Raw genomic sequence first — 112,257 nt, 5'->3', positions numbered from 1 at the left:
GCTGCCATTTACAAGATAATTGTTGGACGAATGCAGAAGTAAAAAACGACTCTATACGACGATTAAGAAAAAGAACAATTATTATTGCTCATGAAACAATATACAGATAAGTAGGACAGACACTGTCATACGAAACTCTATTCACTGCTATAATAGCAGTGATAGATTGTAACCGCATAATGTCATCAAAACCATCCAATAACCATTTGGTAAATTTTGTTGTTGCTATAAGCTCACAATTTAACTGATCTTCTTCTCGTTGTCCACTTCCATCTAACCGCTCTCTCGGCTTCGTAAAAGATACGTCTTTCGATGTTTGTAATGCATCTCAAGCATGTCTAAATCTCATTTGCCGCATTGTTTGACCGCTGATTTGAGCAGTCAGCTTCCTAAATCAGTCTGGATGCCCGATTTCACGATGAGAAAAGGCTTCGATGGTAGATACAATATCTATATTATAGTCTTCAATATGAAATATGGTCAAACGAGAGGAAGCGGTAAGAAAATCAAGGTGCCTTGTCAATATAGAAGTCTCCGATATCACTTCTTGAAAACAGATTTCCATATAACGTGATACAAAGCAAAACATATCACTATAACAAAATAAGCACGAGTTTTATTATTTCTGTGAAATATAATTTCCCTGACACGCATTAGTTATCCATTTTGTTTTGAAGTTTTCAAAAAAGCTCAAGAGATATTCACTCTCAGTCCTTTTAACAAAGTGATAACATTAATGACTGTGTATTTTTTTCCGTTTCATATGGTTAAGCAAAACGCTAATAGTAAAATCGTATCTGTCAGGTTTGGATCCTTTGATTGATGGTGTGTATGTAGAGGTGTCGTGGACGAGTGGATATGTCACTGGACTGTGGATCACAAGGTTCGCGGTTCAAGTCCCACCGCGGCACTAATGTCCTTTGGCAAGACATTGATCTACATTTGCCGCTCTCCACCCAGGTGTAAATGGGTACCCGGTAGGATGCGAAAGCTAATGTGGTTAGATTAGCACGTGTGCGCTTGTAAAAAAAGACGCCTGGCTAGAATGCTCCCCAGGGAGTGGAGAATGTGCATACATTGTGTGCGGGTAAGCCTGAATCCTATGACCGGGGTTATAATATATATATATATATATATATATCTGTAAAAGCGCTTTGAGAGGGCCTTCGGTCCTGAAAAGCGCTATATAAGAACTAGCTATTATTATTATTATTATTATTATTATCTATAAAAATTCTAAATATATTCGGAGGTGTTTCGTTTTTGTATTTGTTAGAAATATTCTGCGTGTTTAGTTTTTTTTCAATTGCATGGACAATCGAAAGTACTGAACATACATCAACCATATGCGAATTACTTTCATTCCGTATTCTTATTAGAACATCATTTATCAAAGCTTCTTCTAAACCACCTTTTATCGGGGCGGGGTGTTTAAATGAAGGAAAAGTGTGCTTTATATGCATTATGAGTGGTAATATACTCTATCTTGCAAATGCATACAAGTCTGACAAATGAGACATTGGCATATAAAATGGAAGTGAATGTACTCTGTTGCCCATTAGTTTGGAGAGAAAAAAATATTACCTGTTTTCATTTCATGACTGTAACTACATGATTTATTCTTGGTAGATTAAGTTCTGAGGAGATATAAACTTCATTTATCATTAATAGCCCACATTATCAAGATTATTTTGTGAAAAGTATTAAGAAAACAGTCATTTCAACTTTATTTGCATTAGTGTACTAAGCACTGCTGATCAAGTTCTCAATCAGTCAAATCCCGAGATCGTATTAGCTATACGTCATGTAAATATTGTGTAAGTGTTTCTTTTCGTATTGCCATAATTTTTCGAAGGACCTTTTACTGCTACAAGGATGGTGGGGTGGGTAGATAAGGGATGCACATGAATAATTTGGTGAGATATAACATTTATAATGACGTTTAACGTACCTGTTGCCATGGGAACGAAATAAATCAGAAATTCACTGTGGAATATAACCAACATCCCCTGGTGCGACTCTTAGAATAAAATGGAAAGGGAAAAACATTCGAATAAGAACAGAAAATGATTTTTTTTTTATTGAAGTCCCATGGCCGTGTCAATCGTATAATCTTTTCACGCTCGACAATGGAACGACGAAAACAAGGACTCACTTGGCATGGTGAGCATGTCTCTAAATGGCAGCTTTTTACAACAACATAAAAGAATTAAATCTGATGACACTAATTGCATTTCCCCACTGGCATTTCGTCTACATTTCGAATAAAGGGATCAAATGAAAAAAATCCCTCCGTTAGCGCACGCCGTGCATCGACTTTTAACCTGCTTACAGCAACAACAAAAACCACGCACAATGAAAGTTTGATTTATGTTTCTAAAGCTCTTGATAACTAATTCAAGATTCTACATTCAGGATACGTACGATCTGTAATTTACATTTGCATAATTACATGATGATTGTTTCTACCTTTATAATTTAGTCTCGTGAAAATAATAACAATATTAAGGAAATTTCATTAAAAATTTAGAACCCGGATGAGAGAATTCGGTTTATTCAGTGGGGTAATGAGATATCTTTAAAGGTCATCATATATCATTTCTGTTACAATCAAAATTATTATTATTCATCTTTAGAGTGTTTTCACTATTCATGACATATAATAAAAGAAGCTCAACAAAAGAGCCCCCACATGTACTGTCGGATAATCTTCCTTCTCTTCGTTGCCCCCACCCCCTCTCTCCCCCCTTTCTCTCTATTTTTATATATCGTTCTCTCTTGCTCTCTTTCTCTCTTTTGCTCTCCCTCTCTATCTTTTTCTTTCTCTCTCTTGCTCTCTCTCTTTCTCTCCATTGTCTATACTTTTTAAAAACTGATTTCCCTTAAAACCAGTAAATGTTTCGCACCTTTTTGCATTGCGTCGCCTGGCTGGCAGGGCGTTAGCTCGAACTTCAGGTAAAAAATGAAGCGTTAAGCAGAAGGGCGTTAGCAGTTAGCACTAAATCACCCCATGCTTTTATAAACTGACTTAATTCCACACAAACAAATTGTGGCCGTGTTCTACTATAACATTTCTATTAGTCTTTTAAGTTTGAAATCAATTTTCGGGACAGAAAGAAGTTTAAATATGAAACGAATCTTGAAATGTGAATAATTCGAAAAGTAGTTTAATAAGAGTCGCTCGCGCTAACGCCCTTCTGCCAGCCGGCCGACAAATTATACAAAGTCCATAAACCAATCAAATCTTTACTTCTTCAGTTGCAAAGAGAGGAATGTATAGGCCTAGTTTACGATTATGATAAAAAAGAATCGCTCATATGTATTTTTTAACAAACTCATCTGTATTTAAAGACATATTCTTTTTTGCCTCTAAGCTAAATCACTTTCTTAATGACACAAACAAGTTGATTTCCTTCACCTTAAATCCGACATCTATTATTCTCAGCTGTATGTTTTCTTACAAGAGTTTCTTGAATGTGGGTGATAGGTCTCGGTAACCTAACAGAGTTGCTTTGATGGGCAAGCACACAGCAAAACAACAACAACAACAACAACGAATCGAAAACATACAATCATGCAACAAAAAAAACCCGTGGGTGCCGTGCCTCGCTGAAAATGAGTCGGTATATCAGGTGTTTTTTTGTATTTATACATATGGATAGTTAATAAAAAAGAAAGACAGAAAACGAAAAAAAGAAAAGAAAATGGGAATGGGCGAGGAAGCGAGCCGATGATGGTTAAGAGAGAGAGAGAGAGAGAGAGAGTGTCGGGAAGAACATTGGATTGAAGGATCGAGCCCATCTCTTACTTAAAAAGATCTATAAGTACTTGTCAGAACTATAACCACGAAAGAAATATTCAACTTAGATTGGTTTATATAATATATCAGACATGCACTCGTAAATATACCGGACATTAAAGCACCCGACATCATGGTATTAATGCATCTTACCTACTCTGCGCAATTTTTATGCCAACAGCATGGATATTATCCTGAAATAGGGAATATACATAAAGCCGCATTGTGGTATGCCCCAACCAAGAGGGCGCTTGTATATAAACTGCGCTTCAAAAATTACTTTTGATACTAAAGTTCAATGTATGTATTTGTCCAATGTCATTCAACATGGATATTTATGGTTTGCTCACATGTAAAATAAAGGCTCAGACAAAGTTTACAAAGAAAATAAATAATAATACAATACATGGATACATTTTGGTGATAACAAAATAATATTCAAACATATTAATGATTCTCTTCTGGTTATGGCTTCTTAAGTTTCCTTAAGTTACTTAATTAAAATTTCTTCATGCATATTTATAAGTACAAATTATTGACCACTATACGCATAGAAAATTAATCTTTTGAACTGAATCGAAGTATTTCGGACAAAATCTTATTAATTGAAAACATAACTACTGATTTATATGGGCCAGTGATTATCGTGTACCACACCGTAATAATTAATTTCAAAAAATATTAATTTTACTCCTTTCCTAACGAAGCATAATAATACAGAAAAGAGCAGAAACGCTGGTAACAAAACGCGTTATATTTGGTTACATGCCCTGATTGAAGATGGAACGAACTTGTTTGTAAATCGATGTGTCCTACAACTCATAGACCTCAATCTTCTCCACGATCGGAAAAACTCATAGAAGGAAAAAAAAATGAATGAATTGCCATCATTTTTCATGATTTCTTTGATTTTGTGGACGATTTTCTTTTTAATAATTTCCTCCCAAGTCCTGCTTTATGCTAGTAATTCTTTCTGCATGTTTGCTACAACCTGCATACCATACAATATAATTAAATAAAATAACACTCTGTACTATCGAAACTTAAAACAACTCAAAATCGCCCTATCCACATGGAAGGACTTCATTTTTCGTAGGAAATACATTCTTTGCTATATTGTTCTGTTCACGGTAATTTGTCATCATCTATGACTGTACCTAGGTAGGTGCATGTTTCCACAATGTCAATATCTACACCATTCATCTGAATTGGTTCATTACAAGATGGGCTTGCCTTTCTAAAATCAAATATCATCTCTTTATGTTTTGGGGGCATTTAACTGTAGCAAGTTATTATTACACCATGTTGAAAAAAGTGCCAACTCATCCCATAATTCTCTTCTCCTTTGTTTATTAGACCAATCAATACTGTGTCGTCTGCATATTTCAAGATGGTTACCTCATTATTTTCTGATAAAGGTTGTTTAGTTACATTGCTGAAGAAAAAACAGTAAATAATGCCAACAACAAACAGTCCGCTCCAGGGCTTTTCGTCGGAAAAACTGCCTTCGGGTAAATAACGTCAACAATAGATACCACCTCCCTGAAATATTCCGATCAATATTCCTTCGCATCCCTACCTCTTATTGACAAGATGGAAATAAGAAATGCGACTTGACGCCGTTTTGGAAGAGCCGACATCAGTCTTTCACAGCTTCAGCATGAACAGTTTAAATTTAAATATGTCTTTGGCTATAAAGAAGTTCTCCCGCCATAGCATTTGTTACAAATTTGGTTTCTTTTCGATAAATTTGCAATGCATGTTCATTTCCTATTATCATATTCGATTTGATGAATGCGCCGTGGCGCTGTGCAAAAGTAGACGTATTTGGGGTTTACTTCTCATAATGGCTCGAAGGTCATTTTGATTTCAAAGTTTTCAAAGCTAAATAATTTTGCTTAATGTTAAAGTTCCACACAAACAAAAACATTGGTGTAGGATTTGTCTGCCATCTACAAATCAAACCTATAAGTTTCCTGCCACTAAAATGTTGCTTAGCAAATAATTATGTTATGAATATACTTGCGAATGTAGGCGTATTTGGGGTTTACTACTCATCATGGCTTGAAGGTCACTTTGATTGCGGTTGTCCAGGGGGTAGGTGTATTAGAACCCATTCGTTGCTGTGATTTACCCGTTGTAACCTTATATTGTTCTGTTCACGATAGTTTACCTAGGTAGGTATATTTTTTCACAATGCCAATATCTACACCATTCATCTGAATTGGTTCATTCTAAGATCGCCTTGCCTTTCAAATCAAATATCATCTCTTTCTGTTTTCGGGGCATTTAACTGTAGGAAGTAATTATTACACCTTGTTGAAAAAGTGCCAACTCATTCCCATAATTCCCTTCTCCTTTGTTTATTAGACCAATCAATATCAAGATGGTTATATCATCATTTACTGATACAGGCTGTTCAGTTGGATTGCTGAAGAAAAATCTGTAGAATAATGCCAACAACAAACAGTCTGCCCCAGGGCTTCTCGTCGGAAAAAACACTGCCTTCGGGTAAATAACGTCAACAACAGATACCACCTCCCTGAAATATTCCGATCAATATTCCTTCGCATCCCTACCTCTTATTGACAAGATGGAAATAAGAAACGCGACTTGACGACGTTTTGGAAGAGCCGACATCGGTCTTCCAAAGCTTTATCATGTTAAGTTTAAATTTAAATATGTCTTTGGCTATAAAGAAGTTCTCCCGCCATAGCATTTGTTACAAATTTGGTCTCTTTTCGCTTTCTTTCCAATGCATGTCCATAACCTATTATCATATTCGAATTGGTGTATGCGCGGGGAGGCGTTGTGCATGTAGGCGTATTTGGGGTTTACTTCTCATGATGACTCGAAGGTTACTTTGTTTTCAAAGTTTTCAAAGCAAAAGAATTGATTTGGGTTTATTGCACCCAAAAGGTGGTTTCCTTACTTGTTTCCTAGGGGTAGTTGTCCTAGACAGGCGCGGATCCAGGATTTCTTAGGGGGGCCAAATTTGGAATTATGCGAGCCAAATACTGGTACGTAATGGTGACCAGCATTGGCGTAATGAGCAAAAACGTTGGGGGGGGGGGCAGACACAAAATCCGCATCACCCCATTCTTACATGCAGGTCCCGCTGAACGTTTTTCAAAGTGGCTTGGGGAAGCTAATTAAAAGTATTTATGATCAGGTAGAGCGTAGCATGAATTGGCGAGGGGTCTAGGGGAAAAGGACCGACGGGGGGTCAAGGGGCGGAGCCCCGGAAGCTCAGGGGGTATGGGCATTTAATTACGATCAGATAAACATATTTTGATACCCTATTCATGACACTGGCAGGTCACTAATTGGCGTGGGGTCCAGGGGGCTGAGCCCCCTGAAACTAAGGGATTTGAGGCAGTTTATAAAGCTCAGATAAGCATTCAAGGGACGCCTTAGGCGGTTAGGCCCCCTGGTGTGGTTGAGGGGGCGGAGCCCTCTGAAGCTCAGGGGTTTTCAGGGGCGGATCTAGCTTTTTGCTAAGGGGGACTGACCCAATGTCGATGCGGAGCATCGTCCACGAGCCGCAAAGCGGCGATTTTGTTTCTGTTGTGTGGACCCAATGACGATGCAGATCATCGTCCTATTGCCGCGTAGCGGCGAGGCAATTTTTTTGGTGCTATTTTTGACCCCCGTAATATTTTCCTGGCATCTATTAACACAATGGAGACCATGAAAAGCAGTGCATGATAACGTCTTTTTAAATCAAGTTTAATACACAGTTATATCCAGTTATCATGTGTTGCGTTTTTCTATACACATCACATTTTCACTTGGCAGTGAGGGGGGGGGGGGGGTTAAACCTCCTACCCCCCTCCTGTAGATCCGCCCCTGGTTTTGGTCAGATGAGCATATTTTGATACCATATTTGTGACACTGGCATGATATTATTTGGCGTGGGATCTAGGGGGCGGTGCCCCCAGAAGCTCAGGGGTCTTACGAATTAAATTACCGTCAGATGAGTATCAGGAGCCCGCCTTCGGGCCCTAGATGGGGTCCTGGGGGGCAGAGCCCCCGGAAGCTCAGAGGTTTTAGGCATTTAATTACGGTCAGATGAGCATGTGTTGATACCTTATTTGTGACACTGGCAGATCACTACTTGGCGTGGGGTCCAGAGGGCGGAGCCCCCGGAAGCTCAGGGGTTTTTAAGGCATTATGGCCCTAGGGCCTTTGGTTAGATTCAGGAGGCATAGCCCCTGGAAGTTTAGGGGTTTTATGCGTTTGATTACGGTCAGATGAGCATTTTTTGTAATACCTTATTTGTGACACTGGCAGGACACTTATTGGCGCGGGGTCCAGAGGGCGGAGCCCCCGGAAGCTCAGTGGATCTAGGCATTAAATTACCTTCACACGAGCATCCAGGGGCCCGCCTTAGGGCCCTAGTTGGAATCCAGGGGGGCAGAGCCCTCGGAATCTCAGGGGTTTTCGGCATTAAATCACGGTCAGATGAGCATATTTTGATATCTCGTTATTTTTGTGACACTGGCAGGTCACTATTCTTTCTTTCTTTCTATTTCATATGCTTTTTCAAAAAAAGTGGAGGGGAAGCTCGAGGTCCCCGAGCTCCGCCGTTCCACGGACCCTGACATGTAAGCCTTTAAATAAGCATATTTCTCGCCTGACGGTAATTTTAGAAATTTGTCATTTTCCAAGAAACGTATAAAAAAGTATAATTTACTAAAAAGTGAGGAAAAATCTCGGAAAATTATGTCATTTCAGCAACATTTGTAAATCACCGGTATCGAAATAGAAATAAACCACGGTTGAATGGGCACCCCACCCCCATCCGTACGCCAGTGCACCCCCCCCCCTCGATTTACACCTTGTTGGGAGGGGGAATCGCATCTGATCTCCCCTACCTTACTTCTTTATCTTTTCTTTCTTTACCTTTCTCTTCCCTTCCTTCTCTCTCTTTTGGGTTTGTTGGCGGGATTAATCGCAACTGATCTTCCCTCTTGTTCACCCTTTTCTTTTCGTCTTCCTCTTTTTGTTCATTTTTTTAGCTCTCCTTGTTCCATTTCCCTTCCTTCTCTCTTTTTTTTTTGGCGGGGTCGGGAGAGACAAGGGCATTTTGCTCCCCCCCCCCCCCGATCCACAACTTGTTGGCGAGAAAATTGCAACTAATATCCCCCTGCTTTTCTTTTCTTCTTCCTCTTTTTTTCTTCTTTCCCTATCCATCCTTCTCTCTTATTTTTTGATTGGGGGGAGGTAACAGCCTGGGAGGCAAGGCCCTCCCCCCCCCCCGATCTCCTTCTTTTCCCCCTTTTATTTTCTTCCTCCTCTTCTTTCTTTCCTCTTCTCTCCTCTTTCCCTTTACCTTCTTTTCCATTCCCTTCTTTTCCTTCTCTCTCTCGCTCCCTTTGCCGGGGGATGGGGACAAGGCCCGCTCGCCCCCTGGATCCGCGCCTGGTCCTAGAGGCAACTACCCCCCCCCCCCCGAACAACTACCCCCAGACAAGTACCCCTATGACAACCATCCTCTAGGACCACTACCCCCTCCCCGGACAACTACCCCCAGATAACTACCCCCTATTATAGTTGTCCGGTTGGTAGTTGTCCTGGGGGGGGGGGTGGATGTCCTTTAGGCGTTGTAACCTTATATTATTCTGTCCACAATAATTTGTCATCAATGACTGTACCTAGGTAGGTATATTTTTCCACAATGCCAATATCTACACCATCCATCTGTATTGGTTCATTACAAGATGGCCTTGCCTTTCTAAAATCAAATATCATCTCTTTCTGTTTTGGGAGCATTTAACTGTAGGAAGACATCGTTACACCATGTTGTAAAAATGTGTCAACTCATTCCGATAATTCTCTTCTCCTCTGTTTATTAGACCAATCAATACTGTGTCGTCTGCATATTTCAAGATGGTTATATCATTATTTACTGATAAAGGCTGTATAGTTGCATTGCTGAAGAAAAAAAACAGTAAATAATCCGCTTCAGGGATTTTCTTCGGAGAAAACTGCCTTCGGGCAAATAACGTCAACAAAAGATACCTCCTCCCTAAAATATTTCCGATCAATATTCCTTCTCATCCCTACCTCTTATTGACGAGATGGAAATAAGAAACGCGACTTGACGCCGTTTTGGAAGAGCCGACATCAGTCTTTCAGAGGTTCATCATGAAAAGTTTAAATTTAAATATGTCTTTGGCTATAAAGAAGTTCTCCCGCCATAGCATTTATTACAAATTTGGTTTCTTTTCGATAACTTTGCAATACATGTTCATTTCCTATTATCATATTCGATTTGATGTATGCGCGGTGGCATTGTGCAAATTAATTTAGGCCTGTTTGGGGTTTACTTCTCATGATGGCTCGAAGGTCACTTTGTTTTCAAAGTTTTCAAAGCAAAAGAATTGATGTGGGTTTATTGTGAAAGTTCTACACCCACAAACACATATTTTGGGCAAGATGTGCCTGCCATTTACAAATCAAACCTATAATTTTCTGGCCTTAAAATGTTGTTTAGCAAATAATTATGTAATTAATAAACTTGCACTGCAAAAAGGCCGCACTACAAAAACGTAACAAACATTCCGTTTCCAAAGTTTACAACTGGGAAAGTGTGCCCGTACGCCTAACAGTAGCACGTCTTCGTTACAAACTCAATTGTAAGCCATGGTCTTATTTGTCTTTGAGCTGATTACTTTACTCGATGAAGCAAACAAGTTTTTGTCCACAACTTTCTATTCGACATCTATCATTCCTTGTTTGCTTTCTACTGTATAATCCCTTCTTGTACGTGAGTGATAGGAGGGCCACATAGAGTGGAAGTGTATCATAGAAAAGGTGTCACCAGATAAGCGTGGCTCTTCAGCAGGAACGTAGCCACGGGGGGGGGGGGGGGGGGACGTGCCCCCTAAATTTCCTAGATCGGTTGAACTTTTTGGGACCCCTTTTTTAACCTCGATCGATTACATGTATGTGCCCCCCCCCCCAAACATCAAACTCTGGCTACGTGCCTGCTCTTCAGATGTCCTCATATTCAAAATATGAGGAGTAACATAACAGCTAAAGGTTGGGGACCACACTTTCATGCCACATGTTTGTTTAGTCCCATAATTATGTACATTTATGTGTACTGCGGATGTTACCTTTTTAGCAAGACTGGGCCAATTTCTTATCATTTTGATCAGGAGTGAAATTAGGAATTATCTTAGTTCCAAAACATCACAATATACACCAATAGTTATCTGCTAAATCCTACATGATCAACCATTTCAAATCACTTTCCAAAATTTCTTTTACAATCCAAACGCAAGACCAGTGACCCGTTTCACAAAGCCATCAATTACAAATGACAAAATCAGTGACAAATCATGACCAATCAGAAGCAAGGATTTCAGTAGCTTATAACAAAAACTGTCATTTGTCACTGATAACAAGTTTTGTGAAACACCCCCCCCCCCCCCCAGAACTCGTCCTGTTCAAGCCGCGCGGTTGTCAAGTAGCACCCAATGCCTACAATTCTTACGTAATCAAGTTTGAGCGAGAGTTCCATGATTTTAAGCCATTGTCTGAGATGGTGATTCAGTGGCCTTGTCTTTCTACACGACATGTTCGCCTAGGGCGGATCGATCGAAAGCTTCAATTATAAGTCACAAATTAAGCGGCATCAAGAAAACATTTAACCCCGTGTCTCAACAAGAAAGCGTGATAACTCTTCTAATAGTGGGCTTTGTCGCGTGGACAATGAAAATCTATAAGTAACGATTTTTAGCCGCTGTAGGATGTATATATAGGACCATGACAGCATTAAAATTAAGAGACAAACGTATTTGTTACGCGTTTCTTCAGGATACTCGCGTTCATCTCATTCACTCTCAAAACTGACGAAAGTGAGGATGAGAATTGATTTTGTCTTCTCACCGTTTGATTTCGATTGTGCAAACTTCAGAGGATAGGCAGGAGTGCTACAATTATATTTGTGGAAAAGGTAAAAAAAGAGGATACCGACAAGCCACATCTCGGACAGACTTCCTCAAGATCGGGGAATATCTTCACGAAGTGATTGAATTTTAGAAAAGGCGAATTAGTTGGACTCTTTCGGGAATTTTGTTTGCGTCATTGGTCATCTTTAGCTCATTAATTTCATTAATGCAGTTTTAAAGATCTTTGTACCAAAGAATATAAGTAGTCTCTGGCTCCATTATAAGGCGTGTTTGGAATAGTTGGTGGCAGTTTTAAACAACACTTCGATGATATGCAGAATGTTGGTTGTCTTAGCTTGACTTGTGAAATATAATTGTCCTTAACTTGATAATTACGATAAAGTGGTTAAGAAGGTTGAAAGTGTGATTCAAAATCAAGATTTCCAGATGTCATCGTCGAAAATTATTCTAGAGGACAGCGAACTAGCAGCACTTTATGCTGACCTCATGGCTTCACCAAAAGGCAAATTAAGCACCATCACGACAGTAACTTGTGAAGTGAGTAAAGATGATTCGACCGAGGCATCGACTTCGCCCGCGGTCATCGACGACGACGACGTTGGTTATCATGACGCATTCGATAAGGTAGACGACATCGAAAACGCCTCGCCTCGAAAGGAAGATGCGACCCGCCCGAGCCCATGGAGAAAGTTCGGGGGCAACGGCGAGAGTAACAAGGCGAGGGTGATGTTCAAGGCGGCTGCGTTCGTCTCGGGCGCCGCCGCTCAGCGTCGTTTTCGTAAAGCGAACAAGCCTTCGAGGTCGAAGAGAAACCAAGTTGCCAGCGAAACGTCATTGCATTATGACTGTGAAGAAATGAAGGAGGTCTTCCAAAAAGAGGATCACCTGTCGGGTGTCGGCAAGAGCTACACAAGACTTGGTTCTGTCATGAAGCTTTCTGAGGTGAGTGTTGGCTAGGTTTTTGGGTCGGTAAAGCAATGCGAGTATAGACAATAATTTCCCGCATGAAAGATTAATGTTACAACGAAGGTAGTGTTATAGTTTTAAAGGATGAAATTGAATGTAAAAAAAAGAAGAAAAACATTAAATGTGGAATTTTGGGTGTTCACGCTTGTATTTCTTCAAGAAAAGACTGCAGAAGTAAAATCCAACCCTACTTTCAGACCTTACTGCCTATTTATACATGTTTCCAATAGTATCTGGGAATTGACGACTGTTACAGCCAAAGTCAAACTTGAAAGCCTTAGAAAAATACGATAGTGAAAATATTTACTTAGTAAGTTACATTATTGATTTAACCTTTTGAATGATGTTTGATTGCATGAATTACAAAGACCGGTGTGTTTACCCCCTTCCCAGCAGTTACGGTGACAAGAGGGACGTGTCCCCAAATGAGTCTCTATAGCAATATAGATTTGCACGACGTTAACGTGGACCGCTACGTGAGTTAAGGGAATGTGACCTCCTTTTAAGGCACTGCCAGGCACTGCCCTTGCCTTAAAAGGACGTCACATTGTCTTAAAAGGCTGTCTCACGTAGCGGTCCACGTTCACGTCGTGTAAATCTAAAAGTCCCTGTTGTTTAAAGGGACTGTCACTCGGCCATTTTCAAAGGAACGGTCAAAAACAAAAGTGTTAATAATTATACCAGACTTGGTGGCTTACAATGATGCACAGGTTTAGGATTCCGAATGAAAGTTCATGTTGCTTGGTCGCTACGTTCCCCCGCAAATGTGTATTTCATTCAATTCAATTCATTCTTTCCACACTGCGATACAAATGACAATAAGAACATACAAAATAACCTATAGGCAAATAGCAATGCAGTAAAGGTAAAAAGAAATTCAAGAACAATACAAGGTATAGTGCGAAATAACAATAAATAGAAAGACCAAAAAACATATCAAAATGCAAAGGGACAAACAAAGGCCAAATGCCTATCACAGGCTTGTCCCCTTAAATATAAGGTACGTAATGATAATAAAGTCTGTTAAATGTAACGTAAATAATATGCAAATATTTCGTGTTCGATCACAACGTACAATGAGGAAACTGCCCATAATTTCTATCCTGCGAAGTGTAAGAATCATATTATGAGATGAGAACTCCCCCGCCTCACCCCAACTGATAGCTCCCCCGCTCTAAAAGCATAATGTTCTTTAAAAAAGCAATTCGATTTTTTTTTTTAAAGCTCTAAGATAATGTACTCAAATAATGTTTGTAAATCTTGCCCAAATTTTCTATCAAGACTATATTAGGATTACGATAGGTGATTGAATGTGCTTTAAATTATTTTTCATTACTACATGTACTACGATTTTGTTTTTCTTCCTCGAAAAGACAAACAAAAATTGTATCACAATATGCAATTGTGGAGGGGGACCGGGGACGGTGCTTTCTTCACAGACCCATCTTCTGTTTTGTTCGCTTTGATGTTTTCCCCACCCCGGTCGTGAAAAAGACGTCGGCGACCCTCGATGGTATAGGTTCTTGACATGTGTCACACGCATGCTCTGTCTAAAATGAAGACGTAGTAGTCATATAACTCATATTAAAAATGTAGAGCCATCCAATTTCTAGAACCAATTTTAATTCCTGCATGTTCATATTTGTCTTATTGCCAGTGCCAACACCATTTAGATCTATACTCAGTCTTGTGTAAATAGAGCTTGAACCATTAGGCCACATCCGTCCCTTGTCTTCCCCTCAAAATATTAATGAATTTCTGCTCCGTCTAATCAAGATCAAATGGGAAACTTACCAATAACGGAAACCTAGCTCTTTCAAATTCACCTCATGATCAGTAGGTGTCATTAGTGACATCAGCCCTGATTAAATCCCCATTGTCTTGTATTTGTTTAGCTGTCTTCTATTCCTTTTAGCGCGTGACTTTGCAATCCTTTTTGTTTTTTTCAAGATCGGAGAAATGAAAAGTGGTGGCGAAAGTAATCGATCAAGTACCAAATAATGGAAACGTTACCACGCGCTTGCGTGAGGCCATTAAATGCATTGTTCACGTAATCATTTGCGGTGTGAAAGAAATTACGTCAACGTTGTCATTATGACATCGGGGTAATATTGTATGATGTATAGCACTTTATAATTTATGCATGACATAGCACATAATTATCTTTGCTTACAATAAGAAGAAAGAGAATCAGAACATGGTTTTAAAACCCAAACTTTCAAGCGAAAGAAAGTTCTAAAGAAAATAACAATGAAGTAAGTCAGGTGAATAACTACAAACAATACATTTATATGTCGATAGCTAATGCTACGGTCACAGAGGTTCGTACGAATATCCCTGTTTTTCCATTGCCTTTCCGAATTGACCTCCATTGTCTGAAAATCGTTCGTACGGCATTCGTAGCAGTTCGTAATGGCATTTGTGACCGAGGGTTAAATAGAAAATGTTTGAAAGTCTTTACTTTGTTTCTTTTTAACATTGTGTACTCAAGAAGCGAGGGTCCATTATCTCAAAATTCAAATGGGCAATGGCGGATCCAGGTGGCACAGGGGCACCTCCCCCCCCCCCTCTTATGACGCACGTCGAGTGATATCTTTTTGGTCTCTCATGATGTACTTATAAATCATTCACAGTTCAATGGGATGGAGGAGTTGATTTAAAGATACTATGTCCCTCTTGCAGCCATCATCAAATTCTGTAGAACTTTGCAGGAATTATGAATATGCCATGTAGGTCCTATTTGTAAATTTCAAACGACATCAGTGTCCCAATATTCGAATTATGCGAGGAAACCCGTTTACTTTTCAGACTTCCCTATCAGACACTATTGAGTGACTGACTGACATCTTTCTTTCTAAATAATAACATACATAAAATGAGCTGTAATGTAACAGGTATATGAGCATTTTTGTCTGCATTAATAACCCACTACTAGTAATGGTCAAAATTAAACCGATTGAATCTTTATCCAGCACAAAACATACGACCATTTGATCTGAAATCAGACTATTACTTAGGTGATTGCAATCACTTAATATGTCGATTTGACAACTAATTAGGTCGTTATTTTCCCACAAAAGGCTATTTTCAAACCCTTCTTGATTTGAGAGAATTTCTAAATAAATATTGTCTTTCAAATGACGTTGGAATTTAATATTTTTGACCTGCAAAAAGTGGAACATAGTACCTTTAATATCATGTATTGAGGTTTAAATAGAATTGTTAAAATGTCTTTTTTGCTTTACCCTAGGCCGTTCGGCGGGGGAATGTCGAAGAAGTAAAATTGAGGTTGGCAGATAGCAAAGACGCTCTACTCAATAAGCTGGACAGGAACGGACTGAGTGCTCTCCATCACGCATCGGCTTCTAATCAAATCGCTGTGATGAAAAGACTGCTCGAGCAGAAAGCAGGTAAGCCCTCAGTCACACCGCCAAACAGACGTCAAACCGATTCCAAACAGACCGATTTTTACCATGGCGGATAATACCGCAGACAAATCGCCAAACTGACTCTAGACGGACCGATGTTTCGCCATCATATCTCAGTCGTGTCAGTCACACCGCCAAACCCACGCCAAACCGATTTCAGACGGACCAATTTGGCCAGGGCGAATAATACCGCAGTCATTACGCCAAACCGACTCTGGACGGACAAATAAATTGGCTCTAAACCGATTCCAGACGTACCGATTTTGGTCGTTGGAGACGATCTAAATTTTGTTTGGTCTATAGTCGATCTGGTGTCGGTTTCACTGGTGTGACTGAGATTTTTTACAATCTCAGTCACACCGACAAACCGGCTCCAACCGACTCCAGACAGAACGACTTTTGATCTTTGCGGGGAATGTTATTTTGTTGTTGTTCGGTCTTTTGTTCGGATGTTCGGTGTTCGAGTTCTTTCAAAATTTCTAAGCATCACTCGTTGTAAAGGCAACGCTGATGAACCGTATTTAATGGGCATGCCAATGCCCTCAAAAACTACATACCTGCTCTGCGTCCAAGTTTAGTAACTTAATCACAGGTCATCGTACCACTATTATTACCAAGTGAGAACAGTACAAATAAATGTGAAATTTGAGAATAAGGGTGAAAAAGAGGGGAGAGAAGAGAATGTGAAAGATAACGCAACGAGAAGACATCACAACCCTCTTCCACATTCTCTCCTAATAGGTGCACTTGTAAATTTGCATATCATCCAACGAGAACGAATATTTTTCTCACCCCATGGTGCCATTATGTCATCAATGGCTCGGCCAATAGTACGCCACTGCCTCGATGTGTTCCATAAACTAGCTTAATTACCCCCCACCCCCTCCAAAAAAAAAGTATAAAATTAATGGTTGTGCTTTGACCAGAAGACTAATGCCAAAGTCGTTAACTCTCAAATTTACCCTTTATCTATTCAAAGAAATCAACATCAGAACGACAGACGGGAATTCGTCAACTCCCCTTCACCTTGCAGCCAAGAAGGACAGCGTTGAGGCCGTCAAACTCCTCTGCGTTCACCGAGCCAACATCGAGGCACATCAGACCAACGGGTGGACGCCCCTACATGTCGCCGCTAGATACGGGTCGAGAGAGATGATAGAGGTAAGTAGTTGATCCGGTCGACAGATTTACGTAATCCTCTACAGTTTCGATGTTATATTCTATTTTTATATACCTTTATTTATTTCTCTATATCGTCTCACTTTGTTTTGTATGAAGAGCATTTCTACTTTGATATTGATTTCTATTGGTTTTTATTTCAGAAGATGGGATTGGTTTAGTTTTAAAGCCACTGTTGATAATTTGTTACGACGTATTTATGACAATTTAAAATACAGTATAATTTTATGCACTCAGCCGTTGATACAATAATCTTATAATATGGATTGCCGGAGAAGTTGCATGGAATTTCTATCAGAGAAAGTAAAGTTTCTAGAATGTCTCCTCGCAGACGTGTGGAAGACGGTTAGGCTACAGTCAAGACAAAACTGAACAAGTTGAAATGTCATAACAAAATATTTGGGCAATAGTGAGGGAATGATATCATCAGCTTGCTAATTTTCATACAGCCTATGTGATACCGTGGACCTACCACGTGATATATATCACTTTTTCATGAAATTATGTGAAACTTAAAAATTCCATAAATTTCTTATCTTTCGTCCGATTTTGATGACAAATTAACCGTTTGTTTAATGTTCCCTATTTATTCAATTCAAATTTCAAATGGGTCGGACATCCCCTTTGAATTCTGGATTTTTAACTTCATGAATAGCATAATACAATACTGACATATAAACACATCTTCATCATTTTGTGTAGGTTATGCTTGATTTCGGAAAGGCTGACGTCAATTCTCTCGACCATGACCTCATGTCACCTCTTCACGTTGCAGCAACCAAAAGAGACACCGATATTTGTTTAGCATTGGTAAGCATTTGTAGCGGTTTTAAGTTTTAAAAGAAAATGGAAATTGGCTCTTTTTCTCCACACCAAAAATTATTTGTTAAGAACATGTGACGAAGAAGAGAGTCTGTCGGGGGGGGGGGGGGGGGGGGGGGGAACAAATTCGATTTGCCAAAACTGGTGAATACTATTTTGGATAAAAAACCCAAGAGCACACCGCTTGCTTTTACCGTTGGTATTTGTATTGTCTGGTCGTATAGCGAGCAGATGAACCCATTTGCAATGTGTCTCGTATGGTCCACCTACATTTACTTTGGCAGCAACTTGGTTTTTCAAATTTCCTCAGATTAAAGTCGAACCGTCAAAATATGATGTTAATTTATGGACACGAACGCAGTACATCTTTTTCTTTTCCTTTTTCTTTCTTTCATTTTTCATTTCTTCTTCTTTCAGATAAATCGTGGAGCACTGCTGCAGGCTATGGACAAACACTCGGCCACGCCCTTAATGGCTGCCGCCTCCGTAGGCAACGCAGCCACCGCCCAAATACTTATTGAAATGGGTACGTAATGAGCTATGTTTCAAAAATTGTTGCAATGACAATCAATAACTCCTTTCAAAGCAATGTATTTTTTTAAATTGAATATAACATTAACGATCAACAGGTTTGGTAACCTCAATGTCATGTGATAGATTGTACCTATCTTGTTATTATATTATTAAATGGAGACAAAATGATAAAGTAGATAATAAAATAGTAGGCCTATACTGAATATATTGATTGATTGATGGTTGGATAGATGGATGGATGGAGAGAATGATGGATTAATTGATATATTGATTAATTGACTAATTTTTTCCCTCTTTTTTACGAACTCTTCATTTGTAGCTCCGAAATGTGGAATAAAGGTGGCCGATTATTTGAGGGACTACGACAACGAGGAAAACTCCGTACTTCACATCGCCGTCAGGAGTAGGAAGCTTGAGGTACGCTAACCTATATCACAGCATGACAACTGTCTTATGCCTTATGTGTTATGTGTTATGTCTTATGCCGTATGTCGTATGCCTTATGTCTTATGTATATGTATTATGCCTTAATATGTCTTATGCCTTATGTCTAATGAATCATGCTTATGTCTTAATATGCCTTTATATCTTAAATGTTGGTGTGTTGTGTATTATGTATTATGTCTTATGATAGTGACACTTCAATGTAAGACTGCGAAGGACTGCACAATGTCAAATTGATATCGTTAACGAAATATGAATGCAAAATAAACAGCGCAGACATTGTGTTGAATCACTGTTCATGGGTTGAATTACCTTCACAAAACTGATTATCGAATTAATAGGGCTATCAAAATTACGCCCGTGTGCAATGGGCGTACATTGAAGTAGCACGTAGATTTAAAGTTTATCTGTACTAGTTTATAGGAATGATTAGACCACTCTGCAAGGTCACTGGACAGGTGGTTATCTCATCAACTCAGTTCTCAATTAACATAAGAAAAAGCGGATCATGGGGGACCAATGGTCACCGGTTAGGCATTGTTTTCTATATAGAGGGAGCAAGTAGCTACAAGAAGGACAGTGTGGCTTTAAAATCAAGAGCATTCTTACATAACCTACAAACGTACAACTGCTGATCAAAATGTGAAATATGTATTTCTTTTACAGTTGGTTGAACTGCTCCTCCAACATGGCGCCAATGCAAATGAACAGAAATCGAATGGGGCCTGCCCGCTTCATGAGGCCGCGGTCACCGGGGCAGAGGACATTGCGCATGCGCTCTTGCGCTATGGAGCATCCATCCTGATGGAAGATGACGAAGGAATGACGTCACTGCACAGGTGAAAATCGTTTATAGCATTATTGATTCCAAATTTAATTTCACTTTGGCGAACATTTAACCTCAGGGGTTTGTTTCATCCGAATGCTAGTGCACTTCAATTAAAAATGGAAGTAAAATTAATATTCACAATCTGAGGTTTTCGGTAACACCATGTGGTAGACTTACTGAAAAAGGTTGTTGAATTATTTGTTCGTTAACAGAACCCGCTTATGGTGCGTTTAGAGGAATAAGTATAAGAGGAATACCAATAATTCTTTTTAGAACTACATTCTTAATTTTTAACTCTTCAAATTTAATCTGTTCACAACCTTCTCAATCTCGACCATTCGAGCATTTCTTCATTCAAATCATCCAGTCATTCCAGTCATAAAGCGAGTATCTATGAATTTTTGAAAAGTCTAATTCCCTTTCAGGAAAAGAAAATAGTTTCTTTTTAGGACTTACAAAGATCTTTTTTGTTCGTTGTTTTTTTCTTCAAACAGGGCTGCTATGCATGATCGATGCAGAATGATCAATTTACTCATCAAAGAGGTAAACAAAAAAAATCTAAGAATATTCTGATTTCATTTAACTACATAGTACAGAGAGAACATGAATTCGCTATTAAAACTCTAATCATAATAGAACAGTTGAGTAAAAGTTCAGTTTCTTAACTAAAACAGCTGCTTGACTAGTTTATAGCTCCTCAAATAATGTCAAAATGGATCTATTTCCGAAATGGGTATGAATTCTTGCAAAACATGAACGGCAATATTCTATCTTCATGACCAGGGGAGGGGATGAGGGCCAATCAAGTGGAAAATGATACGTTCTAAATATACACATTCAATTGAAAATATATTAGAAGCCACCGATTCCCCCCCCCCCCCGGAATCTGGAATCGATGCCCTGTAAATACCGTACGATTAGGCCAGCATATAAACATAAATACTTTTGACATTACATGATTAGACCTCGTACATGTTGTATACGTGAGTCAGCGATATCAAGACAAATAGTTAACAATGCCCAAATATCCGAAAAAGAGTCGTCATAAATTAATAATTTCTTTCTGATAGGGAGCGGAGATCGAAAACCGTGACGACTATGGTTTCACACCCCTGATCTGTGCTGCGTGGAAAGGCCACAAGGGGGCCGCGTCAGCTCTCTTTTCGTACGGGGCCGACATCGAAGGTTGGTTTCATCTTATTCCCACTAAAATAATCAACATAATTCAAATTCGAAATCGATGATTACTTATTTCGATGAACCCTGTTTTCATACGCTGCCGACATACCCACTGTATATAGGCCTTAACAATGCGTTAGGTTGATTCTTCAAAACTCTTTGCGATCATGTTGACTGTAAACATCGTGATAACCCCGCGAAACGTAATGTCATGCCTGAATGAATATTAAGTTTGAAACTAATGAGAGAGAGTGTAATCATTGTGAAAGCCTTTTTGTATGAGCGGAATCGTAAACATTACGAAACTACCCTGACTCGTGATTATATGCCCAATTGAAAACGTTGATAGCAATTTAAATGAAGAAGACTAACCAATGTGAACACCCCGTGAAACGTAATTGCATGCCCAAATGAAGATTTTTTTTGAGAGAAAAAGAGCGAGAGAAATTTTGAACGGCCCTTAAAACACAGTTTTATTCTCAAATGAACATTTTATTAGCGATGGATGAGAAATCGAGGACTTGCCTTCACTGGGCGGCAGAAAACGACCGACCGGACATCATCGAACTCCTAATGGATCACGGAGGTGAGAAACTAGTCAACCATCTCGATAAGAACGACCACACGCCACTGTACTACGCAGCCGAAGTTGGTGACCTGGAGGTAAGTTTAATAGAAGGAGGTCATTATGAAGTTGCAATCAATAATTGCAAAATTACAATCTTCGATTACTCGTGCCGCTTTAAAGCGTTTGTGTGACCTTTAAATGGGACGATGGGAGCGATATATTCAATAGGGGTGCTAAGGGCAGAGATGCCCCGTCAATTGTGAATCTAATATTCTGCAGCTTCTTTGACAAGCAAAAAGAAAGAGAGAAGTCGTTAAAACATTATTTGGGATACCTGTCCAATGCAAAATACCTGGGATTTTTATTCATCAGTGCCCTCTAAAAATAAGGAACACCGCCGACTCTTTTATTCAGGGGAGCGAAAAGGAAAACAAAGCCAGGGCCCTGCAGCAACACAAGCAAGATGATTAATCATCGGGCACATCTATTACAAAAGTACAGAAGATTCATTTCAACACCTACACTGTACGTCTTATTATGTTCTCCTTTTTTTGTATGTCTTTGTCATATTAAATGTATCTGTTCCTTTCTTGCTGAAGTATCAATAATGACATGTAACAACAACAATAATGATTTGTCACCAGAATTAACATATATAATCTAATTTTGCACCAAGCAATTTTATTCAGGGGAGCGAAAAGGAAAACTTGGCCAGTGTCCTGCAGCAACCCAACCAAGATGATCAATCATCGGTCACATCTATTAGAAAAGTGGAGAAGATTCATTTCAACACCTACGTCTGTTCTTTTGTTTTGTTTATGTTTTTGTCATAATGTCTCTGTTCCTTTCTTGCTGAGGTATCACTAATGAGATGCAACAACAACAACAAGAGAAATTTGTCACAAGAATTAACATGATAATCTAATTTTACATCAACTGCAGATTCTAAAATTGTTGATCAAAAATGGTGCCCAGCTTGATGTCCGTGATACGACGGGAAAGACGGCTCTGCATGTAGCCGCCAAGTAAGTCTCATTTCCCCCATGATATAGCTGCAAAGTAATTATTCTGAATTTAAGTTTAAACCTTTACATCTCATAGAATAATATAATTTTAGTAAAATGCAGAACGTATTTTAAATCCGCAACACAAGCTACACAAACAGTCAGAAGACCACGACGTGGAAATTTGAAAAAAGAAAGAAAGAAAGAAAGAAAAAGACGATAATTTTAACTATGATGATGATGACGATGATGGTGGTAGTAGTGTTAATAATGGTGATGTTGATAACGGTGGCAGTGATAATGATTATGAGGATGAGTAAAATGAGAAGTGGAATGGTGATGATGATACTGATGATGGTGATAATGATGACGAGGAAGAAAACGAAGATTGTAATGATATAACCCCCCCCCCCCCTCTCCTATCAGGTTGGGGCGGCAGGCATTTTCTGAGGAGCTACTTCGCCTCTGTCCTCGGCTGTTAACCGAGGAGGACCTCCAAAGCCAAACACCGCTTCATCTGGCTAGTAGCAACAGACATCATTACCTCGTGCAATCACTCCTACGATCTGGCTCTGATGTCTCTAATAGGTAATGCTCGTTGTACACGAAGTGTCATTTTTCACTGACGCTATCTTTTGGCGCATCATGAGAAAGAGACATCGTGTATTAAAACATGAATGCAAAATAAATGCGGCAAATATCGCTTTGAATTATTGCCTACATAGGTTTTTTAAATTAAAAGCGTAGATAATAAAGCAGTTGAAATGACGCCTCGTGTGCGCGGAGCATAATAATTATCCGATCCCTTTAACGTATGATCATCTTAATATTCTAAAGTCAATCTTGAATTCTGGTAATGGAATAACATTTTGAAACAAACTAGCTTAATCATGTTGAATTCTTTATTATGCGGTATATGGGTGGTTCGGACCAGTAAGATATAATTAAACAAATGAAAACTTTAATACTGGCGACCATGTTGGCTGAAAAGCACTATACATTTTGAGACTGTGTCTTAAAAAAAATATATAGGTACTTCGTGACACAATGCCCTTTGAAAAACTTCCTTAACTTTCACTTCGACAACACTAAAGCTGCAAAATGCATCAAAGTGATTTACAATCGAGTCTTCGAATCCATTCAATCTCTGAAAATAACTATGACGTTTGTCAAATAAAATCAGGGACGGAGATTACAAGACATCATTGATGTTGGCAGCATCTAACAACGACGTCGAGACCATGGTCGTTCTCATCGAAAACCACGCCGACATCAACGCTGTCGACAGCGACAAGGTGAGTTACTTTAACACTGTGTAAAGATTACAGTTATTACGATCTGTTCTATACAACGAGGATGAGTTTTTGATGTTACTGCAGCCTACATGTTCGATAGGCTAGTACAGATAACATTTATATTAATGTTCATAATAACCTGATAGATTGTCATAAATTACTAAAGGCATTGGAATAATCCATATATGTTTCTTACCTCGTGTTATACCGTTGCATTCTCTATAATCACAACAACTATGAATTCATACAGAACCTCTAATAATGATTGATCAACAATTTTCTTCACGAATGATATAACGAACGCGGCCTAAATTGTAACACGAAATTTAACATCCATCCCCTTTCGAAGAACACCGCCCTCCACATGTGTTGCCTTAGCAACGCGACTGATGCTGCCAACCTGTTACTCGTGAATGATGCCGACCTCACCCTCATCAACGACGATTCTCTCACCCCACTGCAACTGGCTATTGAGATGGATGCCAAAGATATTGCCACGGCTATCATTCGAAGTGACAAGTAAGTACAGTCAAACCTGTCTTTAGCGACCGCCCAAGGGAAAACACACAAAGTGGTCTTTGTAGACAGGTTCCTTTAGTACATGTTTCAATGAGAAATAATTTTCAAGGGGAACAAAAAATGTGGTCTTTGTAGACAGGTGGTCGCTGCAGCTGTTTTGACTGTACATGTTTTAGGCTATAGTTATGTTATAAAAATCTTGAAGGGTTCATTTTAGAACGATGTCTTACCTTAGTCTGAGGATAAAAATGGACTGATGGGGGAACTAGTTAAAAGTCTAGTTTCAGTATTTTCAAAGGATAAACATTTTTATTAACTTGACATCAATCAATGAAGTGAAGATATTCATGACAATTTTTTTTATTTAGGGTGAGCGTCTATATTGAGTAACTGTGATAGGGTACCTCATTTTTATTTTATCATACCCAATCGTTGCCAGGAATGGAAGAATCAAAACATTTACACCAATTTTTTGGGGGCGGGGGTCAGATCGTTGTCGCGGCCTATCTTAGGTATTTTTTTCAAAAACCCACATTTATCGACATGTCTACGTGTAAGTAATTTTTTCTTTCCTTCAAAACTAGTCTACCTTTTAAGAATGATATTATTTTCTTGTTGAAGGTGGGACTCGGCCATGTCAGCCCGTAATCAGGAGAAGTTGACACCCATGAAGGCACTCATTGAAAAGCTCCCGGATGTCGCCATGCTAGTCTTCGATAAATGCGTCGAGAAGTCGGATCTGCCACCCAACGATCCCCGTTACACGGTATGATACCATTGAGCCAAAATAAATGTACAGATAAAATAATCACGATAGGCTTACATTTAATTTCAGAATATCCGCCGACATAATAATGTCTAAAATCCATTTTTTAGGGGCGATATAAGTGCACTTAAAAATTGAATGACCTATGTTCATTATGTTGTAAAGGTCATGCATACCAGCTGGAGAGAGTATTTTAATTGTTTAATTGTTTACATGAACATATTTATTCGAAAGTCATAAGTCCAAACTATTTGATAGTCATAAGGATATCAGACGGGACATTTCTTTGCCAAAATACAGTAATCACGCATAATTTCTGTATACCAGATCGATTCGAGCTGTTGAAGTCGAGTGGTTTACGCACTTGACTTCAAATGCAAAGGGCCGACATCGCAATAATGTCCTTTGGCAAGGCATTAATCTACATTTTCCAATCCATACCCAAAAGAGAAATGGGGACATAGTACGATGACGAAAGACTTTGTGTTAGCGATTGCCATATGCTCTCACGATGACCATTTCTGGTAGGAATACTCCCCAGGGAGTGGAAATGGTGATGAATCCGATAAACAGGATGATGACATACATTATATTTAAAGCGCTTAGAGACGGTATTTCGTATTAAGTGCTATATAAATCCCTATTATTATTATTGATTGATAAAATATTATTTATTTATATTTCCTCAGGTAACCTACAGCTTCAAATACATCGACCCTGGCCTTTCCGATGAATCTTTCAGGCATAACGGAGAAAGATATGCAGCTTTGGAGGTAAAGTACACCGTTGCCCACAGAGACTGAAAATTAAAAATTGATCACATTCTCCTCTCATAGCAGAAATTTATAAGAAAGAAAATGCAACAATGAACCCCTCAACTAACCCCAAACTCTTTCGGATGATGACGTTAAAGGTCGGTCCCCAGACGTAAATAATCATATCTGATTGATACACGTCTGTAAAATCCAAATAACACAAATACTGCAATTATTTTGTTACTTTTCTAATTTATTTGTTCATGTGGCCCTATATATACTCCTTTGAATTCAAATGACAAGTGATTCTGATCTTCAACAGACGATGTCAAAGTGTGGACGACAAGAGCTTCTGGCCCATGAACTCTCTCGAGGTCTGATCGACCGGAAATGGTGAGTATAATGTAGCAGATACCACTTAAAGGGGGTGTAGCATGACGAGACTACTCGTCTTTCCCGTGGCCTGACTCGGGGCCAATCGGGTATCGGACGACGCGACCGCAGTATTCACGCTCGTGCAACATACGCGAAACTGAAGCGTGAAGAGAACTTCGGTCTGTTTCGCGAACGCTTGCGCGCGCTGACCGTTATAATCAAGTCCATTCGTTTACGTACAGTTGTCCAAAAGAAGTCGTAGATGGCGTTAACCAGTATTCGCCATGCTACACCTCCTTTAAAACTCCTTTTAAAACTGACTCTCATCAAGCTCATTGGACTTTCGCATGGGCAAGGTGGATGTGTCTCGAGTGTTTCATCCTGCATTTTAATTCAAAGACACACTTTTATAATATAAAGGTCATTAACAATTTTGGAAGTAAAGAACATAATCATCCAAATGTAAATATCCTATGAACGGGTTCATGATGGGTTGAAAGTCCACCCCCCCCCCCCCCTTCGAGAGTATAGAGAGCAAAAATGTGATGAAGTCCGGATGATAAAATCCGGATTCTTCCTTTTCAGATCTCCGGAATGCATGATTACCAGCAATTTTTTTACCAGGTTTAAAGGCCCACTGCACTACTTGTAGCTACTTGCGCCCTCTATATAACAAACAATGCCTAATCGGTGACCATTGGTCCCCCATGATCCTCTTTTTCTTATGTTAATTGAGAGCTGAGTTGATGAGATAACCACCTGTCCAGTGACCTTGCAGGGCAGTCTAATCCCTCCTGTAAACTACGGCAGATAAGCTTTAAACAGTATGATGAAAGCCCTAATCTTCACTCTTTACCGCGTATGCCTGTGCAGTTAACAACTTAATTATTCATACCCTTACCACGTTTTGTATTTGTTTATGTATTCTTGTGTTACGAAAAGTACAAAGAACGAAAAACATACGAGGGGTAAGAATACTTTAGTTGTAAATTGTGTTTGGTTCCATATTTTATATACTTTTTCATTCGAGAGATCAATATTCATTTTAATCGTATAATTCCAATCATCTTCCTCATCAATCTTTGCAGCTCCTTTGATCAAACTTCGAGATACCATCAAAGATCAATCCTCTTTTTTTAAAAATTTGCTTTCAGGAATATCTGTTCCAGATACGTCTTCTACACGCACTTCATCTTATACTTCCTATTCGCGGTTGCCATGGTTTTCCTGAGTGCCGTAGCTGGGCGGGAGTTGAGATACACAATGGACGGCATGTGCGCTCAGATCAATCTGACAAGCAGTTCTTACCTAGCATCAATCATCTATCAAGATCCGGTAATTCTAGCCTAATAAATTCATTTTAATTTTCAAAGGTAAGCCCCAGGCAGACATGAATTCAGATAGTGTTTTTGAGGGTTTAGCTAACAATAATTATACATTACAGGTGAATGGAATATTTGTATTGAGGCACTTCACAAAGACGTAAGCTTTAGATTTGGTTACATTACGCAAATATAATAATAATAATAATAATACTTCACAATTATAACGCACCTGGTACTTTATTTTTTAGGCGCAGTATATATTATTACCCAGTTCATCGGATTCAGGCTTACCCGCACACAATGTATGCACATTCTCCACTCCCTGGGGAGCATTCCGGTCAGTCGTACCCATTTAACACCTGCGTGGAGAGTCTTGCCAAAAGACATTAGGGACTTTTAGATTGAGTGGATGAGAACACGACGAACGCCGACTGATCATGCGTGTCAACGTACTCAACTGCCCATGTTGACTACAATTAGAAATCTTTTAGATTGCACTAGACGATATACATGCATGCAGGAAGTAACACTATGAACATGACGGACAATAGACCATTTTCGTAATGTAACCAAATTTAATGCACACACGTCTTTGTGTAGTGCCTCAATACAAATTATTTCATTCACCTGATAAGAATAATAGTAATTCAATAGTCAGAATGCAAACTGCATATATCAAGTGTTGCTAGGTAGGTCAAGCCATAATGTTTGTCCAACCTGGCAACTACTAATGTATGCAGTTTGGATTATGTCTATTGAAATACTATTATTCTTACCCGGTGAATGAAATAATTTGTATTGAGGCACTTCACAAAGACTTTATGCATTAAATTTGGTTACATTACGAAGATGGCCTATTGCTACATGGTAGAATATCCCTTCACTGCTATTATGTAGAAATGTGTAGAACAGGTGAATATGCATGTGACACTTCTTCTACACATTTTTACCTAATAGCAGGGAAGGGATGTTCCTTTGTCTACCTAAGGAACTGTATATTTTATGCGCACGCGGCATATACTAGTACCGTACTAGATTTAGGAAAATCAAGGTTGACGCATTCTCGATCGCCAACTGAGACGACGTGACGCATGCGCAGTGCCTTAAAATGACGTCACACGTTGCAGTCAAAGCTGTCGACGTGCAAATCTAAAAGTCCCTATTACTTAGTGCCGAGGCGGGACTCGAAACCCGTACAAACGGTGATCTGCAGTCGATTGGCTTATCCACTAGACCACAACAATTCTACAGTAACAAAAACAATATTACATTGTATTCTATTGTTTCCATTTATTTTGCAGGACGGGATGTATTCCTATTCTGCAGTTAGTATTACCGTCGCACGTATCTACATCTTCTCATACTCCGTCGTATCTCTAGTATTCGAAATTCCCGAGCTTATGTTGAAGGTGAGCCCAGTTTGATGTTTTCGATTAGTTACAGCCAGCCTTATTTTATTCTACATATATTCTTTTGTCATGTGTAAAATTTGCAATGTTTTGTTTGTTATATTTGTGTAAAACTGCAAAAGAAAAAGAAAATCAAACAGAAATAAATAAATAAAATAAAATAAAATCAAGTATCCATTTCACAGAAACTGTTCCTTAAACATATTTATAAAAGTCATTCGATTTCCTTAAGTATGACAATTTGTATGTGCTATCAAGCATTGAAGCAATAATCGTTAGTATCCATTTTTTGGACGGGATTGGTATTTGGTGAAGAGGAGATAAGACATAGAAAAGGACAGATACAATTATGCAAATCAGGAGTGGAGAATATTATGTGAGAGTTACAACAAACACAAGAATATCATTGAATATTAGTAGAAAATTCAACAGACGAAACTAAAGAAATTGAAAAGTTATTATTCGTAATAACTTTTGGAAATACAGAAATGTTAAAAGCAATATATCGAAATAAGACCTAAAGAATGAAATTGTTGCTTCGAAGTTATGAATCTGATGGAATTGTGGAAAATGGGACGAGAGACTACCCTTGATAAAAGGTTAATTCGCGTTTAATTGTAATCTTATTGTTTCAACCCTCATTGCGATTTGTCTGAGTGAATATGATATATTTTCCAGATACCTTCACAAAGGCGTCAAACTATATTTGAGATTGAAAAAAAAACAGTGACATGTAACCTGGGGGTGTTTCACAAAGATCCTGATTTGAAATTATCTCTAAGGTGGACTTAACAATTATGGAAAGCCGTTAGCATCTTTGAAATATTTTGTAAAAGTTATTTCAAAAGGCATAAACTGTTGATCCAAATCATTTATATTTTCTATTACCAAGGAGATTTCACGTGCTTGATGTGGACTTAATGAAAAGTCAAAAATACTTGAATTTTTTTCTTTTGAATAGATTTTATTTCAAGGCTACAAATGGCCTCCCATGATGTTTAAGCCCAACTAAGAGTTAAGTTCGACTTCGGATCTTTGTGAAACACCCCCCCCCCCTGATGTACTTTGTTTTTCACCCTGCACACGTACACAGCGCTTGCACTTTCTCCTGGAGACTGGGAAGTACCTCAACATGGTGCTCTATGCCACAGCTATCCTCTACACCTACCCACCAGATCGGGTGCCCTGTATTCCAGAATACATGTTTGGGGTGATGGCCACGTTCCTAAGCTGGGTCAAACTCTTCTCGAACCTTAACGTGTCAGTGAGATCTTCTTTTTTTTTTTAATCTACTTGGAATTTGAAATATTATTCAAGTTATTTACTAACTGTGTTTAAAGATTAAAGATCTTAAGCTGGGTGAAGCTCTACTCGAACCTTAACGTGTCAGTGAGATCATTTTTGTTAATCAACTTAGAATTTGAAATGTTATTGCAGTTATTTACTAACTGTGTTTAAAGAAGATAAAAGATCTTAAGTTGGAAGAAGTTCTTCTCGAACCTTAACGTGTCAGTGAGATCATTTTTTAAAAATCTAACTTAGAATTTGAAATGTTATTGCAGTTATTTACTAACTGTGTTTAAAGAAGATTAAAGATCTTGAGATTAAAGATCTGGAAGAAGCTCTTCTCGAACCTTAACGTGTGAGATGATTTTCTTTAATCTACTTAGAATTGAAATGTTATTGCAGTTATTTACTAACTGTGTTTAAAGAAGATAAAAGATTTTAAGTTAGATTTTAAGTTGGAAGAAGCTCTTCTCGAACCTTAACGTGTGAGATCTTTTTAAATTTTAATATACTTAGAATTTGAAGTATTATTGAAGTTATTCACTAACTGTGTTTAAATATTTGTGTAATATGTGATGAAAATCAGTCGTTTCCAAGCATAAATTGTTTAAATGTAATTTCCAGGGACACAACATCAAGCGATAATATAATTTTGTAATGAAAGCATACAAACAAATGATGACAATAATAGCAATAAAAGAAGAACAACAAGAAGAAAGAAATGTCTGGGGATTGCTAAAAAGAAAAACGAATATCGAATGAAGTTTGCAATATCAAATGAAGTTTGCAATATCAGATAGAAGATGAGACTTGTTTGTAACTATGTCGATAAGTAATCAAAGCATTTTATGGTACAAAATAAAGAAGCACATCATAAATTAAGTCGAATTTTAAAGGAAAAGAGAAATCCACTAAAATCAATATCAAGTGACGTCATTCAGAACGACAATGGATTCTTCTTTTGTTGATCTTCTGGATATTGTAGAGTTAAAGGTCTCTTGTGGGTGCTGTTTTAGTCGACAAAATAAATATAGCGATATACCGACTCGGAGTTTGTATGAGAATAAAAACAATATCTGAAATGATTAAAATCGAAGAGCGGAAGCGGAGGTCTTCGTTTGTGATTGGAGATCGGAATCTTGAATAGTTTACCTGAAGAGCGAAGATGGCAGGAAGATATGAAAGAATTGTGCTTGTATATGTTATCGACAAACAAACATAGGCCGTACATCCATGGCCATGAAGAAGCATAACTTTAAGTCGTCTTTGAAAAGATCCTTGGCGGATCCAGGGGCCACATGGGGTATGTGCCCCCCCCCCCACCCGCCAATTCAAATTAAAAGATGATAGAAAGGGGTGAATAAAAAGGGGGTAGAAAAGAGGATGTTAGAAAAGGAGAAGAATGACAGAAATAAATTGCTACTCATGTTTATGTGACTCTTTTTTTGGAGGGAGGGGTGGTTGCTTGTAAAAGAATTTTCGAATACTTGCCCGCTTTTCCCTGTCAGAGGATTCTGGATCCGCTACCGATAAATGTATACCGTCTTGGAATTGCAATTAAATACGATTAAACCGGTCAACAAATGGATGCTCATATTTTACCTTGGATATTCTTTTCTTCCTTTCATTTAATTGAATCTTACAGGATCGAATCGCTTGGTATTTACGTCCTGATGTTCTTTCAAACTCTACTTACACTCTTAAAGGTAAAGGTTGTGTGGTTCATGTCTAGTCGGTTCGTATTTTTAAGAATGTTTACAAATTATTGTCTTCATTGTTCAATATGAATAATACCTGCTTTGCAAAGTGAAATGTAAACGAATGGCTTTTTGAAAGATTTGAGTGGGAGGAGGGTATGTCTCGACCTTTTTCATCTGGTAATTAAATCGCTCCGTTATTCCATGACTACATACGGGCTACATACATTTATTGCTCTGTCTTTCTGTCTTTCTCCTGAGTTTTATGGTCTAAGAGTGTTTCTTTAAAGGAAGTGCATCCGGTTAGCCGGGTAATAATAATATATATTAATATCTGTAAAGCTCTTAGAGACGATTTCTTATTAAGCGCTTCTTAACTCCACATTTGTTATTACATGTCTATATATATGTCTATATATGTATAGTATTTGTAAGAAGTTAATCTTTTCAACTTATGGTACAGTGTAACATAAAAGAAATACATGTAATCGAAATTGAATGACATATAGGCAACTTTCTCTTTCTCTAATCTCAGGCGATGGCAGTATACCTTGGTTTGATCATGGCCTTCGCCGTATCTTTCACGATGTGTTTACAAGGGAAAGTGGTAAGTCTCCCAATAAAAATGATAACCATTCAACAAATCATCCGGTTCAGACGCATGATTCTTGATTTCATATAAAGCATGGCATCGTGATCTCGAGCGTAAACATTGCGAATGATCCGATCAGACTCGAGTTATTCAGTATTCTTACAAAGTAACTCTGCGGTTGTCTGATGGTTTATTCAAAAGGTCGAAGCTTGCACGCAATGAATGGCGTATTCATAGAGGCAAATTGTGCAATTTTAATTTATAATATGCATGTAAAGAAAACCTTTTTTAGATATACATGTAATGCAGAACTTTAAACGAATGTGAATGGAAAAGCACTTTGAAATTCTTGTTTTTTTAACTATATAAGGTATGTTTTTATATTTCGCGTTTGATGCATAAGATGTTCATTTGCATATTTTGATATACACTAACTTCCAAACTTTATACCATGATGCATGCTTATCTAAATGGCCACTATTCCGAGCTACATCTGACACTATTATCAGTAATCAATTACAATAATTCTTGTTTTATTTGTATTCCTTGTTCCAAAGTTCGGCTTCACCGATGAAAGGCTTTCGGTGATCGCGACCTTCACGATGCTCTTGGGCGAAATCAACAGAGGGGACATCTTCAATGCACGTATCGATCTGGAGCCGTTTGCCATGCTCACCGAATTGATTTTCTGCATCTTCATTTTCTTAATGCCGATGGTTTTAGCTAATCTGACGGTATGGATGTATTCGTTGCCATAGCGATTAAGTGGCAGGAATGCCGGTATAGCAAATGTGGTGATGGTGATCAGGATGTGTGTTCTATAACAAATTGACAGTTAATATTTCCAGAAATCGAGCAATTTTCATGACCTTGAGATAATTATAGCCTGGCGCATCACCCATTAAATGAGAGAAATGTACGATGTCCGAGTAGACCAATGTCAAACTACAATTGGCTCTACAACAATGAAATAGTCTTTGATACCCTTTCTTGAAGAAAAAAAATATATAATTGGCCGTGTAATAGTAATATAATGGAAGCGAAGCGGAATCATGATGGACATGTGCATTATACTCTAGCTGATTTAATAGTGGGATGAAAAAATAAAATGGTCATGTCAAATTAAAACTGTTCAAATATTAATTGCGTTGTATTTATTTCACTGCGCTTAGATGAGATGTTACAGTAAGAGCATTTAAACATTTACAAAATATAACATTTAATTGTCTATTTACATGCTCCAAGTCAACCATCAAAAAGAACTTTTAATATCACTCTATATTTTTTTGTTAAAGCAAGCGTGAAGACTATTTTTTTTAGCCTTTTTGTCCGAATTAATATTTATTTAGGGATTCACCTTTTTTGCTCTTATTCCAGATTGGTATTTCTGTAGGAGATATTGATGGGATCAGGAAGGATGCAACACTAAAGATGATGGAGATTGAGGTAGGATTTATCATAAAAGGACCCTGGTGGTAAACATGTAATAGAAAATACAGGATTACCAATCCATTTGTAATGACCTTCCACTGAGCTAAATAAACGAATACGTCTTTCCCATTTTGATTGTGGAGAGTCGTATACGGTTCTAAAGGACTGAACCAAATTACTGTTTAAACATACCGCATATAAACGTACGTTTTTAATGTTAGATGTTTTATTTTTTAAAACTCGCATAAACATGAAAATGGAAAGCCAAATGATATTGATATCACACGCATATTTGTTATGTTAGATTATGAAAAGCTCACATAAACATGAAGAAGATAACATGAATGGATTGTTGTTTGTTTTCACTTCAGGTTGACAACATCTGTACTTTGGATAGGAAGCTACCGGTAAGAGTGCAACGGTACTATCATGAAGAAAAATACACGGCACGGCCAAATACAAAACTATGGGGCCTGTGGAAAAGCGTAAGTGTGGTGGTTTGATAGTTTTTGTGTATACCTGACTGCTATTAAGTAAACAACCAGGCATTAACCAGGATTACTACCTTACATAAAGGGCACTATAGCGCATCGACTTGGTTTTGAACCCGGGACCTCCCGGTGATGAGACCACTGCCCTACCACTGAACCATCGCACCTCTTTATTTTTTTCTTTCTAAGTTGTTCTTTCTCATCTCAGTAGTATTGACTTTCATTTCCACACATAACATTGTGTATACTCTACAGTCTACACGTTCCCTACGATTAGCTGAAGTTTATTACATAATTCCTGGGATGGTTTGAGATGTGAAAATGCTCAGTACGATAACTTATGATGGCACTTAATTAGGATCCAGTAGAAAAGCTGAACAGAACTGCTCCATTTTCGCGGAGGTGGGATGCATGGGTGCAAATTCGTTTGGTTAAAAAAAGGGGTATTCGACCTACCCCCCCCCCCCCCCCCCCCTCCGCCACTACATCGAGCTTCTCTCTCGAGTGGGCCCTGTAAACTTCATTACTACTATCACCGTCGCTATATCTGTATTACTACAAATTGTCTTGAAATTCATTCCTCAATATTACAAAGTTTCAATCCTTAATAAAATAAAATATTCCTGTTTTATGTGAACTCCAGCATCAATCTATTCCTACCAACAGCATAACGACTGTCATCGTTATTTTGCTACAATTCCATCATGACATAAATAAAATGAAAACTTCTGTCACCATTTTTTAAAAATAATTTAAGACCGTTTTGTATAGTGTGCTCAAGCACCAATTCATACAAAATCAAAACAGAGCAATTAAAATAATCATGGAGAATGACATGAATAATAACTTAATATTTCTCACCTTTTGATCCAGTTCAAGCGGGTGTTTTTCCTCATCAACGATGATGACGACCAAGCAGAGACGAGCTCGTCTTCGCAAGACGACACGATGTCGGAGTTGTCTGAGCACAGGGCTATGTAAGTAGAACAGCGTCTGGTTTAAGAACGAGTCACTGAGAATGTCATAGTGATAATACGTGTGAATAAAATGCAATGCTTTGTTGGAGCATAGAAATAATTAAGTCTGACAGTAGATCATTCTAAAATCATCCTCGATGTACTAAGTTACGAGTAAATTTATAATGCTAGGTATGTTCTCATGTTCACGTAACACAAAGTGAGTAGAATATAACTATCTTTGGTTGATAACGGATTTATAATTATGAGGATGCCAATATCTAACAAAGGAATAGCTCGGAATAATTAATTTAATTAAGTTTATTAATTTCCATAAAAATCACATTACAAGAACACATACATTTGCCAAAGGTACTGTAAATAACATGCAAAATATTTCACTAGAATATACACAAGTACATTACATAAGTACAAAGGAATAGCTCGGAATAGCTCGACTTGAGATTTTAAAATTTAAAATAGTATAGAAACAGCATTCAAATATACAATGTTCAGTCATGAATTGAGTTAACTGTTTGGTATTTGACACATCAATGAATCAGATAGCATATAGCATAATATTTAATAAATAATCAGAAAAGTAACTTGAACTTTAGAAAGAAAATCTAATCACAGATTGTATATCTTCTCTCTTTAACTTCTATTCCTATGTTCAGACTCAAGCTGTTATCAGTCCAGATGAAGAACCATGGTGACATTCTCAAACGTCTGGCAGAAAAGGAAGGCATCGATGTCGCCATCTTGACTAAAACATCAACAGTTAAAATGAGATAGTCGTCATAAAGTGTCGTGATTTTAGGTGTAGTGTGATTTTAGGTGTGCCGAATTATTGTACCAAGTGACAATCACTGCCTGCTCGTACACGAAAAGTCTCACTTTTCTGCGCCGTTTCTCTCGTCAAATTGAATGGAGATAAATTCATTTGATTTTTTCCCTTCTTTTTTCTCCTTTTTTTTTGTTGGGGGGGGGGGGGGGGTGGGCCTCTGGCGTTTTGGGAGTGACTATAAATCTTATTCAATATCTGTGGAATAGTTACGTTGTAAACCAGTCACAAAAAGGATTACTTTTGTCAAAACCACACAAATTCTATCACCAAGTATTCAAGTCTTTGTTGGTGTTTACATTATTTTTCTCTTCAGTATTTTGTATTACATTATGGTATATATTACTAGATGTTTAGTTTGAAATATCCTATATTTATTTGATGGAGAATTTATATTGATGTGCACTGAGATATTATATTTTTCATTCATTCAATGTTGGAGTTATTATGGTATGTGTCACTGATATCCTAGTTAGTTGTATATAGATAATCGAGAGATCCTATTATTACAATTATATTTCCTCAGCCGTTTCAATGTAACCGAAAAGGAAGTCTCAATGTACCTTGTTCCAACATTGTTTTGATTGTGGTTTGCTTTCAGTTATATTGATATGCCCCTTGTCTTTCATCTTTGGAGTGTGACGTAACTGCACATATTTTAGGCAACCTGGGAGGAGAGGGGAGAGGACGGGAGGGGAGGGGGTAAGCTTTCAAGCCTTATTTACCGCCATTGGACTATTCGATTTTGAATTTGTCAGACCCATAGAAATTATACGAAATTCATATTTTCTTGTAAAGAGTATTGTTTATGAAAAATAAAAACTTTCTAAATACAATGTCATGTTCATCGTTATCATCTGTTATTGTAATATTGGGATATGGCAGACAATTTACAACATATAATGCAAATTTATACTCGTTCACGAGCAATTAAATTATGACTTGACCCTAACGACACATAATGTATGCAATTTGCACTTTGACTATTGAACTACAATTATTCATATCAGGTGTGTGAAAATATTTGTAACGAGGCACTGAAAAAACACGTGTGAATTAAATTTGATTACGTTACGAAAATGGCGTATTGTATGCTTTAACTGAGCCCATAGATAGTGTTTTAAAACGATATGTTAACTGCTGTAAGCCTACGTGTCTTAAGCCATATCCCATTGCCACGCCGCCGAGAATTTATGCATTTTCAATTAAGACTAAGATTGATTTGTTACAAGGCAATAGCTTCTCATCACTAAAAATACTCACTTTGCCTTTTTCAGTTCCTTTTGCGATTACAGTGAGCAAATTTGTACTTCCAAGAGACCTGTTCTTGTTGCATGCTTCTCTCCAGAACCCATAATAGTCACTATTCAATAAGCCATTTTCGAAATGTAACCAAATTTAATGCAAACGTCTTTGTGAAGTGCTTAGTTGCGAATTATTTCATTCACCTGCTACTAACAGTGGCATCTCTATGGATATAATCCACTTTGCATACATTATTTGTTGCCATGTCGGGTAAATTTCAGGCCAGTTTTTCAGTTCTCAAGAGAATCTTTTGTGCATATCTTATGCATAAATTAGTAGTAAACTGTTCTATTTGGATGAGCATGAAAGAAGCGGCGGAAAAGCATTTTGACATTTATTTGCCCAACAAGAATGATGCAGACCCTCTTTAGCTCTTTACAATGGTGTGCTTAATATATTGGGAAAAAGTGATATGCAAAATTGTTTTCCCCCAATGTGGGTTAAAGCCCCACTGTCCTACTTGTAGCTACTTGCTCCCTCTATATAGAACACTTCCCCAATCGGTGCCTGTTGGTCCCCCATGACCCTCTTTTTCTTATGTTAGTTGAGAGCTGAGTTAATGAGATAGCCACGTGTCAGTGACCTCGCTGTGTGGTCTAATCCCTTCTGGCCCAGTAGTATTGACGGTCTTTAATATTCAACGCATTTTAAAGTACATTCGTTTTGCTGTAACGCTCCTTGTCCATCATGTCACTCTTTTAAAACTCTAAAGTCAACACAATATGATAATAATGAAGAAAAAACAAGGAAGTATGCTGTTTTCCTTTTATTAACATCAATAAGAAATAGAAAAATCATGCAGTTGTGTTTATATGAAATTGTTAAAGTCTTAGGGAAAGAATCGAATAACTTATTGTGAATTTTGTTGATTTTCTAGAGATTTTCCTACAAAATAGTACATTTGTATATATTATCAAAGGGCGCAATGTCTGTAAAAATGTATCTATGAAATACTGAGCTCTATATATTAATTCACAATATCAAGAAATTAGAGATTCATATTTTGACAAAGGTAAGAATTCTTGAAACAATTTTGTACAATTAAGACGATTTAGAATCCTATTTCACAACACTGATCACATCACGCAATTTATAAATACTATCCTTTGACAGTACAAGGTATTTTATAAAAACACATAAACAAATTAAAATTTATAGTTGAATATTAGACACAAATACACAATGATAGACTGAAACATTTACATGTACATTGATTGCTGGGGACATGAAAAGTAATTTAAGTTTATGAAAAATGCATAATCGTACTATAATCTTCTTCCAAATTTAGAATTTACATCATGCAAGTATATAATTATGAATATTGTACTCATAAAGATTTACATAATCAAGTCACTTTCTCTAGTGTCCAGTGCATGACGTGCTTGGAAATCAGTTGCAAAACTGAACGAACCGACCCTATATTTGGAATAAAGACGGGTATACCTAATAATTAATTTACATATACGCACTACCTGAAATTCTCGTTCAAATTAAGCGTGTGCCGTGTTCGTAATAAACTTACTGAAAAAGGGACATTTAATCTATTCACTGACGCTGAAATAATCATTACACGAACTCGAATTGAAAACAGTGTTTTTGTAATAATACTAATATTGTTAAGATTTTGATTGCTTGATAGTCAGCCGCTTATAAGTCTAAAAGAAAACTCGATTTAATTGAAAATACTATATTTTCGTAAATAGGTAACATAGAAATTTAAAGGTGTTATTTATCTTTTGAAAATACAGGTTCAAACATCGGTACAAACTGCATTGGGGAGCAAAATTGTATGATTGGTGACGATGGTCTATGGATATCCTTTGAAATTACTCCTCTGATTACAATGTTGACATGAGGGTTATATATATATATATATATATACTCCCGGATTAAAATAATTCTTCCAATTATTATTGAAATCAAAGTTAGAATTACCCTTCATGAGCTTTAATCACCTCTTAAAACTTTCAGAAGTATTTAAGATTGTAAATAGTACTTGTGAACGATCAGGATGAAACTACATGTTGAATATGAGCTAGGTTTTCAATAAGCTTATGTGAAGATTGTCTCAAATTTTTTTCAAATAATTATTTGGCACTGCCTCATTTAATATATCAAAGTTTTGATATTTTTAAGAGTTTTGGTTTTACAGTCAGTGATATCAGAAGTGACACAGAGATGTGCAAAGACACTGCTTAATGTTAAGTTCAATCAAATTTTAAATAACGAATATTCATAGACTTTCTGTTGCAGGAAGACTTTGGCTCTTTCTTTGGTTTCAGCATTTGATATAATGTATGTTTTCTTTCTAGGCATAAACTAGACAACACCTTCATTCAATGGCACTTCTTTTTTCCTTTTTAAGTATTTTTTGTATTGTCTTCATTCAATACATGTACATTATACAAATACAGGTTATTTCAAATAAATGATGGCTATTTAACAGCTATCGTACAACAGTTATTGATCTTGATCTTAACTGCTATTCAAATTGTATTGCATTCTGATACATTTAAAAACGCATCACTTTTGCCGCTTGCTTCATGAATATATAACCGCGCAAATCTGTATCGATTTCTAATAACTAAAATTGTCTGTTTTCTGATTGTATGTCTGTCTGTTTGCATGAATAACTTCATCCAATGTCTGTGTTTGATTTATTATTCATTATTTATGCATAGCCTGACGAAGGTGATCCCTTTTTTGTCCATGTATTCGGAATTTTCAGCAACTTTTGTGGCTCTGTCTCAATCTTTCTCTCTGACTAGCTGTCTTTTCCTCTCTCTCTCTCTCTCTCTCTCTCTCTTCTCTCTCCTCTCTCTCTCTCTCTCTCTCTCTCTCTCTCTCTTCTCTCCTCTCTCTCTCTCTCTCTCTCTCCCTGCTCCCTGCCCCCTCCCCTTCTCTCCCTCCTTTCTCTCTTCATCACTACGCTACGGACGATGACGGGTCATTTCTATCGCGCTCGTCCGCCGGAGGATCGTCGTAGAGCTCGTCCAGGGCTTCGAAGTCCTGAAGCCGTGATTGGACGCCCTCTTTGTCCGCCATTCGTCTCAGAATATCCCCCTGCTGTTTCATCATCAGTCTCAAAGACGACAGGCTACAGAAAAATGAGAAGGAAAAATTGTCGAAAATTTCACCTATGTTATCACTCCATACGAAAACCGATTTTTGTTGTTGTTGTTGTTGTTGTTGTAAATAGAAAATCTATGTGAAGAATGACCGGGTCAAGTCCTGTTCGAAAATGAATGTTAGAATCTATTCTACATCGAGGTAAACAGCGCTCACAACCTATCCTTGAGAAAACGTTGTATTGAAAGGCAATTATTTCATATGTCTGAGTCATTCGTTCAATTGATAGTAATAAAAGCACAGTGATAAGTTCTGTTTAAAAAAGATATTGAAAACGCATCCATATTTATTTAGGAACTATTCTATATCGAAGTAAACAGCGCTCTCTACGTTTCTTTTTTAAAACGTCGGAATGAAGGATTTTTTTAGCATCAATTCAATGTTATTATAGCATTATTAAAATGATTAATATACTGCACGATCGACAGTGGATATGAACTTATGAAATATATATATATATATATATATACAAATATGAGAGACCCTGATTGAACCTATTCAAATCAATCCAAAACTGTAGCCCGCAGCGGGGGCTAGGGTAGGGGGCAGTTTCCATCAATAAAAAACACACAAAGAAAATGCAATAAATTTTCAATAATTTATTGCATTTTACCCCGGTTCCCAACATAAAAAGATCCTTTGTGTGCCCATGCCTTGAGCCATAATGCATGTCCGTCCAGAGGATTTTTTTTATGTAGGGGACCGGGGTAAAATGCAATAAATTATTGAAAATTTATTGCATTTTCTTTTCTTTTTTTTTAATTCATGGAAACTGCCCCCTACCCTAGCCCATGCTGCGTACAGTCATGGTTCAGTGACAAAGCAATGGCCTCGTAACTGTGAGGCCCCAGGATCAAAACCGTGTCGATGTGCTATGTTAGTGCCCTTTTGTGGGGCATTATTCCTCATTACTGTCATTTATGACTTAAGGACGTAGTTCCCTAGTTGATGAGCATAATAGCATACACATGCTTTAGCAGTCACGCAAAACACACATTGTCAAATTATTATTCAATAAAATCTGAGAATGTATACTATTATCTAGATCTATTATTTCTAAATTATTTTTAAAATAATTCCATAAATTGGGGTAAAACAAAAAGATTCCAACTTTATGAGCGACAGTGTACATGTGGAGGTGTTGTGGTATGGTGGTTTTCCCATTTGACCCTCATTCCAAAGGTTGAGGTTTCGAACCCCAGCCCGGCACTAACGTCGTGTGGTAAGACTTTAATCCACATTCACCACTCTCAACCCAGGTGTAAATGAGTGCTTGATAATCGCTAGGGTAAAATTAATTGCGGGGCCCTCAGGAAGAACAGCATTGAAGCTGATGATGTTTCTCTAGTTAAAAAAGATTCTCATTATTATTTATTAAAAATCTAAATCTTACGCGGCTTTGTGTCTTTGAAGCTCTTCCAGTACGTGTTCTGAGTTTCTTGGTTCCGATTTGTCGTCTGTCTCCACAAAAGCTGCATCTTCCTTCGGGAAGAACTAGAAAGGGGAGAGGAAAGAAGTTGAAATCTCGGAAACTTCACCATTCTCAACAAAACAAAATCGTATAAAAATCAACAAAAACATGGCATTACATTCCCGTTTTCTACGATAATTTTTGTAATAATATTTGCCCGAATAACATTTGGATATAATCATCACTATTACAGAATCATTTGATCGCCTTCAATCACTCTATGATGAACTTATATAACATATTTGGTAAAAAATCTGTCTTGGAGACCTTACAATTTGGGTAAGGACATCGTTTTGTGCACGAAATATTTATAGCTTCAGTCAAATACATGGAAAATTTATTAACAAATCAAGAAATGCGTTTGTAGAACCCGAGAACTACTGGAAATTTTTTTTCAACATTACATTACATTACATTACATCTTCAATAAGTTCCCGCCCACTTTGTCAGCACATTTGCTCTGGGCTGCCCCCGAAGAGGTTTTTATTTTCTTTAAGGCGGAACTGCACTACTTTTAGCTACTTGCGCCCTCTATATAGCAAACAATGCCGAAGCGGTACCCGTTGATTCCCGTTGCAACGCGTTGGTCCCTTTATATGTTCCCCTTCTCCTCATGTTAATTGAGAGCTGATTGGATGAGATAACCACCTGTCAGTGACCACTCAAGGACGTCTAATTCCTCCTTGCCAAGCTGGTGCTGATAGGCTTTAAAGCTTATCTGTACTAGTTTATACGAGGGATAAGACCACTCTGTAAGGTCACTGACAGATGGTTATCTCATCAAATCAGCTCTCAATTAAAATAAGAAAACGGAGATCTCTGGGGACCTATGGTCACCGATTAGGCATTGTTTTCTATATAGAGGGCGCAAGTAGCTATTAGTATTACAGTGGGGCTTTAATAATATGACTTACCCATGACAGGTACTGTGGTCTGTCCTTGGTAACCTTGACAATATGATCAGGCTGGAAGAGTAAGCGTTGAAGCCAGAGAGGGAACTTCCCTTCCAAATGATACACGTAATCCGCCTTAAAATAGACAAAACAGTGTAATCGATTAAAGGCTTTATATAATATTATGTCGTATTGAACTGTTTGTATTGCTTTACTTACATCATGGGTCTAACTATCATATACAACGTGTATGGCGGGGGGGGGGGTGTTTGTAGTAACCTACAACGTAGCTTCTGCCATATGGTACGAAAGTCGGGGGAGTTTTAAATAATTCCCCATATATAAATGTCCATGTTATTGTCGTTGTTGTTTAGATTTATAAGCGTTTATAATTCAGGAGTGAATATTTACGCTTCTACTATTACATTCACTTTTTTTAATATGTGGATTTGGATAAATTGGATTCCTAAAATTTAAACTTCTTATTTAATGTTAAAGAGGTCAGTGGCTGGCGAGCAAAGGGCTTATTTTTGTCTTAATTAAGTTTCAAGGTAAAATATTAAATAAAAAATAAAGGGGTGAAAATAGGGGAGGGTCTACACTGGCTTCTCCATAGGCTGGATACGCCAATGTAACCAATCGCCCTCAATAATAGGAATTGATTTATTTTTTTACGAGATACAAGCCTAGAAGTGAATGAATGCGTTTATCAATGTGGATTCTGTTTTATGTATAACGTAACGTAATGTAGCGTAACGCAACGCAATGTTTCTCTCAAAAACGAATGAAATTAATTACCTGAATGGAATTCCTCTTGATGAAAGCCTTCTTTTGAATGCCGTCGATGTCTCCGACTGCAATACCAATCTATCCAGGATGATATAAGAAAATTATGAAAACAGTTGTCTTTACAAAGGCAAGTGCTCAAAGGAGAAATTAAGAATATTTGTTTTCCTCTTCGTCAAACACAGATACTGATATACAAGAACAGAAAATAGGTATATGAAATGATTTGCCCAAACCCCAAAAATACAAAAAGATACAAAGAAATCATAAAACAGGGTGGAGTTAGGAGGTGATAATATAAAATCATTATTTGAAGTGAAATGTATAATTGGTGAAATAAAAGATTGGCCGAAATCATAAACAAAGCACATAATTTTCCAAGGTTCATTTTCAAGAACACTTTCAGTGGCTATGGGTTATGTCATCCGTACTACCTGACCTTTAAGCATAGAATGATAATTTTTTTGTGTGTGAACAATTCAAATCATGGAAATAGCTTCAAAGTCATAATAACCTCCTAAATCCGTAAATTAACTTTTGTAATTGAAAACCAAAAAAACATCAACTATGTAGCAGTAAAAGACGAATAACAGTATTGCAAATGTGAAGAAGAAAATGTAATAAATCTAGCTCCTGCCCTGAAAGAGTAAAATGCTACTCACCGTCAGGTTGTTGAGCACCATTGGCATGAGAAAGAGGAACACAATGAAGAGTATATACACTATGACAGCGAACGGTGCTAAGGACTGTTCCGCGTTGAAGATATCGTCCTTGTTCAACTCGCCCAACATCATCGTGATCACCGACAGGAAAGACTGTTCGCTGCTCGCAAATCGGTACTGTGGTGACAGAGAACAGCCATTATATCACGACGTTATTGAATTGGAAAGACAACAATATGATGATGATGATGATGATGATGATGATTATGGTGGTTATTTTACCTGACTGCTAAGAAAGCATAAATGCTTGTAAGTAAGCAACCAGACGGCCGGCGGCTTTAGGTCCTCTCCGAGAGACCTGGTAATGAGGATTAATGCCTTACCAAAAGGCACTAGCGCATCGACTTGGTTTAATCATGATTATATGGAGGCGCGATGTCTCAGTGGTTGAGCAGTGGTCCCATAACCAGGAGGTCCTGGGTTCGAAACCAAGTCGATACGCTAGTGCCTGTTGGTAAGACATTAATCCTCATTACCAAGTCTCTCGGAGATGACTTAAAAGTCATTGGTCCCTCGATTACTTACTTATTTACTTACAAGCTTACATTATGCTCTCTTAGCAGTCAGGTAAAAGAAAAAAACAAACGAACAAACAGACAAGCAAAGCAACCATGAATAGAAGCCTGAGCTGCATCATTCATGTTAATGATACATAAACGAACATGTTGAAAAAGAAACAAACATTACACTTAAAAGCCAGATAAAAATGGCATTCATATGTCATTTGGTAAGAAGAATTAGTTATTAAATATGAACCCAATACTTGTCCATATTACTCTAACAAACCCCACACATTGCATAAAATTAAAGAAAAATAGAAAAAGAAAAAGAACAATTATATTGTATATTGAATAGTACTGTCAGAACTGTATTAGTATTTATGTCATACCTTATCACATGCCACGACAGGGTTCATGCAGGACCCTTGTATACATTTAAACAAGATCTATGATAAATAAAATGAATAATTAAAAAAACAATAATTATAATCTAAATACTTAAAGGGGATGTAGCATGACGAGACTACGTGTCTTTTCCGTGACCTGATTCGGGGCCGACCGCAATAGCCTACGTATTAACGTGCGGTCTGTTTCGCGAACGCTAGCGCGCTGACCCAATTAACCAAGTCTATTCGTTTACATGCAATTGTCTGAAAGAAGACATAGATGGCGTCAACCAGTATTTCCCATGCTACAGCCCCTTTAAAATATGGAAATCCTAAATGAAACGTTTCTCTTACCGTTTGACTTAGACACATCGAAAAGGTGACTGAGAATGCGATAACGAACATAACATACACCGACATAGCCTGTTGATGCAAAGAAACCAATAAAAAGCATTTTGAGATCTGGGGAGAGGTAAAAAATAATTTGTAAACGTTATCATTGTTATTATGCAAGTGTGGAAGACCATCAGAGAAAAAAACGCTCCCTGAAAAGCATGGCTCTTCCACGGGGGGATACTCAGATTTGGGCGGGGGTGTGCCGCTCAAGCCTCGAAACCCCTACCCATTATTAGGGTCTTTTGGGTCATTTTTCTCGAAAAAGGCTCATTTTCACAATTTCGGGTGTACTGAAATTTTGCAAATTTTGAAAAACGGACCCATTTTTAATGGTATTTATGTAAAAAGTGGGACCCATGTTTAGGGATTTTTCGTGAAAAGGTGACCCATTAGAGCGGCCCACCCCATATGTCCTAATAATGTGAGTACCCCTCCCCCAGGGGCTCTTCAAATGCCTTCACATTCTAAATAATTATGACAAGTAACAGCTTAAAAACGCGGCCCGATTTTTATGCCACATATTTGTGTAGTCCCATATACATCTTTCTGTGTACAATGCTTGTTACTTTTACCAAGACTGGGCCAAATTTCTTATCGTTTTGATGGCTCCAGAACCTTGCAGTACTCACTAACACTTATATGCTAGATTATCAACTATTTCTGATCGATTCCACACCGTTTCTTTCACACTGCAATCGTATGACCCAAACTCAACTTTATCTTTAAATCCAAGAAAAATAAAACATTGATGTTTATCCTAGCCCAAGTAGAAATGTTCCTATAATATTTTTGATCACATTACCTTGAGTAGAGATCGAAGGGTCTCCATAAACATCAGTACATAAAGCCCTGTTGTCTTGAAACTAATATGGGGGAAACAAAAATAAAACAATGTGAGAAATCACATATTAGATAAAAAGGTAGATCTATGTATTACTTGAACAACATGCATTTATGATTTTTAAAGTTACTGTAAATCGAACATCTCATTCGTAATTATATTCATGATTATGTTCTGGAAAGGTTTTATTTCCAAATAAAATTGAAATAGTGTTTCAATCTTAATATCTTAAAGGTGGTGATACGAGGAGTTCTGTGCCACGGCCATTTAACCGATTCGCGGGCGTTTCAGTGGTTGTATGATGTCAATCGCTTCTAAAAATGTCAGCAACATTTACAATTTTATTCAAAAGCGACAGATTAAGAAAAATACAAAGACAGGGCAAATCAATTTATTTGAAACAGTCAATTGCATCATCTCTCCCTCTCTCACTCTATCTACCCACTCTCTCTCCCTCTCTTCTTTCTTTCTCTTTCTCTTTTCTACCTCTCACTCTCTTCTGTGTTCTTCTCCCTCTCCATCACTCTCTGCCCCCTCGCTCCATTCCTCCTTTCTCTCTCTCTCTCTCTCTCTCTCTCTCTGTTCTCCTCCTTCCCCTTTCGCCCCCCTCTCTCTCTCTCTGTCTCTCTCTCTCTTTCTTTCTCTTTTCTTCTTTACCTGTCACTCTCTTCTGTGTTCTTCTCCCTCTCCATCACTCTCTGCCCCCTCGCTCCATTCCTCCTTTCTCTCTCTCTCTCTCTCTCTCTTTCTTTCTCTCTCTCTCTCTCTGTTCTCCTCCTTCCCCTTTCGCCCCCCTCTCTCTCTCTCTCTCTCTCTCTCTTTCTTTCTCTTTTTCTTCTTTACCTGTCACTCTCTTCTGTGTTCTTCTCCCTCTCCCTCTCCATCACTATCTGTGCCTCCCAATCTCTCTCTCTCTCTCTCTCTCTCTCCCTCTCTCCCTTCCTCCTTTCTCTATCTCTTTCTCTTTCTTTCTCTGTTCTCCTCCTTCCCCTCTCCAGCTCCCTCTCCCTTCTTCTTCCTATCCATCAGAGATATTGCAAGAAGCGTTCATACATACCCCTTGAAGTACATGATGAACTTCATCCATGAGAAGAAGATGGACATGATACCGGCTGTCCAGTTCCGATAGCAGAGCAATCTCCCCGGTGGGAACACGAAGATCATGGCTGTCACCAGGCATACCCAGTCTACCAGGTTCGATGTATCCGTGAAGTATTTCAGCCGCTTTAAATTCAAACAAAATGGAAACATTCGATTTGAATAACATATATCTGAGCCCTGTCTTATAAAGAGAGTTACAAATGATCCGAATTGATCGTAAATCCTATAATCAATCGAAAGCGTTTATCGACAGTCCCTCAAGGTAAGGCACCGAAATTCTTTTTCTTCTTCTGGACATTCTTCTTCTACGTGTTTTTCCTGTTCTTCTTCTGGTTCTTCTTATTCGTGTTGATGTTGTTGTTGTTTTTCTTCTTCTTCTTCTCCTGTCTCTTCTTCATCTTCTCCTCCTTTCCCCCTTATTTTTCTTCTTCTTATTATTATTTTCATTCTCCTTCTCCTCCTTCATATCCTTCTTCTTCTTCTTCTTCTTCTTCTTCTTCTTCTTCTTCTTTGTTTCCCTTCTTTATAATCTTCTTCTTCTTCTCCGTCTTTTTGGGGGGATGCTTCTTCTTATTATTATTCTTCTTCTTCTCTCTTTGCTCCTTCTCCTTCTCCTACTTCTTCTTCTTTTCGTTTTTTTTTCTTCCTTTTTCGGTTGAAAATACATACGAAAATAATCCTGATTATGATCAATGTCAAACGTGATAAGTCTGTCAGAATTGGTTGAAACGGGAATGAACCTTTTGCGTGTTTTGTATATTTAGTTAATATTTTTATCATCATTGAATGGTTTACATCAAAAATACTGAAAATAGCTGCCCGAGAACTGAGTTATATTCAGTTTACAATGAAAGCACATGAAATACAATGTTAAGACAATTATTACATAAAGCTTAAGAGAATACATTCAAAGATAACATATTATTCAAAAACTAAGTATAATTAAGACTATTCTAAAAGTTAACTCCTACAGCTGTGATATCGTATCTTTTTTAATACTGAAATCATATGAGAGAAATCTTGAGGGCAAAAAAACTAGTAATATTCTGTGACATTTATGACTTTCTTTGCGTATTAAATTCATCAAAGTACATGTCGAGATGAAAACACACGTAGGAACCAACATGTCACTCTTAATTCTTCAACATTTATTAAGCACGAGTATAACAAAAAAATGTTTCCGGAAATTAGAAAAACAATTTTAGTAATGCAAATGTGACAGACGTGCTACTTACCACGACGTACATTTCGCCCAATTCTCCAACGATAACAGATAAACAGTAAGCTAGTATCATGTATGACAAGATTGCTGGTGTGCCATCGGCGAAGTAGTAATAATCCGACTGAAATTGAAAGAAAATAGTAAATAGGTTAAAGGCATTGTTTAACAGTGTTTCCAACAAATCTGAGATGTATGGCCCTACGTGTTATCAGTGTATGTGATATGGTGTAATATTGAAGCCCTAACAAAATTGCGCTTCAAAATGATCATGAAGTGCTTCAAAAAAGTTATAATCTTTGACTTTGAGTGACCGGATTTACCATAATCATTTCCCGCAATAGACTGTAGTGTTATAATCAACTGTCCAAAACAGTTTGGCAAACAGTTTTTGATATTTCTAATTTCAACCATAAATATCATGATAATCGGACAGGCGATCGGTTTGTAAAAGTCATGGGATTCCGGGCTGACATAAAGGTTTATAATTATGATTGTAGCATGAGCTATATCCAGGATTTGTTTTAGAATCTGAGACAAAGATACCCGATCCTTATACTGCTGTCATGACCATACGTCCACACTCAACACAATTCGTTATTCTTTATCGAGTTCTACTTTGAAACAATGCCCAGACCCGTATTTCGTTATACGACGTTTCTTTATACGACGTATCGTTAGTAAGGGTACGCACACACAATTTCATCGTATGGCTATCCCGTTTCGGGATAGTTATACGATGAATTTGTTGTGTGTGGACACGGGGTTACGTACTTGGTCCACTGGCCGTCTGGTGTAGGTCTTGTTTTAGTGGTTGCTTAGAAGTCAAACCCGACCCCCCCCCCAAAAAAAAAAAAAAAAAAAAAATAATAATAATAATAATAATAATAATAAAAAAAAAAATTAAAAAAAATTTAAAAAAAAAATTAAAAAAAATAAATAAATAAATAAATAAAAAATTAACAAATAAATAAATAAAATAAAAAATAATAAATAAATAAATAAATAAATTTAAAAAAAAAATTAAAAAAATCCATGCCACCACATGTCGCAGTGGCATAGTGGTTTACTAATTCGACTAGCAATCTATTTTTATCTATTTCATTTATTTAGATTAGCCAGTGATTGTGTTACAGAAAGGACGTCCTTTTGTAGGGCGCTTTGCCTCTCCCGAAACAGGCGGGAAAAAAGGGGAATATATGTCGTAGCATAAATACATATCATGGGGAAGGAATGTATGATGCGTTCCTTGCATACTAGGAACACGAGGTGTTTTGTTAAAATGGTTTGAAAGCTATTTAACAAACTGAAAACAATATGTTCTTTTTAATAAAATTAAATCTGATTTTAAAACCATAGGGTGTGGTGTACCTCAAGGCTCGATATCGGGACCCTTATTATTTCTTATATACATGAACGATATTACTCATAAGACTTCATTGTGCTTTCTTGCCGGTTCCTCATTCGTATATGTATTTGTATTTTATGTTTATCTTTCGTTATGTTATTCGTATGTTCTTTACTTATCTGTAAATATAAATGTTATGATTATGTATGTTTTAATATGACGAAAGGAATAAAATGAATTGAATTGAAGTAGGTGACATACAAATACTGGAGCTTCAGGAGTGTTATACCATGTCAGACTGACATGAGCCCCAATATAAGAATCGAATGATTATTATGGTTATAGGACACCTAACCCCTGGACAACCACCCTCCGGATAGCCACCTATAGGACAACTACCCCCTATAGGACAACTATCTCCGGACAACTACCCCCATACATCTACCTCCTAGGACAACCACCCTCTAGGACAACTACCCCCGGACAACTACCCCAGACAACTACCCCCTATAAAAACCACACTCTAGGACAACTACCGATTGATAATTACCCTAAGTGGTTATTGTCCGGGGTAGTTGGGTTATAGTTAACATAGGTGGTAGATGTCAAGGAGTTATATGTCCTAGGCAGGCGCGTACGCAGGATATTTTCAAGGGGGGGGGGGGTTAACATTTATAAATCGGTCCGAAAATTTCGCAACGACTCAGCCAGCGGGGTTTTTTTTGGTCTCGAAATTTGACATTTTGCTCAGTTGGGGGGGGGGGGGGTAAGGTCACCTTTTAAAAAAAAATCAAAAGGGGGGTTTTAGGTTTTTTTAGGGGGGTTTACATACATAAAATTACCAAAGGGGGGGTTAACCCCCCCCCCCCAACCCCCCCCCCCCCCCCCCCCCCCTGCGTACGCGCCTGGTCCTAGGGTGGTTATCCGGGTGGTTATCCAGGGGGTAGGTTCCCGGATACGGATTATTATATTTCTCATCATTATTTTGCTTAATATTATCATAAGAATTAGACAATTTCTTGTTGTTGTTTTGTTGTCACTCTTGATGTTGCTAATATGATTATCACAAATATTAGTGCTGGTATCAAGATTATTAATATTATTGTCACAATCGTCATCATAATCGTCATTTAAATCATCGATTTCATCATTGTTAATGACACTATTATAATCATGACAAAAATAACTTCGTATACTTTTCATCCAAATTATTTTGGGCGATCATCAATTTTCAATCCCTCAACCCGAAAGAGGCCGGGCTATTTGAGGTCTTCATGCGGTCGGGGGGGGGGGGGGAGGGGCATTATGCCCCCCCCCCCCCCTCCCCTATGATCTCGGCCTAGGAAGGTCCAATTAAAGTGAAAATTTGCATGGTGATAGATTGAAGTATATTGAATATGATGGTAATGTTTATTTTCTTTTATGTTTATTTGTTTGTTTTGTATTAATATTTTTATGGCAATATGCATTTTTGGGAGGAAATATACTTACACACGCACATTTGTGAGAATTACATATTTTTATAGACATATGAAGATATTTTGTCACCTAACACCCGGACCTTAGGTCCGCCCATAACAAATTTGGTATCAAAATGTGCGGGAGACATGAGGGGGAAAAGTCATATAATTTCAGCGCCAAAGGTACAGGGGTTTTGATGCAGTGGCTACAATTCGACGGGAGGGGGGCATGATGGCCCCGGGTCTTATTGGGGTTAAAATAAAGTCAATCATAAATTTTATAGAGATAAATAGACCAATCTTTACCGAGGCGTCGTATATGTAGTAATCCGAGATGGACGGGGCTATCGAGGCGTTGAAATAGGGGCAGGTTGCGTCAACTGGCGAATATGACAGAAGACTCCAGAATGGAGGAAGGAGCGGAGCGAGGATCGTATATGTCGTCATCAAAGCCAGAAACATGATGTAGAAGAGAAGGTCTAGGTAGTAGAATATTCGGCCAAATCGATCCCTGGATTGAGAGAGAGAGCGACAGAGAGACAGATAGACAGATAGAAAGAAGGAATGGGAGAAAGAGAGAGAAATAGAGAGGAAGAGAGAGATATGGGGAGAAGGAGAGAGAAAGAGAGAGAGAGAGAGGGGTCGAGACAGACAGACATATATATATAGAAAGAGAGAGAGAGAGAGAGAGAGAGAGAGATGGCAGAATTGAGAGACACATTTGGTTGTTCCCCAGGTTCCTTCAAACAAAAAAACCTATCCAAGACAGTCTTAAAAATAACTTTCAATTAGCATGATCTTGTGTTCTATATTTGATAAAACTCGTCACGTTGAACCCCCTCAAACATCTCGCCCAAAGGACGTAGGCATAACAATACATCGTCCCATAATATTATGCCCGTTGCACACGAGACGTCATTTGGCTGACGTTAGACTGCGTCAACGATGGGCGTGGTCTCTGACGCGCCCTGTGAGAGTTACATCGTACACAAAGTGAATGCAACATGAATTTTGAAATACTAGCGTATGAGATCACCATCTCTGCGAGCCTGATTAGCGCAAGTGATAGCGCAATCAAATTGACGCTTCATGCATGTGCAACTGGCATTATAGAACGATGTGTTTTGATGTCAGTGTTCTCTGGGCGAGATGTCTATATCTAGTTAGAACTCAACATGGAATCATAAAATACTGGCCGTATAAGCAGTTATTTTTGGACAGTCTTGCAAAGTTTTAAGCGAAGGAACCTAGGGAATCGGGATTGTACCAGTTCCGTGATACTGCAAACATAATTGTTTATCACGAGTTTATCAGGTAAATATTAGTATCATGTCAAAAGTAGAACATTCTCTATATTCCCAAGTACGATACATGAAATGTCTCACAAAAGTGTCTTTCTATAGGTTAACGCTTCTTTTCTGAAAATGAAATAAATTTGATGGCTCATTTCAGACTGTTTTTTTAAAAGTTAACATTCAACAAAATATTAGTCTTTCCGTGTCTAATTCTGGAACATGAAGAGGCACAGTATCTTCATCAATATCTTGTTCCGTGCTAAAAATAAAATCTCTGGGAACATAAGACTAGTGTTTTTTATGTTTGTCTAATGTATTACAACTTATAGGCATCCACCAGAAAGAAACACAACGTTTGTATGAAGGAAATATTACGTAAGAGTCGATATACGGAAAGTAAGCAGGGAAATGGTCTCTCTCTCTCTCCAATCTGCTTGATGTCAGTAATCGTGAATTACGATCGAACCATTTGCCGTTCAGGGTCCCGTTTCATAAAATTCGTTATCAATAACAAGTGCTAAATTTCTATGACGAATTTGCTCTCAGCCAATCAAATGCCAGGATTTCAGTAGCTTATAACAGTTATTGCAACTTGTTATTGATAAGAATTTCAGGAAACTAGGGCCCAAGATGAACATATATTTACCATTTTCTCTTGAGGATGCTCTGTGATAACTCGTGGGCCAAAAGCTTCTCTCTTCCGTACATGCACATTGTCTGTGGGGAAAATAAAGTAGAAACAACTAAACAAATATATCTATCAGTATTTTGGTCTTTAAAAGAAGAGGGTATGGGGGTATATTTTGATTTTAAAGGGAAAGTTGAGTTATGTTATAGAGGGTGCTACACAAACTAATTTTTTCGTGAGATAATGAAAAACTGAGTGTCAAATTGGAAAGAGCATACAATTTAAATGACAAAATCATCTTTGTTTGCTCCAAATCGGTTAAGAGACGGCTGAAATATCCATAAATGTAACCATAATATTTGTGGGGCCCCACTTAAAGGCGTATATACCACCAAACGGTAGTGTTTTTGTTTCGTATTTACTTTATAGAGATTGTACTTTAAAGATATCAGTCCGTTTCCTTGAACATAAGCTTGTTTCAACCCTCCTGTTAATCAACTGATCATTACGATTATTTTGTTCTATGGAACCCATAAACGCATTTCTCTAAAGATCTTAAAAACATGATCTTCAGTTGTATTAGTCGATGTATGCTGGCACCCCGAACCACGCCCACACAAAAACACACGTATACGCACACATACACGCCCACACAGACTCCCCCTCTTTCCATACCCACCCACCCATCTTCCTCACACACCTTTACATGCATACATTACACACAAACAAATGCCGTGTCTATTTATTTATCATTTTTTAAATTGTGCCACAATCGTTCTCTTTGATAGACACTTGCCAGACATAGCAACAACTACATCAAGTAGGTTCCAACCATAGATATGCTACTGTGCAAAGCAGGTGAAATAACTAGTCAGTAAATAAAGATTATGGAGAGAAACATGCTTAAATCTAACTTGTTTGATAAAATCTTCAGACTTACCCTGATCGCGAAGTATCGATACCCGTTTGATTTGGTCGACTCGTCGTCTGGTCCGGGATCAATATACTGATACTCGTATTTCACCTTCGTAGAAAACCGTACAAGAGAATTGAATAAATGTCGGCTTGATCTCAAACGTGTGTATTTTAAAAGTGAAAGGAGGAAGAAAGGTCGTGGTTCAAACAATTTTTTACTTTATTCTATGACTATTTTTGTCAGGAAATATTTTGTTCTCCTTTAGAATAGAACTGTTGCAACTTTTTAGTCGTAGGTGGATCAGCGATAAATTTGCGCAAGACCGCTTGCACTAACATCACCTGCCTCGGGTGTTGCATCTTTTACACCTATCTCAATTCTCCTTTGTTAAATCAGTAACTTCTTCTCAGGACAATTCGACTAATTTACTCAAATTTATATTTGTCTATACTTTTCATCCGGGACTAAACTCACGTGATACGATGGGCAATTGGGGGTCTTGTATGTCTTGTGAACGCATCGGTCCATGACGAGGAGGGCGACGTCGGGTAGCTTTTCGATGAGGGACTTTATGGGCGAGATCATCAGCTCATCCTTGCTCTGCATGGCAATTCTCCAGCTGATCAGGAAAAAGATAACAATAGTTGCTATCAATACCACAGTGAGGCTTTGATACTTCATTTCAAAACTGGGAGATATCGTCACATAGCGTGTATAGAGTCAGAATTTTACAACATTCAACAGTCGATATGAAGGTTTGTTATAACCATGGTGATGACAAACAATGAAGAAGTTATAAACTAACCAAACCCATAGCTCTTCATCATGTACATGGCATCGTAGAAATTAGACCAAAAAATCAGTATATTTCGTTCAAAGGATAAATTATGTTTAGCTGAGACTACGTGTAGCTTTACCAAATACCTTTCCAATATAATCTTGGGGATCTTTTAAACTAGTTCAAGCGGACGGGTTTGAATGTCTACGTAAGGATGTTTCGTACTAATGATTACTTGAACGAATGTCAGCTTAATCATCTCATTGCCCGGCTAACTCTGTAATTTGAGAATATCATAATGTATTTTAAAGAAACACTACCACGTTGTCAACTTACTCTTTGCTCTTGATGATAGCGGCAGCAATCTCGCCCTGTTCTTTCTCGATAGCCAGTTCTAGTGGGGTGAAGCCGTCGTTGTTTGATGCCGACTGGTCAGCGCCAGCCCGGATCAACAGGTTGGCTGCGGCTATGTGGCCCGCGTCACAACACACGTGAAGAGCGTTGTTCTGTGGATTGGATACGGTTAACCATTACAAATTTTTCTTTTAAGAATAAAAGAAAAGCCACCTAAATAATGGGTCTATCATGGAAGAAGACGTGTTTTTTTCTTGAGAAAGGAAGCGCTATATATTGGTGAATTCTTTGATCTTGCAGAAACTAACACCGGCAGGGGCGGCGCTCCACGTTTATAATTTGAGGGGCGGTACCAGTGCATACAGGGGCGTAAATCCCGGGGGATGGGGGGGGGGGCTGCATCCCCCCTGGCTTAAAGTAGGGGGATGGCCTGTACAATCATCCCCCCTGATATTGCAAAAAAAAGAGAGAAAAAAAAAAGAAGAAGAAGAAGAAGGAGAAGAAGAAGAAGAAAAAAATGTGATTATTTCAATTTTAGCATAATACATGAGAAATTAGTTATTTTTTTAATGTAAGTATAACTGTATAGCCTACACGGATATAGTATGTCACGATCATTAAGAGTAATTGCGCGACGTGCGCGAACAAGCACTTCATAAACTTTAGAATAATTTTTCGTTATTTTGCAAGGTATTATTATAGCCCAGACGTAAAGTGCGCCAGCACGCGAGCGCTTAAAAAGTGCAATCATGTACAGTAGATGCCCGGCTCCCCCACTTAGTATTATTTAGGTCACGCGTACGCTCGTTCCCGCCCTTTAAAAGCACCCCCACCCTATCTCAGGACTGCCAACATTTCTGAATCCCCCTTTCGCCGGCTTTTCGCTGGCTTTTCCTACCTTGGAGACCCCCCCAAAAAAAATCCGGAACACTGCTAAATGTACAACCCCCCCCCCCCCCCCCCAATTTCAGGTGAGCTCTAGTCGATCGAGGGGGACTGGGGCCAATGCTTTTACTTTTCAAAATGAAATCATCCTGAATGAGCTTTCAAAGCTAGCAGGAATTTTAGGAATTTGATCCCGGGATTTGATCAATTTTTCTATGATATTCAAGATATTTTATAACCTCCTTTTTACATTTCACAGGAGTCCAAAGAGAGAGAGAAAAAAACCACCCCCTTTTTAAAGATATTAAGAGTAGAGAACGGTACAACGAATCGTCTTCTTTCTCCAATGATTTTATGAAACGTAAAAGCTTCCGCGCTTCGCGCAGGAGGGGGGGGGGAAAGGAAAAACTGAATTCAGATGAGTATTAAAAGTCGAGAACGGTACAACGAATCGTTTTCTTTCTCTAATGATTTAATGAAACGTATAAGCTTCCGCGCTTCGCGCAGGAGGGGGGAAGGGAAAAAGTGAATTCAGATGAGGATTAAAAGTCGAGGACGGTACAACGAATCGTCTTCTTTCTCCAATGATTTTATGAAACGTAAAAGCTTCCGCGCTTCACGCAGGAGGGGGGAAGGGAAAAACTGAATTCAGATGAGGATTAAAAGTCGAGAACGGTACAACGAATCGTCTTCTTTCCCTAATGATTTAATGAAACGTAAAAGCTTCCGCGCTTCGCGCGGGAGGGAAGGGGGAACTGAATTCAGACGAGGATAATTTCCGAGAACGGTACAACGAATCGTCTTCTTTCTCTAATATTGCTTGTTGTTTGTTCGTTTGTGTGTGTGCGTGTGTGTGTGTGCGTGTTTGTTATGTGTGTGTGCGTGTGTGTGTGTGTGTGTGTTGTGTGTTTGTGCGTGCGCGATCGCGCGCGCTTGCGTAAATTAGTGTAGGCGTGTTCTCGTGCAAGTATGTGATGGCTATCGCCGATCATCCCCCCCCCCCCACTCCTCAGTACGGATTTACGCCCCTGAGTGCATACATTTACGTTTAATTACTAAGTGGGGCATCAGCCTCACAACCCCCCTCCCTCCTTCGAGGCTCCAACACCCCTAATAGACACTCTTATAATTATATTGACCTTTCCAACTCCCTGATTTACCTTATCTTTGTCAATAGCATGGATGTCGCAGTTGTGTTCGATGAGGATGCTCATTGTTTCCACGTGGTTGTTGACTGCGGCTAACATCAATGCTGTCCGATGCTCGTCATTGCTGAAAATAAAGAGAAATAAATCATACTTTTCTCAAAATCTTGATATAATTTCATCTTCTGACAAGCCGTCTTCTAACATTTATCATGTTACCCATCCCTACTTGTATCAATTCTTGAGTGTCGCCTCATTCGCTTTAACACATCTAACTTTAATTTGGATTTCAGAATGTAGGCCTAATCTACCTTTATAATTCGTATTTAATAACACTACATGTACTTTCATGTAATTTCCTTTTCCCGATCATTTGAAGTGATGAGCCAATTCCGCCCCTCCCCTCCCCTTCCCCGTTTAGACTGGAATTCCCTCCTGCTTATCAATTTCTGATCACAGCACTGATGTTCCACAAATGCTAAAACATTTACAAACAAACGTAAATTTAAGAAGTATCTACAGTAAATTCTGAGTGAAAAGAAATAAAACTACTTACACATTGGTGATGTCGGCGCCCATCTTCAAGAGCTGCCTGACCAAGTCATGACGACCGAAGAAACAACTGGTAAGAAGAGGGGTCATACCATCGCCATCATCATCATTGAGAAGCATTGGGGTGTGGTCCAGGAGCTGCCCCACGCAGGCCACATACCCCGCCCTAAAAGGGGAAACAGAATGAAGGAGGAGGGAGGAGGGTAGGAAGTGTAAAATTAAATTAACTAAAACTTAAATTAAAATTTGATTTAGAAGCATTGGGGGTGGGGTCTAGTAGCTGATTCATACAGGATACGTACCCTGCACTTAGGGGGATGAAGGATATACGAGGAGAGATAGGATAGGAATAGAATTAAAATGGGGGTAAACTGCCATTTTCCCAATGTCAATTTGTGTCCCAATTTGTCCCGTCGCGTTTCGTCTGAAGCTCAATCGTCCATTTTCCACGATGTCTCGTCATCTATCACTTGTCCCTCTGTCAGTTGCATTTAGCCAAACTAGTAGTCTTATGCGCGTTCGATTCCTCGCAATCTGGTCCCACAGAACAATGATGGCCATAGATCACATGGGGACTTGGTCACACCGGACCTTAACAGTAGGACTAATAACGCAGTCGATGAATGGAATTATACATCAACGGGTCTGCTTAAGCCACCGAGATCCCTCAGTCAACAAGTGGTCTCGTGGGCCGTCTGCCAATTCTTTTTCAGAGGTCACTCGACCGACAGATCACCAGACCAACTTATTGTCGGTCTCGTGGAAAATTTGTCTCTACGATGACCCCCAGATGGCTATCAGACATAGGACCATTATGCCATCGTGACTTATCTGTCCATTGGTTTCAGTTGTGGAAATATGAAGAGCAAGGACTTACTGAGCTGCGATGTGGACCGGTGACTTGCCAAGGACATCACGAATTTCTCCTTCAGCTTCGTACTTGATCAACAGCTTGATCATCTAAAAAGGAAAAACAAATTGTAGGTATTTTTTTTCTTCGTTTGAATCTGTTGAGAAACTACATCACACAGGAAAATCAATATCGTGCAAACATGAGAATGTGACACAATGGAAGATCTTTGAGATATTGTCTCTTAAAAGGAGTCAGACTTTTGTCAATACTTGTTGTACGTGCGAAGAAGAAAGTTGAACGTTTAAAGTATCTAATGCAAACAATCATATCAACTGTAACTGAGAGAATTGCATAATTTTGTCGTTATTGCTAGAATATCCAGAAATGAAATTATACATAGCCGAGCATACATCCTACAGTAAAGACTGCATATATCATCCAAATATTATTACTTGTTGTGGGGCTCGTTTCTGTTAAGACCAATGATTATGAGACTCGGTAGCAGATGCGGGGGTACATTCGTCCTGCCCCCCCCCCCCCCTTCAAAGGCATCCTGGTTCTTACCCTGATGAGACTAAATGGTAAACTCACTCAATGACTGTCAACTGCATGAACTTGAACCTTTGTCATTACAACAGGAGGGCAACCCTAACATATAATGATTTTTAAGCATATAATACCCTGGACACGCTTAACATGAGCAAAACACTTGAAAGCGATGGCTTTAGGACTTACATCTACATTGCCAGATTCTGCTGCATAATGGAGAGGTGTTTGGTCGTATAGATCAGTTGTGTTGATGAGGCCATACCCGCCGTGTCTCAGAAGAAATTCCAGAAAGCTAGGGTGGTCCATCTCTGCTGCCCAGTGCAAGGGAGATTTGTGATGAACGTCGAATACTACATGAAGAGAAGAAACGATTATGAATAACGATTGTCTTCATGACTATTGTAATGATCAAAAATTGAAAAGTTTTTGAACTGTCATATTACTAGGAAAGTGTACGTTGCATACACAAACTAAATTTGTCATGCATCTTTTTGGGGGATGGCAGGTGCTCGTTATACTATTTTTTCATCATTGAGAATTAAACGTTATATTACAAAGATTCATGCACAAATCGTCATAAACCAGCATAATTGTGTACTTTATAATGCTACTGTTGTCATCATAACTATCGCCATCATCATCATCGTTGTCGTCACCATCATCACCATTACTCTATCCATTATATTCAGCATCATCCGCATTATCATCACCATCATATTCTTCATCGTCAACATCATCATCATTATCGATCATCATCATCATCGCGATTGCCGGTACCATGATCATTATGCTCCTCCCCTCCACTTTCCCCTTCTCCTGCTCACCCTCCCCTACCTTCTCCTCCTCCTCCTCCTCATCCTCATCATCACCATACTCATCATTACTATCATTATTTTCAACGCCATTATCATAACCAACAACAGGTGATGATCACCAACATATCAAAGTCATCAACTGTTTAGCAGTTTAAATACGGATCGAAGTCAATCAGGTTCGAGAATATAGACTACATACGATTTGTAAAGTGAAAAACGGCTATCTTTGAATTATTTTAAGAAGATGCTTAAACGTTGTTATGAAGTTGGGCGGGTTCTTTCTATCAAACACAATAAATTCGTTGTATAACTTGGTAAATGAATACATGTGCAAGTGCAACTGATGTAACATTCTCTGTTTAACCGATATGTCACAACATGTATTTTGTTCAAATCTATCGTTTTGTTCTTGCCCAAGAATGATTGAAATAAATAAATTCTTTGGAAAAAAATAAAAATTTACCGAATACTTGAGCTCCTCGGGTTAGTAGGAGTTCACCAGCCGGTGTGTGACCTTTCCAAGCTGCGCAGAGCAGCGGAGTAAAGCTGTTATTATCGACATCGTCGACCACGGCTCCTTCGTGGATCAGTACAGCCATGGTCTCCACACGGTTGTAAAGCGTAGCCCTTTAAATTTAAGATTTCGAATTTATAGACCTTTAAGAGTAAGTGGTGCCATTTGCTTAAAGAGAAGATACATGTGTTGAGCATGAAATATCTGGTGTGAATATCTTACCTTGGTAATGAACGTGGAAGCTAACCCTAACCCTCATCCTAACCCGAAACTTATTATCGTAACCCAAATCTCTATCCTAATACATACCTTACTTATTATAAGGACCGCAGAGACAAATGGGTCATATAACTAATTATACATGGACTTACCTCTGTATAATGCTTCGATAACAGTCAGCACCATAAAATGGGTAATGTTACACAAGTATGAAAAATATCAATTCATGCAAATGCATAGGGAGATATCAGCGGTTTAAACATATCACGTGAAGCGAAGTTTTATCTCATATGCACCATGATGCTTATATCTGACAAACATCCTGGATGTACCCGGTTTCACCAAGTGCATCATCAAAGATATTAATTGATGTCTATTTATAAATCTAACCTGTGAAGCGGTGTCATGCCTTCGTTGTCTTTCATCTCGATATCGGCTCCGTTCTCGATCAGCTGCATGACGGTGGTCGTAGCGCCGTTCATAGCCGCGATGTGGATCGGAGTCATGCCGTTCTTCTTCCTCACGTTCACGTCGACGCCGTTGTCAAGCAACCGTTGTATGACCTGGGATAATATAAGACAAAAACATGAATCAAGATTGTCTTTATTCATGCTCCAGTAAACTCATTCCCATTCAGTCTTTTGTAGTATTTATGGGGGTATTTGTTACCAGATTTCACCTTCTTTTACTTCTCATATTTATTTTTGTCTAATAAAAATTATCTAACAAGCTCTCTCTCTCTCTCTCTCTCTCTCTTTCTATCTCTCGATTCTTCTTATTTCTGTTTTGTGTCAGTTCTTAATTTCGTCGATTCTATTTACTTATATCCTTTACACATTCGAAACACATCACTCCGTGATTTTGAAAATAATAATTGATATTTCAAGCCTTTCGGCTCTTTGACAATGTTATTACATGCATATCTTTACTGCGTTAAGTTTAGTTTGAGGGTACAGTAGGAATAATAATTATAAAGCAACAACTTTAAAAGCGCAATTAATACGCAAAAACGAAATGTTATAAGTTTCAAGATGTTTGAAAACAATAATGGCTACCTCTGTTCTTCGTTTGGAGACTGCTAGATGTAAAGATGTGTTGCTCTCATTGTCTTCATCCATCAGGTAGTTACCGATTGGAATGCACGTCCTTTGAGCTGGGTCAGGATATGATATATAGTGAGGAAAGCACATGAATATTTGTTGACGCATGGCATATATTTACAGTGAGAGGACCATCTCCTACATTGACAATTAGTACGAATTGTATCTTATGCCTACATTCGTTAACATCCCCTAATCATATCTTTCATCTTCGTACCCATTTAAACTCCGAAATATATCCATAAAGCTGAAATTCTATAAACTTTGTTTCTTCTATCTTCAAAACTAACTTAAAAGTTCTGACATATAAAATCAGAGGCGTATCCAAATTCTTCTTCTTCTTCTTCTTCTTCTTGTTCTTCTTCTTCTTCTTGTTCTTCTTCTTCTTCTTGTTCTTCTTGTTCTTCTTCTTCTTCTTCTTCTTCTTGTTCTTCTTCTGCTTCTTGTTCTTCTTCTTCTTGTTCTTGTTCTTCTTCTTGTTCTTCTTGTTCTTGTTCTTGTTCTTCTTCTTCTTCTACTACTTCTTCTTCCACTTCTTCTTCTTCTTCTTCTTCTTCTTCTTCTTCTTCTTCTTCTTCTTTTTTTCTTCTTCTTATCCTTCTTCCTCTTCTTCTTCTTATCCTTCTTCCTCTTCTTCTTCTTATCCTTCTTCATCATCTTCTTTTTCTCCCTCTTCCCCTGTCCTCTTATTCTTCATTCTTCTTCCTCTTCTTACTTCTTCATTCAGTCTATGCTTGGTATGACACCAAAAGTTACTATTTTACCAAATAAAAAAAAGTATGCAGTAGGCCTACCTGTTTCCAAGAACATGTCGATTAGGTCGACATGACCATTCATTACCGCCTTCATCAGCGGCGTCAAGTAGTTAGCGTCTTTCGCTCTAATGTAGGCCCCCTGGTCGACCTAGGGAACGATAACCGACAACGTTATTGATTATGGTGATGGAGACGATGTTGATGATGATGGTGGTGTTGATGGTGGTGGTGTTTTGTTGTTGTTTTATTTCAGGGCAGTGAAAATTCTTTTTCTGAACAACATGATCTAATGCTAAATATATTACTCATTGCGGATGTAGTATCGAAAATAATATCGCTAGTGATATTCGTTTGTCTCGCAATGTATGGTCAACAAGGGATCTAAAGATCACGACGTTTCGTGCGCCGCTGCAACACTTCGTCAGGTAATAAAAGCTAATGTAAGCAAGCGTGTTTTATACTCTACGGGCGGATCCAACGGTCAATTTATTAATCACACGATCTAATGCTGTAAAGTTTTACATATTATTAATACGTAACTGTTAGTGTGTTTTTATTAATAATAGCAAAATTACCCATAAAATCGAACAGGCGGCTATAGACCTACAAACTTATGGAAAAAGAGGAAATTGAAGTTTTAACTAAATTTCATTACAAGTTGAAATGATTGCCATATATTCGAATATTCGTTATTTAATTAATTATTAACTATTATAATTGTGTTCATAAGTTTATATCATTTATATTATATCTGATTTTGTCGTCATTGTATACGATATGTATTTCAGTAATTCATGCATAATTAAATCTTTAGATTAATCGTGTAATTTATTATTATTGATTGCTGTAAAGCGCATAGAAAATTTATTATTATGCGCTATATAAAAATGATTTTATTATTATTATTATTATTATTATTATTTACAAAGGAAGACGTGCGCTCAAGTGTTGTATTTTTTGACAGACAATACTTGATAAATTAGAATGAGATTATCACACACAAAAACACAGATAATGAAACCAGGCGCGGATCCACGGGGGGGGGGGCGACGGGCCCGGCCCCCCCCCCTGGCTTTTTTTTTTTTTTTTCATACAAAAAAAAAAAAAAAGTTTTCAGGGTCAAATACCAAAAAAAATTATGCATACTACACCCCCCCCCCCCCCCCCCCCACTGAGCGAGATATCGGTAGGTTCGATTTCCACATTTTCGGGGTCATATACCAAAAAAAGTGATGCTCCACTACCCCCCCCCCCCCCTCCCTCACTGAGCGAGATATTGCTCGGCACGATTTTCACATTTTCGAGGTCAAATACGAGAAAAAAAATTGTGATCACTACCCCCCCCCCCCCCACACACTCAGCGAGATAATGATCGGCGCGATCTTCACATTTTAGGCCCCCCCCCCCCTATCGGCAAATCCTGGATCCGCCCCTGAATGAAACTATATGTATATACATAGACGAATATTTCGATGAACTTACAAGTAACTTGCAAACCCCCACACTTCCGTTCACCGCAGCTAGGTGCAGAGGTGTACAATCGTCTTTATCTATGGCGCTCACGTCTGCCTTTCCTGATTTTACTAGAATCTGAACGAAAAGGGTTAATAAAATAAAATTATGAATGGATCGTTCCTAGAAAAATAAAACAAAGTTTATGAATACTGATTCAAGTTACAGAAACAATGATTATAATCTCAGCCTTGACGTGATTTAATTTGATTCAATAATTTCTATTTCGTTCATAAAATTTGCGATTTAATTAAATTTATTTCGTTAAATCACAAGATTTAATATGTGCTGACCTCGAGAGTCGGGAACAAAATGTTTTTAATCCGTTTCTCATGCATAGGAATTCATGGCTTCATGTTTCTTTTTTAATGCTCGATGTCTTGCAAAAATGAACAAACATGCACGTTGACGCTTATAGAAATTAAAGCTTTTGTTCAAACACACTTAATGATAGTACTGTCACCACTTTTAAGATTTTCAGATAACGTCATCCTTATACTGTAAATACGTCACTACTGTACTGCTACAATGACTTTTTCATATTTTCATAGCAACTGCCGTTGATGTAATAGAGTTGCACTTAGTCATTGATCATAATCACCATCTTTGACATGCATGGTAGAATTATCATCGTGCATCCATTTCGTATCATAACCATGGTCATCAATATCATCATCATTACAAGCATCATAATCATCATCATCATTATGGTCATCATCATCATTATGGTCATTATCATCATTATCATAATCATGATCATTATCATCATCCTCATCATCATCGTCCTCATCATTATCATCATTATAATTACAAGCATCATAGTCATTATTACCGTCATCATCATCATCATGACCATTTTTTATTATCATCATCATGACCATCATTATCATCCAACAATTTCATTACCGTTGAAACCTCAACATGTCCCCTCCGCGCGCTGATGTGAAGCGGTGTCATCTCACTGGTCGTTCTTTTATTGACATCGGCGCATCGTGCTAGGAGGACATGGGCGACGTCGGCGCTGTTCATACGAGCAGCGGCATGAAGAGGGGTCGCCTTGATGTCGAGCTCGGTCACGTCCACATCTGTCGAGGTGGTCGTTAGAAATGAGATTACAAATTTAGAGATTTGAGATTACAAGTCATGAAGACACATGGATACATGTAGGTCTGTTCTGTTCTATTTATTCGTACGATTCAAACGGGTTTAAGGGTGACAAACAGATTGCACCCCCCCCCCCTCCCCCCACTCAATGGCGTAGCTTGTGTCCATCCATTGAGGGGTACTGGAATGATTGGGGAGGGCCATGATTTTACTCGGAAAAAAATCAGTGCGACTTTACGAGACTACTGATTAGCGGGAGGGTGTGGGGTCCATGCATCTTCTTTTCTCGCCCTTTTCCCTTCACCTTTTCCCTTTCTCTCTTTTTTCTATTTTTTAAAATCTTTTGTTTCACTGCTCGATGAGGGAATACGTGCAAGAACGCCTCAAGTAGCTACTGCCCCACTCAAAATAGACAGTGACATTATCAAAACTCTGATAATATTGAGGATATTTCGGAATCTTTAAATCATGCAAATCTAGGAAGCATTTATGACGAAAACATCAACTAGAATATCATTCTCGACTACGATTTTTTTTCTTTTACGCAATAATAAAGACGAGGTTGACCAAAAACACTTTTTAAGATTTAACATAAACTTCTGACAAATGGCAACTGTTCTTCATCCGTTACTCATTGCAACACTACAAAGTGATGAATTATTTACCCTTTCTCACAATTCTTACTAAGCGTATTTATAGACGATTGAGAGTAGCCATTGTGTGAAAAATCAAACTGATTCTATGGTTTCACTCCATTTAATACAATAGTATTTTGTACTACTGCAATTAGTTGGGGTATTGTTAAACTGGTGGCCAGTTTATATTGAACGATTAGTTCATACGGATCGTTGGTCAACAGAAGTTACGACTGGAATTTTTTGTAGCAATCATTCATTTGCGGAACAATCGATTGTGTTTCGGGTAAGTAACAACAAATTAGTATTGTACTTCAACTTATGCCTCCCCCCTCCCACACACATTCACACAGATGTAAATGCTTGCTACGGGTATGGGGTATAGTTTCTAACTTCCTACCAACCTGTAAATAATATTATTACGGGAGAAAAATGACATGGGACGGTAACATTTCAAACGTTGATATCTATGTTATGTCTTTATATCCTCTCAAAATGTTAGAAATTGTCGAGATTTTATCAAGATTTAGTGTCAAATACCTGTGGCGGATCAAATATTCTCTGACAGGGGAAGGCGCAAATGCCCTGTTGTTTCGCCGCTTTGGGTTTTAAGGCCCCCCCCCCCCCTCCCCCCCCACCGCTTCGTTATACACAGTGTGAGTAAAACTATGACAAATTGAGGACTCTTCTCTTTTTTGTAAAACATTTGATAATAAAAACATTCATTCAAAGGCTCAGAATTGAGTTACAACTCACTTTTCCCAGAACTACCCCCCCCCCCCCCCAAAAAAAAACTGCCCCGACACTTCATACTTTTACAATTTACCTGCTCCTCTGCTAAGTAGCTCTCTAGCGATAGAATCCCGGTTGTTAATTGCCGCATGATGGAGTAATGCCAAGTTGTTCTTGTCGAGTTTATTCACGTTAAAAGAAATATTCTCGTCTAGAAGATTCTTCATGTCTTTAATGTCGCCGTTCCGAACAGCCTAAGAAAAGAATTAGAAAGAAGACGTTATAAAGGCCCAATTCGGGCTATATCATGACTCGAAAAATTGTTTCTTTGACATTGTCATTAATTGCCTAAATAGCTCTTGGTGAAAGTTGGTTGTACAGTGTTTATTGTAATGATTTGTAAACGTGTACTGTTTAAGTTTAAGATAATTGTTGTAAGGCGCCATGACCGACTGTACCTGGGGGCATAGGCGCCCGAAGTGGGGGGGGGGGGGGGCAAAACGGATTTTTGCCCCCCCCCCCAAAAAAAAAAGAAAACCCCAGAGCTTACGAGGGCTCCGCCCCCAGACCCTACCAACGGACCTAAGACGGGCCCCTGGATGCTCATCTGACCGTAATTAAATACCTAAAACCCCCGAGCTTCCAGGGGCTCTGCCCCCTGGACCCCAACAAGGGCTCTAAGGCGGGCCCCTGGATGTCCATCTGTCCGTTATTAAATACCTCAAACCCCTGAGCTTCCGGGGCTTTGCCCTCTGGACCCCACCAAGGGCCCTAAGGCGGCCCCCTGGATGCTCATCTGACCTTTAATAAATACCTAAACCCCTGAGCTTCCGGGGGCTCTGCCCACTGGACCCCACCAATGGCCCTAAGGCGGGCCCCTGGATGCTCATCTGACTGTTATTAAATACCTAAAACCCCTGAGCTTCCCTGGACCACACCAAGGGCCCTAAGACAGCCCCTGGATGCTCATCTGACCGTAGTTAAATATTAAAACTTCTGAGCTTCTGCCCCCCCCCCCCCCTGGAACACGTCAATTGCCTTACAGAGGGCCCCTGGATGCTCATCTAACCGTAATTAAATGCCTAAAACCCCTGAGCTTCCGGGGCTCAGCCCCTTGACCCCTTCCCGAGGCTCATGCCCTGGAACCCACGCCAATTTACGCTATACCTGATCGATAATACTCCACTTTGAAAAACGTTCCGCGGGACCTGCATGTAACGTGTAAGACTGGTGGTGATGCAAATTTTTCGTCTGCCCCCCCCCCCCTTCCGAACTTTTTTTCTCATAACGTCACTGCCCCTGGAATGTGAGCCCCCTGGAATGTTATTTGCCCCCCCCCCCCCCGAATCCCAAACTGCTTCCGGCGCGCCTGCCTGGGGGATACCGGCGCAAAAGTGGGCCAGGGAGGAACCAAAGTGCGCCAAAACTCATTTGGGGGGATTTATCTTTTATTAATCCAGAGGAAATGTTTGGATTTCCAGGGATTTCCGCTTAAATTTTATTACCAACATTTTCTCTGATGTCTAAGCTTGATACCAGATTTGGCTGCCCGATTCTGCCCGTTATTATGTTAGAGCCGTTTTCCTTGCAACATTGCACCGAAAAATGTGTTTATTTTGGTCCGCGGTGTCAGAACGTGTGTCACGCGCCCCCACGCGCCGTGATTTATGACCGCGAATCCTTCATGATTCAGCCGCGGACCTAAAAAAACACATTTTTCGGGGCAATGTGGAAAGGGAAATCGGCTCTAACATAACAACGGGCAAGATCGGGCAGCCAAATTTGGTATCAACTTAAAGCTTAGACATCAAATAAAATGGTGGTATTAAAATTGAAGCGGAACTCTGAGGAGATCTAAACATTTTCTTTGCATTTTTAAAAAACATGGATAATTAGTCCATTTTTCAGTGAATTACCCTAGAGTACAGGCGCGTACACAGGGGGGGGGGGGGGGGTTGGGGGGGTTGAACCCCCCCCCCTTTGGTAATTTTTTGTGTGTAACCCCCCCCCCCCTAAATTACCCCAACCCCCCCCCCTTTTGTTTTTTTTGTTTTGTTTTTTGTTTTTTTAAATTTAAAAAAAAAAGATAAAAATGGCCGACCTCAACAAGATGACCTTCCCCCCCCCCCCCCCCCCCCAACGGAGCAAAATGTCAAATTTTCAAATTTCGATACCAAAAAAAAAAAAAAATAAGTGTCCGCTTACCCCCCCACTGAGCGACTTTTCGGCCGGCGCGATTTTCAAATTTTCGGGAGCAAAATATTTTGGGCCAGATTTTAACCCCCCCCCCCCCCCCTTGAAAAAATCCTGCGTACGCCGCTGCTAGAGTATATCATGAAGATTTTAACCCATTCATGCAACGAAATGAACTATCAGGAATATGTGAGAGCAATTTCATATCAATATTACCTAAAAACTACATGTTAAATTGAAAGATTTATAAAATAAGTCACTTTTGCACTAAAACTGTGAATATGTAGGATTTTGCTGTTTCAAGGAGTAAATTTATACCCTTATTGTGCATACCGGAATTAAATATTTTACTGAGGGATTCCTCAATGTGTTACCTTTCCTGGGCAAGAAAAAAGTTGAGGAAAAAAATCACCAAAAATGAATTTTGGCGCACTTTGGTTCCTCCTTGGCACACTGTGCGGCGCTGTACGGTATAAACAGCCACTACTATTATCATTATCATTACCATTATCATTATCATCACTTATATTATCATCAACATTATTATCATTGTTTGTATCTTTATTTTTTAATTAATTAAACAAAAATTATATGCTAGGGCTTTTCTTTCAATCTCTTTGCGAATGTATAGATGACAAATGATTATTGTAACTTAAAGCTTATCTGCCATAGTTTACAGGACGGATTAGACCGCCCTACAAGGTCACTGGACAGGTGGTTTTCTCATCAACTTAGCTCTCAGTTAACATAAGAAAAAGAGGATCATGGGGGACCAATGGTCACCGATTAGGCATTGTTTGTTGTATAGAGGGCGCAAGTAGCTACAAGTAGTGCAGTGGGCCTTTAAGTTCTTTTCATACCGCGTCAAATGAAAGATGATAACATGCAGTCGATACGAACCATTAGACTTAAGATTAAATTCAGATTTGTCTCACCTCTGTCAAATTTACAATGAGCACCGGTGAGTAGACTTTATTCAACCTGTTCCTCTTGGTGGTTCTCTGAATCTTTGACTTGACATCCTGGAAGAATCCTTCTTTGGTCCTCTTAACGCTTCGTATCTCCTCCTCGATGACCGGATCGACAAAGCCTTGGTTTGCCTTCCCATTTCCCTCGACTTTTGCTGCAGGGTACGTTCCATTTACAATATGGGCAAACGATGACTTGTTCTTCTGTCTAAAATCGAACTTGGAGTTGGAGATGACCTTTCGCGATCGCTCGGGACGGCTCTCGGTGTTGGTCGTGAACTTGGTCGTGGCGGCAACGGACATTGCCGAGGGTTGCCGAAAGCCGACTTCGCTGCTGAGGTCGTTCATCGGGATCTCATTCTCACCATTCATGCTCACGGTCGTGTCGTGGTTCGTTGACCTCAAACGCGGTCCGTTCGAGTTCGTGCCGACGTTCGAGATTTCGTCATCCGTCAACGCTTCGGATGTCGAGGTAAGAAGTCGCGACGGCATCAATGTCGAGACCCCGATGATGGTACTGTCGTTGTGCCTGTCGCGATTGTGAATGAGATGTCGGAAGTCATTACTGACGTTGATGTTGGTGTCATCGCTGCTGCTCGATAGACTGGTGTTTCCCACTTCCTGTTCCGGTTCATCCAACATGTGCCTTCTATCCATATCTGATGGAAGATTAAAAACCGTTTACCAGTGCATGAAATTGGCGATTGCATGTAAACCTCTTCCTCTATATTTTCCAGTTCCAGATCATCTAGTTAAATCCATGACAGTGTTGCCAGTAAGCTGTATATGCATGTGCATGTTATCCTTTCCTTGTTCCAGATAAATATATCCACCTTAGTCTCCGAATTTGTTCCTAGTAACTTATTATTGTTTGTGGTACGCTTGCAGGAAACTTCAAAAGGAAGTGATATACTGTAAGCCCGTTCAGCATGACCGTACAGAGAATGACGGAGAAGCGGACAAGAGATCGAAGCCCATCAGAGCGGGGGAACCATACAACCATGGACCTATGACAATGCATTTATTCTTAGCAGTGAGGTGGACTCTCTCTTGCGTCTTTTGTTCTGAATAGAAAAGAGAGAGTTTGCTTAAGGTATCTGTTCATGTGTTCACTTGCGATGACGTAATCATATGACCTTCGTATCACAAGAGGTAAATATGCAATCACTGTTATAGCCTGAACATGCCACAGATATGACATGGATCACGATATATGATAACACTTTGAAAATTCATCCCTTTCTGATTATACATTTATATTATTTCATTCATTGGAAAGGTGATGTTACGTAATACAAGTAAAGTGACATTAAACTTGCCTGAGAACCGATGCTCAGTCAGTGCCCATTATTCACTGACTATATTTTTTTTTTTTTAAAAGAGAATATAGTTGGGGGGAATTAAGCAACATCGTTGAGGGACACAAACACGTCACGCCACACCCCAAAACGTTCCGAGGACAACTTTATATAGACAAGTCAGCCTTGATAGAATGTTAAGGATAAACAAAAGGAGTAAACAGACAAGGATGAGAGAGAGAGAGAGAGAGAGAGAGAGAGAGAGAGAGAGAGAGAGAGAGAGAGAGAGAGAGGGGTGGAGAATAGACGAATATCAGCCCAAAACTATGAGCATTTAATATTATTGTTTAAAAAGAACTCTTGATGTTTGAAGATCGGATTTCATATTACACATGGGGACTACTTCTGAGCTTGCCTATAGCAAATGGTTAACTCAGATTTCGATGCGTTTAGTTCTTGCTCATCTTAGTTCCAAATACATACATCAAATCGAATAAACCGAATACTCGCTCAAAAAGTACACTGCATCAGGCATCAGTCAAATGGATACCTGGCAGGAATTAATTCTTCGAGATGCTATAGAGCGCCGTAATGGCAGCACAGCTAAAGCCGGGGTAATAATCTCCAAGTTTGGAAGCGCTTAGTGATTGTATTAAGCGCTATATAAAAATTCAGTATTACTATTAGTATTATTATTAAAACAGTAGTCCGGAATCTGACCGATTCAATTTTGATCTCCACCACAACCACGCGATGCTACCCCCCCCCCCCCCCTATATACTTACTTGCTGCCAGCCGAAGATGGCGTGATCCCTGCGAAAGACAAAGCCACAAAATAGTGTTTTGCAAAAATAGTCAATATTGTGACTAATTGCCAAACAAAATCAAATCAAGAAAAAAAGAAGAAAGAAAGAGCGTATTGGTTCCTTGATAGCGCCATCTTCGGCTGCTTGAATCAACACGTGCAAGGAATAATAAAGAACTGGGCTAGTACATATTTCGGGCGGTGCAAAACTTTCCGAGGAACTAATACGTGTAGTTACAACATGCAACGTTAGATTATGTAATCACAGTCCATTGACCTCGATGTTTTGAATACAGAACATTACATAGTGAATTTGTTTGTGTTGACCTATTTGTCTTCCGATTGAACAGACAATATGTTTGTCCTATCAGAACATAAAGTCTCGACTAGATTTCCTTAAGGATGTTAGAGCGCAATTTAACAATATAAACAATTTAACGGCTTGACGACTTTCAAAATGCAGTATGTGTGTCTACCCCCCCCCCCCCCTCATAGGTAAACAAAAAAGTTATTAAAAAAAATATTTAAAAATCCCTTTTGGAGCTAATTAGAATGCTACTGGACGGAGTTGTAATGTAAAGTAACGCTCAATCATTGAAATAACATAAAGGCCAAAGAAAACAGTATCCATTGCGTAATGATGGTGACATAATCATATGCGTTCGAAAGGTAAACATCTTCGGTGTTATCATGCAGGCACGTACGCAAGATTTTTTCAAGGGGGGGGGGGGGGGGGGGGGGGGGGGGGGGGGGGGGGGGGGGGGTGGGGGGGGGGGGGGGGGGGGGGGGGGGGGGGTGGTAAGAGACATTTTTTTTTTTTTGTCTCGAAAATTGAAAATTTGACATTCGGTTCCGTTGGGGGGGGGGGGAGGTCAAAAAAAATCCAAAGGGGGGGGGGGGGGGGGGGGGGGTTATGGGGAGGGGGGGTTTACACACATAAAAATACCAAAGGTGAATGCTATATTAATTATTGGCAAATAACATATAGGCTTCGGCATCCCTATGACATGACTACGTACGCTTGGATTTTGAAAGAAATTTAATCACAATATAATGATTTCAATTTAAATGTATCACACCGAGCTCCCAAAATGGTCAGTTGAAAAATAAACCAGTTTACGATTGGTACATGTCCCAAATGACCCCGAATATCCACATATCTCAAAACATGAAGAGGTCCCACTTTGTACATTTTTAAATAATCACTCCTACAGCGATGAGGTGCTACATACATACCTTTGTTTCCCCTTCTCATAGAATCCTTCCACTTGTGTATCATGTATTGCACTACGTGTGCATAAATGAATAATGATTACATAACTTTCATGAGCACGTTTCCACTTTTGTCTCCGTGTATTTCACAATTTGGTCTGCAATGACCTTTATCTGCTCATGCTCAGACTGCAACTATGAACTGGCTTATTGTTATCGAATTTTCATGGTATTGTACGCCTTTCAGAGAAAACGCAAAACCAGCGTATCAATGACCATTAGTAAGATTGTTTTTTCTCCAATTTAAAGATAAACAGCAACCTGTAATTTTGATAATACTATTCATTCGACAACAACAACAGCAACAAATAACATGATTGCAAGTGTTTGTATGTATAATTTTTTATTAGATTCCACATTTCCCCCAAAACAATATTACAATAAATTTTCATGAACAATAATATGGTAAATTTATGAAATTGACATTAAAAAAACGCGTCAATGGAAACAAAGATGCAATTTCAAAAGAAAAAAAAAATCATCGTTTGCATGATTGATTATGTCTGGTGCTAAAAACAACAGTATGTGCTTATTTATTTCTGGTTTGAAATCATGTGATCATTCTCAAATAAATATAAAATGCTTCATACGTGAAGATGACAGAAGACTGAAGATCCTTCGAAGAGATTCTGCACTAGAACATTCAAATTACGTAAATTACAAAATAATACTCATTTCAATTTGATTAATAATTTTGCTTACGAATCTGCCATTTTTTGTTAAATTGCTACGAACAATCTTGATGTTAGACATAACATATTATCATTAGTACGGATAATTTTGAAAATGAAGACCAACTCAGGCCTTCTCAACTGGCGGCGCGCGCGCCACTTGTGGCGCTTGCGGTCAGTCGGAGTGGCGCACGACTGTTGCAACAACAAAACAACAAAACAGAAAGCAAGCAAATAGACCAATACTCAGCGAAATCAAGAAGTTGCAGTCGAATTTGAGCCCCAAATGCCTGCTTAACAAACAGGAAGAAAGGGGAATTTATCGTTTTGTACCATTTTATACGAATGTAAACCTAAGGTCTGAACAACAATTAGCTTACGATCAATTCGATGGGATACCAATTTTAACATTACGTATCTCTGGAAACATCTTGTTTTTGTTTGTTTGATTTTCACTTTATTTTGACATTTCCCGTGTTTATTGCACACAAAAAACTACATATAGAGTCAAAATATACCTCCAGTGTAATTGTACCCAGGAATTGTACTAATTTTTTCACATCAAAACGAAATTATGATTGATTATATTGTGAAATGAAATGGTGCTAAAAATGCCCCATTTGGGCCTATAGAAAGCCCTAAATCCAACAGCTTCAGGGGCTTCGCCCCTGGACCCCAACGATTTTCGGCTCGGTCGCTACGCTCCTTCGCAGCACAGTCAACCATACAGGGTGGCACTTCAACTACAAATTATTTTCGTTTTGGCACTTCTAATAAACTAGTTTAGAAGGCCTGATCTAACTCATATTAAAAAAAAAATACATTACATAATTAGTTATATGATATTTGGGCAAAAAGAAAAATGGCTCGGCTATTAAATCATGGTGCTAAACTCTTTTAATTGCTACATTGTACAAATTGAATCATTACTGGTGCGTTTTTTTTCAACCGCAATTAATAAGCAGTATATGTAAATTAGAATAATGATTGCATAACATAAACGCAATAAGCAGTATATGCAAATTAGAATAATAATTGCGTAGCATTAATCCTTACAAAGAGAATCATTGATTGATATTTATGCAAAAGATCATTTTCGTAATTTATTCAGATTTAATGCATAAAATCTTTGCCAAGTGTCTCTTTACAAATTATTTCATTGGCCTGTTACGAATAATTCGATTTCAATAGTCAGAATGCGAATTGCACCATTACGTGTTATTATGTAGGACTAGGACATGCAATAATGTTTGTGTCACCTAGCAACAATTAATGTATGCAACTCGCATTCTGACTTGAAAAATAAAAATGTTCATAAGCTGAATTAAATATTTTTTAGCAAGGCACTAAACAAATAATAATAATAATAAATATTTAATTTTTATATAGCGCTTAATAAAAATTTCTCTCATAAATTTGTGCATTGAATTTGATTACATTACGAAATTGGTCTATTGAAAACTATACTTATATACTGGTATGGTAAAGTAGATCTTTTATAAAATAGGGTGAATGCTAGTAAATTTGACGGATATACATGTATCGTGTTCTCTATTATTTTACCTATATTCCCTTGACTGTATAAGGCAAACGGATGAACAAAAATGCAGTAAAAAGACTACATACAAATAAACACAACTTCCTCTTGTTTTAAAGGCCGTCTGTATTAGTTTGGCCAGGGGGGATTAGACCACACAGCAAGCCGAGCAAGGTCACTGACCGGTTGCTATCTCATCAACTCAGCTCTCAATTAACAAGAAAAAGAGGATCATGGGGGACCAACAGGTACCGATTAGGCATTGTTTTCTATATAGAGGGAGCAAGTACCTACAAGTAGTACAGTGGGGATTTAAAGCTTATCTGCCGAAGTTTATAGGAGGGATTAGACTGCCCTGCAAGGTCACTGGACAGGTGGTTATCTCATCAACTCAGCTCTCAGTTAACATAAGAAAAAGAGGATCATGGGGGACCAATGGTCACCGATTAGGCATTGTTTGTTATATAGAGGGCGCAAGTAGCTACATGTAGTGCAGTGGGCCTTTAATATTGACTCTTTCTTTCTTTCTTCTTGGCTTCTCCAGACGACCACGGTTTATTACTACAATTTCTTTTGTAGTTTATTTTTCGTTTTTTTCTAATCTTTCTACTCTTTTTCTTTTTGGTCAGGATTTCTCCTTTACCACAACGCAGAAGATATCGCATTGTCTTCTTACTTTCTATTTTGTGTCTTTCTTCATTAAGTCTTTCTTCATTAAGTCTCTCTTCATTAATTAAGTCTTTCTTACACTAATTTCTTTCTATCTTTAGTAACTTCTGCGGATGAAATCATGACGTCTCCCGTCAATCTTTATTTATTTATTTATCCTTTCAATCTCTCCTTTTCTTTCTTTCGCAAACTACACAACAGACGACGACGGATTATCGCCCTCATCCTGATCGTCGGGAGGATCGTCGTAGAGTTCGTCCAGGGTATCGAAATCCTGCGACTTGGCTAGCACGCCCTCTTTGTCCGCTATTCGTCGAAGTATGTCGCCGTGCTGCTTGATCATAAGTTTCAAACTTGACATCCTGGAAAAAAAAATGGACAGTTCAACACATATTTTAAAAACATTTTAAAAACATTGGGTGATATTATAAAAGAAGGCATTGTATTATCATTTGCATTGGCCTATTGTATAAATCTCTAATAACTCTACACAATACAGTGCATAAGATTTATGAATAGAAAATTTGGAAGGGAAAGGCTTGGCTGAATATAACTCTGAAAAAAAGACAGATCTTTACATCCATCTAGGAAAAAAGGTGAAAAAAATGTTGTTTTTGTTTAAATAAAAATTGGTGAATGATGTGCTGAGGTCCAGTCAACGTAATATAAATAAACTTGATACATTAAAAAAGAAAATGTGAGTTAACATAACTTTTAAAGCGCAACGTCACGTAAAAAAATAAACCAATTAAATAAGATTCTCACGTGGATTTATGCTTTTGGAGCTCATCCAAGACATGTTCTGCGGTCCTGGGCACCGACTTGCTGTCCTCCTCTATGAACGCAGTATCTTCCTTGGGAAAGAACTGTATGGTTGTAGAAGAAAAAAAAAGCCATGTCTTATTCACGATTAAAACTGCTTTGTACATGGATCGATCAGTAATTGTCGTAAACACGATTTTAAGAGGTGCTAGGCATGTGAGCAAAGAGCCGAGAGGCATGGGCGTCTATCCATGTGGTAAAACGCCCCATGAGCCCACTTTTTTGAAACACCGCTTTTATCGATGTATTTAGATTGACGGACCGACTGACATGTGGCGTATCGAGATACTGACTATTAGGCGACAATATGTGTATAACCAGGCAGGAAGGGACTCCTTAAAAGAGCAAGCGGCATATTCATTTTGTAGAGCTGATCTATTTCGATAATTTTTATCTTGTAAACGTACAGTATAAACTGTGCTGACGTGATACCAACGGAATACAGATTTCCACATTACTTACTTGTATATTTTGAAGGATATTATGCGAGGAAGTGTAGCGACCGAGCGAGAAGATTTTTGTATTTTTATTAGCCTAAACGTTGCACTCTTGGGCCCTCCGGGGCCTAAAAGTGTGTTGCAGTCTTTAGTCAGTATTTGCTATACATTTATTGTGTGCACTTTTGCAAATTTTTCCGGGGGGACGTGTGCCCCCCCCCCGTCCCCCGGGAACGCAGCCCCTGGTTATAACACAATTTGGCCGGCGTGATGAGTCTATGTTTTATGTAGAAACAGAGAGTCACTCTAAAGATGTAAAATTACTGTTCTCTGGTGTGAAATAATGAAAAAATGACTATCGCTTACAAAGAGAACATAAATAAATAAGACACTAATCCAAAACAACGAAGTCAAGAGAAGTTTAAGCGCAAGCGCCATGAGCGACCGGCAAAAGCGGATACCAACGCAAAAGAAGAAGCCATCATCATCATCTTTACATTAGCACATCCACCACCACCACTACCATCATCATCATCACCATATTTACATCACCAACACCACCACCACCCCATCACCATCATCATCATCATCATCTTAACATCACCACAACCACCACCACCACCACCACCACCATCATCATCATCATCATCATCGTCATCTTTACACCACCACCACCACCACCACCACCACCATCATCATCATCATCATCATCATCATCATCTTTACATCACCACAACCACCACCACCACCACCGCCACCATCATCATCATCATCATCATCGTCATCTTTACATCACCACAACCACCACCACCACCACCGCCACCATCATCATCATCATCATCATCGTCATCTTTACACCACCACCACCACCACCACCACCACCATCATCATCATCATCATCATCACCATCTTTACATCACCATCACCACCACCACCACCACCACCACCATCACAACCATCATCATCACCATTATCATCATCATCACCATCTTTACATCACCAACACCACCACCCCATCATCATCATCATCGATCATCATCATCATCTTTACATCACCGCAACCATCACCACCCCATCACCATCATCATTAAAATCATCATTTCTTACCCATAGAAGGAAGTTTGGCCTGTTCTTGCATACTTTCAACATGAACTCTGGTTGATAAAGATATCTCTGAAGCCAGAGGGGAAACTTCCCTTCCAGATGATACACGTAGTCGGCCTAGGACAAGATAAACCACCGTTAACACGTTGACTACTGAACCCATTCATTACCGTAGGGTTAATACAGGGGCCACCTGGTTCCAGTAGGCAATCGGTTAATATCTTCAAATTACGAGAATTTTTTTTTTTGTATATAAAGTATTGTGAAATTGTATTCGCTGCGTGCTATACGAGCTCCATAAACGCCGTGTTTGGTTTTAGACTTGGTGTAGGCCTATACGCCTATAAGTGAAAATACTGCTCTCTTTGCAGTCAGGTAAAATAAATCATCTAACCAATGAAATAAATGTTTTTCATGACCCAAACACACCTCCCCCCCCCCCCCCCCCCCCCCCCTTAAAAAAAAAAAAATAATAATAATAATAATAATAATAATAATGATAATATTATTATTATATTTATGCATAAAAATGAATAAATGATGCAAACATTCATTAAATGAGAAATACAAAATAAAGAGATGACTTTGAATGTTAGAACATGTCCATTCACTTTCGACAATTTTAATGCTATTTAATCTGTTATAAATCTAGTTATACAGACACGACAGATATGAAACTAGAGTAAACATTTAACGAATTACATAGTCTTATTCTTTCTGCATAAAAAGGGAAAAGTTAAACAAATTAGCGATGAACAAAGATGCAGATGATGGTTGCTGATGCGTCAATCGTAGCCAATGTGTCTCATAAAATGGTGCAAAAATGGATTGAATGCATGCCCACCACACGGGAAATTGTATTTTACCTGAATAGAATACCTCTTGATGAATGCCTTCTTCTGAATCTCGTCAATATCACCAACTGCGATACCGATCTATCCAGGGTGATTTAAGAAAACCAAATTTACATCATTAGGAAATATCACTAAGTAAAAATACAGAACAACCTATACAGAAATCAGAAGAAAGCTCGTTCTGATGAGCAACATTTAAAAATGTTTATCAATTTTCGTATGACTTTTGGATGCCTTACGGGTCGAAAATTCTTCACGGGATAATTTTTTAAATGTATTCAAGGTATGTCATATGGATTTTAAGAGGGGGTATGGGCCGGCTGTGCCCCGATCCCCCTCCCCCACCCAAAATGATAGATCTGAACTTAATTGTTGCCTTGTGTTAAAGACCGTCAATACTACTGGGCCAGAAGGAATTAGACCACACAGCGAGGTCACTGACAGGTGGCTATCTCATTAACTCAGCTCTCAACTAACATAAGAAAAAGAGGACCATGGGGGACCAACAGGCACCGATTGGGGAAGTTTTCTATAAAGAGGGAGCAAGTAGTTACAAGTAGGACAGTGGGGCTTTAAAATTCGATGCTACTCACCGTCAGGTTATTGAGAACCATTGGCATGAGAAAGAGGAAAGCAACGAAGAGAAGATAGACCTCGACACCGTAGGGCCCAAGTGACAAGTCTTCGTTGAAGATATCGTCCTTGTTAAACTCGCCCAACATCATCGTGATCACAGTCAGGAAGGAAGATGTCACATTGGAAAACCGGTACTAGGGACAAAATAAACATTATCGACGAATGAGAAATCAGCTCAGAGGTAATTTTAAGATACAATGAAGCCCATAGGCGCCGGAAGTGGGGGGGGGGGGGCAAACCCCCCCCCCCCCAAAAAAAAAAAAACCCTCCCCTCCAAAAAAAAAAAAAACAGTAAAGGAGTAAACATGATTTGTATTTTTAATCCAAAAGAACGTAACAATAATAAAAACCTGAATTAAATCACATATACAATTCCATTCAAAGACAAATGAAAGTTCACAGGAATTAAATTTCATAAACATTGCGCATGCCACCTATACGGTATTTATCAATGGAGGTCTCTATAATAGCGATACGCGCATATCGTGGACATATTGTGCGAGAATGGGAAAGCGTGTCCGTTTTTTTGTTATAGCTTATAGGGGTGAGAAGACATGAGCCCCTGAACGCTGGCGCACTGATGGGGGGGGGGGGGGGTTTATGTATTTACTATTCGAAACAAGTGATATACAAATGTTGATGTTGTGACATGATTTTCCGGCATTTTTTCTCCATTTTTTTTGTAAGTCATACCTTTTTATGCGTTTGTTGGAAAATAAGAAATTCCCAAATTACAGTCAGGCGAAATACGCTAATTTAAAAGCCTTTATGTCATGGTCTGCAAAGTGGCTGGGCTCGAGCCCCCCCCCCCCCCCCCTCCTTTTTGAAAAAGTATGTTAAAAAGAAAAAGAAAGAAAGACGGAGAAAAAAAATAAGTGACCTGCCAATGTCACAAATAAGTATAAAAAATGCTCATCTGACCGTATTTAAATGCTTAAAACCCAGAGCTTACGAGGGCTCCGCCCCCGGACCCCACCAACGGACCTAAGACGGGCCCCTGGATGCTCATCTGACCGTAATTAAATACCTAAAAACCCCGAGCTTCCAGGGGCTCTGCCCCCTGGACCCCAACAAGGGCTCTAAGGCGGGCCCCTGGATGTTCCTCTGTCCGTTATTAAATACCTCAAACCCCTGAGCTTCTGGGGCTTTGCCCTCTGGACCCCACCAAGGGCTCTAAGGCGGCCCCTGGATGCTCATCTGACCGTTATTAAATACCTAAAACCCCTGAGCTTCCGGGGGCTCTGCCCCCTGGACCACACCAAGGGCCCTAAGACAGCCCCTGGATGCTCATCTGGCCGTAGTTGAATATTAAAACTTCTGAGCTTCTGCCCCCCCCCCTGGAACACGTCAATTGCCTTACAGAGGGCCCCTGGATGCTCATCTAACCGTAATTAAATACCTAAAACCCCTGGGCTTCCGGGGGCTCAGCCCCTTGACCCCTTCCCGATCAATAATACTCCAATTTGTAAAACGTTCCGCGGGACCTGCATGTAACGTGTAAGACTGGTGGTGATGCAGATTTTCGTCTGCCCCCCCCCTTCCGAATTTTTTCTCATTACGTCACTGCCCCTGGAATGTGAGCCCCCTGGAATGTTTGCACCCCCCCCCCCCCCAATCCCAAACTGCTTCCGGCGCGCCTGGTGAAGCCTGTCTATAAAGACCACCCGAGGGAGACAGAAAAGTGGCCATTATAGGCAGGTGGTTTTTAAGTACAGGTGCCTATAGTACATGTTTCAATAAGAAACTATTTTCAAGGGAAACAAAAAAGCGGTCTTTGTCGACAGGTGGTCCCTAGTGTACTAGTATATGTCATTGTAACATTTTCAAAGGGTGACGTACGAGGCCATTAAAATGAATACGATCGCAACCACTTTCGAAAAATCACCTCAAGGGCGTTTTCAAGATACTATTGTAATTATATCCCATATAAATAATGTTCGAATTCCGTAATATGTCGTTGCAACGTTCGCACGTTTCCAAAATGTGACGTATACAAGGCCTTTGGATGTCCCTATGTTGATTTTTGGAAAGTATTTGCGATGGTGTTAAAGGTGGTGCAAGTAGATTTCAATCGAGATCTGAATTGTTTTGCTTTGACCCCACGAGACAAACTTCGATTTTGTTTGATTGTTTAGAATATATACTACACCATATTACAAGGGATGGATATTAGAAATTCTATTCCAACATTGCCGAAACTTTGTTTAGCATCTTGTTGATGATGAGAAATCTAGCATTTAATGACAATTTTCTGCAGTCATCACGTAATCTATTTCAAATATCAACATCAATATCATCACTTATCTCTAAGTTGGACTGAACAATTATGGAAAGCCGTTAGCATCTATGAAAATATTTTGTAAAAATTATTTCAAAAGGCATAAAATGTTGATTCAAATCATTCATATTTTCTATTATCAAGGATATTTCATATTTTTGACGTGGAATTTACAAAAAGTCTAAAATACTTTCGTTTTTCAATATATTATATTTTAGGGCTACAAATGGCTCTCTATAATGTTTAAGTCCAACTTAGAGTTGAGTTCGACTTAGGATCTTTGTGAAACACCCCCTGAAATGATAAACTCACCACTCTCCTGAGGCAGATTTCAAATGTCACCGAGAAGGAGACGACGAACATGATGTACACTGACATGGCCTGTTTCATAAAAAAAAAAAAAACATTCATACAAATTGGTATTTGGCTGGAAAAGAGATGAAACTGGCAAAGACTGAACACGATATTTTTTTCGAGGCTTTTGCCTGCGTCTATATACACATGCATCAAGTAGATTATAATGGAAGGCGCCGCTGGACGACGTCAGTGCATGTAAATACTATAGGCGCCATCCCACATACAACCGGCACCATTCCACATAACTCGGCACTATCCCACATAAAATCGGCACCATCCCACATACAATCGGGGCATCCTCACATAACTCGGCACCATCCCACATACAATCGGCACCATCGCACATACAATCGGCACCATCCCACATAGAATCGGCACCACCCCACATACAATCGGCACCATCCCACATAACTCGGCACCATCCCACATACAATCGGCACCATCCCACATAAATCGGCACCATCCCACATACAATCCGCAACATCCCACATACAATCGGCACCATCGCACATACAATCGGCACCATCCCACATACAATCGGCACCACCCCACATACAATCGGCACCATCCCACAAGACTCGGCACCATCCCACATACAATCGGCACCATCCCACATAAATCGGCACCATCCTACATACAATCGGCAACATCCCACATAAAACCGGCACCATCCCACATACAATCGGCACCATCCCACATAACATCGGCAACATCCCACATAACTCGGCACCATCCCACATACAATCGGTGCCATACCATATATAATCGGCACCATCCCACATAACTCGGCACCATCCCACATACAATCGGCACCATCCCACATAACATCGATCCCGGGGGGGGGGGGGTGGGGGGATATATCCCCCCCCCCCCCAATATTTCAGGTGGGGGTATGGCCTGTACAATCATCCCCCCCCCCCCAATAATTCACCATCACAAAAAAAAAAATAATAATAATGATGAGAGCCCGATGAGAGTACATGTAATGAGGAAGGGGAACTTGATTCAAACAAGGATTAATAGTCGAGAACGGTACAACGAATCGTCTTCTTTCTTTAATAATTTAATGAAACGTCAAAGCTTCCGCGTGAGGGGGGGGGGACTGAAATCAGACAAGGATTAAGAGTCGAGAATGGTACAACGAATCGTCTTCTTTCTACAATAATTTAATGAAACGTCAGAGCTTCCGCGCTACGCGCGGAGGAAGGGGAACTTGTTTCAAACAAGGATTAAGAGTCGAGAATGATACAACAAATTGTTTTCTTTCTTTAATAATTTAATGAAAAGTCAGAGCTTCCGCGCTACGCGCGGAGGAAGGGGAACTTCATACGAACAAGGATTACTAGTCGAGAACGGTACAACGATTCGTCTTCTTTCTCTAATAATTTAATGAAACGTCAGAGCTTCCGCGCTACGCGCAGAGGAAGGGGAACTTGATTCAAACAAGGATTAATAATCGAGAACGGTACAACGAATCGTCTTCTTTTTCTAATAATTTAATGAAACGTCAAAGCTTTCGCGTTGGGGGGGGGGGGGAACTGAATTTAGACCAGGATTAAGAGTCGAGAATGGTACAACGAATCGTCTTCTTTCTTTAATAACTTAATGAAACGTCAGAGCTTCAGCGCTACGCGCGGAGGAAGGGGAACTTGATTCAAACAAGGATTAAGAGTCGAGAATGGTACAACGAATCGTCTTCTTTCTTTAATAATTAAATGAAACGTCGAAGCTTCCGCGTGAGGGGGGGGGGAACTGAATTCAGACAAGGATTAATAGTCGAGAACGGTACAACGAATCGTCTTCTTTCTCTAATAATTTAATGAAACGTCAAAGCTTCCGCGTGGGGGGGGGAGGGACTGAATTCAGACAAGGATTAAGAGTCGAGAATGGTACAACGAATCGTCTTCTTTCTTTAATAACTTAATGAAACGTCAGAGCTTCCGCGCTACGTGCGGAGGAAGGGGAACTTGATTCAAATAGGATTAAGAGTCGAGAATGGTACAACGAATCGTCTTCTTTATCTAACAATTCATGAAACGTCAAAGCTTCCGCGTGGGGGGGAACTGAATTGAGACAAGGATTAAGAGTCGAGCACGGTACAACGAATCGTCTTCTTTAATGAAACGTCAGAGCTTCCGCGCTACGCGCGGAGAAAGGGGAACTTGATTCAAACAAGGATTAATAGTCGAGAACGGTACAACGAATCATCTTCTTTCTTTAATAATTTAATGAATTGTCAGAGCCCACTACCGCCCCCTAAAATAAAATCCTGGTTACGCGCTTGAGAGGATAATAACCCAGGTAGCAAGCTCATGTGGGCCCCACATGGGTCCCATATTCTCTGAAATGTTATCTTTATTGAGGGTGACTTGAAAAAGTTAATAACTTGGAAGGGAGGGGTGCAACCTGCCACACGCTTCTATCTCTTGGTTGCTTTGATCCATTGCCGAAAATATTTTGGCCCCTTTCATCCCCCCCCCCCCCCAACCACGGATACAAATCGACACCCCTGGCACCGTCCCACATAAAATCGGCACCATCCCACATAAAATCAACGCCTTTATACATAAAATTGGTGCCATCTTATTCAAAATTGGTGCCATCTCATTTAAAATTAGCGCCATCTCCCAAAAATATACGCCTTCATACATATAATCGGCGCCATCTCATATGTGTTGCTGCAGGAAAAACCAGCTAAATGCTGGCACAATTTAATTAGGACATTAATATCATGCAGTACATATATGATGAAACTTATCATTAAATTCTTATTTCCTCTCTTTGACTATTGAAATACAATGTAGGTACTCTCTAGCAATGCCCTTAAAAACAATATGGCAAATTTTATAGGTTCGAACCCATGATAGGATGTGTCTATGTGAAATGTATCTTTTCCACAATGTAAGTATGTACAATGGAAAGAAATCTTAATCAACATTACTATTAAGTCTCGTTCTCTTGATGTGTGTAGGCGATATTTTTAAACTGCTCAATACAGCTTTAGCATAATAGTGGTGTGTTGTAATAAAAAACACATGTATCGAATAAGTAAAAGTAATTTGATTGCAAAAGAGATAGATTACATACCTTTAGCAAGGAAGACAGAGTTTCCATGAACATAAGTACATACAGCCCAGTGGTCTTGAAACTGAACAATGAGGAGAAAATGTTACAGATTTTAATCAACTGTACTGTGATTTAAAAAGCAGAGGCAGGGGCGGATCTAGGTGGAGGGGGGGGGGGGGTTCAGCAGTTTAAACAAGTGTTTAAAAAAAATACTCGTTACACCCCCACCCCACTCTCTACTGAGCGAAGTATTTGTCGGCGCGATTTTAAAGTTTCGAGGAGCAAAATGATTTGTTTGGTATTGATTTTTCGAAAATCCTGGATCCGCCACTAGGTCAAACCCCCCCCCCCCCCCACCCTTGGCAAAAAGCTCGATCCGCCCCTAAGAAGGGTATAGGGTTAGGTGTTCTCGGACCAGACACCACCCGTAACACAAAGAGTTGCAATCAATCGCAAATTGCCTTGGGCATTCAAGAGCCTAGTTCAAATATGCAGCGGTAAACCGCGGCGGATTTTTGTTATGATGACGTCAGGCGTAAAGTGTAACACGCTTCACATTTCCTATCTCAACACAGAGCTTATTGAATACGCATATGACCTTTGTTGCACGCAGTTGCTATTCATTTACGAGTAAAACAAAACATCGCCGCTGTTTTGCGGCGGTTTACCGCGATATATCTGAACGAGCCTTAGACTACGTGTCTTTCTCGTGGACTGGCTCGGGGCGACGCGACCGCAGCATTATAGGTGCGTGCAACATACGCGAAACCGAAGCGTGAGGAGAACTTCGGTCTCTTCCGCGAACGCTGACCATGTAGAGATTAAGTCGCTGACTACCATTAATCAAGTCCATTCATTTACATGCAGTTGTCCTAAAGAAGGCGTAGATGGCGTTAACCAGTATTTGTCACACGGCTACACGGCCTTTAACATAGGTGCCCCCAATTATTCAAGCACTCCCTTAAAGGACAACCTCAAGCTACATCACTATGAAACAGTCGCAAAACACCTACCCTTTGAAGTACAATATGAACTTGATCCATGAGAAGAACATGGCGATAACTCCAGCTATCCAGTTATAGGGGCATGGGACCTTACCCGGCGGATACACGAACACAGCGGCGCTCACCAGATTCAACCAGTCTATCGTGTTTGTGACGTCCATGAAATATTTCAACCGCTTTAAAAAAAAACACGAAATGAGACATAGAAAATATAAAAGACGAGAGGAGAAAGAACAAAAACGGTCAGAGGTAGAAGAAGGGAATGGGAGGAACGCTTTCATGTACGGTGAAAAACTCTGCAAACAATAAAGGAGCACCAGAAGGTTTTTCACAAAGACTAAGATCGACTTTAAGTTGGACTTAACTATGGCAAGCCGTTCATGCCACTGTTTGTTCTCACCAATATGATCTTTAGATAATATTTTTCCTTCAATAATGAATATTCAAAAATCTAAATTCTGTTGATTTATGACCATGATGTGCACGTCCCTTGAGAGACCACTGTCAGTAAACGGTAAGAGCAAACAGTGGCATGACTGGCCTGCCATAGTTAAGTCCAACTTAAAGTCGATCTTAGTCTTTGTGAAACACTCCCCAGGAGTAGCAAATTGACAAGACATGAGCGCTCTTCGAGATCTCACTTTTATTATAAACACGAAGGGAGATGGCTGGAAACTGCAGGAGAAAAGCAATTGTTGGGAAACTTGCATCATTTTACATATTAAGGTTGCTATACTTCTTTAAAGGAACTTAATTACAAAATAAAACACACATTTTCCATTAGTTGTGTAATAGCTCTCGGATGAGATAATAAAATCCAAACAACAAATAATAAAAATGCAGTCGAAGAAACAATCCTTGCAAAACTTTGCATGAATTTACATAAGTTGTTAGGAACTCAATTCCTAAATATAATTTGTAATTAGTGGTACTAGCTCACCGGATTAGCTTAACGAATCCATATAAAATGTCCTGTACAATCTATTCATTTAAATAGAAATAGTCAGAATTTGTACAACAAAAATACATATTTACTTTGTTGCCCATAAAGTCGGAATAATCAATAATGTTTAGTTCTTTTAATTAAATAATTGCAACAATAATTCTTCAAAGATGATTTTCTTTTCCCAGAACCTCCATACACTATAGATTGATCAATAAAGTTTTGAAAAGATATTAACTTTATCCCTCAAGAATAAGTCACGATCACTTCAATAGGTTAAAAACATTCCAACTTTATGGGCAACGGTGTCTATATGCATATAATCCCAGGCCTGGGGTTGTTTCATAAAGACTAAGATGGACTTTTAGTTGGACTTAAATATGGCAGGCTGTTCACGTCACTGTTTGCTCTCACCATAATGATCTTTAGATAATATTTTTTCCTTCTATAATGAATAATACAAACATGTAAATTCTGTAGATTTGTGACCATGATTTGTACGTCTCTTGAAAGACCAATGCCTCTAAAATTTGAAAGCAAACAGTGGCATGAACAGCCTGCCATAAGTTAAGCTCAACTTAAAGTCGATCTTAGTCTTTGTGAAACACCCCCCTGATATGTTTAAGATTGAGACATACCACTACGTAGATCTCGCCAAGTTCTCCTATTACAACGGTAAAACAGTAAGTCAACACGATGTAAGATATGATCACAGGAGTGGTGTCTACGAAGTAGAACGAATCGGTCTGCAGACAAAAAAAAGAAGTATTCTTTATAACATATTGTAGTCAGCAAGGAAATAAGTCACCCGTTCTCATAACCTGTCCCAGAACAATTACACTACATACCACACAAAAACACCATTATAACGATATTCCGTTCTTGTCTTAGCGGATATCACATAATTTGTTATATTTATAAGGTATGACGTCTCTCGATAGGTGCGCTCCCTGAATATTATAACCCCGGTTGTAGTTCCGACAACCGCAGCGCTCAGTGCAGCCAGGGAAGAAATCCTACAAGTTACCCACTATTTACCCCTGGGTCGAATGTGGCAAATGTAAATAAATGCATTGCCAAGGGACGTTAGTGCCCCCAACAGCAATTAGAACCTCCATTTACCTCCTTCGTTCATAGTCAGGAGACATATCCACTAGACTACAGCACCAACCTCTATCTCTCCTATCGGATTTGTGAGGAGTTTAAGACATTACAATTTAGGCTTAGAGTTAGGGCCTGACCATCAACTTAGGAAAATCCGTTTTTTAAGCGCACTTATAAGCTTATTTAGTACGTACTGCACATCATATTGCTCGTTATATTACGTGTTTGAGGTCTTGTGTGTGGTATGTTATTAAGTATGAATTACCAAAGAAAAAAGATGTCAGTCAGTCACTCGATAGTGTCTGACAGTGAAGTCTAGAAGGTAAACGGGTTTCCTTTGATAATTTGAATAATGGGACACTGCTAATGCTTTAATTTCACAGATAGGATATACAGGATATATTCATAATTCCTGCAAAGTTCTACAGAATTTGATGTTGGCTGCAAAAGGGACATGGCATATTCAAAAGAGTAAAAAGATCACGTTTTGAAAGCAAACTATAGCCAGCATGATCGAGAGATATCTTACGGGAGCATAGTAGTAGAAGTGTTCCTCGAGGAACGGGTTATCTGTTAGATTGAAGTAGGGGCAAGTATCATGAGGATCTGTAGTTGATGTTGACCCCGGTGACCCTGGTGTAACCTTCGTGGTCGACGATACTCCTGTTGGCGCTATGGTAGAGGCTGATTGAGGTGTAGATATGTAATCGTCTGTCCAATGTGGATACGTGGTCGTGTACACGGTCATCGAGACCAAAAACAAGACGTAGAAGAAAAGGTCCAGGTAGTAGAACAGTCGTCCAAACCGATTCCTGTGGAGAAGGAGATACCATATCAAGACATTGAAAAATAAAAATAAATGCAGTGCTTAGATACTTCATTACTCTAAAAGACTAAAAGTGAATACACAATACAATACTACTGGTACGATTTAAAGTGTCTCAAATAGCCGATCATAATTATAGTATCAGGTAAGATGTGGAACACCACATTTTATGTGTGAAGGAGGGGGGCATTTTGAAAATGTGTCCCCCTATACATTTCGAGCCAGAAAAAAAAAAGAAAACCAAAAACAAACGGATATTGTGAACAAGCTATGAGCTGGATAAAAAAGATGTCATGCTTTTCATATAGCGGAAGTAAAATGCTTTAAAGTGATACATTGATTACGTTAGTCCATGCATGCTTGACTGAGCAACAATGTTTTAAAATGGCATGCCAAAATCCACAATCACCGTTTCTTTTCTGATTTTTTTTCTTCTTCTGGTACGCACTTCTGGGACGCATAGGCCGTCCGTATTTATACCGCACCCCAGGATATCTCTGGCGTATCCCCGGACACCTACCCCCTGGATACCCCCCCCCCCCGATAACCACCGCCAGTCAACTACACCCTAGGACAACTACCCCCTAGGACAACTACCCCATAGGGCAACCACTCTCTAGGACGACTACCCCCAGGACAACTACCCCCGGACAACTACCCCAGACAACTACCCCTAGGACAACTACCCCCCGTACAACTACCCCCAGACAACTACCCCCCTAGGACAACTACCCCCGGACAACTACCCCTAGGATAGTTGTCCGGGGGGTAGTTGTCCTAGAACCTATCTCTGGCGCGGTTGATAATTTGATTTGAGGACGGAAGAAGTACAGTATGTGTTTTACCATTTTCTCTTGAGGATACTCTGTGAAAGCTCGTGAGCCAAAAGTTTCTCTCGTCCGTATAGGCACATTGTCTAGAAAGCAAAAACATTATAATACTTGTATCACTCAAAATTACTCAAAATAAACAACGTCGATAAAGATGCAGACAAATGTTTAAAGATAAACTTTAGTACTGGTAATGCGATTGCATTGTGAAAGAAAAGGTGTGGAAAGGATCAGAAACAGTTGATCATGAAGCATGAAAGTATTGGTGTGCACTGCAAGGTTCTGGAGTCATCAAAATCATAATAAATTTGACCGAGTCTTGGTAAAGTAACAAGCACTCACATAGAAAGCTATATATGGGACAACACACGTGGTGTCGGGGCTAGTACTTCCTTGATTTCCTTGTCTTTCTATGCTCATTACTCAGCCAGTATACATTTTCTTCCAAAATTGTTTGGCACATGTCATTTATTTGTAATCTTGAACATTCAGTGTAAGTTTCGTTTGATTCTGTGAGAATTTTTTTTAATATTTTTTTACCAGTACTGGAGTTTATCTTTAATGTTAAATGTAAACCTCAAACTTAAACGGTGGTAACCATCGGGCGGGCGGAGAAGTAGTGAGGCGGCTGAGGCCCATGGTAATGTATGGTAGACAATTTCTTGTCCATCATTGATAAGGGTCATTTGTTAAGTTATGAAAGAAATCATGGGAGAATCAGAAGAAAGAAATTAACTCTCCTTTTGATCAACCAGTGAATAATTAAACCCTTCGTTCAAAGCCGTTTCACATTGCGCGGGAACGGTCTATAACACATTCTCAAATATATGAAGTTTTTAATTAGCTAATAATTATACATTCAAAATCAAACGTTGAATCTTCCGTTCGGAAACAAAATTGTACATTCCTTGTGATAATACCAGTAAATGATTGATCCCTTTACTTAAAGCCGTTAAATGCAAAGGCATAATGTCCTTTTCACATTTTAATGATCTTACACAACCTCAAATACAATGATTTAAATTAGCTGATCACTACTTTCCAAATCAAACTCGTTGAATATTCCTTTCGGAGTTTACAATGTCATATTATTTTGTCATGAGACGTATGGTTGACAAATGAAGAGCTTAATTTGAAAAGGAGCTAAATCCAATTTTAATAAAGATTAAGTCTTTGGTATCAGAACATTGTTCACGTAAGTACCCGTCTTTCAACCAAATTATTTACCTAAATTTGGGGAGCAATTATGAAAAAATGCACCTTCTAATATCACTTTTCTTTAGACGCCTGTACAAAATCTGGTAATCAATTTCTTTTTCTCCGAAGTTACAAAATTTGGAATTAAACTCTTCAAATAGAGACATGACTCACCCTCACAGCAAAGTATCGATAATCGTTTACTTTCGTTGATTGGTCGTCTGGACCCGGGTCCATGTACTGATACTCGTATTTCACCTATGCGCAGAGAAAGAAAACAGATTTTTTTGTTGTTGAAATCTTAGTAACCATTTTATACCCCTTTTGATGCACTATTGGAAATTTGCATTTCACTTAATCAGGCCTGTACATCCATGCCCGCGAATCGATCATACATTACTGTCTCTTATATTTTAAATTGTGAAAAACGGAAACTATGCATTCAAGAGCATCCTATTACCGCCAAAATCTTAGTATGCACAAAATGGGGTATGTACTGTTTAAAAAAGGGCAGCTCCCGCAGTCCCCTCCCCGGCTGGGCGACCCATGTGTTATAACTTTAGCCTAAAACGCGTTTCACACTAGACGTCATTTGCTGCTACTGGTGTGACCTTACGCGCCATGACTTGTGAGGTAACATGGTACACACATTTAAACATAATTAAGTACCTAAATAGAATATATATTGTCAGTTGTAAATGTTATTCATTTATATAAAAAAAAAATTAAACAAATCTGGAGGTAATTTTACTGGAACAATGCCTGCTCCTCCCTGCCCCCTCCCTGCCCCCTCCATGCCCCCTCCCTGCCCCCTCCCTCACACAAACACCCCACCCACCAACCCACACACATACTCAACCACCCACCACATAATCACCCACACACACACACCACGCACACCCACACACCCACACACACACACGCACACACACACACAATGATTGAAAATGAAGAGTGCAGACTCTGTATATAAAATAAATTATTGACGAACATTCACATGCTTGTTTGGCGCATCTAATGACGCAATTCAAATTAAGCGAATCAATTGCAACATGGACCTAATTGCAAGTTCTCGCGTCGGTATAATCTTTGGTATTTTGAATGAATTGCACATGCTCACATAGTTTGATGAACTTTGCGTATTCTTGTTTGACTTGTGAACGCATCGGTCCATGACGAGCATTGCGACGTCGGGTAGCTTTTCGATGAGGGCTTTCATGGGCGAGATCATCAGCTCATCCCTGCTCTGCATGGCGATCCTCCAGCTAGGGAAAGAAGCGTTCACTATGATCAGGCACGTAGCCAGAGTTCGATGTTTGGGGGGGGGGGCACATACATGTAATCGATCGAGGTAAAAAAAAAGGGGTCTAAACAAAATCAACCGATCTTGGGAATTTTAGGGGGGCACGTGCCCCCCCCCCCCCCCCCCCGTGGCTACGCGCCTGATTATGATATCAAATATATTTGAAATTTAAAGAGAAGGTTCTGGGAAAAGGTGAAAGTTAATTTGTAAGCGTTATCATTGTATTATGCAAGTGCGGAAGAACATCAGATAAGACATGTTTCCTACAAAAGCATGGCTCTCCAAATGCCTTAATATTCTAAATATGACATGTAACATCATACAAATCGGGACGGATTGTTATGCCACATGTTCGTGTAGTCCCGTATACATCTTTCTGTGTACAGTGCTTATAACTTTACCAAGACAGGGCCAAATTTCTTATCATTTTGATGATTCCCGAACCTTGCAGTACACACCAATACTAATATGCTATATGATAACCCTTTCTGAGCGATTCCACAGCGTTTCTTTCACAATGCAATCGCATGACCAGAACTCCACTTCATCTTTAAACATCGAGCGCCTGCAATACAATTCAATCATTACTTACGCTAATCAAATCTTTAAAAACAACGAGTGTATATGCATCGGCAATTCAACAGAATGTTGCGTTATTTATTTTTGTATTCACATCTTCAAGATATGACACTCCGACATGGCGCCGGCTGACGCAACCCTCCGTCAGGAAATGACGCCTCGTGTTAAAAATATGTTACGTCGCTTGACAATGATGACGTATAACTATAAACTAAATCATGCAGTAGATGAATTAATTTTGTGTGTATGTGTGTCACAAACCTAAATAATTTCAAATAAAGTCTTAATTACATTTTTCTCAAAGCATAAATTATAAGCAAATGTACAAAATGATGGATACATACATCAGATGTTCATCTCACCTTCATAAATTGAAATAACCATTCGATCATATTCATGATTATGACAGGGGTTGTGTGTCCAGACGCTCAACAAAAACGTAAAACAAATTTGTGGAAAAACTGGGCTGCTATTAAACTTACTCTTTGCTCTTGATTATGGCGGCGGCAATCTCGCCCTGTTCTTTTTCGATAGCCAGTTCTAGAGGAGTGAAACCAGCGGTGTTCGATGCCGACTGGTCAGCGCCAGCCCGGATCAGCAGGTTGGCCGCTGCGATGTGGCCCGCGTCACAACACACATGTAGAGCGTTGTTCTGTGGAAAGTGTTGACAGGTGTTAATGTTTCGATTTTATCTGTGTGGTTATGGTCAGAAATAATATCATCCATTACAAGTAAGGAAACACATGTTTGAAGGTTATTATGGAACAGGTTAAAAGGATGCAAACATGCCAATATAGGCCTTTGGCAACTATCAGCCCTTTCTCAGGCTACTGGTGTTGTAGAGATGATCTTTGCATATAATCGGAGCTACAGGGGCACCCCCCCCCCATTTAATGTTTTAAAATATATATTTAAAAGAGTGAGACAGAAGAACAAAAAGGAGAAAGGGAAAGAGAGAAGAGGACAAGGGTGAAAAAAGACCACGCATGGACCAGCTTATGCACCTACTAATAATCTGTAGCCTAGCATCATTTTCACGTTCTAAGTATTGACATGAGCCCCCCCCCCCCCCCAATCGTTCCAGTTCCCCTTTAATATTTGGACTTCAATCCGCACGTTACGCCACTGTAGAGTACAATGCCAACATAATTTTTATAACGGCTGTTCTTCATATAAATGATGAAGGTGTTTTAAGAATGCAGTGAATGGTACACCGCTCAAAAGCGGGTCCAGAATGTAAAAATCCACACAAATATCTGGGTAGCGCATATACCCAAGGAACCCGAATGGGTCTCTAGACGGAAAATAAAAATGTCCTGTTAAAAAGGTTTGGACGTTAACGGTACATTGTTGTGTGAACATCATGAGAACGCTGTAGATTTGGGTGGCATATTCAATCGGGGGAGGGGGGTTCAATAATATTGGATAGGAGCAAAATGCGCTAGCCAGCCGCTTTTTCTATATCTCCCGCTTAAGTGCAAATTTCGTCTGGTCTCGAGTTCGTATTCATGACGTATGATCGTCCTTTACCCTTTCTTTGTCGATGGCGTGGATGTCACAACTGTTTTCGATGAGGATACTCATTGTTTCAACGTGGTCGTTCATTGCCGCCAGCATCAAGGCCGTCCGATTTTCGTAATTCCTGTGAAGAGAAGGGAAGCAACAAACAACATTGCTCTTTTCAAAACCTTTCATATCAAAGATCATGAAATTGATACTGCTTACCCGAAATATTTTACTCATCGAAGATCATTAAAGTTCAGTCTGTGCTGTTTAGCTTCTGAATATGCTAGCATCAGATGAAATGTATCTCCATCATTTTATCACACATTAAGTCGTTCAAGGCATCAATTATGAATCGCCAGTCACCAAGACCTGTTTTCGTGAGCTCGAGTTTGCCAAATAGCCCGCTATTTCTGATTCAGGTATTTAGCCCGAAGTTACAAATCGCGTCCTCATCAGCTCGAGAAATGTGCTCGTGTTCGCCTATAGTGAAAACGCACCGGACAAATAGCGGGCAAACTAGCCCAAGATATCTTGGAAAGATTTCCCGAGCAAAACAGCCCGCGATTTGCGTCTTCACCTGCCAGAAGCCTGCTATTTTGCGATCGGGCTAATTTCCCGAATCAGAAATAGCGGGCTATTTGGCAAACTCGAGCTGATGAAAACAGGCCTTTTGTGAAGCTACTGTTGTGGGAGATATTTATAATCTAAGCCAAAGCAGCGGCAATTAGACATGGTCGGTTTCAAACAATGTATAATTTTTAAGGAGGGTAACACTTGCAGTCTCTAAAATGATAACATTAAATCTATACTTCTATCCAAAGCTTCCATCTCCATAACCCGGATAAACCACGTTCACTGAACACACAGAAGCTCGACGGTATCGTTAAAGTATAACAAACTACTGTTCCTCATTATACCGAACTTTTAGAACTTGTTCGTTGCATAAGTTAGATAAAGGCGTGGCAATAATGCTACAAAATAGCACAAACGTTCCACATCGTTAGCATTGGTACCCGATCAGCAGAATGTTTGTTAGTTGTTAAATGAACTGGAAAAGATTTAAGGCATTTTTACACATTGGTGATGTCAGCACCCATCTTGAGTAGTTTTCGGACCATTTCATGTCGACCGTAGAAGCAACTGGTTAGTAGCGGTGTCATTCCATTGCAGTCATCTTCATTTAGGAGCATCGGGGTGTGGCCCAAAAGCTGCTCCACGCAGTCCACGAACCCCGCCCTGGAGGGGAGAACAATATCGTGTAAGATGGATGAGGGGTGTGATACTTTATTCAAAGACAGGCTGCTCATCTTGTTAAAAACAGTGGTAGTCTATGACCATTCTCTTTATTTTGGTACGGTAAGGAAGAAGCGATTGGTCAATTCTTTTGAATTATTATTGAATTGGTTATTACATCGATTGATTGATTGATTTATTGATTACTTGATTGAGTGACGGTCTTTATCTTGCCAAAGGAGAGTAGACCTAAATGTGTAAGATTTATTAAGTGGACGGGACTTTTGGGCAAGTGTCTCAAATGACAGATCCTTCTGGTAACGAGGGAACCGCTTGTCCACGATCGTAACATGTCTTAATGCAATACGGTCGGGTGAATGAAGAAAAACAAATCTTAGGTCGTATAATCAACAAACAATTTTGAAGGGTAAAGAATAAAAAGAAAAAGAAGAGACAACAGCAGGCAGGGCCAGTTTTACACTTGAGTGAACTTGAGATCGTGGAAAGATCCGTTTTGTTTGTACTAGATGCGTGATGTCCACAGCGCATTTTTCCGTGCCTCTATGGCAAGCCTTCAACGCCATAAAGATCTATTCAACAGGATCTATCTCTACGGCATTGAATGCTTGCCATACGCATATGTCGTCCAACCGCCCTTTGGTATATAGGCCCTACTAAACCCCCAAGTGACGTCGAGAAAAGGAACTTACTGAGCTGCGATGTGTACCGGTGTTTTGCAGAGGACATCACGAACATCGCCTTCAGCTTCATACTTGATCAACAGCTTAATCATCTATAACCATGGTAACAGAAGAAACCAACGTTTAAATTGGAAATACAAAGAAAGGCATGATACAAAAAGAAGCAACGGACTTCATGGATAAGCGTTCTAAATCGAAATATAGGTGCCAAACAAAACGAATATAGATTTACTACTGACGGGTTACTGACATTTTGTGTGTGAACGGTTAAACGTGTTTAAACTGGATGTAGCGTGTGCTTTGTTTGATATGACATGACCTTCAATGCGCAATGTCACTACTGCGCATTTTAAGAGCAGTAATTTATCACGAAACTTTTAACGATCGCACCGAAATTTCTGTGTGTGAATGATGTCGTATGTACAGCTGATAAGTTTAAAGCCCTTTAAACTAATCATGTTTATAGAATTTTAGCTGTGTGTGAAGGCTGGTAGTCACGGTACAATATTACCTTTCAACAAAGTTTAAAACGCATCAAAATTCCTATGGATATCAATGTCTTTTGAATCCCCACTGCACTACGTATAGCTACTTGCGCCCTCCATATAGCAGTCAATGCCTAATCGGTGAACATTGGTCCTCCATGATCCCCTCTTTATTATGTTAATTGAGAGCTGATTTGATGAGATAACCATCTGTCAGTGAACATGCAGGAAGGTCTAATCCCTCCTGGCCAACTAGTGCAGAGGGGCTTTAAAGCTATTCTGGAACTTACATCTACGTTGCCCGATTCAGCGGCATAGTGAAGGGTCGTCTGGTCGTTTTCATCGGCTTCGTTTCGCAGGCTGTATCCTCCGTGTCTGAGAAGAAATTGCAGGAAGCTAAGGTGGTCCATCTCTGCTGCCCAGTGCAAGGGAGACTTGTGGCGAACGTCAAATACTGCACGGAAAGAGAAAATGAAAAATCAAAGCAAAATGGGAAATATTTCCTTTAAGATATTGATCTACTGTATGCGATAGTGGGGATGTTTAAAACCTGTCGAGATCCGATTTTCATGAGTAGATACTTTTTGGCGTCATCAGCGCCTGCAGGGTAATGTCAGATAATCTTTGGTCTCTAATCTCAGTATACTGATTGAGACATGTCACACGTGTACCTCAGGTATACCTCAACATTGGTTTACGAACAACCATTGGCTTCTCCATCATTGCTTTCATCATCATCATCATCATCATCATCCTCATCATCATCATCCTCATCATCATCATCATCATCATCACTACCATACTCGTTATTAAAATAATCCCGTCACTGTCATTAAGATCGTTTTCACCCCCGTTAAATTGGCGTCATTTTTTTTTCCTCACCATCATCATCATCATCATCATCACCTCCACCACCATTATTATCATCTTGGTTACCATCATCGCCACACATTAATCATCTTCATAATCAATATTACAATCGTCATCATCATCGTCATTATCATCGCCTTCACCACCGTTGCCGTCGTCATATCGGTGCCATCACCATTGTTATCAGCATCATCATTATCATTATCGTCCTTGCAATCCTCATCGTCATCGTCATCATAGTCTACCTCATTGATCACAACGTATGAATTGGGTACACCAGATGAAAGCGGTGAAACTTCCGCATCTCAGGTTCCTCATCACCATCATCATCATCATCATCATTATCGTCCTTGTAATCATCATCGTCATCGTCATCATAGTCTACCTCATTGATCACAACGTATGAATTGGGTACACCAGATGAAAGCGGTGAAACTTCCGCATCTCAGGTTCCTCATCACCATCACCATCATCATCATCATCGTCATCATCATCATAATTATCGTCATCACCATCGACTTCGTCACAACCTGACTTGAATGTATCAGAATGATTACCCACCATGGACATCAGCTCCTCGGGTTAGAAGGAGCTCACCGGCAGATGTATGACCCTTCCAGGCGGCACAGAACAGCGGCGTGAAACCGTTATCATCCACGCCGTCGATCACGGCTCCTTCGTGGATGAGAAAAGCCATGGACTCGACACGGTTGTACACAGCAGCCCTGATCGTATAGAGTACGACAATGCAAATATTTCCATCAGTTATTGTAGAAAGACGAACTGAGCTACCAATTCCTTTCTCCCTAATATTATCTTTTATAGCGGTTTCTTATGGAACTTTGAACCTGTGTTTTTTTTCAAGAATTTGATGAAAAACAGTACGCAAATAATTATATCAATACAAGTAACCATGTATGAAAAGTAATTTGGTCAACTGCAAAGTATTATAATAGTTTTAAAACTGATCTTAAGTATAACTAACTAATATAATAGCATTTTGAGAATTTCCGTTTGATTCCGCGTGAATTTTCCGTCATAAGACATAACCAGAACTCAAGGTCAAGATTTTTTTTTTTATTGTACATGCATATCTTTTACACAGTCATAGAGCAACTTTCTCTTCGAAATGATGTTATCACACGAGCATATATGGAAGTTATGGATATATTAGTAGAGGTGTCCTGGTTGAGTTGATATATCACCGGACTGTGGATCACAATGTCCGCGGCTCAAGTCCCGCCGTGGCACTAATGTCCTTTGGCAAGACATTGATCTACATTTGCCACTCTCCACCCAGGTGTTAAATGGGTACCCGGTAGGATGCAAAAGTTAATGTGGTTAGATGAGCAAGTGTGCGCTCGTATAAATGACGCCTGGCTGGAATGCTCCCCAGGGAGTGGAGAATGTACATACATTGTGTGCAGGTAAACATGAATCCGATGACCGGGGTGATAATAATATTTGTCAAGCGCTTTGAGAGTGTCTATTGTTTTGCACGCGTTAATCCGATTATCTCGTTATAAATTTGGCACTGGGGGATTTGTGGCTTGGCATAATGGGGATTAGCCCTGTGGCAGGATAAGATTTAATAATTTTGCAATACGTTTCTTCCATTCAATGCTCACCTGTGTAACGGTGTCATGCCTTCGTTGTCTTGCATCTCGATGTCGGCACCGTTCTCGATCAGCTGCGTGACGGTGGTCGTAGCGCCGTTCATAGCCGCGATGTGGATCGGAGTCATGCCGTTCTTTTTCCTCACGTTCACGTCGACTCCCTCATCGAGCAGCCGTTGGATGACCTACAAAAATCGGTGGAAAAAACAACGGAAATTGTTAACTCAACTCTATATCTTTCATCTCGTTCCATTTGTAAGAGAATTGTTTTTTTTTTAAGAACAGATTCTATAATAAGTTTAAGTATGTTAATAACTTTATTTTTCTGTATTATTACTTTGAAATGCACGTGATTCTTATAATTTGGGGATGGAGGGTGCTCTACTTGAGGTGTGGTCAGAGCCATCTATATACAGAGTTTGGCCAACTTGGGTTCACTGGGTCACAACATGGCTTATAGTTATATTCTTTTGTTTTGTGCTTGCCCAACAAAGCAGTAGTCGCCATATTGTGTCCAACTCGAACCGGGTTGGCCAAACTCTGTGTATAGATGGCTCTGGGTGTGGTTAATGAATGGATAATTTCATGTAAATGACGGCACTGACCAAGAGGGCCAGATGGGGTCATGAGGTTAAAATGTGAAGTACATGTACCACTGATAATAATAATAATAATAATAATATTCATTTGTAAAGCGCAATAACTATGTGGATATATTGTATTGCGCTGCAAGAGCTTGTAAATGCTGTGCTATACACACTATATGAACAAGTGAGTTTTCAGTTTTGATTTAAAATTATCTAGTGATGGGGCTTTCCTTATTTCTAGCGGTAATTTATTCCATAATCTAGGGGCAGCACAGAGAAATGACCGGTCCCCGAGGGTTACTTTGGTTTTATATGGGGGTATTTGCAACATAAATGTGTCTTGTGTACTACGAAGGTTACGACCATGAGTTTGAGACTTGATATGCAACAATTCAGTAACGTAACTAGCAGTTTGACCATTTAGAGCTTTGTAGACTATCAATAATATTTTAAATGTAATTCTCTGGCGATATGTAGTAATTTTTCAAGTAGTTGTTACCTCAGTGTTCCGTTTCAATACGGCAAGATGCAAGAGTGTGTTACTCTCGTTGTCTTCATCCATCAGGTAGCTTGACACGGGAATGTCTGTGTTTCGAGCTGTGTAATACAATAGCATTCATAAGATCATGCCAATCAGTGATTGGGGGTGGGTTGACGGACCAATTTTGCCGACATTAGAATATTCTCAACAGCGAACATACAACTAACATTTTCGAATATGTCGTCAAGGTATGAAAGACGTTAGTCAGATACTTTAATTCGATTTTGATCAGATCTTCCATATCGTTTTTTGAAAGAGAATAACACGAAAACAAAAATGTCATATAGGATTTCTTGGCAGCCTTCAATAGTTCCAAGAATTATTTGAATGGGGAAGCCATACTTCAACGAGTTCTTAAAATGCCCCTGCATGCCGGGGACCAGAAGGACATCCTATATCTATATATTTCAATAACAACCTCTTGGATCGTTTAAATGGGACGTGAAGCATTCAATTGAAGCCCACGAATGCTATTTTGAAAGCCATTATTCTAGTCATAAAAGGCGCAATTGCTCAGTGGTAGCGCATTGTCGATCTCGCCGATGCGCTAGTGCCCTTTGGTAAGGCATTAATCCTGATTAACAAGTCACCCGGAGAGGAATTAAAGCCGTCGGTCCCCTGGTTGCTTTCTGACAAGCATACACATCCTTTTCAATACATAGGCATAATCATTATTACAAATATGGAAGAAAAAATCATTTAAAAGATACATGAAAGCAGTATGTATATAATACATGCATGTATTTATACGATACTTCAAATAAGATGAAATGTTTAGGAAATAGCGACCGGTAATGCATATAACATCTTTTATGCTGATTGGGAGCACGCTACAATAGTCCTATCTTGCACCCCGGGGCAACGTGTCTGACACGGTCCCCCGACACTTACCTGCTTGTGTATTGCATTGAAAATTACAAATTATCAATAATGGGAGTAAATCTGATCGCATTCATTGTAACAGAAAATATAATGTAACTTATTTTTTGGGGTACACTTCGAATGAACAGAAACTCATACTCTGATTGTTGCTATAATACACCCTTTCACGGTTAAGACCGCCATTTTAATTTACGAGTAAACATTGCGTCACCAATGTTTTCAGATGCGCATGTTTTGTTGCGTCACTGCCATTTTAAATTACGAGTACACAACTTTGTTTACTCGTAATTTAAAATGGCGCCCATGTCAGCGCACGAGCATTCTTGTAAGCGTGAATGGGTGTATTCTGTTTACATTGTGTCTTTGTAGTATTGCTCAAGGTTTTTTATCCGAGGTATACTTACCCTTCTCTAGGAATAAGTCGATCAGATCCACATGGCCATTCATCACCGCCTTCATCAGCGGGGTCAGGCAACCGTCGTCTTTGGCTCTGATGTCGGCTCCATGTTCGACCTAGAGAAGGTATGGTAATTGATTGATTGATAAGGCCCGTTATAGACGATGCGCCACTTGCTGACGTACGATTGAGTCATTTGCTGACGCAGGGTTGCGTCAAGTAAATGCACGTCCGTTGACGCGGCAGGTGAGAATGACAGCGTACGCATAGTGGATAATGAATGAACAGTGTTGACATTGCGTTGCATTGTTGACTCATGCGTTAATTTCTTCATGGGCTCGATTAGCGGATGGAATAACGCAGTCGAAATGACGCTTCGTGTGCAACAGGAATTAACCGTCATTGTACATTTGTAAGCGTTTTTATCATAGCGGTCCTTATACTACTATGTCGAGCAGATTATAGAGCGCCTCGTAACTGCAAAGAAAATGTGCGATACCAAATATTCTGTGGATTGGATTGGATACAATTTTATGTGTAAAGCTTTGGCCTGTGATATTCAGGACGTTACAACCTGAAAGAACACGAGCTCGTAACATATCGTGACAACAAATATGAAAGCTATAACCATGCAAATAAATCCATTTCTTTTCTTCTTCCTCGGATATAATCATTTTGGTGTGGTCTTCAAAGGCCCACCGGAGCACCGCGGCGGCTTGGGAAACTTTGTTTTTGAGATATAATCTAAATAGTGCCTTTAAAATTAGAAAGGAATTTAGTGATGGTATGTATATGTATGGGTGGATTCATTCTGTCAGACACTCCAAATCATACGATGTATTTACATGTGTAGCCAAACGAAAATGACAGAGGCGGGAAGAAAGAATGAAATGAAAACATTTCAGGAATGGATAATAAAGCATTGCGAATAAAGTGATAGGCCTACTTGTTTCATTAAGGTTTCGTCTCGTAACAACAATGCACTTACGAGTAACTTGCAAACTCCCATGCTACCCTTCACTGCAGACAAATGGAGAGGAGTACAGCAGTCCTTGTCATACGCACATACGTCCGCCTTGCCTTGCCTCAGTAGAATCTTGTTAAGGACAGAATGAAGACTTTCTTTGTTGTGTCAGGAAATCATCATTGCAATGATAATTATTCATCATAACTGTTATCATTATTCGAACATCATAATTATCACAATTGTCATCGTTAACACCGCCAACATCTTCATCATTGTCCATCTTCCTCATTTTTATTGCCACTTCACTGTCAATACTACCATTATCACCTCATATTCATCACTACCATCATCATCATCATCATCATCATCATCAACTACGACAGTAATATCATCATAACTATCATCATCATCATCATCATCATCATCATCATCATCAGTATCTTAAACGCTATCAGAAAAGGATTACACTTTATATCTTCTGTCGCGCAATCACGGAAATTCTTACCCTGGTCAATTTAACATGTCCTGGCTCTGCATTCACCCCATCATCATCATCATTATCACCATCATCATCATCACAAACATCACCATCATTATAATAATGATAATGATAATAGTGGGTTCTTGTATAGCCCTCATGTCTGTCAAACGTGACACTCCTGGGCTCCTGGCGCTCCACAGCTATTACCCCTGCTTTAGCATGGCTGCCATTACGGCGCTCTAGCATTTCAAGGAATTGATTCCAGGCACCCATTAACATCACCTGGGTCGAGTGTGGCAAATGTAGATCAATGTCTTGCCAATGGGCATTTGTGCCGCGGTGTGACTCGAACCACGGACATTGTGATCCACAGTCCGGTGACAAACCCACTCGACCAAGACACCTCATCATAATTATAAGTCTCCTTCTCACCATCATCAAAATCTTTTGCGGGTGACCCGACAGTTGCTCCTGGAACAATTACTACGGGCTTTATTTCGTAAAAGGTATATGAATAGGGTTGCAACATGCAAATAGGGTTTAGGATAGGTTTATGTTAGGGTTAGGGTTAGGTTAAGTGTTTGGTCTAAGGCCAAAGTTAAAAATTGAGTTGGTCTAGGAAAATAACGCGGAGCAATTATTGTCAAGTGGCGTACACGCCTTTTAACGCCACCATCAACAAAGAAATGCAAATCTTGTCATCAGGCAAGCCGTTACCCTGGTAACTGCGATGTGTCCTCTCCGCGCGCTGATGTGAAGCGGTGTCATCCCGTTGGTGGTTCGTTTATTGACATCGGCGCATCGTGCTAGGAGTACTTGGGCGACGTCGACGCTGTTCATACGAGCAGCGGCATGAAGAGGGGTCGCCCTGACGTGAAGCTCGGTAACATCGACATCTGAGTGGAAGATAGATGATAATATCGATTGAGGAAAACTACATTTTACGTAGAGATGGTAAAATAGTCATGTTTCGGGATACACTGGGAGATCGGAAATCATTCCCTGATTATAATTATTATGAAATTATTAAATAGTTTGAGAAATGGAGAACCACCTTTGTTGTAAAACTGCCGTGCTACTCACAGAACCACCCTATTTAAGTTATAAATGTCGCTTGGGGCATACATGTATATACGATGAACAACAATAAATTGGATTAAGAATAGGAAATAGGAAACCTATGAGAACGTACAACAAAATGATTGCAGACTTACTTGCACCTCTCCTCAAGATTTCCCTTGCAATTAATTCCCGGTTATAGATGGCGGCATGGTGGAGTAAGGCTAGGTTTTTCTTATCCAGTTTGTTCAAACTGAAGTAGCTGTTCTGGTCAAGAACGTTCTTCAGATCATCGAGGTCATCATTCCGAACAGCCTAAAAACGAAAACCATGGAATATTGTTTCATTATAGAGGTGTGAGTTGGTCTAGCGGTACGTTCGATTGGTCAGCTCTCTGTCTTCACCTACAAACTGATTCAGGCGGACCCCGATTCGAAACTGAGTCACGTCTTTCGGATGGTGACGTTAACGGTCGGTCCCTAGACGTAAAGAATCATATCTGATTGATACACGTCTATACAAAACCCAATTACACATTATTATGTCTAGCGTATGCATATTTGTTATTTCGATTCTGATAGAAGAAAATTAAAGAAGTTACACTGAAATTAAATTTCCTTTACATGATCCTGAACATTATTTTTGGATAAAGCAACACAAAACTAACCATGAAATAATTTATTCAAGAAATTATTAATTGACTCAAACTTGCATTTCAAAAAACTACTATAAAAAGATTGCACTATGTAAATTCAAACTTATATGCGGACTTATTATTAGATATCTATTTATCAAGTTTAAAGTTATATAACAAGTGATTTTATACGTCCAGAATATCATTGGGAGGGGCAATGTTCCGTCAACGGGCACTTTTTAAGGGGGTATGACAACCCTTTCTCGATAGGAAATTGTGTTAGCCCCGCCCTTCCTTCTGACAATAATTGACTTTTAGGGGGTGCAAACATTTTAAGGCAGTGTGACAACTTCAATCCTCCAAAATTTCATGTCAGTTTTCGGTGTTTTGTTTATAATGCACAGCGCTTTATTTTGAAAAAGTCTTGGAGGTCTGTGCGGAAGAATCTGTTGGCTAAACCCGACGCCTACACTAAGGCCGACAACCTTTTTTGTCAAAGACTTAGAGACCCAAATTCACAAAGGAGGTTTGTCGACAAACCTAGGTTTATGTGCGTTATAGTAAGCGTTTTGACGAGTTTTGACAAACCTTGGTTTGTAAAAACGCATCGAAACGCGCCATATGACGCACATAAACCTAGGTTTGTCGACAAACCTCCTTTGTGATTTCGGGCCCTTCATGAAGGGGGTCAACATAAATCGTATTTGCTTGATGGGGTAGCTATTTCTGGAGAGGGTCTATTAATGTATTGCGGTTTGAGAAAGAAAACAGAAAAATTGGTGTTTAACTCACGTCTATCAAGTCCATAATGAGCACAGGTGAGTAGACTCTATTCAACCTGTTGTTCTTGGTGGTTTTCTGGATCTTAGATTTAACATTCTTTAGAAACCTGTCTGTGCATGGTTTCGGTTTCTTTACGGGTAGCTTTCCTTCATCAACGATTGCCGAATCAACATGGCCATCAACACCATCATCGTGGACATCAACACCACTACCATCACGTCCATCGTTCACCTGCCCATTTTCCCGATCTGGTTCAAAGAGCGTTCCCATGAAACCGATTGACATGCGATTTCTTTTCATGGGATCAAACCGAGATTTACTCCCTTTGTTCTCTTTGTTTAGAAATGCCTTCCTTTTGGTGGACTGGTTTGCATGCGACTTGAACTTGAACCCCACTGCCGGCGGCGGGTAGAACACTTCTGGTTCGTCGGTCTTAAATCGTATCCTCTTTTTCGGTGTGAACGACTCGACTTCCGGTGGCGACTGAAAACTCGACTCGCTGTTGAAATCGTTGAGAGGAATCTCGTTGTGTTTGTTCATTTTCCCGTCCTGCCTGGCCATCTTGAATTGCAGTCCGCTAGCGCTCGTGATCGTACTGTCTGTCGACACATCCTCATCATCAACGTCTGCATCCTGGACGACATCGCCGCTTCCCTCGGCATACTCGGCGGGGGAGATTAGCTCCGATGGCTGTAACGTGCAGACTTCGATGGCGGACTTTCCTCTGTTACGATCGCCATAAATTAGATGTCTGTTATCGCTGACGTTTATATCGGTATCGCTGCTCGATATGCTGATGTTCATACCGTCTGATCTTCTTTTGCCAGACACATCATTTCTTGGATGTTTCTTTTCCATGTTTTGTGGGAACTAGAGAATATCCGATCTACCAGAAACTACTCCATAATTCGCCAATCCTGGATGCTTCTCTCTTTACCTACATGAATACCTACGATATTTGAAATGAAAAAGAGTGAATTCAATGATTATTTTGCACATCATACATTAACAAATGCGGAAAACTAGGAAAATGTGGACTTCAACATCAAGAAGATAAACTTTTTGCTAGTGGACGGATCAGTTTAAAGATGCTAGCGAGATAATGAGGTCATTTAGGACAGGAAGACGAGAAAACAATTAAAAAGACAACAGGACGAGTTGTTGGAACTCAGCACGTCGACTTGTTAGCCTGAGGTTAAAAACCATCCCTATATTTCCCCAAGTAAAAGGGCGCCTATGCCGCAATATTATTGGCCAAATGAAATTGCCCTCATAGGAGACGATTTGTGCCCCATTTGCCCTTCAAGACTTCTACTTCTACGACGATACTCAGCAGGATCCATAAGTCACGATGTAGTGCTGAGGAATAAACTATCTAGTTCTTGGTCTAGGTGCTTGGTGGAAGCGCTCCCTTGAAGCCCTCCTGTGAAGTAGCGTCAAGGGTGATCTTTGAAAGTGCATTCCACGCAGTTACTGTCCGAGGGGAAAATGAGTTCTGGAAGAGCTGGGTGCGGGATGGGATTCGCCAGCAACTTCTTTGAGTGATACTGTCGTGTGTTGCTGGCAATCATGGGTGCTGTGTAATGGTGTGCATTGATGGCTACTGTGTCGTTTTGGATCTTGTACATGAGGTGAAGGCTTGCAGCATTTCTTCTCCTCTCCAGGCTCTCCCATTTTAGATGTTGAATCATGGCCGATAGATGATAACATGATACCAACAAAAAATGTTTTTGCCCTGGTCTATTATAACTACTATGTCTCCTTTGTTGTGCAGGTTTAATAAATAAAGTGATGTTTTAACAATTGCATTCCAAAGTTTTGTCAGTTATTTGGAAACACTTACTGTCCTGCCCATATTCTCCAGAGATTATAAGCAAACATATCTAGAAATTTTACGACTTTGACAGTGATCTAAATCTATATTTATGCCTTTCTATCTAGACATATACGACTGCAATCTGGTATGAGCAGGGAAACTTTAAAAGTTTAAAATGTATGCCGATGATGATTATGATGATGATGGTGATAAATCAGAGCATGAATGGCGCCATATTTCTCTTTTAAAAGCGTTCAAAGACGCAGGTTCGAACGATGAAGTCAGTATATTCACATTTTCGAAATAAGTTATCCCTCCCCCGCCCCCCCCCCCTCTTCCAGCTGCCACCCTCACAGAATTAAAAGCGTTACTAATTTACAATATTTTTAGACATTCTCTATTTATTCATCATACATCGATTAGAAAACAAATGCTTTCGTCGAAACTTACCGTCAGATGTTCATTCATTCATTTACAATAGGCACCTTCTGACAACCTCACAGAATTAAAAGCGTTACAAATTTACAACATGTCAGACGTTAGTCTGCAATTGAGTGCATTTATGGTCTCAAAAACATACACAAACTGATCATACATCAGACATTCTCTATTTATTCATCATACATCGATTAGAAAACAAATGCTTTCGTCGAAACTTACCGTCAGAAGTTCATTCATTCATTAACAAGCGGCTGTAAAATCCCTAAAAGGCAAGGCAACGAAGAACTTGTTATTCCAAATGATAGAACATAATACGTGTATCCATCAAATCAAACGAAATTGTGCAACACAAGACAGTGTACAAGCAGAAGTGAGACTGTATGACGGTCCATGCATAACAAAACACACTCGCCTAATTTAGAATGAAGTTATCTAACAACAACAAAAAAGAGACCCTTTTTTTTTACTCGGTCTAATGCTCGCGAGACTTTCATCGCCTTTGTGTAGTCAAGTATAATAAGTCCACCCCCGCCCTCCGTGAAAAAACAGACCGAAGAAATGAAACGAATGCACACAATATTCTAAGAACAGTTAAAAAGAAGATAAATTCCAAATCCTCTAATCTGAAAAAAACTTGTTTTGTTCATCTTCCGTGAAGGAAAGAATACAAGGCCTTTCTGATTGTCCTACCGAGCTATTCTTTAGCTTGATTTATATTCTAAGATTACGACGAATCAAAGTAGAAAAGACGCTTACTTATCGGCTTTATTCGGACAAAAAGGCAAGAATGTATTCATAACAGGTCGTGCGAAGGGGCACATCTCTTTGACTCTAACTTTAACTCCCTTAAAATTGAGTAACCTTATTGACTGATTTTCAAAAAATATACACGGATTCTTCTTAACGTCAATTGTCTCCACTTCATAAATGAACTCTTTTAATTGTTAAGATAGGACCTAAATAATTTTGAATCAAATGAATTCACATGAAAATATATTCTAGCCGTACAAAAATGTAATGGAATCTTTGTATTGGCTTGTAACGTTACGTATGTTTCATTCTCCATTGAAACAAACATTGATCATAACATGTAGTTTATATACCAATAATTATACACACTGCCGTTCTATCCTTTTCATCATTTTCAATGTGTAATACTAGAATAAATTATAAGAAAATTTCCATTTTGTCTACCTTTCATTGTGATGGTTCTTCTGTGATTACAAACACAACGATATAGTTTCTCATATTATATATATTACGTATTTGTTCAATGTGTGACCAAAACGAATTTCCATGTATTCTTGTGAAATTGGATGAATAAAAAGAATTGAAATTGAATTGAATTGAATTATTCGTTCATTATTATATTCTAAAAGCGATCGATTTGTTCGGTTTATCGAAATATAAAACATACAAGTTGATATATTGAGCTATATAATTAACTTGTTAATACACTGTGTATGCATTCTAATTCGGTACTTGACTTCGGTGAAATGAAATAGACCTGGGGGGTGTTTCACAAAGATCCTAAGTAGAACTTAACACTAAGTTAGACTTAAAAATTATGGACAGCCATTGAAGCCTTAAAATGAAATACATTAAAAAGCAGAAATTCAAGTATTTTAGACTTTTTTATAACTTCCACATCAAGAACATGAAATCTCCTTGATGATAGAAAATATGAATGATTTGAATCAACATTTTATGCCTTTCAAAATAACTTTTACAAAATATTTTCAAAGTGGCTAATGGCTTTCCATAATTTTTAAGTCCAACTTAGAGTTAAGTTCTACTTAGGATCTTTGTGAAACACCCCCCTGGAACCATTTCACGAAACCGTCATAAGTCTAAGTTCGTAGACATCCCATCATTATAAGCGTGTCAATTCTGTAAAAAAAACACGTTTCAAAGGGATGTCCAAGAAGTTAGACTTATGACGGTTTCGAGAAACGGCCCCATGGCACCGTTTCACGAAAACGTCATAAGTACAAGTTAAATGACATCCCAAGGAAATGCGTGTTTAGCTTTCCATTTGTCGAGAGAAACGTGTAGTTCAAAGAGGACGCACAAAACGAGTAAAAATGTCTCTTCCACTAGACATGGGATGAGAAGAGATGTACTTTTTACAATCGATGTGCGCTCTGATTCTCATCCGGGTAGGTATCAATCGAACCGTCGAGAATCAGGCAGTGCTCTTTGATTATTAAGCCATTTCGTAAATACTCTCTACGCATGGGCAGATCAAATAAGGTTTTATTCATTACTTGTCAACATAAGGGTCATTTCTGATAAAATTGTAAAACCCGGCCACCGAGATGACGTGCTCATGTTATGTAATCATTATTCATGTATGCACTTACGGTACATTCTATGATACAAGAGGGCAAACAATAGCTTTTCATAAAGCACATACATGACTTTGGCATTGATTATTAAAAAAATACACGAAGTGGGACTTCTCTATGAGTAAAATATATATGGATATTTGGGGTCATGTGACCCATGTGCTAACCACGAAATGGTCAATTATGTAAGCCCCTTTCAACACTTCCTGTCGATCATGCTCTAGCGAACCTAAAGGAATAGACAAAGTGGGTCATTTTATGGGTCTAGATATTAATGGGGGCTGCCGCCATGTCTTATGTAAAAAGGGAATAATAGAGGCTATAATAACAGAGGAGGGTGTGGTATCATCCTCGTTTCATTATTTCCTTTCCCCTTTCCTTTTTTTAAAATGTCCCGCTTATCCTTTAGTGATTGTGAAATGTCAACTCTTCTTATTTTCACGTAACTATGTTATTGTTTTTATTCATTTCCATCAACTTTATTCGTGAAATACTGCTATATGACGAGTGTAAATAAACTATAAGTTGAATCTCTCACTCATTCTTTCTCATTTTCAATTACTTGTTTAGACCATTTGGTTGGGATGGGGCACAAGGCCCCCCTCCCCCACTAATGAAAGAAAGGTTTAATTCCTCTTTGACTTCTTAGAGGTAATACATTATTTACTTATTTGGAGTTCAAAACCATGAAGTCATCGTATGTTTTGATTGTGATGTGTTTATTTCGTGTTCGGTGACGGATTGCGTAACTCAACTCTCTTGTAAACAGGCCTTCTCCATCAGCGCCCATTTCACCCGTTTGCTCTCTCTCTCTCTCTCTCTCTCTCTCTCTCTCTCTCTCTC

General features: G+C 39.1%; 3 protein-coding genes across 4 annotated transcripts; 1 reads left to right on the top strand and 2 right to left on the bottom strand.

The window, feature by feature from the left end:
• Positions 1-12,004: 12,004 nt before the first annotated feature.
• LOC100890885 (transient receptor potential cation channel subfamily A member 1) lies at positions 12,005-36,415 on the top strand. The gene is made up of 27 exons (XM_030985113.1): positions 12,005-12,663; positions 15,938-16,097; positions 17,095-17,276; positions 17,997-18,104; positions 18,534-18,642; positions 18,970-19,067; positions 19,761-19,933; positions 20,418-20,466; positions 20,994-21,108; positions 21,602-21,765; positions 22,613-22,695; positions 23,101-23,262; positions 23,858-23,969; positions 24,319-24,488; positions 25,110-25,254; positions 25,944-26,027; positions 26,332-26,402; positions 27,539-27,719; positions 29,011-29,118; positions 30,212-30,378; positions 32,051-32,111; positions 32,638-32,709; positions 33,252-33,428; positions 34,072-34,140; positions 34,497-34,610; positions 35,490-35,593; positions 36,250-36,415. The coding sequence occupies exons 1-27, from the start codon at positions 12,148-12,150 to the stop codon at positions 36,365-36,367; spliced, it is 3,672 nt and encodes a 1,223-aa protein (XP_030840973.1). The 5' UTR covers positions 12,005-12,147; the 3' UTR covers positions 36,368-36,415.
• A 2,057-nt stretch (positions 36,416-38,472) lies between these two features.
• LOC575163 (transient receptor potential cation channel subfamily A member 1) lies at positions 38,473-71,455 on the bottom strand. The gene is made up of 26 exons (XM_030984303.1): positions 70,443-71,455; positions 67,409-67,568; positions 65,750-65,928; positions 64,814-64,921; positions 63,371-63,479; positions 62,532-62,629; positions 61,867-62,039; positions 61,207-61,370; positions 60,115-60,278; positions 59,404-59,486; positions 58,531-58,692; positions 57,990-58,101; positions 55,927-56,096; positions 55,287-55,431; positions 54,837-54,920; positions 53,915-53,985; positions 52,280-52,484; positions 49,182-49,289; positions 47,903-48,069; positions 46,807-46,867; positions 45,963-46,031; positions 44,663-44,839; positions 44,013-44,081; positions 43,236-43,349; positions 42,244-42,344; positions 38,473-40,818 (listed from the first exon to the last, which is right to left on the bottom strand). The coding sequence occupies exons 1-26, from the start codon at positions 71,130-71,132 to the stop codon at positions 40,647-40,649; spliced, it is 3,915 nt and encodes a 1,304-aa protein (XP_030840163.1). The 5' UTR covers positions 71,133-71,455; the 3' UTR covers positions 38,473-40,646.
• Positions 71,456-76,648: 5,193 nt separating this feature from the next.
• Positions 76,649-109,512, bottom strand: LOC100890525 (transient receptor potential cation channel subfamily A member 1). Of its 2 annotated transcripts, XM_003725939.3 has the most exons (27): positions 109,286-109,509; positions 106,819-107,758; positions 105,548-105,707; positions 105,051-105,229; positions 103,874-103,981; positions 102,893-103,001; positions 101,565-101,662; positions 100,491-100,663; positions 99,424-99,587; positions 98,283-98,446; positions 97,517-97,599; positions 96,648-96,809; positions 95,598-95,709; positions 94,550-94,719; positions 93,306-93,450; positions 92,360-92,443; positions 91,004-91,074; positions 89,862-90,144; positions 88,867-88,974; positions 87,295-87,461; positions 86,303-86,363; positions 83,171-83,239; positions 80,538-80,714; positions 79,957-80,025; positions 79,094-79,207; positions 77,493-77,593; positions 76,649-77,089 (listed from the first exon to the last, which is right to left on the bottom strand). In XM_003725939.3, exons 2-27 carry the CDS (start codon positions 107,665-107,667, stop codon positions 76,918-76,920), a joined length of 4,152 nt encoding a protein of 1,383 aa, XP_003725987.2. In that variant the 5' UTR covers positions 107,668-107,758; positions 109,286-109,509; the 3' UTR covers positions 76,649-76,917. The 2 variants fall into 2 exon arrangements, with proteins under 2 accessions (XP_003725987.2, XP_030840162.1); XM_030984302.1 differs by lacking the exons at positions 76,649-77,089; positions 77,493-77,593; positions 79,094-79,207; positions 79,957-80,025; positions 86,303-86,363 and having other exon boundaries at positions 80,602-80,714; positions 109,286-109,512.
• Positions 109,513-112,257: the final 2,745 nt, after the last annotated feature.

This window comes from Strongylocentrotus purpuratus, unplaced genomic scaffold, assembly GCF_000002235.5.
Source record: "Strongylocentrotus purpuratus isolate Spur 01 unplaced genomic scaffold, Spur_5.0 spur5_scaffold_14, whole genome shotgun sequence".
NCBI classification, from domain to species: domain Eukaryota; kingdom Metazoa; phylum Echinodermata; class Echinoidea; order Camarodonta; family Strongylocentrotidae; genus Strongylocentrotus; species Strongylocentrotus purpuratus.
The sequence above is the reverse complement of the archived record's forward strand: the minus strand, read 5'-3'. Positions and strand labels throughout refer to the sequence as shown.

What these genes read in the sequence shown, in the direction of transcription:
- LOC100890885 (XM_030985113.1), top strand. Translation starts at nt 12,148, where the DNA reads ATGTCATCGTCGAAAATTATTCTAGAGGACAGCGAACTAGCAGCACTT. An exon ending in ACTGCTCGAGCAGAAAGCAG is followed by an intron (nt 16,098 to 17,094) that starts GTAAGCCCTCAG and finishes ATCTATTCAAAG; the next exon opens with AAATCAACATCAGAACGACA. An exon ending in TAAAGATGATGGAGATTGAG is followed by an intron (nt 34,141 to 34,496) that starts GTAGGATTTATC and finishes TTTTCACTTCAG; the next exon opens with GTTGACAACATCTGTACTTT.
- LOC575163 (XM_030984303.1), bottom strand. Translation starts at nt 71,132, where the DNA reads ATGGATAGAAGGCACATGTTGGATGAACCGGAACAGGAAGTGGGAAAC. An exon ending in GCTACTTAGCAGAGGAGCAG is followed by an intron (nt 65,929 to 67,408) that starts GTAAATTGTAAA and finishes CCACCTCGACAG; the next exon opens with ATGTGGACGTGACCGAGCTC. An exon ending in CTTCAAAGACACAAAGCCGC is followed by an intron (nt 40,819 to 42,243) that starts GTAAGATTTAGA and finishes ATTTTTCTGTAG; the next exon opens with CCTGTCGTCTTTGAGACTGA.
- LOC100890525 (XM_003725939.3), bottom strand. Translation starts at nt 107,667, where the DNA reads ATGGAAAAGAAACATCCAAGAAATGATGTGTCTGGCAAAAGAAGATCA. An exon ending in TGGGAGTTTGCAAGTTACTC is followed by an intron (nt 103,002 to 103,873) that starts GTAAGTGCATTG and finishes TACCTTCTCTAG; the next exon opens with GTCGAACATGGAGCCGACAT. An exon ending in TGGTTCTCAATAACCTGACG is followed by an intron (nt 80,026 to 80,537) that starts GTGAGTAGCATC and finishes CACCCTGGATAG; the next exon opens with ATCGGTATCGCAGTTGGTGA.